This window comes from Sorex fumeus, unplaced genomic scaffold (assembly GCF_029834395.1).
Source record: "Sorex fumeus unplaced genomic scaffold, SorFum_2.1 ptg000041l, whole genome shotgun sequence".
Taxonomy (NCBI): Eukaryota; Metazoa; Chordata; class Mammalia; order Eulipotyphla; family Soricidae; genus Sorex; species Sorex fumeus.
The window spans coordinates 1281398-1423455 of NW_026606098.1; the positions used below are offsets into that span (position 1 = coordinate 1281398).

A 142058-nucleotide genomic window follows, 5' to 3' on the forward strand; every position below is an offset into this window, starting at 1 on the left:
CCCCCTTCGCCCCTCTCCACCCCCCCTACCCGGCCGGGGCGCAGGCGCAGCGCGACCCTCGCCTGGCTGGAGCGCGCCAGCGCCGGGGGCCCGCGGGAGGGCTCGGGCGGCCGGCGCGGGGGGGCAGGGGCCCGCGGCGCCACTGCGCCTGCGCACTGGCCCACGTGACGCGCCCGCGCCGCGGCTGGGTCTGGCTCGCGCCCGCCCCGGCTGACGTGGAGCGCCCGAGCGGCGGCGGCGGCGGCAGCAGCAGCAGCGGCAGCGGCAGCAGCAGCGGCAGCGGCGCGGGCGGCAGAGCGGCGAGAGCGGCGGCGGCGCCGACGGTGTCCCGCATCCGAGGCTCGCGGGCGGCGGGCCCGGGTGAGTGCGCGGCGGGGCCGCCGGGACGTCGTCTGCGGACGGCCGCAGCCCCCCGGCTGGGTGCACGGCCGCGGCCGCCCGAGGGGGGTGTGTGGCGCGCGGCGGGAGCCCGTGGGTGTGTCCCCTTTGTCTGCGGGGCGCGCGGGGTGCCCCTGGGCGTGCACGACCCCCGGCTGGGCCAGCCGGACGCCCCCGCGTCGCCGTCCCCCACCCCCCATCCGACGCCTTTGTGCGGGCGCCCCCGCCCCCTCCTTTGTGTCCCCCCGTGCGCGTCCCCCGCGCGCGTGGCCGCCCTTGCTGCAGGGGGCGGCCGGGGATGCGGGTCCGCCCGAGGGTCTCGCCCCCTGCATCCCGCATTCCGCCGTGTGCGCGCGTCCCCGTCCGGGTCCCCCCGGGAAGTGCGGGCTGGGGAGTTCGCGCGGGTCCGCGGGCTTTCGCGGCACGCACGCAGGGCCCCTGCTTGCAGTTGGCACCACCTGTTTGGGCGAGGAGCGGCCGCGAGCCCCGGCGGCGGGCCCCCGGGAGGAGGATGGGGAGCAGGAGGAGAGGAGGATGGGGAGCAGGAGGAGGAGGGGGAGGAGAGGGGAGGAGGGGGGGCGGGGGCCCCGCGCGCCCCTGGGCCCGCGGCGCGGCCGAGCCGCCTCCCACCCCGCGCGCTCCCGAGTCCGGGGCGGGGGGCGGGGGGCGCGCGGCGCGCGCGGCGGCCCAGCTGTTGCGTGGCGTTTGCAGTGCCCTGGGTGGTCGGTCCGGGCGGGTTGGGGGGCGGGGGACTGCGGGGGCGGGAGGCGGCGCCCAGGACCCCAGAGCCAGCCGAGGCGGGGGTGAATTTGAGCCTTTTCCAGGGCCGGCCCAGGCGCCGGGCTGGATCCTTGGAAATCTCCGAGCGTGCCAGCGGGGCACGGACGTCGCGGCCGCCCCGCGGCGCCTAACGGTTCCTGCCGTGGTCTACGGCGATTACACGGATTATTACTACTATGTATATATGTATATGTGCATATATATGTATACGTGCACATATATATATAATTCAATCCAACTTTCTGGTGAGGGAAGCAAGAGAGCATTTTAAAAGATTTTAACACCGCCTCCCTGGCGAGCAGTTAATTGCCCCCCAGTCTGTTCTTCTTTGGGCCCCCTTTTTTCCCCCATATCGCCAAAAGTTTGCATTTTCTCCCATGGGAAATGGGGGTTGTAGATAGAGATACGCAGGGGAAAAAACTTCAAACCCGGTGAGGGACCCAACTCCTCCTCTCCCCCTCCTCCTCTTCTCCCCCTCCTCCCCCTCCTGTCTTTCCCCCCCTCCTCTTCCCCCCTCCTCTTCCCCCTCCTCTTCCTCCTCCTCTTCCTCCTCTCCCTCCTCCCCCTCCTCTTCCTCCCCTCCCCCTCCCCCTCCTCTCGCTCAAAGGTTTCTGCATGCTTTGCGCTCAAGGGCTGCGTTTTGCTGCGTTTTTCTGTGCATTTCTTCACTTTTCTTCTATCTGATTTTCTGTTTGCATTTTTCATTTTGGTTTCTGAAATACGTCACGTATGAAATACAGTGGGGGGATGCAACCATTCTGTGACTGATATACAGACGCAATGATTTTGGTTTTCCCAAATTTACGCCAATTTTTTTTTTTTTTTTTTTTAAGAAATCAAATTGCAGGTCCTCTCAGATCTTCTCCCTCCCTTCCTAGAGGTAGCCACCATGGCTTAGATTTGTGTGTATCGTTCCTTGCGTTATCAGATTTTATCCTTGGATCATGCTGTATCGTGAGCAACATTTAGTAACAGTGTCTTTAAACCTCAGCGATGTTTAACAATGTGTCTTTTTGCAACTTGCTTTCTTTTTAGCAGTGCACTTTGAGATATATAAATGAACAAATCGGATAATGATGTTATCTTTGGTTCTTTCATGTTAATTGCTGGTCTAGAATTCCATTGTATGAATATACCATAATTTGCCCATTTCCCCATTAATGGGCTTTGAAGTTGCTTCCCGTTTGGTTCTCCCAAAACAATTCTGCAATGAACATCTTTGTACATATCGGCTTGTGCATACATTTGGAAACTTCTCTAAGAAATACATCTCCAGATTTGTTGGAGAGTAGGGTGTGTTCCCTGCAACTTACACAACGGTCGCGGAGGTTCGCCAAGCGGTGTACTGATTTTTATTGTGTTGGGTGAGGGTGGACCTTTCCTCACCGCTGAGCTAATACTTTGTGTTTTTGCCTTCTCTTTACTTACCATTTCCTTGTAATTTTAGCTCGTGGCTCTATTTGCTTGCAGCTTTCTTCTAGCCTCTGTCAACCTCACGATTCTTCTCCCAGCTGAGTGGCTTAGTCATTATTTCCCTGGTTTCTCTTTAAAGAGTAATTATGATAAGCATTTATTTTTCACGTATTTATAGTTGTTACTGTAAGGATAGTCATTTTCATAGTGTGTTATATGGACCTCTAGTGGTCAGTGAGGCAATTTAAATGCTTCCCGTATGATCAATGATTTTTTTGAAGTAATGTATATTTGATACTCTCAAATACATGTAACATTAAAAAATGAACATCAGATTACCACTTTATCCAAGAATCAAAATGACTGGAGAAAATCAATGTGCTCATCAGTAGGGAGATAGCTATCAAATTGTGTTTTTAAAGATAATTTTAATCAGATATGTATGCATCTCTCAACAATGTATTGTATGGTTGCTATTGTTTTTGAGTTAAAAAAAGTGGGTATGTTTTCTGGGACTTGCTTATTTTACTTGATGTATATTATTCTTTAGAGTTACTAAAATTGAATATAGATATATATCAATGTTCACTGCTGTGTAATATTCCATGGGTGAATAGAACACAGTGTATGCATTCTTCTGTTGATGGACATCTGGTTTGTTTCTACCTTGCCTGTGGAAGAGAATCTTTTGTATATACTTCAGGTACACAGTTGCAAAGAATTTCTCTAATGTTCACCCTGGGGTGTGTGATTCTCAAGGCAGTACACGGAGATTTTTCTTAAGGAGTCCATGGACATAAGTGATGTTAACATCAATTTACAGATTATAGTGTATGCTTCTCTAAAGTTGCTAATGGCTGAGTCCTATGACAGAGGCTTCTTCACGTACTTCTGGTAGTAGCAGAGCTACCTTACTCAGGAAGGCATAGCACTTAGCCATATAGACTCTGAGGAGGGCATTGCCCCCAGTGGAAAAACTCTATGGGAACAAAAGCATAATTTATAGTACATCAGATAGTTGTGAGGAAAAATCTACTTTAATCCAGGTACCACCTCTGTCCATCGCCTCAAGAGCTGCATTTCTAATAAGAATTTTATTTTTTAAAATTACTGTATATAGTTATTTTTGGTCAACTGTATGCTTAAAATTTAAATGAATCCTTACGTTTTATTTCAAAATGTCATTACGATGCTCCAGAAAGTTATTCTTTGTAATTATTTAAGTTTCAGATTTTTAGATCTCACATTGAAATGTGTAGCTTTTATCATTTATAAAAGTATTTTTGGTGGTTTGTGAGAAGAAGAAATACTATTATGGTAAGAAATTTGCAAGAACTGGAATTGCTAGGTCATGGGGTATCAATGCCCAGCTCTACAAAATACTGCGTTCCCTGAAGTGGTTGTATCAAATTTACACACTCACCATCAGTCTTCCAAATTTATATATTTTGATCAGCAGGCAATATGTATGAGTTAACATTGATTTCTTTCTGTCTCTCCAACATGGTTTTAGTCATCAGTGGCTTATAAAATGATACATCATTGTGGTTTTAATTTCTCTTCCTCTGGTTATTGATGAGATGAACACCTTTTTCTTGTTTAAAGACCGGTGTGTTTCCTGTTGTGTAATGGCCTTATCTCTTTACCTATTTTCCTATTGGATTGTCCTTTAAAACAAATGGTTTGAAAACACTAATCCTTTACTGATTGTGTGCATTGTAAATATCATCTTCCAGTTCAGTGTCTGTCTTTACACTTTTCTGGTGTATTTTGGTGACTAGAAGTTCTTATTTTACTGTTATCAATGGGCTACCTTTCCTGTCCTGAGATTATAAATACTTGTGTTTCTTTATAGATTTTTTTTTTTCAAATGATGCCTTTCACACTTAATTTCCTAGTCCATTTGGTATTGATCTTTGTATATGGTGTGAGGTAGTGTTTCATTTTCATGTCCTGGCCAACCCTCCAACCCCATGTAGATAGAGCGGTCACCATAAAATGTGAATTGACCCTTCGTTCACCAGAGGTCTGCTGAATCCCCTCTTGTATGTGCTTAGTCTCTGTGTACACAGGTCTGTTTCTAGCTCTTTGTTATTTGTCCACTTTCCGTCTCTGTGTTCATATCTCACTGTCGCAATTGTTAATGCTCTAGCGTCACCAGCAGTCTTGATATCTGGGTGGCTTTGAGTCTCAGCAGCTCTCTTGGACCTTTCTTGTTTTAAGAATCAGCTAATCACGTGACATGAAAAACCCTATGGGAATTAATTGGAATTGGATCAGTTTGGGGAAGAATTGAAATCTTTTAAGATTTTGAGCCTTCCTGTCTGAGAGAACATGGTATGTATTTCTATTTATTTAGGTTTTTAATGTCTTCTAATAATAGTTTTATGATTTTTTCCTCCTTGTAGATCTTCTACATTTTAAATGTTGATTCCAGTGTTTGTTAGCTTTCATTGCTATTATAATTAATTTTTTTGACTCTGCTTTTACTGTTAAAGAAATTTAATAGAATTTAAAATATTGATCTTTAATCATCCTCTTGGTAAATTTAAATTTTCTAATACATTTTTCAGTAATTTCTTTGAGTTTTAAATGTGGTTAACTATGTCATTTGCAAATAGTGACGGTTTTGATTCTTTCTCAGTTTTTCCTTTTAATTAACTTTCCTTGTCTTAAAATTAAAATTTTTGACTAAAATTCTTGAAATTCTTAAAATTCTTGACTTAAAAATTACGGGCACACTTTTAGATCTAAGTTCAATGGAAATGATTATGGTTATTCATTAAAACTGATTATTTGGGGCATACCTACCTCATTAAAAATGTTAGGCATTTGTAGATAGCTTAAATTTAAAGAAGATTTTGCAGTTCTGCTACATATGTTTATGCACTGGTTGAGGATATTTTGTAGTTCTGCTCCTTTAGTCTGAAGTGTAATGGCTCCCAGTGATTTAAATTTTGAAATCTCTTTTTTCTTTTTTGGGCCATGCCCAGCAGTGCTCAGGAGTTATTCCTGGTGGCTCTGTGCTTAGGGATCACAATGGGTTGGGCATTGGGGAGGGTTTTGGGGTCACATGGAATGCCAGGAATCAAATCAGGTTGGCCACTGCAAGACAAGTCCCTCCCTGCTATGGTCCTATAGTACTTTATTGATAAAACAGCTTTTCAACATCACAACTTTCACCAGAGTGGAAGGGTTGATTCTGGGCCTAGTTATTCTTTCCTGTTAGGAGTGTCTTTTAAAAATTTCACTGGGAGGGGCTGGAGCAATAGCACAGAGAGTAGGGCGTTTTCCTTGCATGCGGCTGACCCGGGTTCGATTCCCAGCATCCCATATGGTCTCCCGAGCACCTCCGAGAGTAATTCCTGAGTGCATGAGCCAGGAGTGCATCACTGGGCGTGACCCAAAAAGCAAAAAAAAAAAAAAAATTGGGTTTTTCTTTTTTTCTTCCACTTTTAATTTTTTTTGGGGGGAGGAGTCAGTGCATTTTGTAACTTAGCTTGCATACTTAGCTTAGGGGTTTTTGACCATTTCTATTTCCTCTCAAACTCTGAGACTATGGGGCTAGAGAGATAGTATAGTATGTAAGGTGCTTGCTTGCCTTACACACGGCAGACGTGGATTGTTTCCTGGCACCCCATGTGGCCCATTGAACACTGTCAGGAGTAACCCCTGAGCACAGAGCAAGGAGAAAACTCTGAGCACTGTCATTAGATCAATGCAATCTAGACATTCTTCCCCCCCTCCCCCCTCCCCGTGGAGCTTTTTAAAAATTGTGTTTTGATCCTCCCCGTTTCTAAATTTGCTCTTCCTTTCAGAGCTTTTTTCTGTCCTCCTTTCTTTTGGTGGCAATTTTCCTGGATTATACTTTTCCTTTCTTGCCACCCCCCCACCCCCCTTTTTTTTTCTAAAGTGAAGAAAGGTAGTTTTTTTTTTTTTTTAAATCAATTAATTAGAAATTTGGGAGAGGAGAGATAGGGGAAATCTCTTCAAGAGAACCTGGGCAGCTAAAAAAAAAAAAATAACCAACCAGATTAAGCGAGTGAGATTCATGTTCAAGAGAGAAGAGCAAGCCCATTTTACTGCCTTTTAAAAATGTGATTACTGGCTGGGGCTGGAGTGATAGCACAGCGGGTAGGACGTTTGCCTTGTGTGCAGCTGACCCAGGTTCGGTTCCCAGCATCCCATATGGTCTCCGGAACACTGCCATGAGTAATTTCTGAGTGCAGAGCCAGGACAAACCCCTGTGCACCACCAGGCGTGACCCAAAAAGCAAAAAAAAAAAAAAAAAAAAGGTAATCACAGGGGTGAGAAATAGTACAGCAGGTAGGGTGCTTGCCTTGCATGTGGCTGACCTGGGTTCAGTTCTCGGCATCTCTGAGCACTGCCAGGTATGGCTCAAAACCAAAAAAAAAAAAGTCATTTTAGGTATGTCTTGTAAAGTACATGCAATTGGATTTTTCTTTCAGTTCAACCAGAAAATTTATTCTAACAATTTAAGTCTCTTGGTGGCCACTTTTACTTTTACCTGAAACTCTTATTCTTGAGAAATCATTTTGGTGGATACACGTGGTTTGTGCATTTCTGTTAGTGCTCCGGAGGTCTTATTCTGCTGCTCCTCATGCAAAATCTGCTGCCAGTTTTATCTAGGCTTCTTTGAAGAAAATACTCATTTTTCTTTTTTGCTTTGGATTTTCTTTGCTTTGGTGGTTGGTCATTTCTGTTCTAAGACTTAATGGAGATTGCTGTTCATTTATCTGAATTTGGACTGATTTTGATTTTTTTATGAGGTCTAGAAGACTCTTAGTTCTGTAGCCTTTAAACATTGTTTTGTTGATTTCATCTGTTCTCTCCTAAACATTTAGCTAGATATGTGTGTTATTTTCAGGTCATTCTTTATCTTCAGTGTATGTGATTTTTAGTTGCTACCAGAGTCTGTAGTGCTAAATGATTTCATCAGGCATTTCGTCTAATTCATTAACGTTCTCTCCAACTGTGTCTCACCCTCTTGAACCCATCTAGCCTTTCTTTTAGTTTCAGCAATTTTTAACTCCTAAAAGTTCTACTCCATTCATTTTATTTTCCTTTTTGGTTTTTGATCCACACTGTCAGTGCTCATGAATGGCTCCTTGTTCTGTGCTCAGGAGTGATCCCTGGCAGTGCTTGGGAGGCCGCAGGTGGTGCTGGGTTCAAACTGATCAGTTACGCACAAGCCACGCACCTTGGTTCCTGTCGTGTATCTTCAATCTCTATTCTAATTCTTTTTAGATCTAAGCAGTCATTTTTAGCATCTTATGTGCTCTTCCTCCCTCTCTCAGGCATGAGTTTTCTGTAGACTGTATCTGGGATGTTTAAATAGAGTTATATTCTTTTTATTTTTACTTTTTTTGTCTTTTCTCTTGTTAGGAGTGTCTCATTTTGGGGTCACATCCAGTGGAACTCGGGGCCTACTCATGGCTCTGTTCTCAGGGATCACTCCTGGTGTTGGTCACAGGCAGAGGAGGTACTGAGATTGAATCTGGGTTGGCTGCATGCAAGGCAAACACATTAGCCCCCATCGCTTCAGCCTGTTGTTTTTTTTGTCATGGGTTGTCACCTCTTATGTTTGGTGATCTTTGATTATGAACTCCAGTTTAATTGGTCTTTCCTTGTGGAGATCCGGTCTAGGGATGGCTTTCTTCAGAAAGAATTCTTGTCTATAGGACATCAAGGTGTTCACCTGTAGCTGCATTTTAGTTAACCTCATTTTGCTTCTGGCTTATGCCCCACTGATTCCACTGCTGCCCATCTACATTACTTGGTGTCACTCATCACTGTCAGGTTTATTTCTTAGTAGAGATTTGTGACTGAGCGGAGGAGGGCTTGGTGACTTCTGGTTGTAGCTCTTGGCATGGAGCGGTCTGGATTTGAGGCATGGCCCCATAAAAACAAGTGTCCCTGTTCCTGTGAACTCACCATATTTAAGTAGACCATTCCAATATTGTATCACAACTGATGGGATCAAAAGTACTTTAACATTTAATTTTAGTAGCATATTTATTTTAGCATATTAGAAAAAAAATAGTAAAGGCATGTTCTGCCTAACATAAGATGTACTAAAACAAGTTTACATCTAAGTTAAAAGTTGAGCATTTCTGAGGAATATTCATAGTATGGGCGGTGAGTACATTTGGCAAGTGTTCTGCCCAGGGAAATGTGAATGAAAGATTTGGGAAACACTGAGCTAGGGAGTCAGGCTAAATTGGGAACAGAGTACCATCTGGACCCAGAGCACACCAACCTACGGGGATAAGCTTGTGATGATCAAATAGTGTAAAAAAAAAAATATGCGGTTCTAGGGAAGATGCAGAATAGACTTGGTGGGAGTGGGAAGATGAAGCCCTTCCTACAATGGAGTAGTAGGACTGGGTGGCACTTGGCAAGCAGTGTGGCGTTTTAGGTGTATGTCCTGGCTGAGCAGAGTAAAAGCAGGAACAGACTCCCAGCAGGCCTTCTGGGCTAGTGCAGTGTGTTTGGCCTTTATTCTGAAGATGAAGGGGAAACTACTTCAAAGCAGTGAAATGTCACAATCTCTTTTGGAGGGTGCCAGGATTGAAGGTTAGTCACTGTTAGGAGCCCGCTTGTTAAATGACTTCTGTAGAGAAAAGATGCAGTTTTTGGGAAGCAATGACCTTGGCATTTAGAGGTCCCTGGTACTTATTTTAGATTGGGGGGGAGGGGAATGCAGAGTAGACTTGACAAGAAAGTGTGGTCTGTGTTACGGGTCTGCTGCGGAGAATGGATTACTCTCCGATTCTCTGACCGGGTGGCCAGGTAGCAGGTATTATTAATTGGGAACAATTAACACAGGAAAGACACCATGTTTCATTTGTTTTTGAGGGTAAACATAAATTTGTTTTTGGAACTTATTTTTTATGAGAGAGGCTGTGACATCTTGGCTAAGATAGTATAGCAGTAGATAGGGATCTGGAAATCAGGAGATGGAACCCAGTTTGGAAAGATGGGATAGTTGAGCATTTGAAATGTTCCAGCCAGTTTGTTGCAGTGCAGTGTGAGATACTTTCAAATGATACATCGATAAACATTAAAGTTTTCTGTGGCGGGAATGTATTGTGTGCAAAGCAATGTCCGTTCTGCATCAGACCATCATATCATTGATATCACCCAAGTCAAAGCGAGCCCAGTTAAAGAAATACAAGGAAATACAATGACACGTGGAAGTGGCAAATACCATGGTGAGGGCGTGTGTCCGGTGGGAGCTCAGAGAGTGCTGTGTTAAGCTCTGGGGGTGGTGGCTAAGGTCGTGATCACCCTAGGAGAGAGTGAGCGTGAGAAGAGAAGAGAGGTGACAATTGGGTGGCGGGGAGAGCAGAAGAAGAGCCCATGAAGGAGGCTAAGGAAGAGCAGAAGAATAGGAGGAGAACCAGGAGAAGAATGTCTTTGGAGTCCAGATGAAGCGTTCTGAGGAGGAGGAGGTGGCCGGCAGTGTCAAGTAAGTTGTAAGCTGGAAAGTGGGTTAGCAGTTGAGGAAGACTGCTCAGTGGGGGCGTTCAAAGAGTAGATTTCAAAAAATAGTCATCTAATTTTTATGACAGTGGGAGCTGATATTAATTACAGCGCTTCCTAGATGCACTATTCTAAGTACTTTAAGTGTGTTAAATGGTTAATGAGAGAGAGGTGCTGTTCACTAACTTGCCCAAGTTCACACATTTAGGGAATGGGGGATCTGGGACCCCAGTTGAGGCGCTGGTTCCAGAGTCTATGCTCGTAGCCACTGTGCCATAGCACCTCTTCAATGCAGACACAGTAGCAAACAAAGCAGAACGGCAGTCACACTGTGTGAGGCTACAGTACAGTTGTTGTAGAGGTTGGTTGGTACCGATGACCGATTGGTCACCATGGCTCAGTCTGCCTGATGTGAGCAGATTCATTGTATTAGAATCACTGTCAGCATGGTGATCAGGCCAGGACAAATAGTCCTTGGCTCTTTCTGCATTCATATGTGCACTAAAAAACTAAGAAATTAGCCAGAGGCAGGAAATAGGTCAAAGGCAGGGTGCATTCTTTGCATGCTCAAGGTTTGGTGCCTAGCACTTCCGGAGTGACTCCCAAGCACTGAGCTAGGGGTTGCTCCTGAGCACTGCTGGCTGTGACCCCCGCAAAATATCAAAAAGGAGGAAAAAAGTTAGTTTCAAAGTGTAGATGTTTCCCAGGGCATTGCATATCCCTCATTATGTACTGCACTAAAGAATGGTATTATGTTACTGTCACTTTTGGAGTTACATTCCCTATGAGTTTTAGAAATATGTTCATGCAGAACAGGTGACAGGTTCCATATTTTATGGGTAGCCTGTCCGTTACAGAAGGGCAGTGGTGGAGTTACAGAAAGCGATATTCCCTTCAGTGTTAGAGATGGAAACCCAGTGGTAAGGAACTGAAAGGTCCATGAGAATGTGAGGGTTTGAATGGGTGAGGATGGAAGAATTATTGATGAAGTCGAAGAATGTTCAAGAGATGAGAGTCCTGGGATCAGAGAAGAGCAAATGTGAGTTAAAGGATTGCAAAATGGACGTAGACCTGGACATTGATCTGCAGTTGGTGCTAGGGAAGGAGGTCTCAGGAGATGAGCAGGAAGCGGACTTCAGTTGACAAGTTGCAAGGCTACGTGTGGTTTCGATAGGCCTTGATGTGTCTGATGGAATTGGGAGGAGAGGAGAGCACTGCGGAGTAGTGATTAGTGTTTCCTGCCTGTACAGTGGAGAGGATGATCAATAGGCCGTCAGAAGAATTGCAGTGAGGATTAATGAGCTGATGTCTGCCAATCACCGTGTTGGCAGTGGAGCACCATGTGACAAATAGGAGCAATAGTTTGTTAGTGCTTATGCTTCACTCTGATCTTATGAGGCATCTGCAACGACAAATTGGCAAGCAACATAATGATACATTCAAGAAAAATAATGTATTCCAAGAACTGATGGTGGTGATCTTGGTTAGGAAAAAGAGACTTGCTCTATTTTTTTTCTGACAATAGTGGGATAATAGTATTCAAACAAAAAAGCTATGAGAGATTTAATGAGGGTGTTGGTGCTAAGAAAAGAAAGCCATTACTTGGACAAGAGTTAGATGCAAGAAAACTATATATTTTTTTTCTAATGACAAATTAGGGCCTTTACCTTTACTAATGACAATAAGATTTTGTAGCAGTTTTCTGTTAGGTCTTTATTATTGAACTTCCTCCAGGATTTAAAAAAAAAAAAACAACAACCTTAATTCAAAACTCATCTTCATTTCCCCACTTTTCCATGTCAAAATCTCAAAATGTGATTGCTGATAGGTGAGATTTTTGGCCCACAATCAAGCAATGCTGATATGTGTTGTAGCCCTAGTGAGCCTTAGAGGCAGTGATGGTTCGGAGGTTGGAACGTCTGGATGAGGCCATGGGGTGTTGCATTAAGAAATTCACCCTAGGGGGCTAGAGCAATAGCATAGCAGGTAGGGTGTTTGCCTTGCAAACGGCCAACCTGGGTTTGATTCCCAGCATCCCATATGGTCCCGTTAAGCACCGCCAGGGGTAATTCCTGCGTGCAGAACCAGAAGTTAACCCCTGTGCGTTGCCAGGTGTGACCCAAAAAGCAAAAAAAAAAAAAAAAGAAAGAAATTCACCCTGTAGGACTCTACCTCTGCTCCTTTGTTTAAGATAGAAACAGCACTGAGGAGTAGACAGGAGACGAAAAGGGCTGAAAGTTTCCCTGGTGGAGTCAGAACTTTGTTCCACCCAGGAGGTTGAGAACATAGCAGAATTTATGGTGAAATGGGTTGAAATGGCATGTTTGACAGACTGCATTAGAGCAACAATGGAAAGGGGACTTTCACTCCTGCCATAGACACGTGCAAAGCTGAGAAAGAGGCTCTGAATAATCTTCCCTCTAAAGGGGCCGATCAATCCCATAAGTTCAGAGCAGAGAGGAAAAACCCAAAGAAAAATAAGTGAACCTAAAGAAAAAAAAATTGATCCAGCTGGTATTTGAAGAGTGCGAGGGGGCAAGGGTGGCAGAACAAGGATAGGACTTCTGGGGCTCAGTGTTGCTCTGGAGTTAATTTCATGGGGCGTAAGTTCCCGATGTTTTCCTAAAACACCATAGTAGCCAGGACCACTGCTTCTGTATCGCCTCAGATTGGTTCATTTCTGATTTGCGTTTGTGTTGCTGCCTTAGGTTGACACACCATGGAGGACTGCAGCATGGGAGACTTCACGGAAGCCGATAGTGCTGAGACCGAGGATGGCACCTACGGAGATGACTGTGGTTTTTCTCCCGAGTATCCATCCAAAAATTATGGTCGCATGTCTCAGCTGTACTGTGATGGGCTGGTAAGCAGACTCGCTAATCCTTTGTCTTTTATATTGTGCTTTTGATGGAATTAACGTGCAACATTTTGTCAGTTTTCATGTGGTAGTTCATAAAGTTTCTAGTACATGTGTACAGTCTACAGAATGAGCACCTCAGTAACCCTAGTTTATTATGCAATATCGTGTATGTATGTTTCGGTACTGATTTTGTGTGTGTGTGTGTGGGTGCTGAGACTTTTTTAAGGTTTACTTTTTGAAAAGTTTCAATTTAGAGCTATCTGGGTAAAGAAGTTTTGTGAGTTTTCATGGGGAAGTGTGCCTGCTTTTAAAGTGATTTCAGCAGGCAGATTTAGTGTCCTCCACAATGGGCCAGCCAGGAAATTGGTGAATTTCCTGGTGGATGGTGGTTTTCTGTGTGGAGGGGAGCCAGGAGGGAAGACCCTAGAAACAGGTTCGGGGCGGGGGGACACACTGACAGAGGTCTTTGACTATGACGTAGTGAAGATGCTAGAGTTCAAATGCATCAGCTAACGTGTACCAGAAACTTTCAGTTCAGTATAATCAATCTTTATCTTAAAATCAAGAATTGTACTTTTGCACTCTACCAGATACATATCAAAAGCATTTATTTCTTTATAGGGTATGCAGTATAAAGATTATATTCAAAGTGAGAGAAACTTAGGTGAGTACATAGGTATTAATTTTGTGCATGACTATAAGGGAGGGTCATCCATTCACAATAAAGTAGCAGACTTAAAATTTTCAGAAAGTGATTCTTTTCACTACAAACCATAACCCTTCTTTGTTAAAATAGTTTTAGCTAATACCTAACTGTTAACAATGTTTCATTCGCATGTTACTTACCTTGCCATACCCCATTTTTACCTTCTTTTTATTTAACTACTGATTTTCAGGTTTTTAGACAAAAACACTACTTAAAAGCTTCTTCTTTTTTTTTTTTTTAAAAATTTAGAGTTTGACATCTGCAACATGTGGTGCAGCAAACCGATGTCTGTCCTGCAAGATTATTGCGATGCCATCAAAGTCAATATCTTCTGGCCACTTCTGTTCCAAAGTCAGAACAGTTCTATAATATCACGACTGCACCCCTGTGTGGAGCCCACGTAAGTTATGATGATACTCAATTTGCATGAAACAGTGGTCAGCATGTTGCCCAGTGTTGCAGAATGCCAAGTTCAGTAACGGGCTTACGTTCCATTTCTATAGACTGTTCAGCTTGATTCTTGTTAAAGAGTAGGGTGAAAGTTGATACTTTCAGTTTGATATCAATTAGTCATCATAAGATTGCAATGAATTGAAACTGAAGAACATTAGATAGTATCAGTGAAGTAAGGAGTTGATAATAATAATATATGGATCTCTAAATCTTATTGTAGTCCAGAAAAGAAAGACAGAGTATTTTGTCCACTAGATAAACAATCTTCCTTGAGTAAATAGAGAACTTAATTTTTTTTCACCTAGGTCAAACTGACATACACAGTCAAGTGTAAAGTTCAGTAAATTTTTTTTGGGGGGGGCGCCCACACCCAGCGATTTTCAGGGGTTATTCCTGGCTCTGAGCTCAGGAATTATTCCTGGATGTACTCAGGGATCATACAGGATAAAGTAAATTTTATAAATGTTATAAAATAAAATAAATTTGTTTTTAAGTGATTCTCAAGCTCCTGAGATGAGTTTGAAGAAATTGCAACATATTGAGTTGATGGAAGATATTGTTGATTTGGCGAAGAGAGTTGTGGTAAGTATAGTGTGTGGTTATTTTCTCCTTTATTTCAAGACTACTAATATGTATATGGTATCAGGCTCCAGTTAGCAGTTAATCCATAGTGAGTGCTAAATAGGTCATGGTTTCTTTTTCCTCTGCTACTATGAGTTTGAGGGGTCAGGAGGAGGGCTGAGCTTAACAATTAGACCTGACATCTAGCACTGCTCCTTGACATCTAGAGAAATGGAAATTTGTCACAAAATTGTGCTCCTGGTTTTATAGGAGTTAAACCAAGTGACTGCCCCCACCTTCACAATACTTGTTATCTGGGATAGATTTCGTAGCTATTTATTCATTCTTTTGTTCATGGTGTGGGAAGTGAACTCAGGGCCTTCACACATACAAGGCAGGTGCTTTGCCACCGAGCCATGTCTCCAGACCTGTGCGGTCAGTGTGATCATGTCAAATTAGTATGAGTTAAGGTATAGTTATTTTTATCAGTCACTGTGTTGTTTTATTTTTGAAGTGGCATTTTATTTCTTGGGGTTGTAAATTCTACAGTCCCTCTGTTGAATGTAGGGTACTTGATTAACTCAGCTGTAGCCGTGGCCTTGCAGAAATTTTCATCATTACAGTGTCCTCACACCAGTCTTGTCCCAGTAGTCAAGAATGACAGCATGATTGCGTGTCATTTCTGTCAGAACCTAAGACTAACATGCAGGTATATTGATATACTATAAAATCAAAGTCATCCATAGTGTCATAAAAATCTATAAGTAATTATGCTGCCAGTATTTGCCTCCCTGGGTCTCTGGTTCGTTCTGTTTTCTGTTCTGTATCATACTATCTGATGCTGGCAAAATTGAATTTTTTGAAGTATACAGAGTGTTATGGGTTTTGGAATTCATGGACACAGATTTAGAAGATCACCGTTTACAAATAAAATATTTTACATCTGAAAAAAATCTAGAAGTAATCAACCTTAAAATCCATGTTTCTAAATATTAGTCTGATTTTGGGGTGTGTGGTTTTTGGGCCACCACTGCAGTGCTCGGATTATGTGGGGCTCAGTGGACCATATTGGCTGCTGGGGATTGAACCTGGGTCGGCTGCTTGCCAAAGCAAGTGCCTTGCCTGCCATACTATCTTGCTGGCCCTAATTTCAGTAATTTTTGCCATTAGAATCCAGTATCCGATTATTTTTAAATGCTGACATTAGAGCCCTGACATGGTAAGAGGGACAGGAAAGTGCCTGGGGAAGGGGAATCTATATGTACAGATAGTATTCATGAAATGTGGGAGCTTGGGTCCACTAGAAAATTCAAGTATAATGGACAGAATAAGAGAAAACGTGCTTCTTTTTATTCTTTGGTTCTGTTTTGCAGAATGATCCATTCTTTATTGGAGGCTTATTGAGAATTGGCTATAAAATAGAAAATGTAAGTGTTCAGTGTTGGGAACCCACCATGGTCACTGTCGTCTAACTGCATTCTGCTGCTGCATCGGAGCCCCATCATAGTCCCTGTTCTGATGTTTGGGAGTACTGATTTCTGTGTTGTGCGTTAGCCATCAGCTTCTACGCCATTTCCCCCTGCATCTCCCCAGTGTGTAATTTTGAGCCTGTCTTATAATTGATTCTTTTACCTCTTCTTACCTGACATGTTTTCTCAAATGAAATTCATTAGGTTCCTAGTCTGAGCATTTTTTCGGATAAGTAATTATTATGTAATCTAGACCTATAGTCATGCTTCGCCTAACATTGTTTTTAAGGTGAAATGATAGAGTAAAAGCGGACCTACCTACAGATAGCATGATTTCATTCAGCATCAAAGCTTTTTTCTTTTCAGTGTCATGATGAAGTGACATTGAATGAAATGGTGTTAATTGAGAACCCGCTTGCTCTATCATGATAATTTTTTTTTCTTTCTTTTTTTTCTGAGTTGGGAGTTGGGGAGGGGTGCACAGCTAAGAGTCCTCAGGGCTTTCTCCTGGTTCTGCACTCAGGATCATATCAGGCACCGGGGATGGAACCCAGGCAAGACAGATACCCTACCGCTGTGCTATCTCTCTAACCCCTGATAATTTTTTTCCCTTTGTTTTTTCTTTTTGTCTGAGGAAGAGTTTGGGACACACTGAGCGGTGTGCAGGATACTTCTGGCACATGCTCTGAGGCAGTTCTGGAGGTTCTTAGACACCTATGTAGTTCCAGTGATCCTGCATGCAAAGTGTTATCTTTGTGTTATCTCCTTGATCCTAATCCGTTTCCTTGCTTAGAAGGACCAGAGACCTTTGATTCTGGGTTTTCCTGCTACCGCCCTGCTGGTAGCCCTCAGCTGTGGTAGATTGCCACATGAAGCCCATCAGATGGCCACCTTTGCCTCGTGCTGTGGGGTCAGACCACAGAGAGTGAAATAGATGCAGTGGCTTGTTCACTGCTACCTGGACAGCCCACTGCAAAGGCTTGTGGGCCTAAAGAGGTTCAATCTCTGTTTCTCTCTTTCCTCTGTTCACACCCACTGTTTGCAGTGAGTGAGTACTTCTAACAGCGGGTCAGCTGTTCAGGCATCTATGGGCGTCCGGGGCCCTGGGCACAGATAAGCAGTAGACCTGAGACTATGGGGAATGGCCTGCTCGCCGCAGGCTCCCTGACAAGCTGTGTGTGTTACAGCTCTGATAAGCTGGTCAGGCCTGGGCACTCCCCAACAGGATTTTTCCTCTTGCGCTCATACTTTGCCTGGCAGACGTTGCCCACCTTGGCCTGTATTTCCCCATAGCAGAAGCTTTTTCTGCCTGGGCCAGTGCTTCCCTTCAGCTTGCTTAACTAGAGATACTGGCCATTATCTTAGGGCCTGCATTTACAGGACGATTTCCCACACTCAACTTCCGGGTCTGCAATCATTGCAGAAGTTTCTTGAGCTTTTGTGGGTGGGCTGGGATTATCTGAAGATGTGGTAGGTGAATTCCTACCATCTATCTGTTAACTTTACGAGTTAGGGTTCAACACGCTAGGTTGTGTGTGATATGCGTATAAACTACAACGTAAGACAATTACAATTTCATCGTGAAAATCAGAATTAATACCCAAACCATGTTCTTCATCTTTTTTTTTTAATAGAAAATCTTGGCAATGGAAGAAGCTTTGAACTGGGTGAAATATACAGGCGACGTAACAATTCTACCCAAATTAGGAGCAGTTGAAAATTGTTGGCCTATGCTAAGTATTTTCTTTACTGAATGTGAGTATAAATGTTTTAAATTGTTACTTGACTCATTCTTTTTGGGGGGGAGGGGAAAACTTTTTTTCAAGTGGAATATGTTGCTATATGATTTTTAATTTATCAAGATTTTTTTAAATTTTTATTTTTTATTGTAAGAAAAAAAACTTGAAGGGAGATTTACCTTGTTAAATACAGTCTCGCTCTGTATGTTCTTAATGATTTCTACAATATTACACTTTCTTGAAATTCTAGCTAACAGATCACAATTTTTTACCTATGATACCCAAGAAAGAGAATACACCTGGACCTATATGAACTTAAATTCAGAAGACAAGTAACAAGCTAAGATTTTAATTTTCTGCCCTGATGGAGATGTTATTCCTTTGTATGGTGACACTATTTCATATAACTTGTTACTTAGTCACACATTTTCCCCTAAAGTATTCTGAAGGTTGGCAGTGTTTTTTAGGAGCAGGACTCTTAGAAAAGTAACATTGGGCTTTTTTTTTTTTAAATAAAGACTGCTAATTTGCCCATTTATTCTGAGGGCATGTACTAACATCGACATGTACTGTTATTACATGTGTTAGAAATTAAACATGTTAGAAATTAAACAGTGAAAACAAGCTTTGCTGGGGCTGGGGCTGGGGCGATAGCGTAGCAGGTAGGGCATTTGCCTTGCCCAAGGCAGACCTGGATTTGAGCCCCAGCATCTCATATGGTCCCCCGAGCATCACTAGGAATAATCTCTGAGCATTGCTAGGTGTGACCCGCAAAAGAAGCCATTTTGGGGACTTATTGGATGCTGGACTATATTCCATAGATAGGTTGACTTTGTTCTGGAGTGTTTTAGAATTTATGGCCACAGCCCAGAAAGGCTAAGCAAGGTGGTGAAGGAAGACTCTGATCGGTTAAGTCCTGTTTAGCAGTCTACCATCTAGGAGGGCCTAGGCGCCAAAGTGTGTCACAAATCTCAGTCCTAGTTTTCATCCTGTGCTCTTCCTTGATTTGGTGTGACCTTCTGTAGTGATATTTGAATTTCAGATTTTGAGTTCTCCTCTCACTGTAGTTATAAGTGTATTTGATTTCAGGGCAGAAGTCTAATATTGTAGAAATGAAATTGCTACTTTGAGAAAATTCTTTTGTAGAACATCTTTGGAATGGAAAATGGGGACTGGTAAAACTTCTGACATATTGGCCAATTCCTCATGTGTCGTAATTACTTAGTAATTTAAGTGTGGTGTTTCATAGTAAAGGAATAAAAAAAAAATGACCAGGGATAACAGATCCTGACAGTTGACCTGTAGGACTGAGTTTGCCAAGGGGCTAGTGTTAGGGTGGGTAGAAGGATCCAGCTACAGGAGTGGGAAGGGCAGTGTGGGGGTGAGTAGGGTGGTAGCATTGTCAGCTAGACGTTACTATAACATTGTTGCAAATCATTCTAGCCTGAATCAAAAAGATAGTCTTTCAAATGTCTGATTTTTAACATTTCATTGATTGGTCAAATCTTGAATTGAGTATTTTTCACTAAAATACTTAATTCTGTGTTTTAATTAAGATAAAATAACTTAAGAATTAAAAAATAGTTCAGTGATGACTAATATTGAATTAAGTAGCTTTAAGCTTGGTGAAACATTCCAAATTCATCATTTGTTAAATATACTTGTAGTATTTTTTTTTTTAGTAAATTTGTTTAGTATATTTCTAAGTATATTTAGAAGGTTTTCCCAGTTTTTGTTTTCAGATATTTCTTTGTAGAATATTGTAACAGATATATCATAAGTGCTGAATAATATTTGCTGGATTCACTTGAGTAACTAACTATGGACCATATTAAGAATGTAGTGTAAAAGTGCTTTTGTTGTAACTACAATGAAAACTAATGACAAAAAAATTTTTTTAAGTTAGAAAAAAAGATTCATAGCAAACAACAGATCTAATCTTTTCTGAAACATTTGGTAGTAGTTATTAAATGTATTATTTGGTATATGTAAAGAGATTATAAGACAGATTATCTAGAAAGTATGAACTCAATGAACTTACCTACCTGACTTAAGAATTAGGACACTGTCAATAGGAATATTTTAAACAAATATTTTCTCTCTCCTAAAAATAAAATCTAGATAAGTATCACATAACTAAAGTTGTAACAGAGAACTACAATTTGCTTGAAGACTTCAGAACTCCAAATTGTCCAGAGTGTATAGAGGTGAGAATAAATACTTACTTCTAAATCTGTTGTATGATTTACTTGTTAGTGCTTTTTAGTAACTTTTAGGATTTTCAGTAAAAACTGCTCTCTGACAAAATACAGAAGCCATCGTAAAATCAAGTTGGCATTGGAGGGAACATTTTGTTGTTATTTCTGTGGGGGCCACACCCAGAGATGCTCAGGGCTTAGTCCTAGCTCTGCACTCAGGTATTACTCCTGACGGAGCTCTGGATACCGTGTAGGGTGCCAGGAACCTGAGTAAGTCACATACAAGGCAAGTGCCCTACCTATTCTGCTATTACTTGGGCTTCTTGAGAGGACATTTTAATCCATTTTAGTTGGAATTTTTATTTTTGTATTTTTTTGCTTTGTTTTTTGGTTTTGGGACCACACCCAGTGATGCCCAGGGCTTACTCCTGGTCTGTGCTCAGCAATTACCCTTGGTGGTCTTGGAGGACCATATGGCATGAAGGGGATTGAACTCGGGTTGGCTGCATGAAGGCAAGAGTCTTACCCCCTGTACTTTCTCTCTGGCTCCAAATATTTATTCTTTGAACTGCAGAATAATAGCATGTTGAACAATTTTCTAGTGTTAGAGATTTCAAAGCATTTAGCTGAAAATTTAAAAAAAAAATTTTTTTTCTAATTAAAAGGCTTTTAGTTAGCCTAAGAAGTACGATTTTCCTTGGTAACAACGGCTTTTTTTGAGCTAGAGTTAACATTCCATATGGTTAACTTATAGGAGGTATGATTTTAACTAAATTTTAGAAAAGATTTAGGAAAATTGTTAATCTAGTTAAAATACATTGAGTTTATTTTCATGTGTTTAAAATTTTGAGATTGCTGTGAAATTTCAGTAATGTTTGCATTTTTAATTTTATGTATGTTCTTGTGATTTCATTTTTTGCATTGCCTGTATGATATTGAGTTACATATTCTTTGAAAGTGAAATTTTGCCTTACATCACATCTGTTTCTTTCCCTCATCATATGTCAAGCTTAATAGGTATATTTAAATGTGAGCCTCCCACACAAGGGGGTATATTGATTTATTAAGTTTTTATAATCTGGTTTTATTTTTAATATCTTTAATAATTTAGCATCAAATTATTCATTTGAAAAAAATTTCTCTACAAATCAAAATAGTGGGGGTATGAATTTTTATTTTCTATGTAGATAATCCCTCAGATTATTTCTGATCTAAAAGATAGCAATGCAGAAATATTTTTTAGGTATTTGGGCTCTTGATTGTCTTGGAGGTAATTGATGGATATTCTTTTATTTTGGTTTCTTAGCAAGGAGAACTCATGAAAATAAAAGGAAATGAAGCGTTTTCCAAAGAGAGATTTGATATGGCTATTATCTATTACACCAGAGCCATTGAATACAGGTAAGAGCAAAATAAAAACAGTGCTCTGTGTGTGTGTGTGTGTGTGTGTGTTAAAGTGTCAGGGATTGAACCCAGGTCAGATGCATACAAGGTAAGTGTCTTACAAACTCTGTTATCTCTCAACCCCTAGCTTTTTTTTTTTTTTGCTAGATAATTTATTTTCTGTTGCTTATTATTAATATCAAGAGATGCACTCCTGGAATTCTAAAATTGTAAATGATTGGTGTCTGGAGACATCTCTGTAGCGAGCTAAGCCATTCTGAGATTCATTTGTGAGTCTCTGGATCAAGGCCATCACTGCGCTTAAATGGCACCTGGAGGCAGTTCGCGGGTGTGACAGCCAGGACCCCGAAGGGGTAACAGGATGGGATGACCCGTCCCCTACCCCATGTGACCTAAAATTCCTCAGTCTCTTGTCCCAGGTACCTGGGATTTTCTTCTGTGAGTTTGTGGCCACTGGAGGTTCTTTGGAGTAGGCGGAGAGAGACTGTAACTCTTCATTTTTAATGCAGGAAGTTTAGGCTATGTGAATAAAATTGGTCAGGAGAAAGTGAAGGACTTGGAAATATAGCCAATTCGAACTCTAAATCCCTCCAAATCCAAATTCTTTCTGGTCTGTCAAACGTAGATTTTTTAAAAGTTTTTATTAGTGAATCACCGTGAGGTACAGTTACAGACTTACAAACTTTCGTGCTTGTGAGAAATGTAAAATTCTTGAAAAGGTGTTTATGGCTCACATTTTCTGTGGGATTGTTTGTTTGATGTGTAATGTGCTTACTGATGACATGTTATTTCTTTTAAAGTCCTGAAAATCACCTCCTTTATGGTAACCGGGCTCTTTGTTTCCTTCGCACTGGACAGTTCAGGTAAGTTGGTTAAAGTTTTCCAGTCACTGACCTAATATATTGAATACTTATTTGGTGGGAAATCTTTGTTTTGCAGGTAATCAAGAAAACACTTAAAATTTCTTTGGCAGTTCAGTTAAATACTGAAAGAGGGCTCTATAGACTATGTACTTACTAGCAGTCACCATTCTGAGTGGATGATGTGTTAGGCATATTTAAGTGCTTTATGTATGCTTTTTAAGTATCATAATACCCATAATTGGTAGGTGGTAATATTTTCCATATTTACGTTTTAACGCTCATACCTTCATTGAGTAGTGATGCCAAGATTTGACACAGATTTTAACTGATGGGACAAATCTGTGTTTTTAACACCTATATTGCCTTCTTTTTCCTCTGTTAACCCATATAGTTCTGGAAGAAATTTTACTGTAGTAAGTTATTAGTGAATCACCGTGAGAAAGATTGTCAACATTGAACCCTCTGGTGTCCCCTTTGCTAAGCAGTTTTAGAATATAAATTGTCAGAATTAATAATATTGAGCACTATATGCTGTTCTGGTTACTTGTGTCCAAAAGAAGGGTTTAGAGTGGCCTCAAGAATACCTCCCACAGCTAGAGCGATAGCACAGTGGATAGGGCGTTTGCCTTGCACGAGGCCAACCCGGGTTCGGTTCCCAGCATCCCATATGGTCCCCTGAGCACTGCCACGAGTAATTCCTGAGTGCATGAGCCAGGAGTAACCCCTGTGCATTGTTGGGTGTGACCCAAAAAGCAAATAAATAAACAAAAGAATATGTCCCACTCAGTAGATTATTAAAACAAGGAGTGGGTGACTCAGGGCTGGAGGTCTTGCTTTGCATCCTGGGGACGCAGGTTAGATCCCTGGCACTACTACTGAGTTGATGCCTCCTCTCCACCCACACACCCAACCCTCAAAAGAAGAAAAAAGAATAAAAAAAAAGACAGTCGGGTAAGGGAAGTAGTTCAAGTGATGCTTGGACTGTCCAAGACCCTCAATCCAACCCACAGGACTGTGTGCTGCTCCTTCCCCTTCTGCCTCACTCTCCTCAGCACTCCTTCTTAAAACCAATAAAAGAAAAAAATAAAATTATCAAGTTCAAGCTAGGAATAAAGCTCTGTCTCTGTGTGTATAGGCATAAGCGAGTGATCCCTCTTGGTTAATATTTGCAGCTGACCTTTCTGTTGTCTAACTTCGAAAGACTTGACGGAATCTGTAGTTCTCACTGTCCAAGAGAAAAGAGATACCATTTGCTCAGATCAAATAGTGTTTTTCCAGGAGAGATTTTTTTTTAAAACATGGTTTATTATTACTTACATGATGGAATAGAGAAGAACTTTCTATTTCTAACACTGTGTTCTGGGCTGGAGCAATAAAATAAGAGTCAAGACAGTTTCTTCCCCCGTATCTAACTCCAGTTCAGTCCCCAACACCCCAAATGGTCCCCGAAACACCACCAGGAGTGTTACTAGAGCGCCACTGGGCATGACCTAAATCAATTTTTTTGATTTAGGTCAGTGTTACCAGAGTTACTCCTGGTTCATGCACTCAGGAATTACTCTTGGTGGTGCTCGGGGGATCATGTGGGATGCTGGGAATCGAACCTAGGTTGGCTGCGTGCAAGGCAAACACCCTACCCGCTGTGCTATTGCTCCAGCCTTCCTAAATCAATTTTTATAGCAAAAAAAGAAAAAAAAACTACAAGTACAGTTTTTGGTTTTTCTCATGAATAAATGCAGAATCGTATTAGTTGTTATCAGAAAGCATACTGGGGAGAGGGAGTGTGGGTGAGGGGAAGGTAGTTTATTCCAGGTATGTAGCTCTTAAAAGTAACACTGTTTTTCTTTTATTATGAACAGAATACATTCTCATGGTAGAAAAATTGGAAAATACAAGAGTTTAAAAAGAAGAAAATTAAAATCACCAGTAATCCAACCACCTCGGAGAATACCGCTGTATTATCGTTATGCAGCTGTTAGAGGCTTAAGCTGTGGATTAACCCAGGTTATCTAGTCTAGAGGAATGGATGGGCGATACAGTCTTCCATCAGTACCATTGGCCATCTGGTTCCGACAAATGAGTCGCAAATATGCATAGATTATTACCTTTGGCTAAGTTCAGAGTTGCCATTTCTTAACATGGTTTGAGGTGAATCTGTATGCTTCCAAGACGGTCGGTTGGCAACTTAGCTAAGGAAGCATCTGTCTAAAACCCTAATGGGTCAGAATTAGGATACCCCAATGCAGAATGCAGAATGTGACACTCTGCATAGGAGAGACCAGACAGCTGAGAGGCAAACCAGGGTTTTCTGCTATTGATCAAGAGTTTTGCCCTCTAGACACAGTAAAGTAAAACTTTACTGCCAAGGAGGTGCTTTAGAGTGGAAACGAGGTAGCTTGGTGAAGTCAAGGCCAAAAGTTTGGCCAGGCATCTAGCCTCATCACTCTACCTGACAGGCTAGATTTCCATGTTAGATAATTTCCCAGCTCACATGGATACTAGTTTTAATGTTACAAAAATCATGCCTCAGTGGTTTTGTTTTTTGCACATTGTTTGACTTGCTCAGTGATAGAGGAATACTACTTTTTCAACCCGCATACATAGAATCCCTGATCAGGTGAGCAAACCTTAGAAGTTGCCAATAGGGGCTGGAGCGATAGTACAGCATATTGGGCATTTGCCTTGCACATGACCCACCTGGGTTTGATCCCTGGCGTCCCATGTGGTACTTTCTGAGCACAGAGCAGGGATAACTCCTGTGCATCACTGGGTGTGATCCAAAAGTAAAAAAATAAATAAAATTAAAATTAAAAAAATACAGTAAAGTTGCCAGGAGCTCAAAAATACCACTGAGGAGGACCTTTCTAGATAAGCAGAGAGGACTGTTCTAGATGAGGAGAGATGTTCTGAGCTCTGCATCATCAGAGGTTGGCAGACCTTGCATGGGACGCTGGCTGAGCACTGTAGGGACTGCTGGGGCCACCCAGCCTCCAGGCTTCCTGTGTTCGTGCAAGGGTGCTCTCTCATACTTGTTCCACACGGTTAGACTTTCCAGCTGAAAAACAAGGGATAAAAAGTTCAAAGATAACAGTGTGAAATTCCAGGTAATACTAGGAAAGAGGAACTAAAGAAATAAAGCCTTGATTACAGAACTTCTGAAATAATTCTAAAAAATTAGCATAAATTGCAGCATTCAGCATTCTGTTAAAATACACTTTTGTCAATATTAGTATCTAAAAGGGTAAATCTACGCTCAAATACAACTTGACTAACACTTTCCGAACTTTCATGTTGTAAACATTCAACCTTGTGAAGTAGGTGTGAGAGTTGCTTGACAGGTGAAAAACTGAGTTCTGGCAAGCCAGACTCCAAGCTGTGTGTTACAGCCAGATTTTTTTCCTCAGCCAAAATTTGAACGTAGGTGGCCCGAGTGCAGTGTCTCTGGGATTCGGCACCATGGAAGGGTGATGGGTGTGATGCAAAGCAATGTGAACGTGAAAAATGCTTAAAACCGGTGGTCCACATGGTCAATAAACACAATTATCCTTCCAGAACAATGCAGATTAATCCTATGTATCTCTTCAGATTGGCAAACATTTAAAAACTTCGTAATACCATGTGTTTGAGAGGATGTGGAACAAAGGAAACTTTTCATACTCTGCTGGCGCAAGTGTAAATTTGGTGCAGTCACTTGGAGAGCCGTTTGGCAAAGTGAAGATGTGCGTGACCCGCAGCCACCTCTAGGCGCTCAGCGGCCAGTCGCAAACGGGTACCCAGGAAGCTGTGTGTGAGCCTTTGCTGTAGCATTTGTGTGTAAGAGTAAAACAACGGAAGCAACTAAATGTCCATCAGCAGGGGAATGGATAAACAAATGATGGTATATTCATACAATGGAATTCTATGCAACAGTTAATATGTGGTGTGCGTGACAAAGCAAGTTGCACAATGACTTTGTATGGTATGATGCCATGATAAATTCAGAAAGTTGTGTAATGTTCTAAGTATGCAAAATGATATATGCCGTATCCATCATTCCTGCATAGTATATGTTAAAAATGTTTCTCAGATGCATGGTCCTCTGAAACTCCAGGGGCGTGGCTGTCTCTGGGAAGGAAAGGCGAGAAGCGGCCTGGAGATGGGAAGGCGGGTACCCAACCGAAGGCGATGCCAACCGTGACGCCCTTCTGCAGAGACTGGAACTCAATGCCGAGCTCTTGCTAAGCTGGCGCCCGCTTCTTCGTTCAGATCATGTTTTTCTCTGTACTTTTATGTATCCTTGAAGTATTTGGTGGAAAGCAACAAGAAGTATAATTTAAAAGGCACATGATGGGGCTGGAGCGATATCACAGCGGGTAGGGCCGTTTGCCTTGCACGCGGCTGACCCGGGTTCAATTCCCAGCATCTCATATGGTTCCCCAAGCAACGCCAGGAGCAACACCTGTGCATCACTGGGTGAGACCCAAAAAAGAAAAAAGTCAAAGGCACATGATGAGGGGAAGAGAAGGGCCACCCCAATTATCAAAGATAAAAATCAGTGAAAGATAATCTCGAAAGGAGAGAAATGAACAGTGTTTTGAGACGAGTAATGAAGGAATCCCTAAGTAGCAGATGACACTGGCAGCTCGGTGCTTCATTCGGAGATGGTCAATGGGGTGACAAGGTTGGTTTTTAATGCCACATTGTCACATAGTCAGTAAATCAGAACACCTCTCCCCCGTCCCACTGTTAGCCAGAGATAAACACTTCCAGAGGTCCCGTCCTGCCACCACCCCTTAGGCGGGCTTGGGGAAGAGCACCTCTTTAGTCTGTCTTCTGGGAGTTCATTTGCCAATTGCACTTTGGAAGTAGCAAGGCATTTTAGAGCAAGAGTAGTTCGAAAATTTCTGTTTAGAGGAGAATGTAGGAAAAAGGGATCAGGCATATCTAGCTTTTTTTTTTTTAATAGGCAATGTATTTGGTTAGTCTTTGTTTAACATGTTTTTTTTTTTGTGGAACTCATACGAAAAATTCAAATTCTTTGGTGGAACAATACATTTTGTGAAGGGAAAATACAAATACAGCAAGGGATATAGTGGGTATTTTAAGTTTCCATTGGGAAACAGAATTTAAAAAGTTTTCTTATTTACTGGTACCTTTTGGTATTTAATTACTTGCTTGTTATATCCTATATCTGATAGACATGAGATCCCAACTGATTTATAGCAGATTTTGCTAATTCCTGGTTTTGATTTTTTTTCTCAATTTCTCTTCTAACCAGAGGTATAAAATCACTTTAATTATAAATTTGTGAGAAATTGAAGTCTGTGTGATATCTTGGTTTCCTTACTTTGTTCTTTCTTGTGTGATCTTTTTGTTTTTACTTACCAGTTGGTGAGTTTGCTTTTGAACAAAGTATTATTTTTTAAAAAATTAGGCAATATGCTCTTCTTTTCTTTTCTTTTTTTTTTTTTTTTTTTTTTTTTTGCTTTTTGGGTCACACCCTATGATGCTCAGGGTTACTCCTGGCTTTGCACTCAGGAATTACTCCTGGTTGTGCTGGGATGCTGGGAATCGAACCCGGGTCGACCGCGTGCAAGGCCAATGCCCTACCCGCTGTGCTGTTGCTCCAGCCCCTGCTCTCCTTTTTAATCTTTTGTTTATTATTTTCAGAGTTGGGACTTAAACCTAACCACGTTACATTGTGGCTCCCACCCCCATTTATAGAACAAATAAGAAAGAAATGTACATTATAAAAAGTTAAGAAAATCAAAGGGTATTAGTTTTAAGATCCCAAAGATTAAGCCATAGGATTAGTGACCCCTTCTTAGCACAGGATTTTTTTTTTCCATTCCCTGAATACAAATATTATTAGGTGTGCAGAAAGAGTTGGGAGCTAAGGAGAAATCCATGCCGATCCAGCAAATACGCAGGGAAACTAGGAAGGGAAATAGCGTATTTTTTTCATCATCATATATTTTAGGGCAGAATGTAACCACACATATATGCAAAGGTGTATGAGCAAAAACAATTGGAGCGAGAAAAACTCTACCATCGTGTTCTGACTTGGAGCATCTGGGCCAGTACTCTTCCTACTCTGTTCTGTGTTCACATAGCTATGTCACACAGTCTTCAGAGTAAATAAACGGTTCAGAGCGGTAGTACAGCAGGGAAGGTGTTTGCCTTGCATGTGGCCAACCTGGGTCCCCAGCATCCCCTATGGTCCCCCGAGCACCGCCAGGAGTTATTTCTCAGTGCAGAGCCAGGAGTAACCCCTAAGTATTGCTGGGTGTGACCCAAAAGCAAAAAAAAAAGAGAGAAGAGGTTAGTTGCAGTGAGCAGAGTGGGCTTCAAGGGGGAGCAGTGTGAGTGGGCAGGAGATTGCCTGTATGCTCGGTGGGCAGTGGAGACTGAGGTCTTGAGAGCAGGGGCAGTGGAAATGTTAAAATAGAAGAACCTGAATTACCATGGAGGTGAAAATGGCAAAAGTCGCGGGTGGTTTGGGTGTTGGAAGAGAAGAAGCGGTGCCTGGAACTCCCCCAAGGCTGACCTGCGGCAGTGAGAGGCGCTGGTGGGGACAGGACCCTCGCCCTTTCACACTCAAACAGGCTTGAAGGATCCAGGCTGGAGAGAAGGGCAGTGAGGAGCAGAGCAGATGAGTCACTGTAGGAGGGTGTTTGGGCTGCAAATAACACTAAACTCCTATTCGACTGGTTTAAATGGTGAAAAGAACCTCATATCAGGAATCCCACCATGTGGTTTTCTAAGGATGCAACAATAATCTTTTTATTTTCCAGCCCACTCTGCTCCTTCTCATGGCAAGTTGGCTGTTTTGTTAGACATAAAACTAGATATTCATCTCCAGCAGAAAGATGGCCCATTGCTGTTTATTTAAAAAACCATACTTGCCGAGAGGTGTACAGTTAAACTTTCAGAAACCACACAGCTGTGGCCAATCCCCAGAGTGCCTCCCTGCGGCCAACCCTGTCCACCTCCAGAATGGCTTCCAGACCCCCACACTCACTGTTCCCAACAAGAACGTCGTGCCTGGTTTTGTGCTATGTAATGTCTGGCCTTCTGCATTGTTTTTGAGATCCATATTGGCGCATGGAATTGTGAAGTGTTCATCTGTTGCATGAATATACCATATTCTATCCATGATTGCTGATGGGCATTTGTGCAGTTGCTAGAATTTCTGTGCTACAGCACTGTCATTGTGAGCATCGTATTCATTTCTCTTGCGGATATAGCCAAGGTATGCAGTTGTTCGACGCAGGACTGCTTACATCAGCTTTAACAGATAATTTCCAAAGTGACGGTATCGATTGCACGCCTGCCAGCAGCGTATGAGGGTTTCTGTTTCACATCCTCACTGATGCTTATTATTTTGTGTCATTTCATTTAGATATTGTGTGGATTTATCATGCCGCGGTTCTTAATTTGCATTTTTACGTCGATGGAGAGCATTTAAGTTGAGCATTTTTCATAAATTTATTGACCACTTAGCTATTTTATTTTTTTGTGAAGTACCTTGCCTGTTTGAAAATGTCACTTCCCCCCCCCCCCCCCCCTTTGATATTCAGTGTTTACAGTTCTAGGAGTTCTGAAACTTCTGAATATAAATCATTGGTCAGATTTATTCACATAGTCTGGCTTTCTTTTTTCACTCTTCATAATTTTCTTTTCTCAACAGAAATTGCTGTTTATATGCCATAATTATTTTCCTACCCCCTAAGCATTTTTTTAGTTAAGTGCTTCTGTTTATAATCTCTCTGGTTGTAAAGTTACCAGAATGTTCTATTTTTTCCAAATCTTGCTCGTGTAACTGTTTTTGGGCAGGGAGCGGCCACATCCAGTGATGCTCAGGGGTTTCTTCTGGCTCTGCACTCAGGGCTCACTCCTGGCAGTGCTTGGGGGACTGATGGGGTGCTGGGGCTCGAATCTGGGCTGGCCGCATGCAAGGCAAGTGCCTCACCTGCTATACTACTGCTCCGGTCCCTTGTGTAACTTTTGATCTGTGGTTCATTCCGGAGTTGATTTTTGTATTTTGAGTAAATTAAGGTTAAGGATAATAATGGATGTTCATCCACTTAGCACTGTAACTTAAGAGTGCATTTACTTTGCACTAAACCAGTACGTTCAAGTCTGATTCTTAGATCTTTCATGCTTTTACAATTTTTTGCTTTGTTTTTGCATATCTTTTCATAGGTATTCCTCTCTGATAGTATATATTTAGTTTTGTTTTTCATAATTCTTTTTTAAATGAGTCCCTGATGGTCTCATTGGTTAGCAGTGAATCACTTGACTACAAGACTAGACTAATCAGTGTAAAGGAAAGTGGGGCTGCCATATTGGTTACACTAATTAAAAATTTGGGGCTGCAGCGATAGCACAGCGGGTAGGGCATTTGCCTTGCACGCGGCCGACCCTGGTTCGATTCCCAGCATCCCATATGGTCCCCTAGGCACCGCCAGGAGTAATTCCTGAGTGCAGAGCCAGGAGTAACCCTTGTGCATTGCCAGGTGTGATCCAAAAAGAAAAAAATAAAAGATTTGTGTATCATGTAGTCATGAGTCACAGAAGTTTGGTTACCAGGAATAAAAGTAATAGTGGTTGGGTAGCTGTTTGCTTTGGGTTCAAGTAGCTAAGCATATTTAAAGTTTATGGGCGATTATTTAGTAGTGTGAATGTTTTTGATGCCACACAACTGTATATTTGAAATAGTTCAAATCGTAAATTGTATTGCTTGTATTTTGTCTATAAAAAGTACTGATTCTGGAGAGGGGACAGTTGATTTTATTGGTGAGCTATGAATAAAGAGGAAGAAGTATAGGACATAGGTGGAGAAATTAACTATCAGGTGGAAGAGGAAGACTTTAGGGCCAGAGGTGGGTTTGTCTTCGTGTTTGGTAGTAGGAAAGGGTGAGTTTTCTCTATGGTTCTACTTATTGAACCCTGCCGGAAGGTAGAGGGGAGACAGAAGTTGAAAGAAAGAACACAAGATTTGAAATGAGCAAGTTAGGGAAGGTTTCTATATGAAAAGATTGCTGGACAGTGTTAAAGGCCTCTGGAGTGGCTGTACCTTTTGAATTTTGAATACCTGCAGATTATCAGATCAGTCATAAGTCTGCCTATGTATTCTGCTATGTCATTTCTCAGGCAGTGGTTAGCTCTTCAGATAAAGTCATAAAGAAAACAGAAAGTGGGATTGATGCAGAGCTGGGTTTTTGCCTTAGAGCAAGGCGTAACAGAGACAAAAAGAACTACAGAGAATTGGTATATGTGTGAAGTGAAATGATGAGCTATCCCCAGTAGATGTATACAGAGAGAGCGAGTGAGTCATTTGGCCAGGCCTCAGAGAGGAGGAGAGTGGGATGTCTAGATTGGTGATTTTTGGAGTTTTACCAGGTTTGAGTGATGGTAAGTTTTGTGGGGTGAGTGTGGGTGGTATAAATGACTGAGCTGGCGTAGGGAATCATTGAAGAAAAAGGAAAAGGAGACTTAAGCTATTAGGTCTGTTAGTACTGTTGATTCATAAAACACTGTGGGTTTTCGTTTTTTAACATATTCAAAGCAGAAAGGATGATTTCTGTCTTCATTTTATAGACCTACTTTAGGAAGTAGACCCAGGCAGGTTATTGAGATAGAAATGGCGGAGGGCAAGTTCATTTCTAGTTCCAGCTTTCAGAGTCATTTCAGAGTTCATTGCTTTGCCAATGTGTTGTGTGGAAGTTGGGAGTTTAGTTATGTTTTTGGAGAATAGACTCTTGCAGGCATGCAAGAATACTGCATAAAATGGATTTATGGTAGCCAGTTAGGTATAAGTAAATATGTGTAGGAAGTGCTCTTTAAAAATCTTATTACTGGATAGCTGTGATTGAAACTCTGGAAACTCTTCCCCCTTTGTTTTAGTTTTCCATATTTCCCAACTCTTTCATTTTATAGATTTTTTTTAAGCGAGAAAAAAAAACAGCTAGGTATTATATGGAAATTCCAGAAGCACCGTAGATGTGCATGTGTAATTATTGCATAAAGCTATTTGAAAATGCTGTTCCTTGCTTTTCTTTTTAGAAATGCCCTTGGTGATGGGAAGCGGGCCACTATTCTGAAGAGTGGTTGGACAAAGGTAGGTTTCTTTTGCATTTTACGTTAAGCAGGTAATTCTAGACAAGTTTGAAAAGAAAGTAAGACTGTTCGCAGAATGTAAAATTCGCAAAAGTGCTTGTTAAAATTAATTTAGATATAAAGAATTGGCCAGTGTAGTTTTGATTCAGAGTCATGAGACTAGCCCAGCGGTGCTAGAGGCTGTGTGTTGGGCAGGATGGTGCAGTGGGGTTTCCAGGATACCTTAGTGATAAGCTGTCAATGCCTTTGCATTCCCTGTGGATTCAAACTTAGCTGGAACTGACACCTAACTTAGAACTGTGAGGTTCGGTAAACGAACAGGTTATGTCCGGATAATGTTAGGGGGGTGAATTTGACTATGTCAAAATTCTGTATATTGGAAGACACCATGAATAAAATTGGGAGATAGTGTTCATTCGTATAAATAACATACAGAGCTGTTAGAATTTTCATCCAGAGAATACACAGAGGTAAAGGAAATTAGAAAGAGAAACATGTTAGACCCTGGGTCCAAAAAGCAAATAGGCATTTCACATTAGAGAAATTCTGAATGGGCAGTGGAAAATTGTCTGTTTTCTCCTCCTACTCATTACAGTTGTTCAGAGAAAGAAAACAGACCCTAGAAAGCATAATAGCTTCCAGAGACACCCACTTAGAGATGATTACATGAAACTCTGTGTTACTGTTTGAGTCCTTCTAAAGGGGTCAGTAGTGCATTTTGGTGAAGATGTGCACTAACAGGGTCCCTTAAAGCATTGAGTTGGGCGTTGGCTACAGCCAGCTGGGAAGGTAATATGGTGTTAGTGACGCCTTCCCTGTGCCCCTGGTCGTATTCCTGAAACCTGCTCCTTTTCTCGACATTGTTCCACTTGCCCTGTTTTCCCAGTTCTTTTCCTCTGGGCACTTACCATCATTAAACCCGCTCAGTGGGGCCAGAGCAATAGAACAGCGGGGAGGGTGTTTGCCTGGCACGTGGCCAACCTGGGTTCAATCCCCGGCATCCCATACGGTCCCCCAGAACTGTCAGGAGTGATGCCTGAGTGCAGTCAGGAGTTACCCCTAAGCATTGCCGGGCGTGACCCAAAAAAGGAAAGAAAAAAAACAAAAAACATCCACTGTTAGTATTCAGGCTAAGTTCTTCATTGTGTGTCCTTGGCACAATCTGAGCTCAATGAGGGGAGTGTTGTTTATTTATGTTTGCTTCACTCCTGAATCTGGTTTTGCCTGACAAATTGTACATGGAACAGGCACTCAGTAACAAATATTTGTTGACTCAGTGAATGAATCAATCAGATACTATGTTGCAACTAAAATGAATTAATCGTCTTACGAACATTGATAGATTTTTAACAGTTTTGAATGACAAAAGGAGCAAAAGCACATTAGGGACTAAACAAGTATAATAAAAATTCATACCAATGCTTCTTCTGGGGATTGAGACAAAAGGCGATTAGAGAAGGTGCCCGATTGCATCAGTGTTCTAGTAGTCTTATTTCTCACTAAACAAGAATGTGAAACAAGGATAGTGAAATGGTAATAGTAATTCAGAGTATTCCTTTAATCCCTGTATTTACCTAAATCATAAAAACATCCCTATATATGTTTTATATATTAAAAAAACCTCCATACCTTGAGGTGCTCAGGGCTTACTTCTGGCTCTGCACTCAGGAATCACTCCGGGAGGTGCTTGGGGGAACATACGTGCTACCAGGGATGGAACCTAGGTCACCATGTGCAAGACAAGCCCACTCCTCTCTGTGCTATCCATCCAGCCCCTGCTTTCTGACATGTCTGTGTGCATTGACTTATGATGTGTTAGACAGGATACAAACCAGTAGCCTCATAAATGTCCTAAGGATCTTTTTGGTTTTGGGGGCCACATCCGGTGATTTTTTAGGAAATACTCTTGCTCTGCACTCAGTAATTACTCCTGTCGGGGCTCAGGAGACCATATGGGATGCCGGGTTTCGAACCCGGGTTAGCTGCGAGCAAGGCAAATACCCTATCTGCTGTACCATCACTCCAGTCCCCCTAAGAATCTTTCAATTTTGAAGCATATACTAGTACTCTTTTGTGTGCGTTTCAGTACCCCAGCATCAATACAGCCTTTGTGCCTCATACCACAAAAGTCCAGAGTCCGATTAGATTCTTGAATATGTGAAATGTTTTTTTTTTAATAACTTCTGTAAAGTTTTTGCTTATTCTGTCATCTGTGTAGTTTCTCAACTCTATAAAGAGTCACTTATTTTTCTTCTTCATTTTATCACTTTAGGACACTTTTAAAAATATCTAGTGGTGTTTTTGTTTGTTTTACTAGATGCCAGATACTGTGAATTTTACCTTGATTGAAGCTAATTTTTTCTAATCTTTTATTTTTGAGCTTTTCTTCTGGGTGCAGTGAAGTTACTCAGAAACATAATTCTTAGAGGTTGGGTTTTTTTTTTCTCTTTTGCTTGGGGGCCATACCTGGCAATGCTCAGGGCTCACTTCTGGCTCTGTGCCCAGGGATCAATCCTGGCAGTGCTCAGGGGCCCATATGGGGTGCTGATGATTGAACCTGGACCTGGGCTGGCTGGGTGCAAGGCAAGCACCCTCCCTGCTGTGCTATCATCACTCCAGCTCCATCTTTGGGATCTTATTTTAAGCTTTGTTTAAGTAGGACTTGGGGGACACTTGATAGAGAGCACTAGCTTCTAAGGTTTCATCTTTTTATTTTCTTTCTTCCCTTTCCTGCCCTTTGATTGTTTGCTTCTCTGATGTCTAGGGTTGCACACTTGGTTGTGATGCTTGCACACGATGGTCATGCTCACTGAGGCTTGTGTACTTGGTTACAGCACTCACGCACTTGTTGCCGTGTGCTGAAGGTCCTGGGATCACGTTGCTGCGAGCCTTGCCCTTGGCATCGGCAGGGTACATGCGCGTGACCTCGTGTGCAAGGCAGACCCTGTCACCGCCAGCCCTGTCCCCAGTGCTCTAGCGTTTTCACCTACCCAAAGCAGAGAGTTTGTTCTCACTGACTATTGAGAACGGGGATTTGTTTTTCCAGGCCCACTGTGGTACTGACTGTTGTTCTTCTCAGCTATTTGAGTGTCTCTCTGTCCTGGGTAGTTCCTTCCTGTCCATGTACTGGTGAGCACTGGGCTGAAGATGGGGCACGTCTGCAGATTCTCAGGCTCTCTCTACAGTGCTCTGCCCCCCGAGCATTCAGTCTGCTCTGGCCCTGCTGAACTCCAGGCTCAGTCCTCAGTCTGTTGTCAGCCTGGGATTCTGGGATGACTCCTTTTGTTGCCACATACATAGTGTCTTCCAAGTGTTTCTTTTTAAATGCAAGAGGGTGTAAATCCAGGCCCTATTACTACATCCAAAATGGTAATTTGAACTTGGATTCATTTTTAAAATTTATTTTCAGTTTTTAATTTCTTTTGGGAGCTGTGTGTTTGGGGAGCCACCTCCGAGGCGGGAGTCTCCCCTGAGCACCGCTGGGTGTGACCCCAAAATAACATTTCAATACCACCCCTTTTTCCCCAGTGCCCATTTCCCACACCTGTGTCCCAGGGTACTCCTCAGGTTTATTTTAAAAAACGATTTTTACAACTTCGTTGGAGAGGGAGCCCCAAATGAATATCCTTCAAGTGGGCGCACAGAGGGACCCTCCTAGCATCCTTAGTAGACCTGAGGGGATACCTCAGATGGATCCTGATTGAGTCACAGACCACACGTCAGTCACTAGGACCTAAAAATAGGATCTCTTGATTGGCTAGTCTTTTGGGTTACAGCTGTCACTTCCCCTAGTAACCTTGTTGAAATGAGGCCCCCGAGGGACAGTCTGGCTGTTACTGTGTGAATTAGGGATCTGGTAGCACCTGGAAGGAGGGATGTGCAGCAGAGGAATAGTAGGTGGTTTCTGTCTGTGGTAAAGAATGGAATGATGAACAGAGCCAACTTTCTTTACCGGTATAACAACTTGTGTAATTGGTCATAATTTCCTGTGCCGTGACTTTCTGATGCATTTATTGAAGTTCGTATCTTCCTGGGGGTAGAATTTTGGTTTAGGAGCATATCTGAGAGGTCTCTTTATCTAATACCTTTTGAGGAAAATCAGAGTTTAAACAAATTTGAAATGGAATCTTTGATCTGAGCCTAAATAACCAGACTAGCAGACGTTTCCAGAATTTAGGGTAGGGCAAAGAAAGATCACTGTGGCGGCTGAAGCAGTAGCACAGTAGTCAGGGTAGGGTGTTTGCCTTGCACAGGACTGACCCAGGTGTGATCCCCAGCACTCACTACCTTTGGTTCCCGAGTCCACCAGGAGTCATCCCCGAGTGCAGAGCCAGGAGTAAACGTGAGCACTGCTGGAGGTGGCCCCCAAACCAAACCGAAACGAAAAAGATGCTTGCGGTCGATTGACTTGTTCAGTGAAATCTCGCCTTTCTTAGAAAGGTCATTTCTGGTTTCGTTTATTTCATAGAATCACAGTCATCTTTGTAACGTGGGTAGTAAGAACGAAAGAGCCTTTTACTAGAAAGACCCAGAGAGATCTGGTTTCTGTGGCTCAGTGCATGAGAGGGCCGGCCAGTTCCTGCCCCTGTCTCTTCTAATTTCCTTCTCAAGCCGAAGATGAGCTTGGCTTATGACGAGGTAGAGGAGGGCTTAGCTGACTTACCCAGGTTGGATATTGCTAGTTTTCCAGTAAAAAAATTGTCACTGATAGTTTATGGTCAGTGTATAGATGGGGTAGCCAGGACTGTGGTTCTAATCCCCTTCATCCCCCCAAAAATACCCTAAAAACCAAAGGTATCGATAGTAACAACAATCCTTCTTAAAAACAAAATCAAAACCCCACCAACCTGTAAGAAAGCTGCTCATTGACTCAGAGGTACATGGCTGGCTTTGGACTATTCTAGTCTGTGACCCACACTTAACACATTGCAAACTGACCCAGAGGGGATTGGGACGTGGAGACTGGGAGCTCTGTCATGTGCACCCAAGCTCCCCAATGTGCAGAAGGCTCTGGGTGGTTCCTGATTCACAGTGTATGGGGTTGTGATGAAGTAGGGTGTTGCTCCCTTAAAGTGTTGCATGGAATTAAGTAATTTTTGGGGGTAATTTTTTATATTTTACTGTATTTACACAAAATAACATCACATTCTTTTTTATAGTAAAGAAACATAGAGTAAAAGTTAAATTATTTGTAGATACACTGGTCTCTGGGCAGCTGTTAAAAGTTACTAGAAATATGGTTCCATAGCATTTCACTTAGCTCATTAGGTGACTTTGTTTTCTGAGAGGTACTAACATTTTTTTGTTCCTCATTGATAAGGTCCTAAACTAACATCGAAAGTAATACATCATGTTATAAGCAAAGTATATTTCTTTATTACCTTAATCATATTTTTGAGAAAAAAAATGAAATTTATTTTTTTGGAACAGGGACATTATCGTTATTGTGATGCTCTTTCTATGCTGGGGGAATATGACTGGGCCCTGCAAGCAAACATAAAAGCTCAAAAACTCTGTAGAAATGACCCTGAGGGAATCAAGGATCTAATTCAGCAGCATGTAAAGTTACAAAAACAAATAGAAGACCTGCAAGGTATTTCAACTAAGATTATTTCGTTACAGTCGAATTCCCTTTAAGGCTTTTGAAGGTGGGTTTCTTGGGTTTCTTGGAGGACCGCTTCTCAGATGATTCTGACTTTTTCGTGTTTTGTTATATTACTATAGTCTTCCATATCTACTGTTTAGAATTTCATTAATACTATGTTAATTTGGTAGTGATCTGCAGTTTTTATTTGAAGCAGCGGCAAATTGTTACTTACTCTGTAAAAAACAATAGGCCTTCTAAAAATTTGAATAAAGTTAAAAGTTTCAAATTTCTCCTCCATTATTAAAGTTATTTCTTAAACAAAAAGGACTCTGTTAGTAGAAATGCTTAATGTTTTCCACTAAGCCTGCAACTAATTCTTTAGCATGCTGAAAACATACACAATAGAAGGAGCTCTATGCGGACGGGGGGTTCTAGATTTTTTATTCTGCTCTTGTTTTCTTGCTCTCATTTTCCTTCCTGTAGTACCTGAAATTCCCTCACTCTGCACTTTGAGCTTATAGGTCTTTCCTGCTTGTTTTTTGGGTATTTTGGTGTCTTTCGGGGCGGAGCTGAGTAGTTCTTTACAGATGTTGCCATCTCATAACATGATTTTAAGATTGTGAGCTCCTTGAAGACAGGTACCTCTCATTCAAATCAGTATATTGCTGCATCTATTAATAGACAAGGCTCACTCCCTGTTTTTGCTGACAACATCTTAAGCCATCGAGAGATGTCAGATTGACTTAGGGATATCTCTTTCTCTTCTAACTTTGATGTTCTTACTGCCACTTTAAAGGAAGGATTAAAATATTTGCAGGTAGGTGTTGCCAGTGCACTGATTACTGTGTGTGTGATTGGTTTTTTTTTTCAGGTCGAGCAACCACTCGGAATCCAATCAAAGCCTTTTATGAAAGCAGGTGAGTTGCCAGGGCTGTTCCTTAGCGTGGTTCTGTCATGTGAGTTTAAGACTCCTTGGGTGTGTAGGGGCTGGAGAGAGAGTATAATGAGAAAGGAGCTTGCCTTGTACCCGGCTGACCAGGTTTTGATGCCCGGCACCCAAAATTGTCTTCTAAGTGTAGTCTCTGAGCACAGAGCCAGAAGGTGGCCCCAAAAGCAAACATTTGTGTGTGATTGCCAGTAGCAATCATGGTAAAGTTGGAATGGAAGGGAGAGAGAGCTTTTACCATTGCTGTATATAAGACAGAGTGACCTGTGAATTGCCAGGTATATTTTGCATACTGTTTCCTGAGCTGTTTAGGTGTAGATTAGGTTTCCATAGCCTTTGGAGAAAGAGGGATGAAATAGATGTTAACTGGGTATCACTATACTTGAGTGGGTATCACTATACTTGAGTGGGACAGTGAGGGTACCGGCTGCATTGTTATATGTGTTCCGCTTTACCTCTGTCCTGAAACTTCTTCCCCTGCTTCCCTCTCGGCCCCCAGCTGTTGAAAGTCAGCAACAAAGACATGTGTTTACAAGGGGGAGAAAATCCAATAACTGATGTTCTCTGTTTGCTTAACTGGTGATTAAAACGGATGGATCTTCCCACCACACACTTGAGATGTGTAATGAGCCAGTTTAAAACCAAGGGGACAACATTAGACACTAGAATGTTATTTTTTGATTGTTCTTAAGCCCTTGAAATTCTTTTAAGACCATATTAAAAATAGTTGTGCATAATGTCCAGTTCCAGGTGCAGTTAGTATCTCCGTAGAACTTGATAAACCTAACTGTAAAAACAAAAAGCCAAAGCCGTAGTACCTTGATTTCAAGGACTGAGAGGCAGCAATGGCAGAAGCCTGCTTAGTCAAAGGACGGCTTTCAAAAATGCATATTTAATCAGTGTGAGTAAAAGGATTATTCTTCTGTTCTCTCAGAGCCTACATCTCCACTCTGTCGGCACCTGCATTCAGAACGTCACTTAATTTTGCCGAGACTGGAAAAGATTCCAGAAAGCCTAAGCACACGATGGCAAGTGGTGGTAGCCACAACATAAAGGTAAGCACAGTTAATAACTAAAATTAAAATTTAATTTGAACGGGTAGTCTCATTTCTACAATCGTATTTGAATAATTGTGAAGGCTAAATGTTTTCATGGTATGTACCCTTTTTACCTAGTGATATAAAGAAAAATAATTTTTCTCTTTTGCTTTGGGGCCACACCTGACGGTGCTCAGGAGTGACTCCTGGCTCTGCACTCAGAAATCACTCCCGCTTTGCCCGGGGAAACCATATGGAATTTTGATGATCAAACCCAGGTCAGCCTTGTGCAAAGCAAGCATCCTGACCACTACTATTGCTCTGGCCCCAAGAGAATTTTTTTGTTTTTTTTTTTTTGCTTTTTGGATCACACCCAGTGGTGCACAGGGGTTCCTCCTGGCTCTGCACTCAGGAGTCACTCCTGGCGATGCTCCGGGGACCCTATGGGATGGTGGGAATCGAACCTGGGTCGGCCGTGTGCAAGGCAAACACCCTACCCACTTGCCGTGTGCAAGGCAAACACCCTCCAGCCCTGAGAATTAATTTTTTACTAATAAATTATCTTGGTTACCCCCCAGCTTCTATGTCCCAGAATTTTTTCTGAAATCAGATTTGTGTTTTCAGAAAACTTTCTAAATATTTAGCCACATGGAGCAGTTTCCTTCATATGGCTTTCCTTCACATATCACTTAGGAATGAGTGACGGACAGTGAGCCATATCACCCTTCCGCTTACAGTGCTTTGTTTTTTTTTGTTTTTGTTTTTATTTTTATTAACAAATTATTTTTATTATTATTTTATTTTTATTATTATTTTATAATATATAATATAATTATAATAAAATTATTTTTATTATTTTATTGTCATACCTGGCAATGCATATGGTTACTCCTGGCTGTGCACCCAGGAATCACTCCTGGCGGAGCTCGGGGGACCAGATGGGATGCTGGGAATCGAACCCGGGTTGGCCACATGCAGAGCAAACGCCCTCGTTGCTGTGCTGTCACTCCAGCCTCTGCTTTGCATATTGTCTTCCTCCCTCTTCACTTTTGCAGTCAAAGCTGGCCACCTGGCACAGCCCCAGCCAGCCAGTTCACCTGTGCTGTGCCAAGGTGCACCTCCTGTCCAGATGTCCCAGGCATTGCTGTAGCTTTTGTGTCTCTTTCTATTTATTTTTTTAATAGAGGGCATCCACAATGGTGAGGGGCTTCCAGGGCGCGGGATGCTTCCTGGAGAAGAACGCAATTTGGGGCGTGTTGTGGGCCTGTCCTCTCCCGCTTGAGTTATCTCTGCCTCATCTCTGTTGCTCTCATCACCTGTCGTGCTCAGTGAGCTTTCAACCAGTTTCCCTGGCCCAGTGGGGGGTCACAATGGCCTGCATCGGAATTTATGTTTGCATAGAAATGTATGCAAAGCTCCGCGGATGCTACTGGGTCCACATGGATGTTCTCACCGGGTTTGAGGGAAAAGAATGGATTGTTCGGGATTAAATGGACTGATGTAGGGAACTTTTCAGCCCACTCTTATTTTCTTCTTTACTGTTAGTGACAAAAGTCTTAAAAGAGGCTATCTGCTGAGAGGGGACATGAGGAAAGAGGGAATTAGTTTCCTTTCCGCTGTTTGCTGCCCGGTGGCCTCTTCAGTCTGTCAGAATAGAATTCTCACTGGAAACTGTCAGAGCACATTGTCCATTCATGTCACTAGTGATCATTTTTGTTTTCTGTGAATTTCAGGTATAAGAACCAAGTAGGTAATTTAGACGCATGGATAAATTTTATCCAGCTCTCTCTGTCCTGTCAGTTAGCTGCTGGATTCTTCCAGGCTTTATTTTGTTTTGAAGTCTCACTAATGTTATTTCCACGACTAGGTGGCAGATGAGGCTTTGAACTCCGATGACTGTGACTGCCGTTCTGAATTCGTGCCAGCACCAGGTGAGTTTGTTTTCCACGTGGAAATTGTTGTTGAATGGATCGAATGTGTCCGGAGTGTTCATGCCCTGAGACTAGCACAAGCCGCACTGCTGTTCTCCTTTTCCTTTATAATGCTTGTATATTAAGAAGGCTTTGATTATGTCTATAAAATCAGTACTCGGTCTTCCTATTATTATTTAATAAACTTAAGTTCGGAAACCTAAACAAAAAAAGGAAAACAGCTCCTTCTTGATCTATTCGCTGATTGTAGTTTCCATTCGATTGGTGTGTCTCTTTTTATTTTTTGGCTTTTTGGGTCACACCCGGTGATGCTCAGGGGCTACTACTGGCTCTGGACTCAGGAAAACACCTGGTGGTGCTTGGGGGACCCTATGGGATGCTAGGGACGCGGGTCGGTCACATGCAAGTCAAACACCCTCCCTGCTGTACTATTGCTCCAGCCTCTTGATTGGTATTTCTGAGCATTTATTTATTCTTCTTCTTACCCCCAAATTTTAATGCCCAAATGCAGTTTGCTTATGTACTGTTTGTATACTTACGCTTTATGTATGAAAAATGACTTTTTCCTATCTCTAACCAGTTATCACCAATTGGCAGTGATAGTGATTTTTTTTAACTTTTTTGTATTTTATAAGGTAGTTCACAATATTTGTTTACATTTAATATTCAAACACCAATCCCACCATCGTATTTGGGATGCTTTCATCCCAAGCCCCAAGCCCTGTCCCAAAGCAAAACCGAAATAATATATTTTGTATTGTTTGTTTTGAAAAACTGCTGAAAATGCTACAAAAAAGTAAGTGATAGTGTTTTTGTTAGGAATAGATACTTAAGTCTGATTTTAGCTTATTTTAAAATGCATGCGTTTGTTGCATGTCTCTGCATATAATAAAACTGCAGACAGCAGCACCTCATTTATTTCGCATTCTTGGGAAATGAAGGGTTCCAAAAATATTCTTAATTTTTTTCTTATTAAATATTCTTAATTTCTTTTCTTAATTTTCCAGTCTTCCTTTATACTGTGAGATTTGATGAGAATCATTCCAGATGGGTTACATGCATTCCCTTCCTTCAAATCAGTGTTTAAGATAAAGCTTTTCTTGATAAGTCAGGGTAGTCTACACGCAACAGTTGGGTTTTTTTTTACCTCTTTCATGTTTTCTTCCCAGGGAACTTGCTGTAAATTGTTGAGTTTCTGCTTAGTGATATGCAGTTGTCTTTTTTTCTCCTGCTTGTTTTCAGTATTTCCATTTAGCAGCATCCTGTTACTATGAGAACATACGTGCTTATTGTTTGGGGAAATGGCTTTTATCGGTATTTCTTAGATCCTTATTATCAGGCTAGCACGTTTCAGTACTTTAAATATTGTTTGTCTCTTCATCCCCCAAATACAGGTGAAGAGATTGCTAGATTCATGCTTGCATAGTAGAAATCAGTCTGCTGCCCTTTTCCAAAAGACTTCCCAGTCTCTTCTGTTTTCTGAGGCCAGTTAGATCAACTCAGACATTAGGTCCCCTTGCACAGGTTTTGACAGGCCTCTGCTGTCTCTCCCCAAACTTCCCGGCTAAAGTGCTGTTTCACTATTGCAGTGCTTTTCTCTCTATACATCTGGACACATGTCCCTCCCGGGCTTAAAGCGTGGTGATTCCCTACTTACTGTCAGTGGGACAGAGGCTGAGTCAGAGCTGCAGCATCTCACGTACAGTCCTGTACCGTGAGCCCGACCTGCCTGTGCCTCGTTTCCTCCCTCCCATCCTTGCCAGATGCCAACTAGGGTACATTTAGGTCGTGTTGCTTATTGGGGAGGCGGTGATGGCATTGGCTGGGGGCCTCTCCTAGCAGTGCTTGTGGAGCCACTGTGTTTATGTCTGGGCGTCGAACTGGGGGTCCCGCTCCCAAGGCATGTGTTCTAGTGTCTGAGCCACTGCCTGACTCTCTTCTTTCTTTTGGTGTTTTTTCCCCTCCCCCCCCCCCATTTTTTTTTCCCCTCTAGCGATGTCGGTTTTTATACACAGATTTCAGGAACAAACGCTTTTGTGTTCACAGGCCAGACTCCGAAATACAAAGGAAAACAGAAATCCAGAAACAACGAATTGGAGAAATTCAGGTAATGCTTTTGTTTGTTTCCTGGTACGGGGACCACACAGGGGAGGGCTTAGGGGTTGGAGCATCATGGGGGCTGTGTCACTAAACCTTGGCTTCCAGCACACCAACCATGCACAATGCCGTTTCTCTGGGCTTCAAGTATGTATTTTTACCTATTATGATTATTTCGTCTTCCTGTGTTGTTCTCCTCCCGAGGGGTCAGGGTCTTGGGGGGGATGGAAGACAGTATCCCTATATCAAGTACCAGCTATCTTTTCTTTGTATTGTGCAAAGCACTAAAACCCTTTTCCAGTGTCAAAGGCATGTCTGGAGAAGATCATACTGGAGTAACGCGTTCTTGATTCTGCCTCTTCATAATGGCTTTTTGAGAGTCGTGTATCATGAGATACTGTAGTCTTAATTTTTTGTTTTTGTTTTGGGACCACACCCAGCGGTGCTCACGGGCTTCTCCTGGCTCTATACTCGCGTCACTGCTAATGGGCTCAGGGGACCATATAGGAATATAGGATGCTGGATATGGGGCCCAGGTTGGCTGGGTGAATGGCAAGCGCCTTCCACGCTGTATTGTCACTTTGGCCCTGGCAGTGTTAAAATTTTTAAATTTCAAAATATGTGCTCCAAAGCGGAAAAGAGATTGAAAGAAGTATAAGGGGAAAGTTTCAGGGGCTGAAGAGTTGGTACAGAGTTAGCGGGTCCATGGTCCCCAGCTCTACCAGTGGTCACCCTTGGGTGCATAGCCAGAAGCAGCCCCTGGGCAGGCAGGTGTTGTAGGAGGGACGGTTTCTTGTTTCAGGACTATGTGCCTATTGTTGACCAGAGTATGTTATATCTTGATAAAAATGAATACCAATCTTCCCTAATTCTCACCCCTCCCAGAGCTTATCCTTTAATCATAGGCATCTGATTCCCCCCTCTGCCTATAACTTTGTAGAGAGTTTTATTGAGATTTTATTGACTTTTTTTTTTTTCTGTTTGTGTGTTTGCTTTTTGGGTCACACCTGGCGATGCACAGGGGTAACTCCTGACTCATGCACTCAGGAATTACCCCTGGCGGTGCTTGGGGACCCTATGGGATGCTGGGAATCAAACCCAGGTCGGCCATGTTCAAGGCAAACGCCCTACCCACTGTGCTATTGCTCCAGCCCCCTTTTTATTGACTTTTGAGATTGATTTGGGGAAGAATCCTTATCTTGGAGGAACTTCTGCTCAGGACCTTGTGACTTTCCTTTTTCTGAGTATTTAAAATGATCTCTAGTAAATGTATTTTTTCCTTTATGGGGAAGGGACTTGTTTTCTGTTTTAAAACAAATGCTTTTCCCTTTCAGCTCTAATTCACAAGGAACTTTACCAGCAGATTTGAAGAACATCTTGGAGAAACAGTTTTCTAAATCTTCCCGAGCTGCAAACCAGGTAAGGAGAAGACTTTGCTCAAAAAAATTTTTTACATGGATAAAGTCTAATCACATAATTCTTTTTATTAATTGGAGTGATGTACTGTAACATACGATTGCTAAATGCCAAGCTTTTATTTTGTTGAATCTTTGTGAATTACAAAGCTACAAAGACATTCATAATTGAGTTTCAGATGTATAGTGTTCCAATACCCATCCCGCCATCAGGGTCCACTACCCTCTTCTAAGCTATCATTTATTTTTAGATGCTAAACTTGATGGTTAATGTTAAGCAGATCTGTAACTAGTGGTAAACCCTGCAGAATTGTTTGCTTCCCAAAGTTTAAAATATTTTTTAAAATTCAGTTATTTTAGGTACACACAACAAATAACCCTTATTAAGGACTGTTAGAATGAAGCGTGTTGGAAGCAGTTCACAAACTGCTTTCTACTTGGTAACAGAAAGACAAGTATCTAACAGATGGGGACATCAACATTGCCTTTTTACACTGTTGGATGGAGGCTAAAAAACCATGAAGGACTTTGTAGGAAAGACAGCCTTAGGGTGGGAGCGGCAGTACAGCGGGCAGGGTGCTTGTCATGTGCCTCGCTGTCCCTGCACTTCGTATGGTCTCCCCCAAGCACTGCCAGGAGTGACCCCTGCGCAAAGAGCTAGGGAAAGGCCCTGGGCACTGTTGGGTGTGGCCCCAGAACCAAAGAGAAAGAGAAAGTGAAAATGAAAAGGTTTCCACTTCACCCTTTAATCATGAGACACTTGTTGCTCCTGCACGTGAAAGGAGTGTATTTCATAGTGCGAAGCCTTGCTCCTTTTCTAGACTAAACACCATAGTTTAAAGCTTTAAGAGGACAGAAGAAGAACACCAGCTACGGTTGAGGTTAATTTGGTGAGAATAGAACAATCAGACACATACAAATAATCAAAACTGCCCTCCTGTCCTTGAAACAAACTTAATTCTCAGCCAAAATAAGCAATTCCGTCTTTAGCTCAGGGAACGGCAAGCGTCTTACCTGCTGTGCTAGCTCTGCAGCCACAGTTTTCACTTTTTTTATTTTTTGGGCTTTTCCTGGCAACACTCAGGAGACCATATATGTGCTGAGCTGGGCATCGAACCAGGATGGACCACATGTAAGGCAGGCGTCTTATCTCTTGTACTCTCTTGATGACCCTGAATTTTCACTTAATGATATTTTTAAGTTTTAAAATTACTTTCTCTGCATTGATGTTTTGTGATTTATGATTGTAGTGGTTAGACATGTGCAGAATCTGGGGAGAAGGATGAGATCCCCCAGCAATTTAAAAAAAAATAAATTAATTAAAAAAAATAGAAGCTGTGCAAGGGAAAGAATAGAATGCATGAAGGGTCGCTTGGATATTTACGTGTCTAGCATCAGCTGGAGTTTTAGACTGAAGACGGTCAGCCTGGGTGAAATGGAGATTCTGTGCTTTCAGGATTTCGCCAATATCATGAAAATGCTGCGCAGCTTGATCCAGGACGGCTACACGGCGCTGCTGGAGCAACGGTGCCGCAGCGCTGCCCAGGCCTTCACCGAGCTGCTCAATGGCCTGGACCCGCAGAAAATCAAGGTAAGGCAATCACGACCCCGTTTTTGAGCACGCATACATGTCTCCTGCACAGAGGCAAGACCCCAGGCTGGCTGTGACTTCAGTGGACTTGCGTCTCTGAGGCCTCACTGAGGTGGGGCACGTTGAGTCCAGCCGGGAGGAGTGGGCAGTGCTCCAGCTGCCTCTGCAGTAGTGCTCACACTGGGGGGGGGGGACCTGCTCCTCGCTCTCGAGGGTCTTCTTTGCTCCAAGGCCTGGCTTGGTCGTTTACGAACAAGTCAGCAATGTATGAAATTCGTGATTTGTGTTATTTGTGATTGGAGACTCCTGGTCTTACGTTTTCATCTGGGAAGAATTAGCGAGGTAAAGAAAGGATTTAGGCAAAGGCTGCAGGAAAGAAGTTTTCATGATCTGTCATTGCTACCTACTTAGCCTGCAACAGAATGTCCTTTGAGAATATGTCAGTTATTCTAATGTGTTCAGAACCATGTTTTCAAGGAACTCTGCCGCGGTGATTCTGTGTTTTAAAATGATGTTAGTGATATAACTACATTGTCTTTGCAATATATATTTTCTATTCAACCTGTACCTTATTTTTTTTTTAAATTTTTTTGCTTTTTGATTCACATCCAGCAATGTTCAGGGGTTCCTCCTGGCTCTGCACTCAGGGATTGCCTCTGGTAGTCCTTGGGGGTCCATATGGGATGCCGGGGATTGACCCCTGGGTGGACTGCATGCAAGGCAAATGTGCTCTCCACTGTACTATCGTTCCGACCCCTTTCCTTAATTATTTTGATTAGTGAGATTTTTATTATACCTCATTCTATGTTGTGATTAAAAAAAATGGTATGCTGTATATTGGGCAGAATTATATTCAGCTATTTAACTGTAATTTTTTTGTTAACAGCAACTGAACCTGGCCATGATCAATTACGTCTTGGTGGTCTACGGACTTGCCATTTCCCTCCTGGGAATAGGACAACCTGAGGTAAGATAATGTAAAAAAAACAATACGAAGAAAATGAAATGCAGAGAGTGTAAGTTTTTCATAGAAATCTCTAGATACTTGGGGCTGGAGCGATAGCACAGCGGGTAGGGCGTTCGCCTTACAAGCGGCCAACATGGCCGACCCGAGTTCAATTCCTCCGCCCCTCTCGGAGAGCCCGGCAAGCTACCGAGAGTATTCGATATGCCAGACACAGTAACAACAAAGTCTCCAATGGAGACGTTACTGGGCCCGCTCGAGCAAATCGACGATCAACGGGAGGGCCTTTACCTTACCTTACTTGGTTATTTTAAATGTACAAAATTCGATTACTGTCTGCTTTAGCGTTTCCCTTTGTGCAACGTGGTCATTGTTATTAATTACTATTAAAGGAACTATCTGAAGCTGAAAATCAGTTTAAGAGGATGATTGAACACTACCCCAACGAGGGACTTGATTGCTTGGCCTATTGCGGGATTGGAAAAGTCTATTTGAAGAAGAACAGGTTAGTTGACACCACGCAGCTTCACCCCGGCATGAGATCTGCTGAAGGCAGCTTGGCAGGTCTTTGCCATTCCCCCTTAGGAACACTGTGATCCTTTGCTCACTTTGACAACGGGCATTTCTGCACCAGTATTAGTTATTAAAGGAAGGCCAGGGTGTCCAGCCGCCTGGCTTCTACCTCTGAATTCAATGAGAAAGTCACTAATCAAGTCTGACAGACTTACCTAGTCTGGAAAGAGGAATAAAGTCCTGGTTAACTTTACAGTCCAGTATTCTTTCTGGATGAGCTGTGGGATTGGGTTGCCGTTATTTTTTCAAACAATGGAAACTAAAATATTGTAGGGTTCTTTGTTTGGAGGCCATGTAGCAGCAGTACTTAGAGCTTACTCCTGGCTCTGAGCTCAGAGAAGTACTCAGGCAACCATATGGTGGTGCCCAGGTTCGAATCCTGGTTCGCCATGGACAAGACAGAGTACCCTACTTGCTATACTATCTCTCCATTTTATTTATTTATTTGTTTTTGGGCCACACGCAGCGATGCTGAGGGGTTCCACCTGGTTCTGCACTCAGGAATTACTCCTGGCGGTGCTCAGGGGACCACAAGGGATACTGGGGGTCGAACCCACGTCGGCTGTGTGCAAGTCAAAAGCCCTATCTCTCTGACCCCCTGTCTCTCCATTTTAAATCATTTATGTACACCTCTGTTCGGTTAGAAAATTCACTGGTTTACGATTGAATAAAGTTTCCTATTATATCTAATCTTACTAACATCTTTCTCATGGAATTTTTTCTCCCCCATTAATTCCAGCTGAGGTTATATGGCTACAGTAGTATAAACAATTTTCTTTTTGGTATCCGAAGTTACTGCATCTCCACTATGGGGAAAGTACTTGATACCTAGAAGAGAGTTTTTAGTTGTAGATTTCCTAATATTCTCAGGTTTCAAACAAAACAAAAAAATTAAAGGAGTAATTCATTAAAGTGGAGAGCGATAGTCCAGAGATTGAGGCCCTTGCCTTCATGTAACTCACTCCAGTTCGATCCCTAAATACAACATCTGATTGTCTGCCCTGAACTCAGCCAGCAGAAGCCTTGACCACCCTGGGTGTCGCTCAGGCCCTCCACCCTACCGGCAAAGTGACATGGAACTTTCAGTTTCTTAGGAAGTCTACTTCATTCACTTATAAGGAATAAAATTAATCTGGTTGCTCCCATAAAACAGGCAACTGGCTTATTCATTTTTGTGTTGGAATTTTTTTTAATTGACAAGTTTGTTATTACTATTTTTTTTTTAATTCTTGAAACGTTGCTGTTTCCTTCTATTCTTTTTGTTGTCGTTACCGTATCAAAGGATGATGTTCCAAGTTGTGTTCCATGAGCGTGTGTGTGTGTGCGCGTGTGTGTATGCATGCATGTATGTATGTGCGTGGGCCAGGGATCACAGTGCTCTGGGCGATCACACGTGTAAGGTGATACAGGGAATGGCAGCAGGGTGTGCCTTCTCTCTCAGACACACCGGTAGCCCCAGTTACAGACAGGTTTAGTTTTTATTATTTGTTATTTCGGTCACACCTGATGATGTTCAGGGGTTCCTTCTGGCTCTGCACTCGGGAATTACTCCTGGCAGTGCTCGGGGGGCCATATGGGATGCTGGGGATCAAACCCAGGTTAGCCACATGAAATGCAAATGCACTCCCCGCTGGACTCTTGCTCTGGCATCACTGACAGTTTTAAACGGACTTCATTAGTGTCCACTGCCCTAATGAAGACAGTGCCCGGGCAGATTTATGTTTTTTTCATGTTACTTTTGTAGAAATGGTAGTAATATCTTGGTTTATTAAAGTATGCATTGGTTGTATTGGGCATTTCTTTGGCTTTTTTTTTTTCTTTCTTTTTTTTTGTGGTCCAGACTCAGCAGTGCTTAGGGCTTACTACTGGCTCCATAACCAGGGATCTCTCTGTGCTTGGGACCATATGGGATACTTGGGATCGAACTTGGGACAGCTGTGTGCAAGGCAAATGCACTATTCTCTATACTATGCTCAAGCCACTATTGAAAATTTCTATGCAGTGATCTATCAAATTAATAATTACATGTTAATAGCTTACTAGTAATACTATCTATGACTTTTGCAGTGTAAAATGAAAACTTTGTATCCTTAACCTCTTCAAATTATGACTTTAGATTTCTGGAAGCTCTTAATCACTTTGAGAAAGCAAGAACCTTGATTTACCGCCTTCCTGGAGTTTTGACTTGGCCCACAAGTAATGTGGTGATTGAAGAGACAAAGCCGGGAAAAATAAAGGTAATTGTTTACATCTGCATCTAATAATTGCTGACAGATGTGGGTTGTGGAAGGCCCCAGATCCAGCAACCATGTATCTCCTTCAAAGACAGTCAATATCACTAACGTTTACTACCTGTTTCCTCACTGCCAGTCACCTTTCTCTCACTGTAGTCAAACCTTAGAGTGACTCTACGAGTACTGAGAGTCTACCCATTATGCAGATGGAAAAGATTAAGTGGGTGAGGAGCTCGGTATTACAAATCTGGAAAGCATAGGTCTGGAACGTGAATCTAGGATTCTGACATTATTATAAACTGTGTTGCATTATAAAGTACCTAGAGAAAGGTCTGGTATGATTAATTCCTCGTAATTACTATAATTACTGATACCGTGCTTAAAGATGTTGAAAATACCAATTCAGCTTTGTAGGCAGAATTTTTACTATTCTGCAAGACCTAAATCAGAATCTTTAACTGGGTCTATAGGACCTAAATTATGTAAGAATTTGCTGCTTTTCGGGCTACTGGTAGGTGGTGAATTCTGCCATGTGCTCAGAGCTTGCTTTGGCTGAAGCTTTTAAGAGCAGTATATTTTAGATAATAAAAATACCTACGTAAAAATACCCAATAACCCTAAAAAAGTGACTTAAAAAATCTTAATCGATTACTTGTTTTACTTTAAACACGATGGTTTGCAAAGCATTATTGATTGTGACCCAAAAACAAAACATCTTGTGTGAGAAACTTCAGACGTGCTAGGATGGCTTTGAAAAGTGGCCGGCAGAGGGTCAGAGTGATGATACAGTGGGTACTGCAGTTGGCTGGAATGAGGCCAGCCCTGATTCGAACGCTGGCATCCCACCTGGTCCCCCGAGCCCACCAGGAGTGATTCCTGAGTGCGGAACCAGGAATAAGCCCTGAGCACTGTGAGGTGTGGTCTCAGCAAAACAAAACAAATAGGCCAATAAGCTGTGTGTAATTTAAAGTTTTATGTTTATAACACTGCTTAGGATTTTTGGTTTGACTGAAATTCTAGAAATTTTCTATTCAGCCCTTTTCTGCCTACTGTCCTCTTAACACATTCCTTAATCAGCCTCATACGAAGGTGTGTGTGTGTGGTTTGGTTTTGGCCAAAAAGTAGCCAAGAGATCATTGAAATCACAAGCATTTTTATTGATGAAGCACTGTGATAGAATGATTTTAATTCTTTTTTCTAGATGCTGATAGAGAAATTTATCGAGGAATGCAAATTCCCTCCCGTGCCCGATGCCATTTGTTGCTATCAGAAGTGCCGTGGATATTCCAAGATCCAGATCTACATAACCGATCCTGATTTCAAGGTAAATCATCAGTGTGTGCTGATACACGACCGTGTAGGATTGTAACTCCCCTCTATATCCGCCCCCACCCTTTGTTCTGAGCTGTGTCATTCATTATCATTGATGGGTCTGAGAGACAGGACAGTGGGTAGGCGGTTGTCTTACCTGTGGCTGACCGGGGTTTGATTGCCAGCACCCTTTAGGGTCCCTCAAGCCCGTCAGGAGCAACCCCTGAGTGTGCGTCCAAGAGTGGGTCCTGAGTTTAGCTGTGTTTTTAGCCCAAAAACTCACGGGGAGTGGAGCCATTTTATTGAGGTGAAAGTTTTATTGACCATTATGAAGTCAATTGCTTTCAAGAATCTGAGTAAATTGGAACTAGAGAGATTGTACAGCCTGCAGAGTTAGTGTCAAATAATGCATTGCCTGGGTTTTCGTCTGTGTATTTTTATGGTTTCGGATCTTACATTCAAATCTGATGGTTGGTTCTTTGTTTTGGGCCACACCTGGCGATGCTCAGGGTTTATTCATGGCTCTGCACTCAGGAAGTAGTCATGGCGGGGCCCATAGGGGATTCTGGAGATAGAACCCAGATCGGCAGATGCAAGACAAGCACCCTGCCTGCTGCAGCATCGCTGGGGCCACATATAATAGTGCCCATAGGGGTGGCCCCAGCCGTACTTCAGGGGACCGTGGAGTGCCCTGCCCTTGCTCAGACCTTACCCTTCATCATGACAGAGGTTGTTGTTCATTAGCCTTTAAACTCTCACCCTCCCCCCTCACCCCTTTCTTCACCTGAATATGTGCTTTGTGTGTGTGTGTGTGCGCGTGTGTGCGTGCATGTGTGTGCACGCACACATGAACACGACTGTTTATAGACTTCTTAAAAATTCAAATTTAAAATGTTCCCCCTCCAGGGCTTCATCCGAATCAGCTGCTGCCAGTATTGCAAAATCGAATTTCACATGAATTGCTGGAAGAAGTTGAAGACAACCACCTTTAATGATAAGATTGACAAGGTACGACTAATGAGATGGTCTGGATTTTTAGCAAGTTCACACAGTGTTGAATTTTTTCTTTTCTTTAAAGGGATGTGATAGGCCTCAAGTGATCATAACCTGTCCCCAGAGGTTCCTCACTAATCTTCTACCCTGATTCCCGGGTATCTTATAATAGGTTTTATTTATTGTATCGGTTGCCCTGAAGTTCTGCAGGTTGGGCCAGGAATGAGTTGTAGCAGCTCCTCTCCATGGCTGTGAAATGTGTTTCTGAATTTTGGCTGAGACGAGCTGGTCTTGTGGGAGGGCACTGAGAGCCATCACTGGTCCGTGCGTGTTCCTGAAAGTTCTGGTGTGGACACGGGGTGCACCATGTATGCTTCTTAGCTACACAGACCAAAGCAGAGTATGAGGTCAGCTCTGCAGCCAGCGTGTTCTCCTGCATGGGATCTCTAGAGACAGGTTTGAGACCCTGTGGGACTTCTCGGTTATTAAAATACTATGCACGTGACATTTCATTCTAAGATCTGATACTCCTGTTCTTCTCTTTTTGAATCAAACAGGATTTCCTACAAGGAATTTGTCTCACCCCTGACTGTGAAGGCATCATTTCCAAGATTATCATCTACAGCAGTGGTGGGCAAGTGAAATGCGAAGTAAGTTGTAAAGAAAGGGGAAATCTCACATATTGATGACCAAAATGCTGACGTTTTAAAATAGAACTTGCTAGAAGTGGTGCCATTTGGATCTGGTCTTTTCCAGAAAAGAAAAACTTAACATGAGAATATTATGTTGATGCTAATACTTAGCATGGAAAATATTAGGATATGAGAACGAGGATTCTCACAAACTTCTATTTCCTAATCGGAAAGGCGGGCTTTTTAACACTTTTCATGTTTTTATTCTCTTTCTTAACCTAGAATTCTTTATCCCTTGTTAACCTTTGAGTTTGAGTGGGGGTGGGGATCTTAGGGGTGGAAGAGTTCTGAAAACAGATTCAACTTTTAATTGTATGGCATGGGAGTGGCCAGAGAGGGCTTTAGGAATAGTTGTAGTTCATTTGTTCATCCTTTGCTCTTGATATTTAAGTTCTTAAAGTGTTTCTACTCACTTCCAATACATTGTTCTGCTGAAGTTCTGTCTGGGTCAGGGATTAGCTCTGCTTCTTATCCAGCTGAGCAGCGTGTTTGTGAAATGTCCTTGACTTGTGGCTTTGTGTTACTTTTCATGAGAGCATGAGACAAATTTTGGATGTCTTTGTTTTATTTTAAGTTTGAACACAAGGTCATAAAAGAGAAGGTTCCTCCAAGACCTATTCTGAAGCAGAAATGTTCTAGGTAAGATTTTCTATTATCTGTAAGCTTACGCATGTTCCTTGAAAGATAATACTGTAATTGGCAGTTCTAAATTAGGTGGCTTTTTTGATGTTTGTTGTTGTTGTTGTTTAGAATTGCATTACAGAGAAAGATACCCAATTATGAGGATGTTCATGATTGGGTTTCCATTGTATAATATTCCAACACCCATCTTTTCACCAGTGTACAGTTCCCACCACCAATGTTCCCAGTTTTGTTCCTGATAAATTAATTTTTTTAATTGGCCACTTACACAACTGAATTAATGATTTTGAAATAAATTGTATGGATATTTAAAATTTAAAGAGAAGTAGCCTAGGATGGTTAAATTCTAAAACTTGCACTGCACTGTCTGCACTGTTCTCCTGTTGTTCATCGATTTGCTCGAGCGGGCCCAGTAATGTCTCCATTGTGAGACTTGTTACTGTGTTTGGCATGTTGAGTACGTCACAGGCAGCTTGCCGGGCTCTCCAAGAGGAGCGGAGGAATTGAACCTGGCTTGGCCAGGCCGGCTGCTCATAAGGCAAATGCCCTACTGCTGTGCTGTCGCTCCAGCCCCCTGAATCACTGATTTTATAAATAAAATTATAATGGTTTGCAATGTGAAATTTTATTTGTTAAATAGATTTGATATTTAGATAAAAGTTGTTTGCTTTACTTTTTTTTATTGAAACTTTAGTTTCCATAGTGTTTTTCCTTTTAGTCTTTTCTTAGTAAATATTTTGAATCAGTAACTATTCTTTACTCTGAAATACTCGAATACTTGTTTGAATTACTCACTTTCTGTACCTTTTTTAGATTATTGCAGCCTCTTTTTATTTTGATCTTGCTGTTTAATTTTAAGGACTTACTTTTTTTCCAACTTTGGTGACCCAAGATAAAGCAAAAACAAAAAAAATGACAGGGCTGGAACAATAGCACAGTGGGTAGGGCGTTTGCCTTGCACGTGGCCAACCCGGGTTCGATTCCCAGCATCCCATATGGTCTCCTGAGTACCGCCAGGTATAATTCCCGAGTGCAGAGCCAGGAGTAACCCCTGTGCATTGTCAGGTGTGACCCAAAAAGAAAAAAAAAATGACAAATGGAATTGTTGAAGAGAATACTCTAGATATATATACCAAACTCTATAGGAAGTCATTACTTGAATCTTACGACACTATTTTGTCGCGGGTCTCTCTTTGAAATGAATATATATTATCCTGCAGAGTAAATTTTAGAATTTTTGAGGGGGTGTGGGGAGAGGGAGACCATCCACTGGTGCTCGGGAGCTACTCCCAGTGTTGCACTCAGGCTCTCTCTTAGCCAACGGACTGTGTGGTGCCGGGAATCTGACACATAAAATATTTGTACTGGCCTTCAGTTATCTCCCTGGCACAACTTTCAGTGTTTCTAGATATCTTAAGGAATAATTTAGAGGTAAAGGAATAACATCTGTACAGTCTGTATAAGCCATCCTTAATCCCTTGTTCTCATAAAACAAATATCCTTATTTTGCCTTAAAAGGTTATATACTTTCTTTTTTTAAGTGATATGTTATATATTTATTTCTATTTTCTTGGTGCTGAGGTTTGAATCGAATTGTCGCTCATGCAAGGCATTTGCATCAGTAGATTTTGATCTAGGCAGAAGATACTCTAAAGTAAAAGAGAATGTCTATCTTGGTGCTAGGAGAATAATTTCTGCAGTAACAGAAGCAAAGTATCTCACTGAATTTACAACAGAGGTGAATTATCACTAATTGTATATGTTTATTAGCCTTGAGAAGTTGAAACTGAAAGAAGACAAAAAATTGAAGAGAAAGATCCAAAAGATGGAAGCCAAGAAATTAGCCCAAGAGAGAATGGAAGAGGACTTACGGGAGAGTAATCCACCCAAAGCCGAAGAGCCCAAAGGTACGTTGAAGGTGCAGCCTGCTTAGAGCAGTGCCGTGATGCTTCAATGAAATAATATCCCTCTTCTTGGGACATTGTTAGTTGAAATTAGATACCAGTTTGTGTAAGATAATACCATCACTGTGAAGGTACAAATAGTGTCTAACATAATATTGCATATTTAATAGTCCTCTGTAAACTCCACGTAGGGACCTTATATTAGCTACTAATTACCTAAAATGATGCTTAAGCCAAATGCAGTGGCAGCTTATGAAAAGTACCATAGAGGTGAATTTGTCCAACCTTCTGAGTTACGCTTATCTTGTCATCAGCCCCTGGTCTGCATAGTGACACATAGTAACCAATATATTGGTTTAGAGTTTCCATCATTTTTATTATGAGGGTCCATTCCAAAGTGACCATCGCACTTGACCTTCGTGCTGTTTTTTTTATCTAATACTCCGTACTATTTCACAAATCAATTAAAAAATACATATTCTACTGAAATACTTTTCAGCATTTGTTTGTATTTTAACTTTGCATGCTTTGAAAGGCTGACAGTCAAGTAGAGATTCTGTGAATCCATTTGTGTACAAGTTGGGATCCAACAATTTGATGGATAATGGAGCAATAACCACCAAGTATTAGTTAAGTTGTATTGAATAAATAATCCCTCCAGCTTAAAAAAGGAACCTAGCCTGCATGCTGATAGTCTAGCGATATTTATTCATTATAAAGTTTAGTTAATGAGACTGGGCTAGAATTGCTGGGGGAATCAATCTTATTTTATTTATTTATTTTTTTAATTTTTATTAGTGAAACACCATGAGGTACAGTTGTAGACTTACAAATTTTTGTGCTTGGGTTTCAATTATACAATGATCAAATACCCCTCCACGGGTGCCCATTTTCCACCACCACGGGTCCCAGTATCCCTCCCATGCCCCGTCCCACCCGTCCCACCCTGCCTCTGTGGCAGGGCCTTCTCTTTTGTTCTCTCTCTCCTTTTGGGTGTTGTGGTTTGCAAAAGAGGCATTGAGTGGCAATCATGTTTGGTCTATAGTCTACTTTCAGCATGCATCTTCCATCCTGGGGGGATCCTCCCACCCTTTATTTGGTTTTCCCTTTTCTATCTGAGCTCCCTTTTCCCCTAGCATGTGTGGCTGGCTTCCAAGCCATGGAGCAAAATTCCTGGTATTAATCTCAGCCATTCTTGGGTGTTAGTCTCCTATTTTGTTACTTTATGTTTCCCAGATGAATGCAATCTTTCTGTATCTATCCCCTCTTTCTGACTCATTTCGGTCAACTTGATACTTTCCATGTAGTACCACTTGTATGTAAATTTCATGACTTGTCTTTTCTAACAGCTACATAGTACTCCATTGTGTAGATGTACCAAAGTTTCTTTAACCAGTCATCTGTTCTCGGGCACTCAGGTTTTTCCCAGATTCTGGCTGTTGTAAAGAGTGCTGCAATGAACAGACAATTGCAGATGTCTCTTCGACTATACTTTTTTGCCTCTCTGGGATATATTCCCAGGAGTGGTATTGCTGGGTCAAATGGGAGCTCAATTTCTAATTTTTTGAGAATAGTCCATACTGTTTTCCAAAAGGGCTGAACCAGTCGGCATTCCCACCAGCAGTGAAGGAGGGTCCCTTTCTCACCACATCCGTCAACCTTATTTTAGAGCAACTGAGTTTTTAAGGAGATAAGATTCTTCTGTATGGTTTAATTGAGCTTTCCCCTTCGGAAAGGAGTAGTTATATATTTTATTTCCCGGTTTCCCATCCATTTCTTTATTTAAAGCAACAGAGAACCACTTTATGTCAGGTTTTGTTTTTTACTTCTGAGTTGATATCTTCAAAAATTCCGCCTTTTTTGACTACCATTGACCACTGCTATCCATCCACAGAAACGGTTAAGAATGTTCAGAACTGCCAGTTTCTTGATGACAGAATTCTGCAGTGCATAAAGCAGTACGCTGACAAGATTAAAGCCGGAATCCAGAACCCTTCCAAACTTCTCAAGGAGTTGCTGTCTTGGAAAGTTTTGAGCACCGAAGACTACACCACCTGTTTTTCAAGCAGAAATTTCCTGAACGAAGCAGTAGACTATGTCATTCGTCATTTGGTCCAGGAAAAGAATCGAGTTAAGACAAGAATATTTCTGCATGTTTTGAGTGAACTTAAAGAAGTCGAGCCGAAATTAGCCACCTGGATCCAGAAACTTAATAGCTTTGGTATGTGGCTTGATTCTGGAGGTGTGTGTGGGGGGGGGGGGGGTGGTGTAGATTTGGTTTGTTGGTTTTTGGGCCACACCTGGTGCTCTGAGCTCAGTGCTCAGGGATGATTCCTGGCAGGGCTTGGAGTGGGGCACGGGACACCATGTGGGTGCTGGAGTTCAAACCTGGGTGGGGCATGTGCAAGGCAAGAGTGCCATTGAATTCTCAGTGCCAGTATCTGCTCCACTGTTTGCGACCCCAGGAGGTGTGACTGAGCAAAGATAACCCCAGAGATGAATGCTTTTTCGGTTTCCCTTTTTGTTTTTCTTTTGGGGGCGGGGGCTTGGGCTACCTCTGGTAGTGCTCAGGAATCACTTGTAGGGGACCGTATGTGTTGCCAGATGCAGTCTGTTTCAGCTGTGCTCTCGCCCATTTTCTTTTTTTTTTTTTTCCTTTTGGGTCACACCCGGCGATACACAGAGGTTACTCCTGAGTCTGCACTCAGGAATTATGCCTGGCAGTGCTCAGCCATATGGGATGCTGGGATGCTGGGAATTGAACTCGTGTCAGCTGCATGCAAGGCAAACGCCCTATCCTCTGTGCAATCTCTCCAGCCCTCGCCCATTTTCTTAACTGCTTCTTAACCCGGGTCAGCTGCGTGCCAGTGCAAATGCCCTCCCCACTGGACTATCCCTGCTGCCCCATGTCTTTTGGTTCCCACCCCATCCTTAAGCAGGCTTTTCTCTATGGTCATCCAGAAACTGCAGGAGGTATCTGATACTTGGTCTCTTCAAAGAAAATTTTGAGGGGTTATGTGGGTGGGTGTGTAGGGTCTACCCAGCGTCACCCAGAGCTTACTCTCACCCATGCTCAGGGCTCACTCCTGGCCTTCCTCACGGGACCATTTGTGGTCCCGGGGATCAAATTGGAATCGGTTTGTGCAAGGCGAACACCTTAATGTTGGTGCCCTAAGCCCTGTACTATCTCTTCGCTCCCGACAGTGTTCTTTGTTGGTTTATGTTATCACTACAGTAGCAGATGGCCTTACACAGAAGGTGACTCAGTGGCCAGTTATTGCATCAAAGGGTACAAGTGGACGAGAAAGCAAGAATGGGCCTTGCAAACTTCTCTCCCTAGGATGGTCTCTGAGCACCAGCAGGGGTCACTCCTGACTGCCGCAGGGAGCTGCCCACACTCCCTCGCTCCCTCCGTAAACGCTAAAAAGGATTGCAGAAGACCAGGTGCAGGAGAGTGAGCCTGCCAGGTCTCTCTCTAGGGTTCTTAGAAGTCTGGGTTGCAGAGACTACTGATAAAGTTTCATAAACATAATAGATGCCTTTGTCCTACCTCATTGATGGATAGGTAAAGGCCCTCCCGTTGATCGTCGATTTGCTCGAGCGGGCCCAGTAACGTCTCCATTGGAGACTTTGTTGTTACTGTGTCTGGCATATCGAATACTCTCGGTAGCTTGCCGGGCTCTCCGAGAGGGGCGGAGGAATCGAACTCGGGTCGACCATGTTGGCCGCTTGTAAGGCGAACCATTGATGGATATGAATTATTATTGGCATTTTAATGTTACGTGAATTTTTTTTTGTTTTTGGGTCACATCCGGCCATGCTCAGGGGTTACCCCTGCCTCTGCGCTCAGGAACTACCTCTGGCTATGCTTGGGGAACCCTCTGGGATGCTGGGAATCAAACCCTGCTCGGCCGTGTGCAAGGCAAACGCCCTACCCGCTGTGCTATCGCTCCAGCCCCACGTGAAATTTTTTAAATATGTGACTGGATGCCCAAGCACTGAGAGTGTAAGCAGCCGAAGGGAAGGCCTTTTGGAGGCCAGCCTTGTGCTCTCACTATGTTTAATCGCAAACTTGGGTTTTGTGTTTCTTTTAGGCTTAGATGCCACGGGATCTTTTTTCTCTCGATACGGAGCATCTCTTAAGGAGCTTGACTTTAGCATCATGACTTTCCTCTGGAACGAGAAGTACGGCCATAAACTGGCTTCCATCGAAGGGAAGCAGCTGAGTTATTTCTGTGAGCCCACAGCAGTGACGGAGGCGCGGTGTCTAATTTGGCTGCTGGAGGACCATCGCGACAAGTTCCCTGGCCTGCATAATGCCTTGGATGAATTCTTTGATATAATGGGTATGTGGACCAAGTTCAAATACTGCATCTGGGGGGAAGGTGGAATTGTACTTAACCATTTTTACATATTTAAGAAAAGAGTGAACAGTATTAAGGTACAACTGGTTTTTTTTGGGGGGGGGAGTTTGTGATTAAGAATATTAAAATTTTTTTGTAATGTCATTAACCTTTTAATCTGGGAGTTGTAGAATTAGTCAGATGAGAACATTATACAAACAGCATATTATACTGTTCTCATTTTAGGCGTTTTGTCAGGTTCTTGACTAGGATGGGTGTTTTGATGTGGAACATTTAGGAAAGAGATGTCCTACAGGCATGTGTGATGTTTGCAGACTCAAGGCAGAGCCTGCCTCTGCGGTAATGGGAAAAGGCCCCAACTCTGGGAGCTGTCAGTAGTTGATCAGCCTCTCTCTAATTTAGTCCTGTAAAACCCTCTTGGGTTCTGCTGTTTCCCGGGTCCCTGTTAATGCGGGCCTTAGAGGTGCTTGTACTCGTCCCTGCTCTCAATCACCTTAGGTCCTCAATAAAGGTCCAGGAAAGGTACCAAAGGGTTCAGGGGGAGGATCGGGTATGTGGTGCATTCAAGGAGGAGGGCAGCCTTGATGCTGGCGAGTGTTTAAATTGCACATGACCGGGAAATGGGCTTGGAAAGGTTGACGTCCAGGCTTAAGACAGAAGATGGGCGAAAATTGAGGAGCGGTGTGAATCAGAGCAAGGAGATCAGCATGGCAGAATGCAGTAGCTAGTGGGCGATTCCTCTTGGATTTCGGTTTCTCTATTGCACAAATGAGAGGACTTAGAACCAGCAATCTCTGTGGTCGTTCTGCTTCAGAAGTCTGGTGTTCTTAGGTAGTAACTGAATTTAATTTTTGTTGATAATCACATGCGTGTCTTACAAAGGACTACGCTTCTTCATGGTCCCTTTATCTCGTGGTTTCATGGGTCTGTGTATGGTCAGAGTTAGGCCTTTCAAGATCCGTGCTCTGTTAAAGGGTACATACGAGGTCTGGCCTTGACAACAGTGTCATGTGGTAGAGGCCAGTGCGGTAGGAAGAAATGGAAGGCTTGCTGTTTTGCGTTTCTTAGGGAGCAGATTCAAACCTAGATGGCTTTATTTTTCCAGGACTCTGCTTCAGGACTGAACGTGACATGCTACCGGATAGCCTGAATTTATTGCCATCAGTTTGCTACTGCTGGTAATAAAACGCTGCCTGGGCTGAGCTCACAAAACCCAATGCATGTTTGGATCACACAAAAGTAAACTCAAAAAAAGATACACCTCCCCCTCATTCGCATTTTTCTGGGTCTCGTGTCTCCACCTGAAGATTGCAGCCCATCTAGCTGTGATTATTTTCCACCCTTGAGACATAGAATTGGAAACCACCAATCAATGACTGGCTGATTGATTGATCCGATCCTTAACTCTGCCTTGCACCCTTACTGCGTTTTCTTCTTTTCCTCTAAAGGAATGGTTCTCTTAAAACTTCCCGAAACCACTGGGCCTGTAACAAAATGTATTTAACAAAGCAGTGTAGACAACCAAGAGATTTAATAAATTAATGTAAACGACCAGGATAATCCTGTGGGGCCATATGGGTAAATCTGCTTTCAACCCTAGGCTTCCTAAATTGATTTGTTAAAAACCAGCGTTGAGGGGTTGAAGTGATAGCACAGTAGGTAGGACATTTCCCTTGCACGCGGCCAACCCAGGTTTGATTCCCAGCGTCCCATTGGGTTTCCCAAGCACTGCCAGGAGTATTTCCTGAGTGCATAGCCAGGAGTAACCCCTGTGCATTGCTGGGTGTGATCCAAAGGGTGGGGGGGGGGGGGAAATCGCATTGAGCGCCAGGAAGATAATACAAAAGGTATGGCATTTGCCTTGCGCATTGCTGACCCCATCAATCCCTGGCATCCCCATGTGGTTCCCTGAGCACCACCAAGAGTGATCCCTGAGCACAAAGCCAGGAGTAACCCCTGAGCATCGCAGGGTATGGCCCAAACCCAACCCGTCCCCCCCCAAAAAATTAGCATTGCTGTCTGTCTTGTGATTATCAGATCCTGAAGTTGGTCTCAGCTCTTCACTTGTCCCATGATCACCTTCTCAGCGCAGACTGGCTGTGTCTTACTCCTGCCCTTCCCATGGCCAGAACGTAGTCATCTTTCCATGATTACTAGCCCGTTGCTGTGACTGGCTTCCAGTTGGTCTCCAGGCCTCTGCATCCTCCCACTCCAAATCTGCCTTTATGTTCCCACTTGGGCCTCTTCCACAACTTGTTTCATTCAGGAAGAACTTGACTCGGTTTCTTCTTCGTGTGTGTGTGTGTGTGCGCTTGCACCTTACATTTTTGAGTGGGTTTTCCTCACTCTCCTCATGCACCGTCGTCTAGCTGAGCTCATGTCTGCCCTGCACTTTACAGCCTCCTCTGTTTGGGATTCCTTTGGTATTTTGGTTTTTTGTTTTGTTCTGTTTTGTTTTTGTTTATTTGTTTGCATCACACCTGGCAATGCACAGGGGTTACTCTTGGTTCTGCACTCAGGAATTACTGCCGGCAGTGCTCAGAGGACCATGTGGGATTTGGGGGATCGAACCCGTGTTGGCCGCGTGCAAGGCAGGTGCCGTACTCTCTGTGCTATGGCTCCAGCCCCCGGTTTGCGATTCCTTTGAACCTCATGTCTCCGCTTTAGTTATTTCTTGGACCTATCCCCTGGAAAGGGCCAGTACTCCATGAGGTTTGTCTCCGCTGTGTTTATCACGGCACTTAGTGCTCTGGGTTACAGGTGTTTGTCTGTTTTCTAGAACACGACAGGAATGTGGTGTATTGATCGCAGAGACTGTTCTGTGCATCTTGGTGTTCCTCACTCGCAGGGTAGAGTTGGGCTCTCAGGAGATCATTGATTTTATGTGCCTCGGACTGAACAGTTTGTGGTTCTTTGTAGTTGGTTTCCCACTTGGTTGACCTTTTTTGCTCTTTCTTTTTTTTTGTAAAGAGTGTCAACGCTTTCAATTAATATGAACAAACTTATGAAAATAAAATTTCAAAATTTTAAGTAAAAAATGAAGAGTGTCAACACCACATAGAATGTAAGATGTTCATAATGCCAAGGGTGGTTTCGTTGGAGGGTCTGGTGTGTGTATTTGATGGTGACATGTTCACTCATTTCCTCACAAAACCCTGTTTATCTTCCCACAGACAGCCGCTGTACCGTACTGAGGAAGCAAGACAGCGGAGATCTGCCGGTGAGTTGCTGGAGCACATTAAATGTTCCTTCGAATTTGTGTCAGCAGAAGGAGGTATTACCCAGACCTGTGCCTCAATAGCCCAGGGGGCGTTCCAAATTAGAGATTTTGAAAAAATGGTTACTGTTTTATTAGAAAGTTAAACCTTCGTCTTTCTGTTCCAATTAAAGCAGCAAGCAGACTCTGAGGTTCCATTAAACCATTCAGAAAATGTTAGTTAATAAATGTTAATATATTAAAAATAGGAAAAAGAGTACTGGGTGATACTCTTGCATAAAAGTGAAGCCGTCTGTATAATTAAAACTTTAATTTTTTCCTGAGTTACAAAAGGCTTTGTTTTGAGTAGCTCGTAGCTCGTAGCTAGTTTAAAATAAATAATGGCCAGAGTTGCCTTCTTCTCTATGTTGTGGTAGTTTTTTAATATGAAGGTTGTTTTCTGATTTTTTTTTTTGGATCACATCTATATTTGAAACTTTGTCTTAATCTATGCTCTATAATCTGCCAAACTATGTTTGGAAATAAATACTGACACACTCGGAACATAAATGCTTCTTTATGTTCAGTATTGTGCCCCAGTCTAACTGGATGTGGAATATCTTATTTGGCTCTAACAAAAGAATTAATTAAAAAAACTGTTAAGAGCCCATAACTGGAATTTTTTGTTTATTTATTTTTTTAAATGAATCACAGTGAGATACACAGTGTTGTTTTTGTTTTTGTTTGTTTTGCTTTTTTTTTGGGTCACACCCGGCGATGCTCAGGGGTTACTCCTGGCTCATGCACTCAGGAATTGCTCCTGGCGGTGCTCAGGGGACCATATGGGATGCTGGGAATCGAACCTGTGTCGGTCATGTTGGCTGCGTGCAAGGCAAATGCCCTACCCACTGTGCTATCGCTCTAGCCCCGATACACAGTGTTTTATGATTGGGTAGTCATACAATGTTCCGACATCCGTCCCTTCACCAGTGTACATTTCCTACCACCAATGTCCCCAGTTTCCCTCCTGTCTCACCCCCCCACACCCCATAGAATTATTTTAAAGCCCGATTAATTATTTGAAATAAATAAACGTGTTGAAAATTAGTTTAAAATGTTGGAGCAATTTAAATTATTTTCGGCATTAGCATCAAACTTTTTATTATTTTCTATTATAAGTAATATGACTGTCATACTATATTTCTTCATTAAAATGTAATATATATATTCTATATCTTTATAATGAGCTTTATATACTGAATTTTGAGTTTCTTGACTTTTCTCTCTTTCCCCCCCATGTTTTAGTTTAATTCTATCAAGATAAAAAACAAAGGCAAGAAAAAGAAACAAAAAGATTCAAAGGTATGGGTATTTTCTGAATATATTAATTATATCATTGGGTGGGGTAGGGGCTTGGGACATTCTCTGAGGTGCTCAGGACTTAGTCCTGGCCCTGCACTCGGTGGGATCATTCCTGGCAGTGCTCAGGGGAGCATTTGTGGCTGCCAGGGCTTAACCTGGGTCAGGCACATACAAAGCAAGCTCCTTGTCTGCTGTAATATCATTCTGCCCCCAATTATATAACTGTTACTAATCATATTATACTTTAATCATCTATGTGAGCTTACTCTTAATTTCCTGGGTCATGAAGTAACAAATGTGTCAGTATCTGTGTTTCTAGGACAGAACAGTTAGGGCTGGAGAGATGGTTTAGAAGGGTTTTAGCACTTGCCATGCGTGTACCTCAGTCCTCAGTGTTACCCACCAACCTTTCCCCACTCACCCAAAAAGCATAGGGTCATTAGCAATGCCTATTATTGCTAACAGTAAAGGAGTTATTATGCTTATTGGGTCGAAAATCCTTAGTAATTGTCACCTGTTGTTACTAAGCTGAATTTTAAAATGGATAACAAAGCAGAGTAAGTTTCTAGTATTTGAGTGCTTTTACTGAAATAATTTTTGTTCAAATGTATGTGACTAATCTTTAAGAAATGATCGATAATCAGTCTCATAAGAAATAGGGTCTCTGCCTTTCAGCAGGCCTTGCTCAGCCTGAGGGATAAGTAGGCCCTCATATCTTGGGTATGAGGACAGGTATGGGAGGGATGCAAGAAAATGAACATATACTCGGAGGCTGAAAGTTGCATCTGACCTTTTGATTTTTATTTTTGAGTCTTTGTTCAAAACAAATTTTGGGGCCGGAGCGACAGCGGGTAGGGGGTTTGCCTTGCACGCGGCCGATCCAGGTTCGTTCCCTGGCATCCCTTATGGTCCCCTGAACGCTGCCAGGAGTAATTCCTGATTGCAAAGCCCTGAGTAACCCCTGAGCATTGTTGGGTGTGACCCAAAAGGAAGGGGAGAACAGAAATTTAAACTAAGTGATATTTTTTAAAATGTTTTTTTTAAGGATTGGAAATGACTGTTCATTTGAGCCTGTTCTTCGTTGATGAAAGTTTTATTAGTGTCTTCATATTCATGAGAAATTTTAGATAAACCCTACACACTGCATGCATATTTATAGTTTTTTTTCCCCGTTTTAAATTTTTTTTTCTTTTTTGATTTGGGGCATACCTGTGATGCTGCTCAGATTATTCCTGGCACTATAGTCTGGAATTACTCCTGGCTGTGCTTGGGGGACCATATGGAACATCAGGGATCAAATCCGGGTCAAGTACATACAGGGCTAATGCCCTACTGCTATATTATCTTTCTGGCCCCTAAACAGTGATCATTTAATAGTAATTTCCTCCCCCTGTGGAATTTTAAGGTACAAAATAATTGTCATTTTTGCCTTTTTTTTTTTTTGAAACCAGCCTATGTTAGTTGGATCTGGAAAAACTTCAATAACACCAAATAATGATGCAACCACTTCCAGTGACGACCATAAGTAAGTATAATTTTTCTTTTTTAAATAAAAGTATGTTATGTGAAGTTAATTTTGTTAACATTTATCAAGCAGGGGCACCACTTGAGATTAGGGGGTCAATCAATAAGAAAACGGGGGGCACAAGAAGGAAAAAAGGTCAGAAAGGACGCCACCAGAGAAAATGGGGTTAAAATTTCTGCTTTCAGCCAACAAGGAAAAGTGGTTAAAAAACAAAAAAACAAGAAAGATCTCCATGAAATAATATTCTGTGATAATGAGTATTGGCTAATTTTTATGTTTTTTTCAACTCAAGGTTAAGGACTTTAAGTAAAGTTTACTTAATGTACGTTATTATTATTATTATTATTATTATTATTTTGGCTTTTTGGGCCACATCAGACGATGCTCAGGAGTTATTCCTCCCTCTGCACTCAGGAATTACTCATGATGGTGCTTGGAGAACCATGTGGGATGCCAGGGACCAAATCCAGGTCGCCTACATGCAAGGCCCTACCCTCCATATTATTGCCCTGGCCCTACTAGATGTCCTTGAAAATTGTGTTTTTTCTAATTTCTCTTTCTGAAAATGTGTCTCTGGTATGACTAGCTATTCTGACCCTTCTTGGCTCTGGTATAGCTTGACCTATGGTTTTTAAGGGCTGATAAGAAATCCTGAAGAGCTTATTTTATACCAATCCCAATTTAACATGGGCTAAGAAAATTTTTAATTCTCCTATTTTCTCAGTCAGATATTTGTATCTAAATAGTAATTGTCAACAGTAACTGTTCAACCTTAAATTATGTGGTAGTTTGTTGCATTATAATTGAGTATGTTACCTGTTATTTCTTTATATAATGTATTTAAATATTTTAATTGAATTATGATGAGTTGCTTATTCATGAATGGGTTTTTTTTTTTTTTTAATTTATTTATTTATTGAATCATTGTGGGAAAAGTTACAGAGCTTTCGGGTTTAGGTCTCAGTCATGTAGATACCAAACACATTTCCCTTTACCAATACTCATTTTTAACCCCGAACCCCAATAGACCCCCACCTCCCACCCCTCCCAATTCTTTGTGAGGCAGATGAGTTCTAGTTAATACTCTATCTACTTTGACTAGATAGATTATTTCGATAGAAGATGCACAATTATTGTTTAGAGTTTACGACCCCCCCCCCCCCCAATCAGACATGCTGAAACAGCGTTGTGAAATGATTTGCTTTCTACAACTTGGTTTAAGAACAAAATGATGTCGCGCGGCCGCAATAGCGGCCGCGCGGTTTTGAATTTCTGCTATTTTACTTATTGACCCTGGAAGAATTTCTATGAAAAGTTAGCTAGTTAAGAGATTGGTTTCTGTGCCCTGGAGTCGTGGCCGTGCCGGAGAGCCGCTCGTGGGGGGCAGCTGGCGACCTTGGTGGGGCGTGGGGGACGGCCCACAAAGCCCCCCTTCCCATGAGGTCCCCGCCGCTCCCCCCCCCCCCCGAGCCCGGCTCAAACCCGCTTTCCACAAGGCTCCCGTGCGGCCGCCATCTTTCTTTCCAGAGAGGAGCGGGCGGGCTGGTCAACGCCCTTCCCCCTCCGGGCAGGCTTGGTGGCGCGGATCAACACAAGTCCATTTGCTTTTCTGCTCCAAGCGGCTGGTTCTCTGTGCTAAGTCCTTGTGCCTCCGGGGCCGTGGCCGTGCCGGAGAGCCGCTCGTGGGGGGAAGCTGGCGACCTCGGTGGGGCGTGGGGGACGGCCCACAAAGCCCCCCTTCCCATGAGGTCCCCGCTGCTCCCCCCCCCGAGCCCGGCTCAAACCCGCTTTCCACAAGGCTCCCGTGCGGCCGCCATCTTTCTTTCCAGAGAGGAGCGGGCGGGCTGGTCAACGCCCTTCCCCCTCCGGGCAGGCTTGGTGGCGCGGATCAACACAAGTCCATTTGCTTTTCTGCTCCAAGCGGCTGGTTCTCTGTGCTAAGTCCTTGTGCCTCCGGGGCCGTGGCCGTGCCGGAGAGCCGCTCGTGGGGGGCAGCTGGCGACCTCGGTGGGGCGTGGGGGACGGCCCACAAAGCCCCCCTTCCCATGAGGTCCCCGCCGCTCCCCCCCCGAGCCCGGCTCAAACCCGCTTTCCACAAGGCTCCCGTGCGGCCGCCATCTTTCTTTCCAGAGAGGAGCGGGCGGGCTGGTCAACGCCCTTCCCCCTCCGGGCAGGCTTGGTGGCGCGGATCAACACAAGTCCATTTGCTTTTCTGCTCCAAGCGGCTGGTTCTCTGTGCTAAGTCCTTGTGCCTCCGGGGCCGTGGCCGTGCCGGAGAGCCGCTCGTGGGGGGCAGCTGGCGACCTCGGTGGGGCGTGGGGGACGGCCCACAAAGCCCCCCTTCCCATGAGGTCCCCGCTGCTCCCCCCCCCGAGCCCGGCTCAAACCCGCTTTCCACAAGGCTCCCGTGCGGCCGCCATCTTTCTTTCCAGAGAGGAGCGGGCGGGCTGGTCAACGCCCTTCCCCCTCCGGGCAGGCTTGGTGGCGCGGATCAACACAAGTCCATTTGCTTTTCTGCTCCAAGCGGCTGGTTCTCTGTGCTAAGTCCTTGTGCCTCCGGGGCCGTGGCCGTGCCGGAGAGCCGCTCGTGGGGGGCAGCTGGCGACCTCGGTGGGGCGTGGGGGACGGCCCACAAAGCCCCCCTTCCCATGAGGTCCCCGCCGCTCCCCCCCCCCCCAGCCCGGCTCAAACCCGCTTTCCACAAGGCTCCCGTGCGGCCGCCATCTTTCTTTCCAGAGAGGAGCGGGCGGGCTGGTCAACGCCCTTCCCCCTCCGGGCAGGCTTGGTGGCGCGGATCAACACAAGTCCATTTGCTTTTCTGCTCCAAGCGGCTGGTTCTCTGTGCTAAGTCCTTGTGCCTCCGGGGCCGTGGCCGTGCCGGAGAGCCGCTCGTGGGGGGCAGCTGGCGACCTCGGTGGGGCGTGGGGGACGGCCCACAAAGCCCCCCTTCCCATGAGGTCCCCGCCGCTCCCCCCCCCGAGCCCGGCTCAAACCCGCTTTCCACAAGGCTCCCGTGCGGCCGCCATCTTTCTTTCCAGAGAGGAGCGGGCGGGCTGGTCAACGCCCTTCCCCCTCCGGGCAGGCTTGGTGGCGCGGATCAACACAAGTCCATTTGCTTTTCTGCTCCAAGCGGCTGGTTCTCTGTGCTAAGTCCTTGTGCCTCCGGGGCCGTGGCCGTGCCGGAGAGCCGCTCGTGGGGGGCAGCTGGCGACCTCGGTGGGGCGTGGGGGACGGCCCACAAAGCCCCCCTTCCCATGAGGTCCCCGCCGCTCCCCCCCCCCCCCCGAGCCAGGCTCAAACCCGCTTTCCACAAGGCTCCCGTGCGGCCGCCATCTTTCTTTCCAGAGAGGAGCGGGCGGGCTGGTCAACGCCCTTCCCCCTCCGGGCAGGCTTGGTGGCGCGGATCAACACAAGTCCATTTGCTTTTCTGCTCCAAGCGGCTGGTTCTCTGTGCTAAGTCCTTGTGCCTCTGGGGCCGTGGCCGTGCCGGAGAGCCGCTCGTGGGGGGCAGCTGGCGACCTCGGTGGGGCGTGGGGGACGGCCCACAAAGCCCCCCTTCCCATGAGGTCCCCGCCGCTCCCCCCCCCGAGCCCGGCTCAAACCCGCTTTCCACAAGGCTCCCGTGCGGCCGCCATCTTTCTTTCCAGAGAGGAGCGGGCGGGCTGGTCAACGCCCTTCCCCCTCCGGGCAGGCTTGGTGGCGCGGATCAACACAAGTCCATTTGCTTTTCTGCTCCAAGCGGCTGGTTCTCTGTGCTAAGTCCTTGTGCCTCCGGGGCCGTGGCCGTGCCGGAGAGCCGCTCGTGGGGGGCAGCTGGCGACCTCGGTGGGGCGTGGGGGACGGCCCACAAAGCCCCCCTTCCCATGAGGTCCCCGCCGCTCCCCCCCCCCGAGCCCGGCTCAAACCCGCTTTCCACAAGGCTCCCGAGCGGCCGCCATCTTTCTTTCCAGAGAGGAGCGGGCGGGCTGGTCAACGCCCTTCCCCCTCCGGGCAGGCTTGGTGGCGCGGATCAACACAAGTCCATTTGCTTTTCTGCTCCAAGCGGCTGGTTCTCTGTGCTAAGTCCTTGTGCCTCCGGGGCCGTGGCCGTGCCGGAGAGCCGCTCGTGGGGGGCAGCTGGCGACCTCGGTGGGGCGTGGGGGACGGCCCACAAAGCCCCCCTTCCCATGAGGTCCCCGCCGCTCCCCCCCCCCCGAGCCCGGCTCAAACCCGCATTCCACAAGGCTCCCGTGCGGCCGCCATCTTTCTTTCCAGACTCATGAATGGGTTTTAAGCTACAATGTTCCAATACCAACTTCTTCTATGTCTGTCCCTCTCCCTCTGACCCATTTCTCTTAGCACGATACCTCTAGATCCCTCCTTAGATCAACAAATTGTATGGCAGCATCATTCCTGACAGCCAAGTAGTGTCTCACTGTGACTTGTCCTTATTTTAAACTTGTTTTGTGTTCACCTAAAACTTTACTATTTACCAAATTGTCTTTGATCGGCAGAAGCAGTTCAAGTTCTTCAGGCCCATTTGTGGTACCTGACCATCTCCGGCAGGATGTGGAAGAATTCGAAGCCCTGTATGAGCAGCACAGCGGAGAGTATGTTATCCGCAACAAGAAGCTATGGGACATTAACCCCAAGCAGAAGTGCTCGACTCTGTATGAGTGAGTATTCCATGATTCCTCCCATTGGGATTGCATACTTAAGCTGCCAGATGTTTTCAGTTTCTCACTCTCTATCCCTTTTTTTTTGTTTGTTTGTTTTTGCTTTTTGGGGTCACATCCGGCAGTGCTCCGAGGTTACTCCTGGCTCTGCACTCAGGAATTACTTCTGGCGGTGCTCAGGAAACCATATGGGATGCCGGGAATCGAACCCGGGTCGGGTCGGCCACATGCAAGGCGTTTGCATGTACTGTAGCTCTATCCACTGTACTGTAGCTCTATCCCTTATTTTTATGAAAGGGAATCCTTGGCTCATCTGCCCAGAGGGAGGAAAACGTAATTTCACAGGTTTTGTCGTCTAATATACCAAGTTAGTTGCATGTTCTTGGTGCCTGTGTTTAGAGCCCTCAGGATTAAACATAGATACCTTCTGCTGGTCACACTCTCGTTGTGCCCCAATGGGCCTGAGTGCCCAGTCAGTATCTCCTTGTTACGAATTCCCAAGGACATATTGGAGACAGAGGCGTGTGATGATTTGAATTTGTTGCCCTGTTGGTGGGAGCAGCTGCTTGACATCTCATAACAAGTGACATCTCATAACAACGTCACTTGAGGGAACCTGAGAGAAAAGGCAGATTTTGCTTGGCATTGGTCAGCACTGTGGGACGCCCTCGTTAGATGAGGCAGGGAGTGAAGTCTAGGTAAAGGCCTTCTGCTCTGGGCTCTCCCCGGCTTGCTGACATGTGGTCGCTCTTCTTTGTTGCGATGGGCAAGGCCGTGTTATAGCCCTTACTTATTTCTCTCTCCCATTTATTAATGTATTTTACTTCACAAAAATGAAAAACAATACAAAAATCTGCAATAAACATTAAAGGTGAGAGGCCAGAGCTTAGTACATAAGTATGGTGCTTGCCTTGCTTGCAGACGAAGTGGGTTCAATCCCCGGCATCCCTTTTGGTCCCATGATGAGTGACTGAAATGATTTCTATACTAAGAGTAATCCCTGAGTACAGCTGGGAGTGGTGATGGGGGGCAAAAGCAGGAAGGGGGCGGGAAAAAAATTTTAATTTGAATGCTGAGAGTCTTCTGAGAAAACTTTGACTCAGTCCATTCTTTCTTCCCTCCTTAGTTCATCCCAGATATTCGGTGACAGGGGCTAGAGTGATAGCACAGCGAGTGGGTAGGGCGTTTGCCTTGCACACGGCTGACCCAGGTTCAATTCCCAGCATCCCATATGGTCCCCTGAGCACCGTCAGGACTAATTCCTGAGTGCAGAGCCAGTAGTAACCCCTGTGCATAGCCAGGTGTGAGCAAAAAAGAAAAAAAAACAGATGTTCGGTGACAGACTCTTGGTTTTCTTGGGAGTTGAAGTGTAAATGACAGATATTTCTAGAGATTCTTGAACAGTTGAGTACATAGATAGTTACATTTTTATTATAAGTGGTAATAACTTGACATGGGAATAAAAGGCTTCATGTGCTTTTTCTTTCTTTTTTTTCTTTTTTACCGACTTCCTCGAAAATAAGTTCTCCTCCTTGTTAGCACTCAATGTTATATATTTTCCTTCCTGGTATGGTAGAGATAGAATACCCTCATTTGGTTTGGCTTTTTTTTTGGCGGGGGGGGGGGGGGGCCTGCTCCCCAAACACACAAAAAGTAATACTTTTATTAATAAGCATGTGAAATAGTATCTTCTTTAGGAGACCTTTGGTAAACTTTTTTTTTTAATCAGATAAACACGTACCAGTACTTCGTTGCCTTAACTCATGTAAATATCAATTTTTCTCAGTTACTTTTCCCAGTTGCTGGAGGAACACGGTCCCTTGGACACAAGTAACAAGATGTTCTCCGAGGAATACGAGTTCTTTCCCGAAGAAACCCGACAGATCCTGGAGAAAGCGGGCGGCTTGAAATCCTTCCTCCTGGCCTGCCCTCGGTTCGTCTTAATCGACAACTGCATTGCGCTGAAGAAGGTCGCCTCCCGCCTCAAGAAGAAGAGGAAGAAGAAGAACATGAAAACCAAAGTGGAAGAAATCTCCAAATCCGGAGAGTTTCTGCGCAGCAAACTCCCTCTGAATCCAGCCGCACGGGAGTTCAAACCCGACGTCAAGCCTAAGCCAGTGTGTGAAGCCCCTCCGGTGCCATCGTCGGAGACGCCCGGGGCGGGACCTGCCAATCCTCCCGCAGCAGCCAGGGATGCTCTGAAGCCCAAGCCCGTCCCCAACCATCCTTCCGGCCCAGTTTCCAAGGAGGAGGCCCCCAAAGCCGCCACCTCCGATGCCACCGCCCCCGTGTGCGAGGAGGCTGCTCCCCAGCATGGGGCGGAGGCCGTGAAGCCCACCTACTGGACCCAGCCCCAGCTCGTCACGGGATACTGCACCTACGTCCCCTTCCAGGGCTACGGCCTCTCCCAGACACCGCCCGGCTACATCAACGTTATCACCAGCGTGCCACAGTACACCAATGTCTACACTCCGGTGGCCGGTGTCGCTCCCGAGTACCCGCTGCAGGCTCCGGTGCCCGTGGTGCCCTCGATCGGGGCCAGCACTGCGGCCGAGGCCGGCACTCAGGGTCTCGAGGGTACCCCGCTGAATGCTGAGGGCATCCCTGCGAGCCAGGGGCCGTCGGAAACGCAGGTCCTACCGGTCACCCCGGCACCCCCTGCCGAGCCTCTGACTGGCACCGATGATGCACCTGGCAAAGCCCACAGTGAAGCAAGCGGAGAAGGCAGCCACGGCGAAGGCGGTGTGGGCAGTGCCAGCCACGTGGCAGATGTTCCACAGACAAAAGTGGCTGCTACACAGGTGATTCTTAAACAGGAGTGCCACAGACTGGGGGGGGGGGGGGGGCGGTGTACAAGGAAGCACCTTAACCTCCTGGACTATCTTTCCAGCCCAGGAAGAACATCTTTTTAAATGCTTCCACTTGATTATTTTTTGTTTGTTTGTTTTTATGTTTTGGTCACACCCAGCGATGCGCAGGGGTTACTCCTGGCTCTGCACTCAGGAGTTACTCCTGGCGGTGCTCAGGGGACCATATGGGATGCTGGGAATCGAACCCGGGTCGGCCGCTTGCAAGGCAAATGCCCTACCCGCTGTGCTATCTCTCCAGCCCGTCAATGCTAGTTTTTAACAAATCAGTTTAGGGACTATTGCTCCAGCCCTTTCTGCTTTATTTTTGACTGCTTTATATTTATTCAGCTACTTCATAGTAATTGATTTTATTGTGGTTAGTGAGGCCACCTAGAAAAATTTGGGTTTGGGGCCATATCCATAGAGAGGTGCTCATCGCTTCGTCCTAACTCTGTGCTCAGGGATCAGTCCTGATGGGCTCGGGGACCCTGTGGGATGCTGGGGATTGAAGATGGGCCAGGCGAGTACAAGCCAAGGGCGCTGTACTTTCTCTCTGGTCCCTCACTTAAAAATATTTTTAAATTTTTTACGGAGTCTGACAGAGTCTTCGGTCCCTTTTCCCTCTACTCAGTGTTTGCACAGACAGTGGTGTCTGCGGATGTGATCTTCTTAGGGCCCATAAGCGAGGATCGAGAGATGACTGCAGCTGTTGAGGGTTTGTCCCCACGTGAGAGGTAGCCACGTTGACTTTAGCTCCACATTACACCGGGGTACTCCCAGCTGAGGGTGCTCCCTTGTACGACTGAGCACAGGCAGTAAAGAGGAGGGAATATGTTACTTACACACACAGAGACTCACACACGGCCCCACTGGAGAGCAGAGGCAGTAAAAGAGGAGGAGGGGAGTATGTTTTACACACACACACACACACACACACACACACACACACGGTTCCTTCCTTGCCAGCGTGAGCAGGGATTTTAGTTTCTCCAGAGGTGATGCTATTGGGCTTGGCTCCATTGCATTCGTGCTGGATTTTCCTTCTGCTCCTTCAATTAGCTTTCTAGATTATTATAAAAAAAGTTGGATAATAATGCTAAATACTCATTTTTACTTGACTAGTACAGGTATTTTTAGGAAAGCGTAAACTATTAACTAAATTCCCCCTCCTCAATCTTGAAAGTATTGTTTCACATTTCTTGGTGTTATTACATGATGGATTTATTTTTCTGGAGTAATTGAGACATTAAATGTTTGTTTTTTTCCCTAAGGTGTCTTGGGATATAATGAATCAAGAAGTCAATACTGAGCCCTATGATCCTTTTGAGACTAAACAGGTGAGTTAAAAACCATACTCAAGTGCTATCTTGCATTATTTGAAAAAAAATCATATTAAACTGTTTAACAATTTAATTTTTATTAGCTGAATAGAAATGACACGCTAGAATTAGTTTGGAGCAAGCTAATTGCGTATAAGTTTTAGAACATAAAAACTAAATTTATGTATATAAACATACATAATATAAGGAATTTGGGAAGGGGAGTAAGAGTGGAAGAAAAATTTCTTCATCGCTTACTTATTTCAAAGTATAGTGGTTTTATTACTTTAAATGTATAAATGACACTTTCCTAAGTTAGGATTTATTCACATTAATAATGTGGATGCATTATTAATAATGTGGATGCATTATAAAGACTGTCACCACCTTAAGGATGATTCAGTTGAAATATCATTATGTTCCCTGTGTTAATATATTAAAAGTTATTTGGAACCAGAATAGTACAGCGTGAAGGGCACTTACCTTGTATACGGCCACTTTGGTTTGATTTCCTGAACACCGCTTAAGAGTAATTTCTTAACACCACTGGGTGTAGCCCAAAAACCAAAAAGGAAAATTCTGTTGTTTATTTCTTGTTTTTGGGCCACACCCAAAGATGTTCAAAGATTACTTCTGGCTGTGCACTCAGAATTACTCTTGGTGGGGCTCAAGGGACAATACGGGAAGCTGGGGATCGAACCTGGTTTGCCCGCATGCAAAGCAAACACTCTACCCACTGCACTATTACTTCTGTCCCTTTTAAAAATATAATGGAGGGAGAAACATATATATGTATATATAATAGAGGGGGGCTGGAGTGATAGCACAGCGGGTAGGGCGTTTGCCTTGCACACGACCAACCCGGGTTTGATTCCCAGCATCCCATATGGTCCCCCTGAGCACCGCCAGGAGTAATTCCTGAGTGCATAGCCGGAAGTAACCCCTGTGCATCGCTGGGTGTGACCCAAAAATCAAAATAATAAACAAGAATAATAATATAGATTTAATCAACTCTATAGTTGCTGAAAAGGTTTTTGATAAAATTCAAATCACATTCACTAAAACAGAAAATGGAAATAGGTGAATATTCTCAACAGGTTACTATTTCTCAAAAGCCTTAAAATGTTTTGTTTGCAAGAGGCACTGCGTGGGTCCCCAAACACCACTGGGTTTGGTCCAGCAAACCCCAAAACAGTGAGCAGATAACCCTTAGGACTGTGTTAAAAATAATAGCTGAAAAATGGTGGGAAAACCTGGGGTGTAGCTTAGCAGTAGACACTTTGCCTGGCATGTGTTAAGCCCTGGATTTCATCCCTACCACTGCAAAAGGGGAAAAAAAGAACAAATCTTAAATGAGAAAAAGAGGTAAGGTTGTATCCATGATAAATAATGTGGTACATTTTGGAACTTGTGGAGAATAACGTTCAGACTGACTGTGAAACCTGCTGAAACAAATATTCAGAACGTATTGTACTGGTGGAAAAGTTTCAGCATGAATTAATGGGCTGTTTTTATTAAACTGTGTTTAGAGGTTTTTAAGTTTTGAATTATTGTGGTATTTCTTCTGTAAATTTTCACCTGCCTTTTTATTGTGCTTTATATAAAGATGGTTCAGAACCAGATCAGAGACATTTTAACAAACTGCTTACAGTCGATGATTTTTGTCATTTTACTTTTAGGGGGATATTTCAGAGATTGAAAAGGAGTACCATGTTCTACAAGAGCAGCTTCAGGAAGCTTGTGACAATTACGAGCAGAAAAAACTCCAGGGTTCAGAAGAGACCAAGGATTTGGAAGAAAAGTTGACACGGAACTTGGAAGAAAACAAGGTAATCCTGTCCGAAGGGTCTGTGTCAGTCAGCGCATGGCACCCTGAGCAGAGCCTTATTCATGAACTTAAGTGAACTGAAATTCACTCAGCTGCCACATTGCATGTGAGACAAAGGATCCATCCTATGCATTGCCTGCTCCTGTTAAACTTAAATCTGTATTCTGGTAACTAGTTTGAGCTCAGGTATTTTCCGTATATTGAGAGAGTAAATAGTGCACATTTAGGGCATTTGCACATGGCTGACCTGGGTTTAATCCCTGGAATCCCATATGGTCCTGAGTCCCTCCAGGAGTAAGCCCTGAGCACTATCGGTTTGGTCCCAAAATAAAACAGTAAAACAAAATTCTTTTCCATATTGAGAGTTAGTGTGAGTGGGCTGGAGCGATAGCACAGCGGGTAGGGCATTTACCTTGCACGCGGCTATCCCAGGTACGATTTCCAGCATCCCATATGGTCCCACGAGCACTGCCAGGAGTAATTCCTGAGTGCAGAGCCAGGAGTAACCCCTGAGCATCAATCGGTATGACTTAAAAAGCAAAAATAAATAAATAATAAATTAAAAAATAAGATCTTCTGTAAGCAAGGGGATATTAATTAAGAAAGAAATTATTCCAAAAGTCTGGATCAATAGCTAGGGGATCATATGAAATGGAAGGAAATTAGCTTAAAGTTGGACCTTCATCAGATCACACATGTATTCAGATTCGTTGTTTGCAGAAGAAAAGGGCCAGTTTGTCAAGGTTACAAACTGTCTAGGACTGACTGACACTTGCCCTGTGGCTGAAGAGATTTGAAAGATGGAAACAGCTGGAATCAGAGTCGATGCTTGGTTTCCTGTTCTTAATAATCAGAAGAGGGAAATAAAATTAAGGCTACCTAGCATAGTGTGGATGGATCACACGTTTGAAAAAGCTACTTGGGGGAAGACTGAACCAAATGAAATCTATTTTATAGCATGTGGTGATATTTGGTCAAAGGGACAAAGTAAATGCTTTTTACCTCCAGGGGCCGGGTTTGATCCACGGAATTCCATAGTCTCTGGAGTACCTCTGACCCCGGCACTGCTAGGTGTGGCCCAAGAAACTGAATCATGTTCTTTATAAGTTTTGCATGACCTGGAAGATTCAGGTTCCATACATTCATGCTGGGGAGCACATGCTTTGTATGCGAGAACCCTGAGTTCAGTCCACCAGTACACACAAGGGCTGTCTCCCCTCACTCACCCTGCGGCCAATTGTGCCCCCCCCCCCCAAAAAAAAAAGGTGTGGGTTACATTCATGTGGGGATGCATGTAGCCACACAGGAGGCGGGTGTAGGAACCGCAGCTGCTGACGGTGGACAGCTGGGGGGGGGGGGGGGAGTAAGTGGGATTTCCATCTGGCTTGAGGCCTTTCCCATTTCCGAATTTGTTCTGCGCGCATCCTATGTACTCTTCTTCCTTTGTGTGCTTGAGAGGTTAGAGTGTCAAGCACGCAGGGGAGAGGCGGTGAGAGCCCCCGCTCTGCTTGGCCTCGTCTTTGAGTCTGTGAGCCTGATTTCCCCGGCTCTTCTCAAGAGTGTCGGCCGGTTTTTAAGAAGAGCCGGTGCCCCGTCTGTCTCCCTGGCTTTCTGGCATATGCAGTACACACCTGTTTCTGTGCAGGGGAGGCTGACTCGGTTTGCTCTCCAGCAGAGCAGAGGAGAGCTATGGTCGTTCGTGAACCATGGTTGTGCTCGTGGTCTGCGTGTGGAGGGACCCTTCGCACACACAGAAGGCAGGGCTGTGTGTCTGGCCCGGTCAGCAGGAGAAGCTTGCTGTGTCATCCTAGGCTGCTTGCGTGTGCGTAGGATTTTCCATGACTGAACCACATGCATGAGTGTTTCTTACACCTCGTGCCTGTGGATACCTGCCAAGTAGGTTCTTCTGCCCTGGCATAACTTGGTTTGCACGTCACCGCCCAAGGACTGGTTCCACAGTGAAATCACTGGCTCGGAATAGAAGCAGAGCCGAATGGCAAGGCATGCTGTGGCCAGCGGCCACGGGACAGGAGTGACTCGGGTAGAAGCAGGCTTTCCAGACGGGCCAGCCTGGGTGTCGTCAGCGTGGAGATGAGTCCGCACTCGGGCTTGCAGAGGACATGAGGATGGCTGTCCCCAGGCCAGAGGCCACGGCACGGACGTGTCCTTGGAGCTCTGCTGCCTAAGAACACCTCCTGGGCCCTTGACTGGTCAGCACAGCGGCTCCCAGGAGCACGGAAAGCCTCACGGATGGAGTGTCCTGAGGTCTTTCTCAGTGCTGACCTCACTGCCAATATTCCCTGCGGGCTTTGTGGGTCCACTCTGGGTCCTCTCCCTACGGAGGAGACTCCGAATTCCTTCAGCTGAGCTGGTCCTCGTGACCCAATGGGCAGAGCCTGAGCAGGAAGCTCAGACTCCAGAACACAGGTGTGTGGGGTGGAGGGGATACAAGCCCCTGAGCAGAAGAGATAAGCTCCCATTGCTGAACATTTAGCTGCTTTCTTTTGGTTTGAGTTTTTTGGGTTTTTTTTTTTTTTCAATCAGTACTGCTTTATTTTCTCCTCATATTAATGATCAGAAACACTACTACAGAGAATGTTTTCTTTGTACATGACCGGTGTGGACACACAGGTGCCCTCTGAAAGTATTGCTGGTTTTCAACAGCCGGCCCTGTTGAAAAGAGATATAAAACTTGTAGAGAATTCTCAGGTTCAGAAGAAGTTGGGTTGGGTTTTATTTTGGGAGGTAGGGACTGGCATTTTGAGTCACACCCAGCTGTGCTCTGGGATCACTCCTGGCAGTGCTAGGGATTGAACGGGGTTTTGCCACATGGCAAAACAAGTGCCTTGACTTCTGAATTCCCTCTCCAGCCACCAGAACTGCTTTACCTGCTATTCCCTCTCCCCTCTCTCGCCTTCTCCCTCACCCCAGCCCCCAGAATTTTTTAAAAAGCAACACCTGGGGTTGGAGTGACAGCATAGCTCGTAGGGCGTTTGCCTTGCACGAGCCAACCCGGGTTTGATTCCCAGCATCCCATATGGTCCCCTGAGCACCACCAGGGGTAATTCCTGAGTGCATGAACCAGGAGTAACCCCTGTGCACCACCAGGTGTGACCCAAAAAGCCAAAACAAACAAACAAACAAACAAAAAAAAAAAAAAGCAACACCTGGGCAGCGAGGAGGCCCCAAGGAGCTGGAGTATATACTGGAGTATGTGCAGATCCGGGTTAGCCCCCTAGCCAGAGTGATAGAACAGCAAGGTGGGCACCTGGAGGTTCCAAGCTCCATCCCTGGCACCCAAGTGGTCACTCAAGCACCACTTTTGCCACCACCACCCCCAATAGAAAATAGACCACTGGGGCTGGAGCAATAGCACAGCTGGTGACTCAGGTCAGCAGCGTGCATGACAGATACCCTTCCCATTGTGCTGTCTCTGTCCTCTTTCTTTTTTAGGGGTGGGGGTGTGTCAAGCCTGGCAATTCTCAGGGTTACTCCTGACTCTGTGCTCAGGAATTAGTCCTGATGGTGCTCGGTAGACCATACTGGATACCAGGGATCAAAGGCAAGTAGGCCACTTGCAAGGCAAATGCCCTGTCTGGCCTATCCCTCCGGGCTTCTCTGTTCTTGTTCTGGTTTGCTGCTGAGAGAGCAGGGAGGTCTGAGCCCTTGTTTGGTATGACACTGCATCTCGGGCTCAGAAGGATTGTAGCTTGCTGTGACTAGCTGCTTGCTCTGCTGGGCATGGAGTCGTTGATGGAAAGGAAGCAGTTACAGCATTCCAGTATTAGGCTCACAGGTAGACTCACAGGTAGAGCACTGAGCTGGGAGTGACCCTGTGTATGGTCCACTGTGCCTGTGAAACCAAACCAAAAAAAGTAAAATCTTCCCGTATTCATTTAACTCCTTTTTTTTTTTTTTTTTTTTAGATTTCAAAGACTGAACTAAATTGGTTCCTTCAGGACTTGGAAAAGGAAGTCAAAAAATGGCAGCAGGAGAAGAAAGAAATTCAAGAAAAACTCAAAGCCCTGAAGAAGAAGATGAAAAAGGTTTTAAATGCCAGTGAAAAGTAAGCAACAAGTGAAAGGCAGTCGGATTTTTATGGTTCATTGTGGTTTGAAGTGGGGGTTGTATTTTGGGGTATTTTTGACATCTTTGATGTTCACTTTCAAATTACGCCAGTAAATACTTCGAGTATCTGGGGCCAGAGTGATACTGCAGCAGGTGCGGCACTTGCCTTGCATGTAGTCGACCTGCGTTTGGTCTCTGGCACCCCAGCTGGTCCTCTGAGCCTGCCAGGAGTGATCCCACCGGGTGTGCTCCAAAAAGCAAAACAAAATTGACATGATCCTTTTTATCGCTTAAGGAACATGTATTTGGGAATTATCTCCCTAAAATGGTTTTTCCAGCTGCTGTGTTTTTAGGGAAACTAACGTGCAAATCAGCCAAGGACTCGCTGGCTGCACAGCCTCCGTCTCTGTGAGCTTACAACTCGGACCCTCTCTTTCCTTCTCTGTCAAGTGAGGGCCCTGGGCCACATCCATAGTACAGTGGGCCGGGAGCTTGCCTCATAGCCGGCCGACCCACCCTCAGTCTTAAGCACTCCGTATACCACCCTGAGTACCACCGAGCAGTAATTCCTGGGTGCAAAGACTGGAGTCACCCCCAAGCATTGCTGGGATTGCCCCCCTATCTCCCCCCAAAAAATATAGCCTGAGACTAGTCTCTCGGGTTCTACCTAAAGCTAAGGTTCTACAAAGGTTGTGATATTTATATTGCTAATATTCTGAATGTAAAATTTGTTTAATTTGACTTTATAGTTTGAAGAACCTTTAATACATCATAGATACTGAGATTGTCAGATGGGCCAGATTTGTTTGAAGATTCTCTTAACCTGTCTCTAACTGTCTCTCTTTCCCCAGACGGATGATATACGGATTCTGAGCTTATTATCCACCACTGTGTAACAAACTCAGTGGTTGAGTTAATGACCCTTTAATTGAATCCTAATACAGCCTGGGCTGATTTTAGCTGTTCTGTTGGTTTTGCCCGTGAATTAACATATTGTCAACTCAGACATACTATCGAACTAGACAAAACAGATGAAGCACTTGATAAGAAAACTTTTTTTTGTTTTGTTTTGTTTTGTTTTGGGGCCACCTCCTGGAGCGATAGCACAGCGGTAGGGCGTTTGCCTTGCACACGGCCATCATGGCTGACCCGAGTTCGATTCCTCCGCCCCTCGGAGAGCCCGACAAGCTACCGAGAGTATCTCACCCACATGGCAGAGCCTGGCAAGCTACCTGTGATGTATTCGATATGCCAGACACAGTAACAACAAAGTCTCCAATGGAGACGTTACTGGGCCCGCTCGAGCAAATCGATGAACAACAGGAGGACAGTGACAGTGACCCTGCAGTGCTCAGGGGTTATTTCTGGTTCTGCACTCAGGGATCACTCCTGGTGGGGCTTGGGGAACCATATGGGATGCTGGGGATCGAACCCAGGTCAGTTGTGTGGCAGAAAAATGCCCTACCCACTATACTATGACTTCAGTCCCAAAAAAATGTTTTCTGTGTTAGCATGCAAACTGCTTCCACAAACAGATTTGTCAGTTGCTTTGTAACTACATGGGATAGAATTGCTGACAATAAATTACAAAAGACTATAGGAATTTTTTTTTTAATTTCTTCTTAAAGCCTACTTATTCTTCCCTCAGGCTGACCACGGTGTGGGGGTGGGGGAGACTCTTTAGAACATAATAGAAATGAAAGCAAATGTATTAGAAGAAATGTTTTCATGGATATGGTAAGCATTTGTTCTGTGGGATCGTGTTTTTAAAATCCTTGAGAATTAAAATTTCGTGGTTATCCTTACAATAGGCTTACTGAGAAAAATGAGGAAAACGATGAAAATGATAAGAAACATGACTTCTTCCTGGATGAGTCTCCTGAAATCAGGCAAGTTGGGGTTCTTTGTAGACAGGGCAGGTGGGTGGCGTCACCCAATGACACTGGCTAGCCAGGCTGTGTAGGTCGATGCTAAGACCAGAAGGTTCTGGGGGGTTCGGCAGCATAGCTGATGGTCCAGGGGCTTGACAGCATGTGCCCTTTCCGTGTTTCCAGTATTTATCTGTAGGTAGGGTGTTTGCCTCGCACGAGGCCGACCCAGGTTCGATTCCTAGCATCCCATGTGGTCCCCCGAGCACCGCCAGTTGTAATTCCTGAGTGTAAAGCCAGGAGAAAATCCTGTGCATCGCCGGGTGTGACCCAAAAATCCTCCCCCCCCCCCAAAAAAAAGTTTATTACTATGGGCCAGAGCGATAGCACAGCATGTGGAGTGTTTGCCTTGTATATAGCCAATCTGGGTTTATTCTCTGCCACGTATGGTTTTCCCAAGCCCTGACAGGAATAATCCCTGAGCATGAGCTAGGTGTGGCCCACAAATTTTTCTGTTGTTGTCTTAAAGTGTATTACTATAGAGAGATTAACAAATCACTTTTTGGCCTGGAGTGATAGCATAGCATGTAGGGCGCTTGCCTTGCACGCGGCAGACCCGGGTTCGATTCCCAGCATCCCATATGGTCCTCCAAGCACCGCCAGGAGTAATTCCTGAGTTCAGAGGGAGGAGTAACCCCTGAGCATCACTGGGTGTGACCCAAAAAGCAAAAAAAAAAAAAAATCACTTTTCCCTTTTTGGTTATTTCCTTATTGGTCAGAATAGAATTTCTGACTTAGAATGAAGGGTTACCTATAAAATATGTTGTTATTGCCAGGCCATATTCTACCTGCCCTCACAGAAAGAGTGAACCAGTTTCTCAAATTCCCACCAGTGGTTTGAATTCCCAATCTTCCTCTGATCATTTGTAAAACACACAACACCCACGTGTGAGTCTGTGTACTAGACAAGAATTTAGAAGATGTTCTATGTATGTCTGTGGCATCATTTCAAAGCTGGGCTTAAACTCTGATAACCTCATGGTTAAGCTTTTTGCAAGACCTTTGTTTTTCCCTTCCCATTTGCAGTAACCCATTCTCTGATGAGAAAATGCAGATTGAGGACTGCATAAAAAAAGGCAAGGAAAACTACGAAGAGAGCCTTAGCCGAGCGATGTCTGCAGAGGTGAGTCCAGGATGCTGCGGGACCAACAGGTTGGCTCGCGGCAGCCCCTGAAAGAAACGCAGCTAACCAGGAGAGCAATGTCTCAGCTAGTAGTGTGACCTCGGAGGGGCCGCGTGTGAGCGCCACAGCTATGTGCAAGCCTCTGCACTGTGCGAGGGACACAGGCGTCACACTGTATCAAATTTTATAAAATCTGCAAGTTGCCACGGCCTGGCATGTGCACCCCCCAGTCATGCAGCAATGAGATGGCAGGCAGGCGGTTCTTGGGGACAAAAATAAGTTGATTTGCTTAGGGTTCGTTCTGGTGGATAAGTACTCCCAGTGCTCACCTGTCTGTATTTGTGTTCTGTGTCTTGAGAAATGATCCCCGAGGGTACCTCGTTGTTACCTGACTTTGGTCCTCATTTCCAGAGCTAGAAATTTTCAGCGTCTTCACTTGTGTGAAACAGTAACATAATCTGGTGCTTCTGATCTCAGAGTGTTATATGAGGGCAATGGTGAAGGTGACCGTTTATATCGTTTCCGCTTACCAACCTTACAAGCGTTTACGCTTTTCCGTTTTGAGATCACTAAGGCGTTCTTGGGTGTAATGATAGGTCTCTGTGCTCGAAACCTGGAAGGAGACGGAGATGTACAAGTTGCAGATCCTGGAGTCACAGGCTGAGGCATACCTGAAGAACCTCAAGCTCGTGAGCAGGTGTGGTCCCGCATCTCCCCTGTAACGCAGTAGATTGGCTAGAACTGATAGCAGGGGGTATCTTCTATTAGACAAGACCCCTTTGTTTTTTTTTGTTTTTTTTTTGTTTGTTTGTTTTTTTTTTTTTTTTTTTAGTGAAACACCATGAGGTACAGTTGTAGACTTAACAAACTTTCATGCTTGGGTTTCAGTTATACAATGGTTGAGTACCCATCTCTCCACCAGTGCCCATTCTCCACCACCAATGATCCTACTAGCCCTCTCACACTCCCACCCCCACCCCACCCCGCCTCTGTGGCAGGGCATTCCCTTTTGCTCAGCCTTTCCCTTAGAGCGTTGTAGTTTGCAGTAGAGGTTTTGAGTGGCCATCATGTTCGATAGACAAGACCCCTTTAATAGTTATGTAACCGGTACATGTTCACTTGTTGGAAAAAATCAAGACATATCAGCAAAATTAGATTCATGATTTTACATTGATGTGTGGTTCGTTCATATTTTGGAATAAATTCATTACTATGTGGGGAAAAGGCAAAGCATATTAGAAAATGTGATTTTTATTTTTATTTTTTTTTTGTTTTTTTTGGTTTTTTTTGTTTGCTTTTTGGGTCACACCTGGCGATCCACAAGAGTTCCTGGTTTATGCACTCAGGAATTACTCTTGGCAGTGCTCAGGGGACCATATGGAATGCTGGGAATTGAACCTAGGTCGGCTGCATGCAAGGCAAACGCCCTACCCGCTGTTCTGTTGCTCTAGCCCCAATTTTTTTGTTTTATTTGCCCAGGGCCCAACTCTTGGCAGGGCTATAGGGACCATATGGAATGCAGGGAATTGAACCCAGGTCAGCAGTGTGCAGTGCAAGCAGCTTCCCCACTATACTATCTCTCCGGCTGCAACTTCACTCTCTAATAGCTGTGTCTACGGGCCAGAGCGATAGTACAGGGGAACGTTTGCCTTGCACACAGCCGACCTGGGTTCCATCCCGGGCATCCCTATGGTCCCTTGAGCCCGCTAGGAGTGATCCCTGCATAGCCCCAAATCATAAATAATAAAAAATGTGCATGTGTGTTATCAATCCTATTAAATGTATCTCTCATGTTTGGTTTTCTTGGTAGTTTTTCACATGTTTTAAATTGATCACCATTAATCATTTCTTATTTTCCTTCCTGTTCAGTGATTCTGCAGCATATCCTGACATAGAGTCGGACATACAGTCCTGGGAATCATTCCTTTCGGATGTCCAAAAAGAAACTGAGAAAGCGAAGGTAAGATACACGCTTTATAACTCTGTCTGAATCTGTGGGTGTAGTTGTATATGATTCTGGGAGGCCAGTGTCAGACTGAAACTTTGACCTTGTTAAAGGCGTTTTTGGTTTGACATTTGTAGGCGAATATATTACAAAGCTGGTGATACTTTCTTTAGGAGCAGTCTGGAACTTTGTCCTTGAATGGCAAGATAGGAGTAGTTGTGTTTCTAAGCTGTGTAACATACTGGTTAATTTTTTTGTTTCCTTCACAAGAAGTCATTGTTTTAATTCTTTACGTGGGTGGGGAGGAGAAGGGTGATGTTTAGGGGTCACTTCTTCTGGCTCTGCACTTAGGAATTACTCCCGGCGGTGCATGGGGAACCTTAAGGGATACTGGGGCTCAAACGCCCTTCCCGCTCGCTGTACAATCGCTCCAGCCCTTTTGTTTTGACATTTTACATTTTATTTATCCTCCTTAGAAAATCAGTGACCATTCGTGATGTCTTAAGAAGAAGAGATTCGTCCCAATTGATAATCATGGTTTTCCCTACGTAAGTTGTAGCAATACTTCACGCTTTTCCTCTTCCTACAGGTTCAGTTTGAAGAACAAATTAAGGAAATTAAAAATGGCTCTCGGCTGAGTGAACTTTCCAAAATACAGATTTCCGAGCTTTCGTTCCCGGCCTGCAGCACGGTAGGTCATCCCGTCTTTTGGTTTGAAGGCAGGCATGCATAATGAAGTACAGCTTATTCCTTTGGTGTTTTCAGGTGCCAGGGATTGAGCCAAGGGACTATGAGGCAGGCGCTGGGCCACTGAGCCACAGCCGTGGCCCTTTTCTCTGGGCTCAGGTCACCCCTGATAGGGCAGGGTCCATGTGGTGCTGCGCACTGAAGCCCGGTCAGCGCTTTACCCCCTGCACTGTCTCTCCAGCCCTCTTTCCATTTGCTGATGGTGCAATTAGTTTGCGTGGAATCACTTAAACTTCCTCTGACTTCCTTGGCAAAAGAAAAATTTGTTCCGCTTTTGAAAGTTTTCTCGTCTTGATCTGGAGAAAAATTTTGGTTTTTTGTTTGTACTCTTAGAGGCTCAACCCAGGATGCTCAGGGGTTGCTCGTGGCTCTGCACTCAGGAATTACTCCAGCAGTGCTCAGGAGTTATTCCTGGCATGCTTGGGGGTCTATATGGGATGCTGGGAATCAAACCCAGGTGGGCTGCATGCTAGGCAAAGACCCTCCCCACTGTACTATCACTCGAGCCCTGAGTTTTGTTTCAATGAGGAGAATAGATTCTGAATTTAAGAAGACGGGTTGGAGCAGGTAGTCCCAAAACAAAACAAAACCAAAAAAAAAAAGCCATTTTTCTCTTCAGGGAACTAAGAAGAAATATTTTTGGGTGGGGGTTTGTTTGTTTGTTTTGTCTTTGCTTTTTGGGTCACACCCAGCAATGCTCTGGGGTTACTCCTGGCTCTGCACCCAGGAATTACTCCTGGCGGTGCTCAGGGGACCATATGGGAGGCTGGGAATCAAACCAGGCCGGCTACATGCAAGGCAAGCGCCCTACCGGCTGTACTATATAGCTCCAGCCCCCCAAGAACAGTCTTATTTAAAGTGAAGGTCCTGGGGCTGGAGAGATAGCACAGCGGGTAGGGCGTTTGCCTTGCACTTGGCCAACCCGGGTTCGGTTCCCAGCATCCCATATTGTCCCCCGAGCACCGCCAGGAGTAATTCCTGAGTGTAAAGCCAAGAGTAACCCCTGTGCATCACCGGGTGTGACCCAAAAAGCAAAAAATAATAATAATCACGGTCACGGTCCTCCCATTGTTCATTGATTTGCTCGAGTGGGCCCAGTAACATCTCCATCGTGAGACTTGTTGTTACTGTGTTTGGCATATCGAATACGTCACGGGTAGCTTGCCAGGCTCTGCCATGCGGGCGAGATACTCTCAGTAGCTTGCCGGGCTCTCCGAGAGGGGCGGAGGAATCGAACTCGGGTCAGCCATGTTGGCTGCATGCAAGGCAAAAGCCCTACCGCTGTGCTATCGCTCCAGCCCAATAATAATAATAAAGTGAAGGTCTTTTATGGTTTTTGACATTCTTAGAGCAGATATTGAGAGGAAAACATTTGAATCCCAGTTAAATTATTTACTTCCTTTTATCAGTACATAAAAGAATCTTGTATTCAGCATCCTCAGCCAGAGAGACAGTGGGGGCTGCTTGTTCTCTCCTTGCATATAGCAGAGCTGGGTTTCACCCCAGCACCACCAGGAGTGATCCCTACGCACAGCGCCAGCAGGAAGCCCCGAGCACCTCTGGATGTTGACTAAGAATCAAAAAAATACACAGAATGCTGAGGCTTCTTTAGTCGTCCTGAACGCTTGAGTATTCTCTCTTTAAAAACCTTACATATGGGGGCTAGAGCAATAGCATAGTGGGTAGGGCGTTTGCCTTGCACGTGGCCGACCCAGTTTCAATCCCTGGCATCCTATGTGGTCCCCTGAGCACAGCCAAGAGCAATTCCTTAGTTAGTGCAGAGCCAGGAGTAACCACTGTGTGTCGCTGGGTGTGACTTAAAAAGAAAAGGAAAAGAAAATGGGGGAAAAAAACCAACCTTATGTATGTGTTAATTCTCCTTCTTTCAATTCGGTGTTCTTGGTTGTCAAAATTGAATGTGGTCTGTGTCGTTCAAAACATTCAGCAGTTCGGGGCTAGAGCGATAGCACAGCAAGTAGGGCGTTTGCCTTGCACGCAGCCAACATGGGCGACCCGAGTTCGATTTTCAGCATCCCATATGGTCCCCTGAGCACCGCCAGGAATAATTCCTGAGTGCATGAGACAGGAGTAACCCCTGAGCATTGCCGGGTGTGACCCAAAAAGCCAAAAAAAAAAAAATTCAGCAGTTTGAGAAAAGGGAATTTGAGCCTTTTATTAAAGACAAGTTGGGGGCTGGAGAGATAGCACAGCGGGTAGGGTGTTTGCCTTGCACACGGCCGACCCGGGTTCAATTCCCAGCATCCCATATGGTCCCCTGAGCACTGCCAGGAGTAACTCCTGAGTGCAGAGCCAGGAGTAATCCCTGTGCATCTCCAGGTGTGACCCAAAAAGCAAAAAAAAAAAAAAAAGACAAGTTTGCCGGGGCTTCCCACAGGGGCACAGAAAGCAGTAGTAACATAAATGAGAACACATTCATCTAGAGCTGTCTCTCAGACTTACTCCAGCCTTGGACCCTTCCAACCTGGCGTCCTTCCCCGGGTCCTTTGTCCTGCTGGTTAGCCCCATCTCCATGGGTTTCACCTGTGCCTCTTGGAATCCCCTAGGAACGAGGACTTGGGGGGCTGTAGGCCCTGCCATTGAGGACTGCTGGCCAGAGCTAGAGCCGGGGTTTTCCCTCTTGGAGGACTGAACAGTCAGATCAGAGTGGAGTGAGTGTGTGAGCAGGGTGGAGGGTCTGGATTAGAAGACAACACTCCTTTCACGGTGTCACGGAAGAGCCGGACAACAGCGGGTCTGGGACAATCCTAGAGCCCACAGCCCAGACAAAGAGAGCACTGTTCCCAGAGACCCACAGGAAACTGGCCCAGGGTTCAAGTAAGGGAACGGCAGGAGCGTTGCCTGCTGTGGCCGTCACTGGCTGTGAAGTGGTGAACGGAACCATCCAGTCCTGAGCTCTCTGCCGCAGGCCACAGCATGTCCGGATGTGGGGGGATGGGGAGGTGGGCTCGCCGTGGGAGATGTTGCTGCTCAGAGATTGTGGAGGGGGGTGGGGGCCCCAGGGGGGGCGGGTTGAGGTCAGCTCCTAGGATCCAGGATTAGGGGGGCATGAGAAGAGAAATGGGCTCGCCTGAGGCTGGGGGTGGGCTGGCGGGGGGGCGGTGGCCGACAGGCAAGCGTGAAGAACTTTGAAGTTGCAGACTTTGATTTCCTTGGCAGCTATGGCCGTGGGCACCGTGAGCAGCTGGACATGTGCTGCTGTGTCCTGAGTTGGGGGCGGGCGTGAGGCGGGATCTGACTCAGGGCACAGACGGGCTGAGGACTGGCCGGGATTGTGGAGAGGGACGGCCGCAGGAGAGGCACAGAGGAGCTCACCCGGAGTGTGGACCGAAAAGCAGATAAGGCCCACGCAGTAGTAGCTCAGCTCAGCGGGGAGGGCGCCTGCCTTGTACGTGGCAGACCCGGGTTCTACCCTTGGGGTCCCTTGAGCCTGCCAAGAGTGATTCCTGAGCGCAGAGCCAGGAGTTCGCCCTGAGCGTGGCTGGGTGTAGCCCAGAAACCAAAAGCAAATAAAACTTGATGTCCACAGGGAACAGATGCCTCGGCTTGTTGAGGTAACAAGTGAGTCTCAGCAGCCACAAACAAAGGGCTCCTTGGTCTTTGCCTGGATCCAGCCTCCGTGTCCGTCCTCCCTTTCGCCCGGTACTAAGGGTGCACCCTGCCCTGCACAGCCTCCTCGCATGTGCTTCCCCGGGTATTGCCTGGACCTCAGGGCCCGCGTTTACAGCATGACCCACCCCCCCACTTCCAAGCATCAACTTGTCCCTTGGAGGGCCAGTGACAAAGCTCGGTGGGAGGTGCAGGCCCCGCCTTCTGTGAGGCCCTGGCTTCAGTGGCCCGAGAAGCGAGAAGGCCAGTTGAAATGGGGACCGTCGGTGGCCTCGGCAAGGGCAACTCTTGTGCTCCTCCCCTGAGTCCAACACAAAGCTTAGCCTGGTAGGTGGGATTTGGGGGAAAGATGGTTCTTTAAAATTCCACAGTGGAGCGGCCCAAGAGGGTACTGCAGCCCAGGCGCTGCCTTGCACCCTTGTGGCCCAGGTGTGCGCCCAGGTTCCCAGGTGGTCCCCCTCAGGCACCGCCAGGAGTGGTTTCAGAGTGCAGAGCCAGGAGCCAGCCCTGCACATCCCCACAGAATCTACTCTCCTCAAAACATTTTCTTTTACAGAGAGCTTAAGTCTAGGGAGAGGCGTTTGTTTATTTATTTATTTATTTTTATTTTTATTAGTGAAACACCATGAGGTACAGTTGTAGACTTACAAATTTTGTGCTTGAGTTTCAATTATACAAGGATCAAGTACCCATCCCTCCACCAGTGCCCATTTCCCACCACCACGGATCCCAGTATCCCTCCCACCCCCCATTCCCCCATCCCACCCTGCCTCTGTGGCAGGGTATTCCCTTTTGTTCTCTCTCTCCTATTGGGTGTTGTGGTTTGCAAAAGAGGCATTGAGTGGCAGTCATGTTCGGTCTATAGTCTACTTTCAGCATGCATCTCTCATCCTGGGAGGATCCTCCCAACACCCTTTATTTGGTCCTCCCTTCTCTATCTGAGCTGCCTTTTCCCCTAGCATGTGTGGCTGGCCACCAAGCCATGGAGCAAAATTCCTGGTACTAATCTCGGCCATTCTTGGGTGTTTAGACTTTAATACAATGATCAAGTGCCCATCCATCCACCAGTGCCCATTCTCCACCACCATTAATCCCACTATCTAGGGAGAGGCATTTAGAAGCCCAAGTTCTTTTCTGGTCAGCAATGAACACGTTACATTATGGGAAGAATTTTTTTTTTAATTTTTTGCCATGAAAGCGTTTCTTGATTGTGTCCATTTCCTGTCCCTGGAGCTTGCTGGTTTGGGCCAGTCGGACTCCATTGCCTGTGTCTGTCGGTTCGCTTCCTCATAATGACACGGCCACTGTGGTTGTCACCTCCAGGTTCACGCGCAGTCACATGCTGAGACTTCCGCGCTTTCAGGGACCGAAGACCCGACAGCCGCTCCCCAGGAACCCAGTGCGGATTCTGCCAGCGATGACCCCGAGGGGGCCACCTCCGCCCCCCTGCCAGGTTCCCCATGTGATGAGCAGGAAGGCGCCAGTGCCCCCGATGGCAAGAACACTGGTCCTGCCCCCCAGCCAGAAGGTGGCCTCGGACCCGACCAGAAGCTGCCCACCTCTCTGGGGCACGCCAGCCGCTCCATGCAGTCTCCCAAAAAGCCGTTCAACAGCATCATGGAGCACTTGTCCGTGGTGTTCCCGGGCTACAGCTGGTAGGTGGCTCTGCTCAGCCCTTGGTGAATGTGAGGGCAGACGGCACTGTCCCCGCAAAGTTAGGGCTGATCAGGACTGCAGCAGAGAAACATGACAGAGTTGTCTTAAAATGTGGTGCCCAAAAGCACAGGGGACACATTTTTCTTTTTTGTTGTTTGTTTTTGAGTCACACCTGGCAGTGCTCAGGGCTTTCTCCTGGCTCGGTACTCAGGCATGTCTCCTGGTCGGGGCTTGGGGGACCTTGTAGGATGCCGGGGATCGAATCCAGGTGGGCCGCGTGCAAGGCCAACGCCCTTCCGATGTACTATGGCTTCAGTCCCTGGGGCCATGTTTCCTTTCTGGAAACGCAGAGAAGACTCTTAGCCTGTGTTTCTGTGCAGCCCAAAATGGAATCACTGAGCACAGAGGAGCCCTCAGCTCCTAAGAACCCTCAGCCATCTGCTGAGCGGTCAAGACCAGCAACAGTGACCCTCTTGATGGCAGATGCTGGCGCTTACACCTTTCTGGGGGAAGCACACCCACAGAGAAACCTCTGCCATCTGAGTGTTTAGGTGTGGGGCAGAAGGAAAGTGGTGGAATTTGTCAGGGCGTCAGGGGCCAATGTGTATAAGGGCTGCAAGCTGCGTTTTCCTGATTCAGCCAATGTTGTGTCTGGGAGCAGGCCCCTGAGTGCTGCTTGGGTGGGGGGACCCTCCAAGTTTTAGAAAATAAATATTTAGAAATAATCACATCTTCCTTATTAGCAACAGTGGGGCTTTTTTCTGCTTTTTTTCATGCAGTTTACATGAAACAGGTGACCTCTGGATTTGTTCTTTTTGCTTTGGGTTTTTTCTTGACACAAAATAGTGATTTGTGGGTCAGGAACAATAGCACAGCTTGTAGAACATTTGCCTTGCATGCCGCCAGCCCACGTTCAGTCCCCGCATCCCATAGGGTCCCCCCAGCACCGCCAGGAGTGATTCCTGAGTGCAGAGCCAGGAGTAACCTCTGAGCATCGCTGGGTGTGACACAAAAAAGAAAAAAAAAGAAGAGTAGTGATTCGTGGCAGAAAACTCACTTTCTCTCCTCTTCCCCTTGCAGCTCCGAGCTTGCTGGGTTTATGAAAAAAGTGCGAAGCAAAAATAAGAATGCACTGTCGGGACTGAGTATTGATGAGATTGTCCAGAAAGTGACTGACCACATTGTCGAGGAGCAGAAGAAGAACAAGGTCAGTCTCCACCCACGGGCATGCGAGGGGGGGCAGACGAGGTGCAGGCGAGAGGCAGTTGGCCACCTCCGGGTAACTGAACTCGTGTTCTCTGAATTCAGCCCAATCCAGGAAAGGACCAGAAGCCCATGGAGCCAGCCGCTGCTGCTGCTGCCACCGGCGCCGGAGCCTCAGCCAGACCCCAGGAGCAGAAGACAGACATGCCGGTGAGAGCTGGCGTCCGGAGTGGCAGCTTTTCTGCCCCTGTACAAGGAGGCCAGCTGTCTTCTCGTGGCTTAGTTGCTTTTTATTTTTATTTTATTTTTCTTTTTGGGTCACACCCAGCGATGCACAGGGAGGGGTTACTCCTTGGCTCGTGCGCTCAGGAGTTACTCCTGGTGGTGCTCAGGGGATGATATGGGATACTGGGAATTGAACCCAGGTCTGCCGTGTGCAAGGCAAACGCCCTACCTGCTGTGCTATCGCTCCAGCCCCTCTTCTTTTTTATTTTTAAGCTGAATGAATTTCTTCTTAAAGTTAGAGACAGAGGGGCCCTTCGGTGGTCGGAGGGCTGGAACCCAGGCTTGGCTAGCGGCCCAGGGACTGCTTGCTGTTACCCACCACCTCCCAGGGTCAGAAACAAATCCAGGTGTGCTGGGAACCTCAGTGACCATTGAGGTTACTATCTCTGCTTTTAGGGGTGTCTTGGGGTCATCCCCTTTGCCCTCCCTCAGTTCCTATAAGTGACACTTACACTCTGTTTTAGTGACCCAGTCCAGTTCTGACCTCACTGAGGGTAGCTGTCTGACTTTTTTGTTTAATTCTTTTTCTTTGCCATTCCAAGGCCTGACTTATGCAAAGTGCGTGGTGTTCCTAGAAACAGTGGTATCTTGGGGCAGGAGCCAAAACGGCTGGTGCCCCGTGCACCCCCGGGAATGACTCCTGAGCACTCTCAGGTGTGGCTTTAAAAAAAAGCCAATAGAAAAGGGGACTGGAGTGTTAGTGTAGCAGATGAACCACTTGCCTGGCGTGCGGCCTACCCGGTGGGGAACATAGAGGATGCTCGAGGTCAAGCCTAGGTCCGCTGCGTGCAAGGCCAGCGCCCTACCTGCTGTCCTGTGGATCCAGCCCTCTCCTCTTGAATGCAGTGCCATCATTTCTCCTTTTGGTATTTTTCAGTCTTAAGAAATGCTATTGAGGGGCTGGAGCGATAGCACTGCAGGTAGGGCGTTTGCCTTGCACGTGGCCGACCCCGGTTCGATTCACAGCATCCCATATGGTCCCCCAAGCACCGCCAGGAGTAATTCCTGAGTGCAGAGCCAGGAGGAACCCCTGTGCATCGCCGGATGTGACCCAAAAGGGAAAAAACAAAAAGAAAAAAGAAAAAAAAGAAATGCTATTGAAAGCCATAATGCCCAGAACGAAAGAGAGGAAATAAAGTGCCTGCCATGGAGACATACTGGAGGTGGGGGTGTGAAAGGAAGGAAACTTGGGGAAATTGGTGGTGGGGGTTTGAACACTGGTGAAGGGATGGGTGTTGGAGCACTGTATGACTGAAACACGATCATGAAGAACTTTGTTACTATCTCATGGCTATTTAATAATTTTTTTTAATGTTATTTAAAAACAACTGTCTGCTAAACTGTTAAAATAATCTACCAGTTACGAGGTGAAAATATCTGAAGGTTTCTTTAGGAAGAGCTTATTTAGTAAAAAAGGAATTCAGTTGTTTATACGTCTGGTTAATTCCGATGTTTATTTCCACAGAGTCTGTGTGCCAATGCCTGTGAAATATGCCATGAGGTGTTCAAGTCCAAGAACGTGCGTGTGCTTCGATGCGGACACAAGTTCCACAAAGGGGTGAGAAGTGGTCCGGCCTTTCTCTTTCCATGGCTTCTAACTGGGAGGTTAAAAGATTTTGGTTTTCGCTCAGTTGGGGGGTGAGTGGGGTTGGAGCCACACCTGGCGGTGCTCGGGGCTCCTTTTGGCTCTGGCCCTGAGATCGAACCCAGGACAGCCACGTGCAAGGCCGGAGCTGGACCCACTGTACTATTGCTCCAGCCCGTGGGAAGTGTTTTCAACATTCGAAGGGTCTTCTCCCCCCTAAACAGCGGTGCTGTTTTGTTTCCTAAGTCCATTTCCTTGTTAGCATCATACTGTTGTCCACTGTCTTGTCGGGTGCCGGGCTGAGAGAAGGGGAGATGCTTCTTGGGCTCAGCGGGCGGTCAGCAGTCTGCCCGCCATCTTCTCCCCCAAGAGCTACCTTGGTGCTCAAACTCAAAGCAGTTTTGGGCTTCACCTGCACTCGGCCTGGGGAAGCCTCATGTCCTTGGTGTTGGGCCATGACATCAGGCCCCACCAAACGCGGAGGTGCAGTCAGCCGCGTCTGCCCGGGGACGAAGCGCCCATGTGCTTCTCCAGCATCCTCCAACATCCGTCCTGTTCTTTGCAGTGTTTCAAGCAGTGGCTCCGAGGCCAGAGCAGCTGCCCGGTCTGCCTGAGCCAGGACCTCCAGTCGGAAGAGTAGGCTCCACCTTTTTGGAAGCGACCAGCCCATTCCAGACACGCCTCCTTCCTGCCACCCTTGACCCAGGAGTAGTTGACCGGTTAGTTGGATGGGAAGAATCACAGGACCACCCTCCCTTTGGCAAACATTTGCGGGGTTTCCGCCCCGGCTACCCATGTCACAAGCGGAAATCCTCGCGTCACTGTCAGTCATTCCCTCCCCTCTGATCATAGTGACAGTGGCCTGGAAAGTTCCATGCCGCCACATGCTCCATCGCTGGGGCGCCCCAGAGCCCCTTGAGATAGCCCCTCCAGCAGTACTCGGAGTACAAGCATTCTTGACCTACCCTGAGTCAGTATTCCGTAATATCCTGACATCACGTTCTTCAAAAACCCTGCATTTCAGGAGCCGGACAGACCGTACAGTGGGTAGGGCGCTTGCCTTGCACGCGGCCAACCCCAATTTGATCCCCCGGCATCCCATATGGTCCCCTGAGCCCACCTGGAGTGATCCCTGAGTGCAGTCAGTGCAAAGTAAGCTTTGAGCGTACCAGGTGTGGCCCGAAAACAAAAAAAAATACACATTTCAGTGATGGACTTAAGGGACTAGAGGTGACTTAAGTCATAGAAATCGCATGTGAAGCCCTGGGTTCCATCCCCAGCACCACATGGCCCTTAGCACTGCTGGGAATGCCCCTCCCACCCCCCCAACAATGGCCAAAAACAATGAGCTTAGACAAATCACATTCTAATTTTAATAATTTGTAGTTAATATCAAAACATTGGCTGGTTTAGATCAAAAGAGTCAAATCTCTGAAACGTGATTTTTTTTTAAATTTTTTTCCCTTTTGTTACTTCTTATTTTTTTTTTTAATTTCCCCTCACTAGTCTTATAAAAGCGCTTATTCTTCCTCTTTTAACACTAGATGCTGATATCTGAAACTCTATTATTAAGACATTTTATGAGTACGCTATCGCGCCCCTTTGATACCTTCCTGCCCCGAGTGATTTCTCCCCTCCTGAGGTAGACGGTAGTGTCGGGTGTCTCTGCCGAACACACGGAGAGCAGCTCCTGGGAAACGGTCCCCTTCCCCCCCGCCACCAAAAAAGAGACCCTAGTGTCATGCAACAGTCCCGCGGTGTCCCCGTTGCCGTCGTCCGTGTTTGGTGTGTGTGAAGTGCTGCATGCAGTCCTGTGCGTGCCCGGGAACCCCGCTTTCGTGGGTGAGAAACTTCCAACCCGAGCTCTCTGCTTTGCGTGAGCTATCGCCAGTGCTGAGCGGAGAAACGCGAATACCGGACACATTCCATTTCTCTCCATCAGAGAATCAAAAAGTCCTCTCCCGTGTGTTCATTGTTTCCCCTGAGACACCCCTCCCCCCCCCGCCCCAGCCCTGTACCCCCAAGTCCCCGATCCCAAGCCCGCCCAGTCCCCGCCCTCTGCCTTGGCTTCCGTGAGTTGTGATGTCTTTGTGACCTAGTCCGTAGGAACTCACTTCTTAGCGTGCAGTGGATTCTCCCCCCGAGTCCCTAAAATCGTGACCTGCATGTTCGTGACAACAGAGAACTGTAGTGGGGAAAGTTCCGAGGGACCAGAGTCCCTCTGCAGCGCGCACCCGAGGACACAGTGAACCCAGCGCGGGGACGGGCTTCTGCCTAACGCAAGTGCTTGTGAACACGCCTTACACTTGTCTAGTCCGTGTCACAGTAAAGAGTCTTCTCAAATAACAGCTGCCTCCTGTCATGTGTGTCCCTTCGCTCGAAAATCGGGGGGGGGGGGGACGGGGGGTCTTGCTGACAGTCCCATGGAGGCGCCCTGGGGAAGGGAAGCCTCTGGCGTCTGAGGAGTCCAGCTCGGTGGCTTTGGGCTTTTCAGTGCCAGGATCAGATTGTCCTTGGGGGGCTCAAGGACAGTTAGAGTTCAAGTTCACGGGAAGGGTCCTTTGACCCAGATGGTGCAAAGTGTATATTGGTTTAGGCCAAAGGGAGACATTTTTGTTAAATAACCAAGTTGGTTGAATTGTATCTTTTTTTTGGGGGGGGTCACACCTGGTGATGCATAGGGGTTACTCCTGGCTCTGCACTCAGAAATTACTCCAGGCAATATTCAGGGCACCTATGGGATGCGGGGGTTCGAACCCTGGGTCGGCCACGTGCAAGGCAAACACCCTCCCCGCTGTGCTATCATCACAAACCCCAACTGGAGTTTATCAAACGCTACTTGAGATACTGTATGATTGTGAGTTCTGGAGGCCGGTTGGTAGGTTTCCTTTCAGACTACCTGCCATGTCTGATGCACAGTAACAGGTAGCCGGAGGAAGCCGGGATTTCCACTGTAGGGGCAGTGTTTAGCTGAGAACATTGTAGAAGCCAGAGCAGGGACTGTTGCTAAGCGCCTGCATCATTTTCTCTGACACGAAAGTGGCTCTGATTCTGAGGCTCCATTCCCCTGCCCTGCTACCTCTGGGTCGGTGCAGTTCCCCTCTGGGGGCAGCCCCATCCCCCTGCGCTGCTGCCTCTGAATTGGTGCAGTTCCCTCTGGGGTGGGAGTGTCCACGTGGGGAAATCCTGGGCTTGGGCCAAGGAGGCGAGTGGCAGAGTGAGGGGCTCAGTGTGGCTCCCCGAGGTAGCGTTTCTGTCCTTGAATCTCTATGGAGAAATTCTCGAAGGGATGCAGGTCACGGGGACAAGAGCAAAGGTGAAAATTCTTCTATCACGGGGCACTGCTTAATGGATGAGGCTGACAGGGCAGTGACAGGGATGGGGCATCTGGGCGTCGTCACTGCTGCCTTCACAACAGAAGCTTCAACCAGTCATCTTGGGGCATTTAGAGCCCAGGTCAGTTTCCCTTCGTGCCTAAAGGAAGGTGATCATTGCTGCTGATCCTGGATTTAATCTCGACACCATATAGGGTCCCCCTCATCTCCCCAGGGAAGAGTGACCCTGAGCATTGCCGGGAGTGGCCCCAAAACAAGAAGAAAGTTTTTGACGGTGTATTGCATGGGACTTGAGTGCATGAAGCCTGCATCGGAGCCTGGAAGCTGCCGAGAAAGCCTTGTTAAATTACCAAGTGGTTTTCCTCAGCTGTGATCTTTTTTTTTTTTTCTTTTTGGGTCACACCTGGTGTTGCACAGGGGTTCCGCCTGGCTCTGCACTCAGGAATTACTCCTGGCGGTGCTCGGGACCATATGGGATGCTGGGAATCGAACCCAGGTTGGCCTGGGTGCAAGGCAAATGCCATATCCGCTGTGCTTTCTCTCCAGGCCCTGGACTGTGATCTAAAGCAAGACAAAAACCAAATCTCCTCTTTGGAAAACACCAGCATTGTGGGTCCAGAAGCTCCTGGTACTGAGTATCGGAGACTTTGAATTCCTTCCATGCAGCACCTCAGGGGCTTGCTGGAGGGGACTCAGGCCTGCCTGGGCACATAATGATATGAGACCCCACACCCCCAGGGAGGTTGAGAACTTCTCATTCTCTCCCTCATCATTTCCAGTGTCTGTTTCACCCCTTTCCCTTTAAATGGAAAACGGGCTGGAGCAATAGCACAGCGGGTAGGGCGTTTGTTTTGCAAGCGGCCGACCCGGGTTTGATTCCTAGCATCCCATACGGTTCCCTGAGCACGGCCAGCAGTAACTCCTGAGTGCAGAGCCAGGAGTAACCCCTGTGCATTGCTGGGTGTGACCCAAAAAGCAAGAAAATAAATAAATGGAAAACAACAGATCTTCGATACTGCGTTCAGAAATCAGAAGAACACAACTGTATTGATGACTTCCGATAACAAGGGGTTTTCGCCACATTGAGTATATTTGAGGATACTAATACCATATGATACTATGTGGTATTATGTGGTCACAGTTAGGACATTTTAAGTGGTACAGTTGTAGACATCCTGGCTTGGGATAAGCGGTTTTTTTTTTTTTTTCTTTTTGGGTCATACCCGGTGGTGCTCAGGGATTACTCCTGGCTTTGCACTCAGGAATTACTCCTGGCGGTGCTCAGAGGACCATATGGAATGCTGGGATTTGAACCTGGGTCGGCTGCGTGCAAGGCAAACGTCCTACCCGCCATGCTATCACTCCAGCCCCAAGCGGGTATTTATTTATTAAGGCACAGAAGCATTCACCATAAGGATAAACTAAAAAGTCAAATTCCATGACAATCAAGAACTGTCACATTTAACACTGAGCAAAAATACAAGAAGCAGGGCCAAAGAGTGTTGCAGAGGTTCGGGTGTTTGCCTTACACTTGGTCAGCTCCAGCTGGATGTCTGGCGGCGTATACAGCCCCCAAGCACCACCAGGAGTGAGATGCCTTGGACAGAGCCGGCTGTAGCTCAACCCCTGACCCCCTCCCCAAAGCAAGACATAAACTGCAAGAAAGTACTCACAATAAAGGTCTCCAGAAAACACTTTTTCATAATGAGTTCAAAGTTACATATTTCGGAATGATAAAAGTAGAAACTTGACAAATACTTAGATATTTTTTCAGCGTTTTGATACCGTAGATGTCCACAATCCATCATCGGAGAAATGCAGATTTAATCCATCTAGATCCTCCACAGACTGACCGTGAACTGTTGGGGTGTGGAGTGGGCTTCGACCCGGGCTCCCTGTGGAGGTGGAAGCTGATCCCAGCAGGTTAACTGCTGACCAGAGTGCTCGAACCCAAGACCACTTAAATGCAGGCGTCGGTATTGGTGTCTCCATAGCCCCCACAGAGAAGTGACTGAACGCTCGTCAGCAGTAGGTGGACAGTCTGTTCCATTTTCGCCGTGGACACTGACCGCCACGGGAGGGAACGGCCACTCCACTGCGGGCAAGACAAAATCCAGGCTCGTGTCAGTTTCAAAAGCAGAACGTGGCCAGCAGGGGAGGCCTCAAGGTTATCTGTGGGGTCATGCTAGCTGCAGACACAGTGGGCTGTGGGAACCTTGGGTACCTGAGTGGCGCTTACCTAAATCCATTGGGAGGTATGTGCCGGTCACAGCGGGTGCCTTTGGGGACACAGCCTGGGCTGGAGCATCTGCCTAGCTGTGCTCAAGACCATCCCCTCGCTAGGCGCAAGTCCCCACAAGGCCAGCAGCCACCACCAAACGCTGCACTTACCTAGTTTTCACCAAAAGAAACACAAGCAAAAGCCGAAACCAGGGGGGCTGGAACGATAGCCCAGCAGTTAGGGCGTTTGCCTTGCACACAGCCTACCCGGGTTCGATCCCGGGCACCTTAATATGGTCCCCTGAGCAACCGCCAGGAGTGATTCCTGAGTGCAGAGTTAGGAGTAACCCTGAGCATCAACAAAAAGCCAAAACCAAACAAATGTGAGCCTAGGCCTGGGAGGCCACACCCCTGACCTGCCACAAGGGCCCCTTGCCTCTGAACACTTCAGTGTGAGTCCTCCTTGGGCGGTCCTCCTGCAGCCCCCTGCCCCCACCCCCCCCCCGGGACCTCCTAGCCAGTGGCCTTTTGGAAGCCGTCCTGGTAGGCGTGAGGACCCTAGAACTGATGACAAGCTGCTAAACCACCTCTCAGGGGCGCCTTGCCCGCGGGGGCCCTGGCAGATGGGACCGGTTCCCACGACCTTACAGGGTGCGGTGCACCACACCACCCCAGGAACGACTCTGGCGTTTCCAGGCGTTTTTGGAGACCATGAAGAGCCGATTTCTATCAGGATGCAGTTAGGCAAATTCTATAAAAGATGGACAGTGACTTCAGCACCACTGCTTTGCGGTGACCCCGATGGGAGGTCATGAACACCTGTCCTGCCGCGTCTCTGTAGGGGAGAACCACATGGGGAGGCCCCAGGCACTGCTCCCCGGCCCTGCTCGGCCGTCACACCGTGCCTGACTCGCCTGTGGGGGGCAGGAGAACTGTTTTACTTGGGGGCCTCACTTACCCTTGACCACCTATAGGACCCCCGGGGGTTACACCAGGGTCAGTCTGAGCGCTGCCCTCTGGCCCGGCTGTGGTGGGCAGCTGCAAATTCCCCAGCACCGGACACACAGTTTCTCTTCTTACGTGCCCCACCATGCTGAGTGCTTATTCCCAGTTCTGCGCTCATGGATCACTCCTGGCAGGCTCAGGAGACCGTACGGGGGTGCTGGGGATTGAATCTGAGTGGACCACGTGCCAGGCCTACCCGCTGAGCCCGAACATAATATCTTTCCTGAACCTAGCCAAGGAGCTGGGCTGTCACACCTTCCACAGAGTGGTTTCTGGTGACTGACGGCCCTGCCCAGGGCTGACTCAGCTGGGCTGACCCAGCGCCTTCCCGAGCCTTCTGCTCCTGCCCTGGTGCGGCTCCCCTCTCCCTGCAGCCTGGGAAGAAGACCCTCCTCCCCGGCATGGCCAGTCTGAGTGCTCAGCTGCGCCTCCTCCATCTGACTGCCCAGTCGGAAGCCAGAAACCCAGACGCACCTTCCCGCCCCGAGGGGGAGCGCTGGGGAGCCTGACACCAGATGCCAGAGTTGTGCAGGAGAGGAGCAGGCCTGCCCCTGTCCTGGGGGGGTGGGGGGAAGGAGACTGGGAGGGGGGGAGGGAGCGGGCTGGAATCAGGCCCCCCCTCCCCCATCTTGCTCTGAGCCTTCCTGGGGAGTGGCGGGTGTGGGCTTGGGTGGGGGGGGGGGGGGGTCGTGCCCAGCACTTGAAAGGGAAACACTGGCTCTTCCTGACACGGGCCGCTGTGTCCAACAGAGTCGGATTGTTCCCCACAAATACCTTGGGCCCCGGGTGAATAGTGCCCCTCTGTCTGCCGGCCCCCGCCCCGCCCCCGTCCCGTGTTTCAAGTTCTGTCTAAAGGCCTCTGGCCGGGGCCCCTCCAGCCCCCTCTTTCGGCTTCTATTTATTTGGTGTGATAGAAAGGTCTTAATTTAGGTCTCCCTGCTGCCAGTTCCAAGAAATCTGCCACCCGCTCCAAGCGGCGTGTCCTGAAGTGGCACCCCATTCCAGCGGGGTGAACCAACCGCCTCCCGAAAGAGCCAGCCCTGGAACAAGCCCGCATTGTGCGGCCGCGGCACCGGCGCCAGCTCGGCCCTGCCTCTCGCGGGGGCCCCTGGGGGGGCCACGCTGCCTCCTCCCACTGGGGCCGAGGCTGTGCTGCCCCCACTGTGGATGGGAGGAGTGAGGTTGGCCAGCCGGGCCCGGGACAGCCCCGCCTTCCTCTTGGACCGCATCGGGGACCCCTCTGTTCGGGGAGGGCACCTTGGACCCCCTTTGCCACGAGCCACATGGCCACGTGGGGCTGCAGAAGCCCACTGCTCACATGTCCACTCCGAGTCGGAGCGACAGTACTGCGGGGAGGGCGCTGGGCAACCTCTAGGTGGGCCCCCCGTTTTAATGCGTGGGACCCCAAGGGACTCCCAAGCACCTCCAGGAGTGATTCCTGAGTGCAGAGCCAAAGTCACCCCTGAGCATCCCCAGGTGTGGCCCCCAAACAAAATTATCTTCGCTTCACCAGGTTTTTTTTTTTAATTAATGTATTCAAAAATGTTTTTTAGGGGCTAGAGCGATAGCACAGCGGTAGGGCATTTGCCTTGCATGCGGGCCAACCTGGGTTCAATTCCCAGCATCCCATATGGTCCCCCGAGCACTGCCAGGAGTAACTCCTGAGTGCATGAGCCAGGAGTAACCCCTGCTGTGCATCGCCAGGTATGACCCAAAGAGGAAAAAAAAAAAAAAAGATGAGAAGCTGAAGCTGCAGACAGGAAGGGGGGAACCCTAAAAAACATGTTTTTTTAATTGAATCACAATGAGATATACAAAGTTGTTCATGACTGGGTTTCAGTCATCCCTTCACCGTATATTTCTCATCATCAATGTCCCCAGTCTCCCTCCCACCCCCCCACCCCCCACTGCCTGCCTCTGTGGCAGGTGCTCTCTCTCTCTCTTTCTCTCTTTCTCCCTCACCCACCCCTTTTGGCCCCTATGGTTTGCAATACACATATACGGAATGGTTATCATGCATAGCACAGTGGGTAGGGCGTCTGCCTTGCACGCAGCCAACATGGCCGACCTGAGTTCGATTCCTCCGCCCCTCTCGGAGAGCCCGGCAAGCTACCGAGAGTATTCGATATGCCAGACACAGTAACAACAAAGTCTCCAATGGAGACGTTACTGGGCCCACTCGAGCAAATCGACGATCAACGGGAGGGCCTTTACATTCAACACTCAGTCCTGTCCAAAATCATCATTTCCATCTATTATTGTCATACTGGTCCCTTCTCTATCCTAACTGTCCTTCGCCCCCCCACAGCCGCTTGTGGCAGCTTCCAACCATTGACCAGACCCCTGGCCCCTGTTCTGCTTGCCTGGGTCTTTATTGATCACTGCGCACGTGCTGGTGCTGTTCTAGGTGCTGGAGTGGAAGGCGGGAGGCTCAGGGCGTCTCACCTGAAGGAGGAGGGTGGAGTCAGCTCTGTCCCAACAGCGGGGAGGGAGACAGTGCTGGGATCATGGGATCATCACCGTTAGGCCCAGGGAAGTCACCTTTGAGCAGTGGGAGACAGAGGCCATGGGCGCATGAAAGAGCGGGAAGGCACTGCCACCCCAGAACTGGGGGATGGAAAGGCCAGGATGTGCCTAGGGCTGGACGGGCCCAGACAACTGCCCTGGGCATTGCCACACCTGACAGGCCTTTGGTAATTGTTCTGTGGACCAGGGCCTCAGCGAAGGTGGGCAGGTACTTCCCTTGCCTGCCACTAACCCGGGTCCGAGCACTGTCAGGAGTGATCCCTCAGCTCAAAGCCAGGAGCTGCCCCGAAGCATCAGGGAGTGTGGCCCAGAGAGGCCAGATGGACGTGCAGTTTTGTGTGCTGTTCCCAGGGGCTCCCACATGTCTGTTTCCAACATGCTCAACACCTCCACTCCCTTAGGAATATGGTGGCAGTGATGCTTATTTTTCAGGTGACAGCCATCCCTTAGGGGTGGGGAATATTCCAGGTGGGATGACAGTGTGGTGGCGATTGTTTTTGTTTGGGGTTTGTTTTTTTTGGGGGGGGGCGTGGGGAACACCCAGTGGTGCTCAGGATTTACTCCTGGCTCTGTTCTCAGTGATCACTGTGGGACTCGGACCAGACGGAGTGCTGGGGCTTGAACCCAGGTCCCCCGCATGCAAGGCAAGCACCCTCCCTGCTGTACCATCACTCCGGCCCCTCGTGAGAACTGTTTCAACATTAAAACAGTTTAATGTCCACCAGAAAGTCCACCCTCTGTGCCCTTTTTTGGTCTTCCTCCTAATTTTTCTCATGACGGTGGTGGGTCCCGTTTCCAGGCTGTTCCGTGTGTCTGGTGACTTTCCGTTGAACGCTAGACAGTGTGACTTACACCTCGCATGCCAGATAGTTCTGTGTTCTGGATCTTTGCGGTGCAATGAAGTTACTTGGAACCGGTTTGGTACTTTTATCATTTGTGTTAAAATTAGTTGAGAGGAGAGTGGAGTTTAGTCTGGGGCTGGTTTTCCCCTCCGGTGCTGAAGCCAATCATCTGAGTATTCTCTCTCACACCTTGTGACACAGCCTAGGGACACGCCTAGGCTGGAGGGACGGACTGTGAGCTATGAAGCTGAGACTCGGGGAACCCTCTGTGACTCCCCTTGGGTGCCCTTTCTACTTTTTCTTGTTCAGGGGCTATTAAGAGAACACGTGGTACCATGGACCAAATGCTGAGGTTTTTTTTTTTTCTTTTTTGGTCACACCTGGCAATGCACAGGGGTTCCTCCTGGCTCTGCACTCAGGAATTACTCCTGGCGGTGCTCTGGGGACCATATGGGATGCTGGGAATCAAACCCCGGTCAGCCGCATGCAAGGCAAACACCCTACCTGCTGTGCTATCACTCCACCCCCTCAGATGCTCTTTCAACCCCCAGTTTGTTTCTTCAATTCCAGGACCCTCCCCATTTCCCCCATGGGCCTCCCTGGGGAATGGAAACTGCAGGAGTGCCCTGGGCCACCCCCGGGCCCTGCTGTGTCTTCCCTGACTGTCCACTACCCCGCTGTCCACCAGTTTCTTGGCGGGTGGGTGCAGCTGGCCCGTGGCTCTCGGCGGCTGTCACCGTAGCAGATTCCACATGGTGGTAAAACCTGTGACGCCAGCCTGGGACAGTCCGGGAGGGGAGGTTCCCACTTGCTTTGCGTGCCACAGTGGCTGGGACCCTGGTCTCTGAAGCATGGAAGGTCCCCTGCCTGGAGTGACCCCAGCCCCGAAAAACCCAGCCCTTCCCCTCGATAAATCAAACCTGAGCCCGCGCCTGGCCCCCTCTCTCAAGAGTGTGTGAGCTGAGGTGCGACCCTCCAGGCCTGCTGACAAGTTTTGGCGAGGGCTCAGGCCCTCCCAGCGCTGCTGATGGGCAGCACTCTCTGGAGGGCAGTGGCCCTCTCCGGGGTGGCCGTGCGTGTCCAGATTCGTGCTCTGTCCGCCTCCACGCGCCCCTGATCTGTGCACTCTTTTTTTTTTTAATTTTTATTAGTGAAACACCATGAGGTACATTTGTAGACTTACAAATTTTTGTGCTTGGGTTTCAGTTATACAATGATCCAGTACCCATCCCTCCACCAGTGCCCATTCTCCACCACCACTGATCCCAGTATCCATCCCAACTCCCATCCCCCCCATCCCACCCTGCCTCTGTGGCAGGGCATTCCCTTTTGTTTTCTCTCTCCTTTTGGGTGTTGTGGTTTGCAAAAGAGGCATTGAGTGGCAATCATGTTCGGCCTATAGTGCACTTTCAGCATGCATCTCCCATCCTGGGAGGATCCTCCCAACACCCTTTATTTGGTGCTCCCATCTCTATCTGAGCTGCCTTTTCCCCCAGCATGTGCGGCTGGCCTCCAAGCCATGGAGTAAACCTCCTGGTACTTATCTCGGCTATTCTTGGGTGTTAGTCTCCTATTTTGTTACTTTATGTTCCCCAGATGAATGCAATCTTTCTATGTCTGTCCCTCTCTTTCTGACTCATTTCACTTAGCATGATACTTTCCATGTAGTGCCACTTGTATGTAAATTTCATGAGTTCATCTTTTCTAACAGCTACATAGTACTCCATTGTGTAGGTGTACCAAAGTTTCTTTAACCAGTCATCTGTTCTCAGGCACTCAGGTTTTTTTCCAGATTCTAGCGATTGTAAACAGTGCTGCAATGAACAAACAAGTGTGCACTCTTTTTTTCAGTGAAGCAAGATCTTTGTTTTATTCACTGTGAAATTACAAAGTTATTCTTGACTGTTTCTGGCATACAATGTTTCAATACCAGGGGCCTGAGCGAGGGCACACCAGCCCACCTGGGTTTGTTTGGGCGTCCCTAGGGTGCTGGGAGCACCTTCAGGAGTGATTCCTGAGTGCAGAGTCAGGAGGAACCTCTGAGCATCTGCAAAAAAAGAATGTTTCCTCCCAGGCTGGAGCGATAGCACAGGGGTCAGGCATTTGCCTTGCGCACAGCCAGCCCAGCCGAGCTGGGTTCGATTCCTCCGCCCCTCTCGGAGAGCCTAGCAAGCTACCGAGAGTATCTCACCCACCCAGCAAAGCCTGGCAAGCTATCCGTGACATATTCAATATGCTAAACACAGTTACAAGTCTCAAAATGGACGTTACTGGCAAATCGATGAACAACGGAAGGGCAGTATTTGTTTTTGTTTCCATACCAGTCCCTTGAGCAATGTCTGCTTCCCTCTGCCAGTGCCCCCTCAGCCCCCTGCCTCCCACCCACCAATCTGCTTCCACCAGAGGCACTTTTCTTCCTTAAAAAAAAAAAAAGTAAACACAACTACGTTTTTGCACTATGGCTCACAGTCCTCTTACCCACAGGTTTCCTTCACTTCACCCCCTTTCAGCACCTCCTCCGTCCCCGGCTGAACCCTTCCCTCCAGCATCCAGGTGCCCCCTCCCTGTCCCACCCCCCAGCCACCTGGAGGGGCCTGTTTCCTACTGAAGACCAAGCACATTGTTCTTGGTTTCCTTTGCCTTTGGGTATTTGTTATTCCACAATTCTGTTTCTTTATAACCTTCGGAAGCAAGAAAGCTTGATGGTTTTTGTTTGGCCACACCTGGCGATGTTCAGGGCTCACTCCTGGCTCTGCGCTTAGGAATTACTCCTGGCAGTGCTCAGGGGACCATATGGGATGCTGGGAATCGAACCTGGGTCAGCAAAGCAAACACCCTCCCTGCTGTACTGTCTCTCCAGCCCCAGAAGCAAGATCGTTTAGGGGAATGAGGAAGTATGTGTTCAAGAGAGAACGCGGGCTTCTCCGGAGTGGAACAACACTCGGGCGGGCTGGGAACTAACTCAGAGGACCCGGTTCACTCCCCAGCACCACCTGGAGCACTGAGAAGGGAGCAGCCCCTGAGGTCTCGGGTGTGGCCCCCAAGCTCCAAACAACAGAAAGCCGGGGATAGAAGGGAACGGAAGCACCCAGCATCACCACAAGACCACCTACAAAATACTTCATCTCACCACTACCTAATGGTGAAAAGCTGAAATATTTCCCCAGAAAGGGAACAATACTGGGTGTGCCCTGACATGTTTACCCAGCACTGTGCACGGCCACACCATCTAGAATTAGAAAAAGAAACCTTCAGGGGCTGGGGCAATAGCACAGCGGGTAGGGCGTTTGCCTTGCACGAGGCTGACCTGGGTTCGATTCCCAGCATCCCATATGGTCCCCTGAGCACCGCCAGGAATGATTCCTGAGTGCAGAGCCAGGAGTAAACCCTGAGCATCACTGGGTGTGACCCCCCCAAAAAAAATAATAATTAAAAAATTTAAAAAAAAACCCTTCAGATCAGAGAGGAAAAGTAAAGCTGCCTGTTCAGACACAGCCACGCATGAGAAACCCTCGTGGGGATCTCCCCAGCCCCCTAAAAGTTGCCTAGCAGGGGCCAAGAGCTAGTACAGCGGGTAGTACAGTATGCCTGGCACACAGCCAACCTGGGTTCGTTCCCTGTCACCCCATATGGTCCCCCTAAGCACTTCCAAGAGTAACTCCTGAGCACTGCTGGGTGCCCCAAAACCAAAAAAGAAGTAAAGGCTTACTAGAGGGAATAAAGCATGCTTGTTGGTCAGAATATTATGTAAAAATCTCTTTATTTCAAATCTGTATTGTTGAGGCGGTGATATTAGTGTGAACGTTTGTGGGAAGTTACTGCACCTTCCCTGCTGTCCTGTCATCATATAACCCAAGTCCCCTCCCCCCACTGCTCCAGGACCTCAGCCCTGAAGTCACGTCTGATGGCTAGTTCCCCTCCAGCACCATCTCCCAGCTTTCCTTCTCTGGACATGACAGGGGTGAGACCATCCCGTGCTTTTTTTTTTTTTCTTTTTGGGTCCTTTGCCTCTCTCAGAGAGACGGCAAGCTACTGATAGTATCTCACCCGCCCGACAAAGCCTGGCAAGCTCCCCGTGACGTATTCAATATGCCAAAAACAGTAACAACTCTCAAAATTTGTTGTGAGACATTACTAGTGCCCGCTCGAACAAATCGATGAACAACGGGAGGACAGTGCTACAGTGTTTTTGGGGTCACACCTGGCAATGCACAGTGGTTAACTCCTGGCTCATGCACTCGGGAATTACTCCTGGCGGTGCTCAGGGGACCATAATGGGATGCTGGGAATCGAACCCGGGTCGGCCGCGTGCAAGGTAAACACCCTACCTGCTGTGCTATCACTCCAGCCCCCATGTTTGTTCTTAGACTTACTTGTCTTATGGTCATTCTTCAGAGTTCCACCCACGTTGTTGCAGGAGGCAAGGGCTTTGTGGTAGCCATGGCTCTGGGCTCAGGGATTGCTCCCAACAGGGGTCCAAGGGCCACAGGGGGTGCCAGGGACAGAAGTCAGGTCAGCCTTGTGCAAGGCATGCGCCTTCCCTGCTGGGCCAGCCCCATGAACATTTCCCTTTTGGACGCCCACATCTACTTTGTGTGTGCTCAGTGCCTTTCTCCTGCTTGTTTTGGGGCCACACTCATCTGTGCCCGGGGATCACTGCTGCGGGTGCTCTGGGGGACCATGTGGTGTTGGGGATAGAACCCAGGTCTCCCGCGTGCAAAGCGTTCACTCCAGACCCCTGAGCTCTCTCCCCAGCCTCCACTTGGGGGTGGGATTTGTTTAGGGGCCACACCAGTAGTGCTCAGGGCTTACTCCTGGCTGTGCTCAGTCCTGGCGGCACTTGGGAGAACCACGTAGGATGTGGAGCTTGAAGCTGGGCTGGCTGTGCGCAGGGCAAGTGCCTTACCAGCGACTTTTTCTCCAGCCCCTCATAGTTTTAATCGCTTTTCCTTAAACTGGACCCAGGGAATCCCTTTGCTCTTCCCTGTCTCCTTGCTGCTCTGTGGCAGCCGCTCAGCCCAGCCCGGCCCTGTGTTCGCCCGACGGCCTGTCCTCTCGAGGGCCGCTCCTTCCCGCCCTGGTCTGCGTGTTTTTATCACGACGTTGAATCTTGTCGAAAGCTTCCTCTGGGTCTGCTGCGGCTCTGACTGGCGTGTGGGCAGCTGCAGCGTCTGTGGGTGAGTCGGGAGTGACCGAACCGTTCCCGAAGGTCATTGGCCAGAGGATGTTAGCAGGCTCCGCACAGGCCCAGCACACGCCGGGATTCTCTCTCCAGGGGCATCGTTTCCTCAGACCAAGCGCCCGCTCTGGCCACCGGGATGCCGGCTGTCGGAAGAGGTGCCCCGGGCCACGTGCGCAGGGTGAGTTGAGGGGCTCAGCAGTGCCCACGGGATGCAGATGCCAGGAACTGCCCCAGAACGGGCAGAAGGCACACATCACAGCTGGGGCCCGGGACTACTTCTCATTTCTATAGACCTTCTAGAAAACCACCACTCACCTTTGGACCTTGGCTGCTGGCCTTCCACTGTGGCCAGGCAGTTCCTGGGAGGGAAACTACAGGGAGCCCGAGTTGCACCCCCTGGGTGGGCCCTGTCCTGGGGCCAGGCTCAGAGGGGAGCAGGGACCCTAGGGACCCTCTCCAAGCACTCAGCTACGGCAGGGGCAGGGTCACCGCGAGCTCCAGGAGGGGCTGCTGCCCCGAGACCCCAGCACCCCGGCACCCAGGGGCTTCTCCTGTGTTTGGGTCCATGGCCCCCACGTGGCCAAGCGTGTTCCTGGGGCAGCAGGAGCGTGGGGGGCTGTGGGGGCACATGGTGCGGCGGGGACAGTGCCCTTCTGAGGTTCTGCTGCGATGTGGAAACCAACAGGCCTGTGGGTCCCTCTTGAAGAGCTCCCGGGACTGCTCCACTGTGTAGTGGCCATATGTGGGCCCAAATGGGTCACAGCCCTGCTGCCGTGGCCGTGGGGTGGCCAGAAGCCAGAGCAGAGCTGTTGGCTCCGCACGGGGCCTGCCTGGACGCCCCGGGGACCGAACCCCTGGCCTGAAGGTGGGGGGTAGGTGCTCAGGAAGGAACGGGGGGAGCCGGGGGGACGGGCCCTGGGCAGCGCAGCCCGGCCACAGCACAGCGTGGGGCCTTCTGCGTTTTATCTCTGGTACCCTCAGACCCGGGCTGGAGCAACAGCACAGCGGGTAGGGCATCTGCCTTGCATGCGGCCAACCTGGCCGACCCGAGTTAGATTCTTCCACCCCTTTCGGAGATCCCAGTAAGCTACCGTGAGTATCTCGCCCGCACGGCAAAGCCTGGCAAGCTACCCGTGACGTATTCGATATGCCAAACACAGTAACAAGTCTCATGATGTTACTGGGCCCGCTCGAGCAAATCGACGAACAACAGGAGGACAGTGATCCTCAGACCCCGGGACCCACATGGTCGGGACTGGAGTGGAGAGTCAGAGCCTGCAGTCTCCCCTCTACTCAGCTGACCCTGAGCCTATGGCAACGGACCCCAGGGCCACTCAATACCCCGACTCTGGCTGGCAGGAGAGAACCAAGGCCAGCCTTGGAGGGGACAGGCGGGCGGGGCTCAGCCATGGTTCCATCCACAGACACCCTGAAGGCCAGAGCAGGGAGGAGAAGGCACGGCCTGGCCGGATTCAATCCCCCGCACCCTGCGTTCCCCACCACCTCCCTAGCCCGCCAAAAGTGACCTCTGCACACAGATCCAGGAACAACTTCTGAACACCTTCGGGGCAGGGGGGTATGGTGAGGGGGAAGCCAAAACCAAAAGGAAAAAAGAAAACTTCGTTTAACTGATTGACTCATTGGGCGATATGGAAAAGTCACAGAGAAATTACACATGTACGGCCCAGCTTCTCTGAACCGTTCCTTCGCTCCTGTTCTCAGACATGGTTTGGACCTCAGAACTGTCCAGAGAAGAAAGCTCGCAGACTCGCACCAGGCGGCACGCAGGAGGGCTACAGACTGCTGTATCTGGGGACCCTATGTGACAGGGCTGCAGTGGGGGGCCCAGAAAGCGAGGCTGCCCTCTCAGGTGTCCCCACACGGTTCAGGGCATGTCCTGGGTCGCCCCACTAGCAGACTGGCACCTGGGTCCCGAGATGTCCCGTCGGGGCCACGGCAAGCCTGCGCCTCGGGCCTTCGGTGCTGGGGTACGTCGCTGGCACCTCTTCCTGTCCCGGCCCCGGCTATACCCGGCAGAGCTTCAGCGGGAAGTTCTCAGTGATGAGGTGGTCGGCCTGGAGCAGCACCACCACGTTCACCTCAAACTCTGCAGAGGAGAAGACGGGGCAGGGCCTTAGGGCGCCAATCTCTGCCGGAAGCCAAGGTCCTGCGCGATGGAGCAGCCCGGCCAGGCCCTTTGCCCGGCTGTCACGCCTCGGCTCTGGGGCTGTCCCTGCAAGTCATCGCAGGGGGAGAGCCGAGCATGCTGACCCAGGGCAGGTAGGCCCAGGAGGGGACATTCGCTGGGCTTACAGAACAGGCTTACCCGTGGGAGTCCACCCCGAACCCGCCAACAGGGACCCTCACGGCCCCAGGGAAGGCGGAGAGGCGCGACCCAGAACTCAACGGCACCCCCAGCCCGAGGCCCCTGCCCACCTGCCGGGCCATTGCACTCACCCACTTTGAAGTTGGTGGTCTCCAGTGTGGGGCAGGTGAAGAGCCGCGGGAAGACCATGTACAGGGGGATGGGGAGGCCGCGGCACACGTCGCCCGCCGCGATCTGGATGTTCTGGATCTCGGTGGCGTCGCGGGCGTAGCCCTCCGCGCACCCTGGCAGCGAGGAGGGCACCGCGGGCTCAGCACGGCCGTCCCCCCGCGAACCCCGCACCCCCCACCCCTGCACACCCCGTGGGCCGGGCGCTGGCTCACCGCACGTCTCCACGCGCACCAGCTGCAGCTCGATGCTGCGCACGGCCGCCTCCGAGCTCTCCACCACCAGCTCACCCGTCAGCGGCTGCGTGATGGCGCAGTTGGTGGAGCTGAGGTGGCCCCTGATGAGGAACTTGGGGAGCAGGGCGCGCTGTGGGGGACAGACACGACGCATGGGCTGGGGCGGGGGGGGCACTGGGAGCCAGGGAAAAGCCAAGCTGGCCTTCCTGCAGGCGGGAAGCCACAGCTCTCCTGGGGACGGGCAGGGATAGGTGGGGAGGGGGGGAGGGGGGGGAGGGGGCCCTGAAGCCGGGGGTTCCCTCGGGGTGGTGCAGGGGAGGCTCTGCCCGCAGACACAGGAGCAGGGCAGGAGCACCTGCCGACAGCCCCCTCCCCAGCAGAGCAGAGAACGGCCCGAGTTCGCTACCTCTTTGACGTTCTGTAAGGTTTCAGGGGTGATGGTGAAGTCCACGGGGCTCGGGGTCAACTTTCCCTTCTGCGGCTGAGACAGGAGTAAATACTAGTCAGTGTCCACGGCAGGCCTGTTCCCCCGCCCTGGCCACCTGCAGCCTGGGGCCCGTGTCACCGGAGGGCGTGTCAGACGCAGGCACCCAGCCGGGCCAGTCGCGTCCCACAGGTTGGGGTGTGCGCCGAGGGGTCGGCCCTGGCCCCGCGGGTGGCCACAGTGGGGCCATGGGGAGACGGCAGGGACACAGGTGAGGAGCCTTCCCACCCTGCCCGGGCCGCCACGGCAACTTACGGCCGAGTGGACGATGAACTCACAGGTCTTGGTCAAGTCCTTGGCCAGCAGAGAGCGCCGCATGTCACAACGCAGGGTGTACTGCAGGGCGTGGAGACTCATTAATCAGTGCTCACGTGTCCCTGGGGGCTGCCGAAGGTGGGCCTCGGGCTGCAGCTAGCCCAAGCTGGGATCTCCGCACAGGCCCATCCCGCCTGCCCCAGAGCCCAGGGGACCTGGGCAGCCCCCAGAGAAGGTGTGAGACCCCGTCCCTCCAGCCTCTGATGCCAGATGCCAGAATGACTGTGGTCTCGGCCTCCCACGCGCCACTTCGGCCAGCTGGGCCAGGGGCTCCAGGGGAGGCCCAAGGACGGGGCTGCCCAGAGGGGCTGGGCTCTGACCAGAGATGTGGGCCGGCTGGTCAGGGCCCGCGGGTGATGCTCAGGGACTGGGTGGCGCAGGGACTAGACCCGGTTCAGCAGCAGTGGGGCACGTGCCTTCCCTGTGCGCCCCTCTGGCCAGCCTGAAGCCACCAGACACATCGCACGGCAGTTTGTGCACCTCGGGGGGACATGTGAGCACTGGAGAGGGAGCCCAGCTCCAAGAGGCAGCCTGGCAGAGTGCTCTGGAGTCCCTGGGACTGTGGTGCTGTGCCAGACTACCTCTCACAGTCTCGGGGCGGCTGCCGTGACGGTGCCCCTCAGGGTCTGAGGGCAGCCCACGAAAAGCAACGGGTGCCAGGCTGCAACCCCGTCACTGAGCAGGGTGACCCTGGCTCTCATGCACACGTGCCCGCACAGGTAACCGCTGGCGGACGCACCTGGATGCTGACGAACACGCCGTGGTAGGTCTCGTACAGGACTTTGCCGCCCTTCACGTGCAGGGGGAACTCGAAGGGGATTTCCGTCTTGCCGCTGGGGAACTTGCCCGGCTTCACCATCTCCATGGTGCTGTTAATGATCTGGATGGGCTGCGATGGGGTGGGGGAGGGAGGCGGCTCATCCAGGGAGCCCCCAAAGTGAACACCAGCTTCCGGGGCAGGGGCGTGAGGGGGCCTGTCCCTGCTGATCCCACTCGTCGGTGACCCCCAAGAGGCTGGGGTGAGCAAGAGGAAGTGTGTGTGTGGGGGGGGCGGTGCAGAAGGGCTGGGTGTGCGCACCCACACAGAGTGGACACAGGGTGGCGTTGGGGGGGGGGGGCGGACACTCACCTTCACGGAGTTGTAGAAGGCCTCGAAGACGCCCACGCTCTTGGCACTGAGCTGGAGGTTCACGGTGCCCTCGACAGTCAGGGACAGGCCCTGGTGCTGCACTGCGTCCTTCCCGGAGACGACCACCACCCCTGAGAGCACCTCCTGTGGGAACGGGCGGGTGAGGCCCCTGGGCCCTCCAGCTGAGGGGGCTTCTAGCACCTGCTCTCTGGCAGCCCACGAAAAGCAACGGGTGCCAGGCAGGCCCCCACTGCCCGTGTCAGCCATGGGGAGGAGATAGCTCGCTCACAGCTGGGCGTGCCGAGGGGCCAGCAGGGCACCCCTAGGGGGAATGTCAGAGCGGCCGGTCCACACTGCTGCAGCCCAGCCAGAGGGGCTGGGCCCTGATCAGAGACGTGGGCCAGCTGATGGCTCACCTGGACCCTGAGCAACACCCAGGCTTGGAGGGATGGGATGCAGGGGACCCTCTTGATACTGCTCCTACCTGGGGGCCCAAGGGGGCTGTGAGCGGAGGCTGCGGGAGGGTATGAACCGTGTGTAAAAGGGAGGGCATGGGCCGTGTGTAAAAGGGGAGGAAAATGTGGCCACGCGTTGACCCACAGGTGCACAGATGGAGCTGGGCGGCCGCAGGAGGCCAGCACCTGCGTTGAACCATGGAGTCCCCCTCTGGAACCACACACCTGGGTTAGCTCCTAGCCCTGAGCGCGCGAGGGTCAGCGGCCTGGACACACTCGGGGAAGCAGTGTCTTCCCCCACTCACGGCGTGGTCTGTCCTCGAGAGGCCTCCCTCCCCATGGCCACGGGGCAGAGCCCAGGCCCCCAACAGTGCCCGTTCTGCCTACACAGGGAACCAGTGAGCACAGCCATCCCCGGCCTTGAAGGCCGGTCACACCTGACTGTTCGCTCGCCACTGCCACTGCCGCAGGAAACGCTCCCGGCTTCCTCGACAGCACTTGGTGATCTACCCCAGTGCTGGAGTCTAGCGAGACGCAGGCTTACTGGGGACCCCCACTCGCCCCGCTCCAACAGCCGTGTCCGCGCAGGGGTCGGGCCTGGCCAGCAGCTGCTGACCATCTCTCTGGACACTCTCCCAGCAGATGCCCCCAGCAGCTAAGTGACCTCTGACGCAGGCATTTCTCGTTTCTCTCCTCGTGGCCCCTGAAGTCCCACAGCAGCGAGCGGAGCATCGGCCACCCAGCACAACACCCAGGGGTGGAGGTGGGCCAGATCCATGCCTCCCACACTGCCTTCCAGTCTGGGAACGCTGCTGACCACGGTGCAATGCGGGGGAGGCAGATGATACGCGGTCATGGCCCTGACAGTCCTTGATCTCAAACACTTCAGGCGAGGAGCCTTGGGGGCAGGCGACTATCTCAGCTGAAAACCCCACAACAGCATCCAGTCCACAGGACGTGGAGCTGAGCTTCTGGAAACAAAGGCTTCTGGGAAGGAAGCCAAGCCTTCCAGAAGGGACCAAGGGGCGCCACTGATGCTTTTCGCCAAGATCCAAAATCAGGATGTCTTGGGGGCTGGAGAGATAGCACAGTGGGTAGGGCGTTTGCCTTGCACGCGGCTGACCCAGGTTCGATTCCCAGCATCGAGGAGATGCCCTACCCGCTGTGCTATCCAGCCTCTCATTGTGCTTTTTAAACTAAAACAGCTGGTATTGGACTCAAAGTGACACCCTGGGTGGGAACACAGGCTCTGCAGGCCAGAATCCTGAGACTGACCCCATGGGCCCCAAACACAGCCAGGTGTGGCCCTAGCGCTAAGCGTGTGACCCCCCATCCCCACCCCATGAAACTGTCACTGCCCCCAGAGAACTGGAGAAGGGTTTCTGCCAATGGCAGCCTCAGGGGACGCGCCGTCTCGCTGGCCCTGAGTGCCATGCTGTGACACGGCTTGCGGGGGGGGGGGGGAGGTCCCCAGCTCACAAACACCTCCAGCGTGCCCCACGGAACCTAAGCCAAGAACACTGGGCATAGGTGCTGGGCCCTTGGTGTGGAAGGGAGCTGCCTGATCCAGTGAGGATCGGGGCGGAGAGTCCTCGGCCAGACTGTCATGCTCCTGAAGGGCCAAGCTGAAACCGGAAAAGGCCAGCCAGAGCCGGTGACGAAGGCAGCTGCCAAGCAAGGCGGCGAGAGCACAGCAAGGACACGGGCAGGGAAAAGCAACGGGGTCCCTGGCCCCAAGAAGGGGGGCGAGGGGGGCTGTCTCTGCAGAAAGCGGCCAGCCCAACCAGCTCAGAGGGGCCTCATGGGGTCGCCCCCCCCAATAAGCCTGCCTGTGGACAGTCACCTCAACAACTGGGTGGAAGAGACAGTGAGACCAGAAACAGCTGAATCCTAGACTGGTCAAGGTCGGAGGGGGCAGACTCTAGACCGAGGGCCGTGGTCTGGCAGAGAGGACTCAGGGGCTGGGGGCTCAGGGGCAGGGATGCGGTGGGCTCAAGGTCAGGGCCTGGAAGCTCAAGGGCAGGGATTAGCTGGGGTCTCAAGGGCAGGGACTGGGGCGGGCTCAAGGTCAGGAGCAGAGGACACTGGGCTGAGGGGGCCAGAGCGGGGGCAGGCTGCGGAGGCTGGGAGGCCCCGGACAGGCTGTGGGCAGGGACACGCCCGCCAAGCTGAATGGGGAACTGCCAGAGTCCATGGAGCGTCTCTCGCTGACGCAGGGGCCCTAAAAATACCTCAGCCTGCTGGGGACACAGGGTGAGGGCCCGGGCCGTGAGGCGAGCCGACTGTCCCCTGAGCACCCAGGCCCTGGGCAAAGGGCCCTGAGGGCTCAGCACCTCTGTTTGGGAGAGGGGGGTCACAGTACAAAAGTGCTGTGTCTGTGTCTGTGTGTGTGTGTCTGTGTGTGTGTGTGTGCACGCGAGCCCTCCTGCTGTGCACGCCCCTTCTCTTCTGTTCCCATGCCTGGGGCTGTCCAGGCCTCCCCCACCCCCCTCACAGCGCCCTATCCTCAGGCTTGAGATTTCCCACATTAGAGAGGCGTCCTGAGGACTGAGGAGGGGCGGGGCCGCGCAGCGTTGCTGTCTGGAACAGGGCCTGGTGCCGGGTAAAGAATTCGGTGGGTCCCCAGAAAGATCTTCTTGGGGCTGGAGAGCATAATGGGTTGGATGCTTGCTTTGCACATGTCTGTTCCAGGTTCAACCCCTGGCACCACCCCCCATGGTCCTCCCGAGCACCGCCAGGAATGATCCCTGTGCACAGAGCCAGGAATAAGTTCTGAGCACCACCAGGTACTACCCCAAAACATCCATTCTATCACCCATCAATTCCACTCCTCCGTACACATCCAAGAGAAATGAAACACAGGTGCTAGAACATTCATATTAACATTATTATCACAGCCCCAAACCAAAAGAAAAAAAAATGCTCAACAGATGAATGGCAAATAAATCATTGTCTGTCTCTATAATGGAATACTATTCAGCCATGAAAAGAAGGGTGTAACTGACAGTGGCTATAGCATACATGAAACCTGAAATCAACTATACTAAGTGAAAGGGGCCAGTCATCAAGGGTCACGTTCCATGACCCCATTGGTGTGATGCCTCCGAAACAGGCAGATTCTGACACACCACACAATAAGCAGCTGTGAGAGGGGCAGAGAGCAATCACTAATTAATAAAGTTTTTTTTCTGGAGAGTGATTCTATTAAAATCAGAAAATTCTATAAAAGGTGAATTTTTTTTTGATACCTGGATTTTCCTTATTGAATTAGATTTCAACAAGGCTGTTATCTTACTTTTGTTGTTTTTTTTGGGGGGGGTGTTGGGCACATCCAGCTGTGCCCAGGGCTTATTCCTGGCTCTGTGCTCAGGGATCACAATTGATGATGCTTGAGGGACTATATAGGATGCTGATGATCGAATCCAGAACAGCCGTGCGCAGGGCAAGTGCCCTACCTGCCGTACTATTGATCCCAGCCGTGCAAGGCTGTTATTTGAAAATAATAAGGAACATAATATAGACCAACATAGGGTGCTCGGCGGCCCGCGGCCCCGGACCCATGCACGTGGACCGTGGCGCCACGGAGGTATTCAAGGCGATCTCCTGGTTTCGATTGAGTACAGCTGGAAAGCTTTGGCTTGAAGGTCTAGCCAGGGATGAGTCCCTTCAGAGATCAGTGCTAACCCGGTGGCTGAGGCTTGGGGCCTGCTATCTGAGAAATGCCTTTGAGGGTGCTGCGAATCCTAGGGTACAGTTCATGAGAGCACCGGCTGCCTCTGGCAAGTGAAGAGGACTCCCAGACTACAAAGGATTTTGCTGACACAAAGGAAATCTTCATGGTGATCTTGTACTTGGAAATCGTGGATTATTGGACACAACACCTACCACTCAGCTCTTTTCATTTAAAAACAAGTACTTATATCCAAAAGATATAAAACCCAATAAAATGCTTTTATGAAAAGAAAAAAAAATATAGACCAACATAAGATTCTGATTAGTTACCAACACTTTTGGGATGGTGCGGGAAGACACACCTAGTGGTGCGCAGGGGTAACGCTTGGCCGGCTCTGTACTCAGGAATCACTCTTGTAAGTGCTCGGGGAACCATATGTGGCCCCAGGGACTGAACTCAGGTCTGCCGTGATTTTTAATATTCTGCCATATCTGTTCTTTCACATAGCACACACACATACCCTACAGGTGGCCTATATAAAACCTGCCATGAGACTTTAGTCCTAAAATCTTTAGCAGGTGGCGTATTCAAGGACCAAGAAGCCAATAACCAAGAAGCATATCTCGCACGCGGGGAAATTCAAGACAAGACACCAGTCATTTAATAGATAAGCCATATTTAGATTCGTTGAAAATTGTGCGTTCGACTTGATGATCAAATCCCTAATTTCAGGGTCTTTTTCTATTTAAAAAAAATAAGTAATTCTTCCCCCTTCTATTCACGACATCATTTTCAGAGATTTCCAAAATTGCATAGAACGTTCTTCCACAGGGCGATGCCCGCCTTGTTTCCGTGTGAGGTGTGACCCGGGTCAGACGCAGAGAGTCTGGGCAGAAATGCGACACGGGGTGGTGGTGGGGGGGGTGGGCTGGAGCGATGGCACAGCGGGGAGGGCTTTTGCCCTGCACGCGGCCGACCCGGGTTCGATTCCCAGCATCCCATAGGGTCAGCCGAGCACTGCCAGGAGTAATTCCTGAGTGCAGGAGCCAGGAGGAACCCCCTGAGCATCGCCGGGGGTGACCCAAAAAAAAAGCAAAGAAAAAAGGAAAATAGGACACGGGTGGCGTGGGTCTCTGTGTGCCTTAGGGCAGGGCCCTCGGGGTTCTGCAGGGACCCGGTGCCGGGGGGCGGGGGGAGCGCGCGCTGCTGCAGCGGGGAATGCCAGTTTCTTGGCGACAGCGGTGGTGACAGCTCTTCGTGCTGGCACTGCGCAGGGGGGCCGGGGGGGGTGGGCGACGGCTGGGCCTGTGGCCGCGCCTCGGTGGCCGCCCCGCGTCGGAGGAAGCCCCGCACCGGGCCCCTTCCTGCACCAACAGGAACCCTCCGCCCGCGGCCGCTGCCGCCTGGTGCGCGGGTGCTGGACAGCCGGGGCCCGCGGCGCGGCGCGTCCTCCCGCCCTCACTACTTACCCCGGCATGATAGACCTTGTTGGCTCGCTTAATCTTAATGTCCAGGGACGTCCCCATCGCCGACGCCGGGTGCCCGCGCCGCCACTTCCGGCCGCGCCCGCGCCGAGGCCCCGCCTCCTCCCTCCAGGCCCCGCCTCCTCCCTCCTCCCCCGCCCCTTCCCCGAGGCGGCGGCCGTTGTGTCACGTGGCCCGCGGCGGCCCCGCCTTCCTGCTTCCGGCGCAGGGGCGGGCCTTAGCGCGGAGGCCCGGGGGGCGTGTCTCCCTTCACCTCCCCCTCCCTCTTCGCCCCCGCCCTCCGGAACAGGCGAGAGGGGCGCGCACGCGGAAGCTCCGCCCCTTCCGCGAAGGCCGCGGCCGGGCCGGAAGCACCTTCCCCGGGTGCGTCTCGGGCAGGAGGGGCGGGGGAGGGGAGCGCTTTACCCGGCGTGCCCCGCAGTGGCGGGCGCTGCCCGCGCTCCCGTCGGGCCGTGCGGCGGCGCGGGGGGCGCTGCTCCCGGGCGCGGGCTCCGGGCGTTGGTCGGGGGGGGGGGGGGGGGGGGAGGGGAGGAGGGCCCCCCCCCCTGCGCGCCGCCCCTGCCCTCCCTGCCGCGCCCACCAGTCCACGCCCCGCCTTTACCCCCGGGCCGGCGGCCCCGCGTGCTGGGCCCCCCGCGGCCTGGGCGGTGCTGCGGGCCTGTCCAGGTCTCTGGGCCGTGGGGGGCTGCGGGGGCTGCGGGGCACCGGCTGTTGCATATTCATGGCCCAGCCCGGACACGCCGAATCTCCTTTTCCCGGAACAGACGCGGGGGGTGGGGGGGTGGGGGAAGGGCTGCAGGGGTGCTGAGCCGCGTTGGGCCACCCCCTGCTGCAGGGCTGCAAACGGGGGCCCTCTCCGAGCCCGCCCCCCGCCGTGCGGACCGTTGGCCTTCCCCGAGCCGCGCCGGGCCGGCCGCCCCGGGTTGCGTGTGCAAGCCATTTGCTGCATTCCCATCACGCATGACAGCTTCGCGAGGAGTTAGGGTGCCTCCGAGGACGTCAGCGCCGCGGCTACAGCTGCAGCGGCTTCTTCGCCAGGCGGCGGGGGGCTGGGACGGGGGGGTGTTTCCCGAGATTTACGCCTCCCTAGCCGGGTCTTCTGGGCCCTCAAGGGCTTTTCCTCCGGGCTCGTTTGGAAATTTCAAAGTCAGCGGTTTAAATAAAAGCAGGTCATTCGGGGCCCGAATAATCACGGCGGTCTGTTTGCAATTCAAGAAGTGGACCCCTTTTCCCCCCCCTCCCAAACCCCCCACCCCCGCCCCCCGGGCTCGCTCCGCGCGAGGCTGGTCAGCTGTCAATCTCAGCAGACCTGCAGGGAAACGGGAATAGAAGAAGCCGGTCCGGGGGGCCACCTTCTAGACTCGCTGGCTTCAGCAAACCTGCACCGCGTCCTAGCAGTGCGCAGGGAGGGGAGGGGGGGAGCAGATGTGGGGGGGGGGGGGGGAGGGAGCAGTGCACGCGCTTGTTGCTGGTACCCAAACACCAGCCCATGATTGGCCCATTTCCCTCCAATCGCTGCTCTCTGGGATCTTGTCCATCCCTCAACCAGCCCCTGGGGGGATACCACAACTTCCTGCTCTATTTCCTAGGCTGTTCCTGTCTCCAGGCTGGAGGGGAACTCCCAGGGTTTTGGGCTGGGGAGGGGGAAGCAGCAATTCTAGCTCTCTGGCCCTTCCTCAGCTGACCCCTTCCAGGCCTGGCCACTTCCAGGAAAGGCAAGAAGCCCTTCCCTGTCCGCCACCGGTTTCTCTTAGTTGATTGCTGGTTTTCTGGCCCTGGTCTGAAATTCCTTTTGAAATAAGGGACCTCCAAGGATTTTCTGGGGAGGCGTTGTCAGCTTTAGGCAGGATGGTGGGAAGTGGGGGATGGTGTCAGAATCCAGTGAGACAGCTTGAAACCACGACTCTTCTCAGGGGTACTCCTGGCTCTACTCAGCAATGACTCATCACTCCTGGCGGTGCTGCGGGGACCCTATAGGATGCTGGGAATCGAACCAGAGCTGGATGGGTGCAAGGCAGATGCCCTACCCACTGCACTTTCAGGCCACCCCATGACTCATCTGAAGAATCCCCTGAGCCCACATCTCTGTCCCCCAAAAGTGCTGGCCTGGGCAATGCTCCATGGGGCCCTCCCTTCGCTCTGCCATCCTTCTCATTCCTCTTGCTCCCTCCTGAATTGCAGACCAGGAGAAATCGCAAGAATGTTAACTGGAGGCTGCAGAGCTTCAGATGCTTACCTGGCCCACGGCCCACCTGAGCTGGATCCCAGGCACAGCATCTGACCTGCGAGCACCTCCAGGTGTGATCCCGGCCTGAGTTCCACCAAAATAAAGGATGCTGATTTGACTGAGAAGCAAGTAGGGAAAGGAATTCAATTCCCTCCTCCTTCCCCAAAGCCTCAGTGATACCTGGAAAATGTTCAAAGTTTTGATTTTCCTTCACTTCTCACCAGAACTATTGGTGACCCTTGAAGAAGGTGAGGCTTAGGGGTGCCCACAACCCCCCAGTGGCTGAAAATTCACACAAAAACTTTTATTTATTTTTAAAGAAGCCAATTTATTCTATTTATTTTCTTTTTTGGGTCATACCCAGCAATGCTCCGGGGTTACTCCTGGCTTTGCACTCAGGAATTACTCCTGGCGGTGCTTGGGGGGCCATATGGGATGCTGGGGATCGAACCCGGGTTGGCCACGTGCAAGGCAAATGCCCTACCCGCTGTGCTATCTCTCTGGCCCCACACATGAAACTTTAGACTTCCCAAAAATTTAACTTTGTGGGGGATAGCCAGTTCAGGGCCCAGGGTTTACTCCTAACTGCTCAGGGATCATTCCTGGAGGTACTTAAGGGACCATATGTGGTGCCAAGGGTCAACCAAGGCAGGGTCAGCCGTATGTAAGGAGGCAAGCACCTTAACCCCTGACCCAAATGTCTCCATAGCCTACTGTTAGCGGGGGTCCTCACCAATAACAGGGACTGTCAACCCTTCCTTTGTAAGGTCAATGCACCCCCGACATTGTAGTCTTCCTATTACATACTTGTATTTCACTCTTTCGATTGTAGCTTGTATTGCAATATTTTTTCCCAAAAAAGTGCCATGAAGTCTGTTGCATACAAAAACTGTGTTGGTATCACTTAAAGTTCTGCATTCCAGAGCCAGAGAGATGGCAGAGCACGAAGTCATTTGCATTGCGTGTGGCTGCTTCTCGGTGACCAGGCTCAGTCCCCAGCACTGCATATGGTCAGTGATGCCTGAGGCCTGCTCCCAAGCAAAGAGCCAGGAATAGGCCTTGAGCACTGCCAGGTGTGGCCCAACCCCCGACCCCCAAAATAGTTTATTACTAAAACTGGTGCAAGCTTCGGGTGCATAGAATTCTCATGAAGCGATGGTTCTGTGAGGGAGGAGATTATGCAGTGAAATACGGGGCAAGCTTGAAGAAACAATTTATGGAGATCTTATTACGTGGATTGTCGTAAAGGTCTTGCCCTCCTGTCTGAACGGTGAGGAGTGTGAGAAGGCTTGAAACACCCCGGTCTGGGTATATGTCCTAATGCTCAAGGTCAGGATTGGTTTGGGCCACACCTGGTGGTGCTCAGGGCTAATTCCTGATTCTATACTCTGGGATTACTCCTAACAGTACTCATGGGATCAAGTGGGGTGCCGGGGATGGAACCCAGGGAGGCCAAGCACAAGGCCAGTGCTTTAACCTACTGGCGCCGGCACTCGGCTTCTGAAGTTCCCGCAGAAAGCTGCCACAGAGGACATCTTTCTTTCCTCAGCAGCAGCGTGGGCTGAGTCCCATGAGCTAGCACCCTTTGGGGTACCCAAGGACAGAGCTGGAATTCCTGCCTAGACCCTTCTCAGGGGAATGAAGGCTGGTGCAGCCAAGCTGCCCCTCTCAGGCAGAGCTGGAGGGAGGCCATAGGCCTTGTCACTTTGGAGCCCCGTGTCTGTCCCTGTCCCACTTAGAATTCTCCAGGAAGAAGCCACACTGGAGTGTTGGACTGGAAAGAGCATGTGAGACCTTCTGTACTCTGAGTTCCAGCTAAACGGTGACTTTGACACCCCCATCCCCACCCCACCCCCGCTCAGCAAGCCATGGGCAGTGGCTGGAGCATTAAACAGGTTCACTGATAGAGAGGACTCCCTTTCTGGCCATTGGCGTGTTTAGTATCTCCATTTTGAAACAGCTATATATAGACCCACAGTAGGCATTTCTGTTTGAAAGGAATGACCAGTTATGAAAATATAGTGAAAGCAAGGATTCTTGAAAGCATTAAAAATAACGACTTTGGGGGCTGGAGCCATAGGACAGCAAAGATGGCATTTGCCTTGCATGGGGCCAGCCCAGGTTCAATCTCTGGCGTCCCATATGGTCCCCTGAGCACCACCAGTGTAATTTCTGAGTGCAGAGTCAGGAGTCACCCCTGAGCATCACGGGGATCACCCAAAAGATCATCAACAACAACAAAAACATAATAAAACTACTTGGGAGGCTGGAGCGATAGTACAAGTGGGTAGGGCATTTGCCTTGCACGTGGCCGACCCTGGTTCGATTCTCAACATCCCATATGGTCCCTTGAGCACCGCCAGGAGTAATTCCTGAGTGCAGACCCAGGAGTAACCCCTGATCATCACTGGGTGTGACCCCAAAATCAAATAAATAAAACTACTTGGGAGTTTTTAAATGTATTATGTTTGAGCTACATGAATAAAATTATAAGTCCAAGCTAAGAACTGTGTGAAAAAAAAAATGATGAGATGGACATATCTCTGAGTTTTAAGTAATTTTAAATATCTAGTCTTGTCAATTTGATTTTCAAGCTTAATTCCTTGTGTGTGAATCTTTGTGTGTGTGTGTGGGGGGTTTGGGGGGTCACATGACACTGTGCTCAGAGCTTAGCCCTGGCTCTGCACTTGGGGGCCACTCCTGGTGGTGCTCACTGAGTCACAGGATCAGGGTAAGCACCTCACAGCCCTACCCACTGCACTATTGTTCCAGTTCTTCAATACACTTTTTAATGAGGAAATTTAATAAAATATTTAAATTCTTATGAAAAAAATGTTAAAAATGAATAAGGGGCTGGAGCGATAGTACAATGGGTAGGGCATTTGCCTTGCACACAGCCGACCTGGGTTCAATTCCTGGCATCCCATATGGTCCCCTGAGCACCCTCAGGAGTAAATCCTGAGTGCAGAGCCAGGAGTAACTCCTGAGCATTGCCAGATGTGAAGAAAAAAAATTTAAGGTTTTGGTTTGGGGGCCTTTCCTAATGAAGCTCAGGGGCATGCCTGGCTCAGTGCTGCGGGGTCACCCCCTGGCAGTGGGGTGACCCTGAAACTTCTATAATAACAGAAATCCCCCAAATTTCAGCAAAGGTGTTAAGAGCGACAAAAAGATACAGTTTGAACAAATGGATTTGGAACAATAAGATGTTCATATATTCACAAAATGATAAGGGAAATAAATGAGTTGAAAAAATAAACTTACCTTTACCTCACACCATATATAAAAATTAACTTGAATATGATCATAGCCCTAAGTCCTAAATCTATAAAGTTTCTGGAATAACACATGGAACACAGTATTTCTCACGTTTGGGTATACAAAACAAATTTCCTTTAGAGTGGATGAAACAATCATTAATATTAAAAGGGGGTTAAAAAATAAAGTGGGCGGAGCTGGAGAGAGCACAGCAGGTAGGGCATTTGCCTTGCATGCGGCTAACCTAGGTTCGATTCCCAGCATCCCATATGGTCCCCACATCCCATATGGTCCCCTGAGCACCGCCAGGAATAACTCCTGAGTAACCCCTGTGCATTGCTGGGTGTGACCCAAAAAGCAAAAATAATCAATAAATAAAAATAAAGTGTGGGGGGGGGGCGGTGGAGTGATAGTACAGCAGGTAGGCTGTTTGCCTTGCGTGCAGCCGACCTGGGTTCAATCCCCAGCATCCCATATGGTTCCCCCAGCACCACTAGGAGTGATCCCTGTGCATCACTGGGTGTGACCCAAAAAGCTCCCCACTCCCCTCCAAAAAAAGAAAATAAAAAGACAAGCAAGAGACTGAGAAAAAATATTAGTGATATACATACTTAAGGATTTGCATTCAGAACATACGTTAAAAAAAAAAACAGTTGGACAGGAGATACTGTGTTGGGCTGCAGTCAATAGCATGCAGCTGGCTCCAGTTCCATCCCAGCATCGCATATGACCCCCTGAGCACAATTTGGTTGATTCTGCTGTCTGAGCCTAACATCAGGTGTGATCCCTGAGCATAGAGCCAGGAGGAAGCCCTGGGTACTGCTGGGTGTAGCTGCCCAATCAAAATAACAACAAACTCTGTTGTGACCCAATAATAATACAGTCTAAGGGGCAGGAGCAATAGTACAATGGGTAGGGTATTTGCCTTGCATGAAGCCAAGCCTGATTCAATCCCTGGCACCCCATATAGTCCCCTGAGCTGCACCAGGAGTGATTTCTAAGCACAGAGCAAAGAGCAAGCCCTGAACATGCCAAGTGTGGCAAAATTTTTTTTTAATAATCAACAATCCAAAGATTTGAGGATAATACAAAAGAAGAAATTAAATAGGCAAAAACACATTTAAAGAGAACCATAAAGGGCTGGAGCAATAGAACAAAGGGTAGGGCATTTGCCTTTCATGCAGCCGACCTGGGTTCTATTCCCAGCATCCTATATGGTCCCCTGAGTACTGCCAGGAGTTATTCCTGTGTGCAGAGCCAGGAGTTACCCCTGAGCATCACCAGGTATGACCCAAAAAGAAAAAAGAAATAAACAAAAAACAAATAAAGATAACCATAAATAAGTGAAGAAGATACATCATTAACCAGTAAATAAATACAAATCAAAAAATCAAAAGCTCACTGGCAAGGCCAGTGCAGTAGCACAGAGGGGAGAGCATTTGTCTTCCACGTGGCCAACTGGGTTCAATCCTCGGTATCCCTGAGCACTACCAGGAGTTAGTCCTGAGCACATCAGGTGTGTCCCCATAAACAAACAAATAAGCAAACAAAGGCATGCTAGAGATATGCCTCTAGGCATCTCTAGGAGATCTAAGATGGAAATGTTTCGTATTACTAAGTATGGGTGAGGTGACAGGAATATAAACTGTCATTCTGGAAAACAGTTTGGCACTTTCTCATGAAGTTAAACATACACTTTACCATATGGCTCAGCATGTTCTCTCTTAAGTATTTGCCCAAGAAAACAAAAACATATGTCCACACTCAAACTTGAACTTGCATGTTCATGCAGCATTAGTCATGATAGAGAAAAACTGGAAACAACCCAAGTCTTCATGGAGTGGAGAATGGATAGAAGAATGGTGGGCTGGCCACGAGGAAAAGGCGTGAGCTACTGGTCCAACAGTGTGTTTGAATCACCAGTCATGCCCAAACAAAGAGCCTCGGGTAGGACCGCAGGCTTAACGCATGTCCCAGATCTCAGCAGGAGGAAAGGAAGGCTGGGAGTGGAGTGACAGTACAGTGGGGAGGGTGCTGGCATGGAATACACAGTCGACCCAGATTTGATCCCTAGCACCCAATATGAGTCTTTGAGCCTGCCAGGAGTGACCCCTGAACCCAGAGTCAGGAGTAAACCCTGAGAACAGCCAGGAGCACCATCCCCATCCCCCAAATGCTTTCTGTATCAATGTGGGGAAAAAAAAGGATAGCAAATGCATCCAACATATGTGCCTAAATTATAAACAAGCAAACAAATACAAGAAACTCTTGCAGAAAAAAGTATTTTCAAGGCCAGAGAGATTGTACAGGATTAAGGCACTGGCTTGATCACGATGATCACGACTATCCAGTTATTCGTCGATTGCCTCGAGCAGGCCCCAGTAACGTTCATCCTAGCCCTGAGATTTTTAAGAAAGTGCCATATTCAAGGCTCTTTAGGAGAATGAGGCCCATCATTGTTACTGGTATTTGGCATATTGGGTACGCCACGGGGAGTTTGCCAGACTCTGCTGTGTGGGCAGGTTACATTCGGTAGCCTGCCAGTATGCATGTAGCAGACCCAGGTTCAATCCCTGGAACCCCATGTGGTCCCCCAAACTCCACCAGAAATGATTCCTGAATTCAGTGTCACCTAAATAATTCAGAGGTGAAGGCATTTCCCTTGCATGTGGCTGCAGCTTCAACAATGGTTCGGATCCTGGCATTGCATATGGTAACCTCGGGCACAGCAAAGCGTGGCCCTGAGCATCTCCAGGGCTGCCCCCTCCCATAAATAACCTTTACCATCAGATTAAGAAGCATGAAAATGAGTTACTATTCCACACTGTAAGCAACCAGAAACAGATTTAAATGACCATTAGCAAAATCTAGACACTAACAGGCGACACTAACAAACCTTTGGGGAAAACCCACCATCGAGCCTCTAACGTGAAGTCACCAGCACTTTTCAGAGACACCTGTTGGAGAACAGCGTGGTCGTGAGCATCTCACTTAGGTGTGGGCAAGAGAAGATGGTGACTCCGAATGGCCAGAGGGGGAGAAGTGGGATGGAGAACTGAGGACTGGAGAAGGGGATAGGGTAGGGCGGGGAGGGATATAACCTGGTTACTGAAGTGAGCTGAGTGGGAGGGGGGAGGGAGAAGGAAGAGGAAGGAGGAGAAGGAAGGGAGAGAAAGGAAGAGGGAGCGAGGGTGCGGGTACTGGGAGAGGGCTGCAGAATGCCTGTAAGCATGAAGTCTTGAGTTCAATGCCTCTATGCCACCTGCATCATGCTGGCGGCTTTGCTGTCTGAGACTCCCGGCCCTAAACATCATTTCTGGCTGCATCATATCCAGAAAGGTGGAACACCGCCCCCCCCCGCCCCCCCCCCCCACACACACACTTAGCTACTGAAATCTGAGCAGCAGTGGAAGGGATGGAACACATCTGGCAGTGCATAGGGCGATTCCTGCCTCTGTGTTCAGGAATGCCCCCTGGACATGGAACCGGGGCTGGCCAGAGTGGACACATGCAAGGCAGGCAAGTGCCTTCCCTCCTGTACTATCTCTCGGACCCCGTGGTCTGGATGTTGTGATGCTGCTGACAGACCAAGGCAGTCCATCTTGGGCTAGAGATAGGAAGGTTCTTGCATACCAGGTGGCTGTGGCCATGAGCTTAGTCTCAATTCCAGCAACACATCTGGTCCCCAGAGCACTGCCAGGCATGGCTCCTGATCACAGAGCCAGATTTGGCCACGGAGCACGGCTGGGTGTAACCCCCAAGCAAACAAAAGATGCTCCATCTGTTGATGCTGCAGAGACCCCAGCTGATGAAAACGTGGAGGTGTGGAGAGTGGGAACCTAGGGTCTCTGCATGCAAAGCTCACTCGCAATCCTTTGCACTCTCTCTTCTGCCTGCATTTAGGTTTGCAGACCGCATCAGTGCATGGGGCACCCAGAGACCAACACCCAAAGCACTCAACACCCTGCTGATGGTGGAATCTTCGATGGTGAGCCTAGGGTTTAGGTTACTCCTGGCTCTGCACTCAGGAATGACTCCTGGCGGTGCTTGGGGACCATATGGGGCTGAGGACCGAACCTGGGTTGGCTGTGTGCAAGGCAAACGCCTTCCCCACTGGACTGCCACCCGAGTGCTGCCCTTGGCAGAAGAAGCTTTCCACGAACGTGGCTCTGATTTCCTGAGCTGTCAGAAATAGCGTTTCATCACGTCAGTGGGCATAAGGCGTGCCCGGCTGCGGACTCTGTTCTTCCATCCTTGAGGCTTCTCAGCTGTGTGGCCGGAAATGGAAGGTGGGGTGGGGCCGCTGCTCCTGCAAATACCCCGGAATGTGGGCCGGTCCCAAGTATTTGGAGAAAGTATTTCCAAGGCAAATGTGCAGGGCAAAGCCCTTTGGGGCAGTCACTGCTCTCTGGAAAAGATGCTGGGAGCAGGGATCCTGCGTTCACTGGGTCTCCAAGCTGCAACCCATTACCCCAAGCCCAGGAATTACGGTAAGTGTCAAAAGCCCAGTGAGCCGCAGGTGGGCTGCTTGCACAAGGGGGCTTTATGTCATGGGTGTATGGTAAATTTTGAATGTGTAGTCCTAACGTGCTGGAGCGATAGCACAGCGGTAGGTTATTTGCCTTGTGCGCAGCCAGCCGGGCCTAGCCGGGTTCAATTCCTCTGGCCCTCTCGGAGAGCCTGGCAAGCTACCGAGAGTATCTCGCCCGCGTGGCAAAGCCTGGCAAGCTACCCGTGACGTAGTCGATATGCCAAACACAGTAACAACAAGTCTCAAAATGGAGACGTTACTGGGCCTGCTCGAGCAAAATCGATGAATAACAGAAGGACAGTCCTAATCAAGGGATCCTGCCTCAGTTTCAGGGGCAGGAAACTGCACAGTGATGACTTTCTAAAAAGACCTGCTGGTGGGCCACAGAGATGGGACAGTTGTAGGACTCTTGCTATGCCTGGGGCCGAGTGGGTCAGTCCCCAGCATCACATACATTCCCCTGAGCCCCTGCAGGAGTGTTAGCTGAGTGCAGAGCCAGGCGTAAGTCCTGAGCTGGCCCAAATCTCTCTCTCCCTCTCTCTCTCTCTCACACACACACAAACACCTTCAGAAAGAAAAATATCCAATGATTTTTGATTTTTTCCCCATTTATTTCTATCTCACCCCCACCCCCACCCTCCAGTGATTTTTCAAGGAAGAGGATGTATGGGTACTTGGAATCCTCGAGCAGGAGCTGAGTACTGACTCCAGCCAACATTCATGCTGAGAAAACTATTTTCTGTTTTCTAGTGGACATATCATGACAGAGACAGTGAGAAAGTGGCCACGTCTGGGCGTTTCTGGTCCAGAAAAGCGACAACCACGTCTCTGTGGGTGGAGAGAGCTGGTTCAGGGTGGACGCAGGGTGGACGCAAATGCTACTTGACAGTGAAAAGGAGCAAAATAGGAATCAACGCAACAGGCTGGAGGGACCTCAGGTACATGCCAGCAAGGGAAAGAAGTCAGAGCCAGGCTGTGATTCCACCTCTGGATGATTCCAGAAAAGGAGCAAGTGGCACATGCCAGGGGGCTTCTGGGACTTTGGGGTGAACGACAGTGCATTATGGGCATGGTGCCAGAGTGTCCTTCCTCCCCAAACCCTTCTCCTGCTCCTTCCCATGCCCCGTCAAGCTGCAGTCAGGTGCATCTCAGTGAAAACGTCTGACTGTTGAAACCCAGGGTCTCCTGTGCGACATTACTGTCCTGTCGCTTGAACTGTCGGCCCCTCCCCACTTTCGTGTTTTGGACCATTAGGGTCACTCCTGGGGTCCTTGTGGGCCCCTGCAGAGCCAGAAGTGGTGCCTGGCACTTGCACGCACTCCACACCTTTGAATTATCTCTCTGTGGTGTTTGGGATTTTCTGTCTTGGGGGGCTGTTCCTGGCAAAGCTCAGGGGCTATTCCTAGCCCTGTGCTCAGGAGTGACCGCTGGTGGTGCTGGGACACCTTGAGTGGTCAGGACTGAGGCAGCTGTAAGCAAGGAGAGCGCCTTAATCCCTGTACCACCCCTGCAGCCCTAGTGGGGTTGGGTGAGATTCTTTTTTTTGTTTTGTTTTGGAGCCACACTAGTCAGTGCTCAAGGATGACCCCTAGTTTTGTGGGGGTGGGGGTGCGGACTGTATGGGGTGCTGGGAATTGAACCGTACGTGAAAAGCAAGCATCCTCCCCTCGGTACTATCCCTCAAGTCAAAGTCACCCTTCTTTCCGGACCAGCCTGAGACTGCTGCCCACAAGGGAGTATCCCCTCATCCCACCTTTTTTTTTTTTTAAGGAGATGCTCGAGCGAGCTGCTGGGGGTCGGGGGGCAGAGACTGGAGAATCGGGGCAGAGACTGGCTGGAGCGATAGTACAGTGGTAAGGTGTTTGCCTTGAGTGTAGCCAGCCCGGCTGAGCCGGGTTCGATTCCTCCACCCCTCTCAGAGAGCGCTGCAAGCTACTGAGAGTATCTCGCCCACAGGGCAAAGCCTGGCAAGCTATCCGTGACATAGTCGATGCCAAACACAGTAACAACAAGTCTCAAAATGGAGATGTTACTGGGCCCGCTCGAGCAAATCAATAAACAATGGGAGGACAGTGTGTTCTTTTTTTTTTTTTTTTTTGCTTTTTGGGTCACACCTGGCAATGCACGGGGGTTACTCCTGGCTCATGTACTCAGGAATTACTCCTGGTGGTGCTCAGGGGACCATATGGGATGCTGGGAATCGAACCCGGGTCGGCCACGTGCAAGGCAAAGGCCCTACCCGCTGTGCTATCGCTCCAGCCCCTCATCCCACCTTTTAACCCACACCCAACCAGACTCACTGATGCTCCCAAAAGAGAAATGACAGTTTCCTTCCTTTGCCAAGGGCCTGTCACCCTGCTGCCCTCCCGGCCATGCCCTTTACCTGCTGGCATGGGCATGGCCAGCGGTGGTGGGGGGGACTCACACCCCATGGTGCTGAAAGACGAGTCCTGGGGGCAACACCGTGTCCAAGAGCTTGAGTTGTGACGACAAGCCGTTTCCCTAATTGAGGGAGACGGGGTGTGATGGGGCCCCCACAAGAGCCTCTGGAGCTTTTTCTGGTTCCGGCAGCTGTTTCGGGGCAGCTTTAGGGCGGGAGGGAAGGTATTTAGGGTGTAGGCGACACGCCTTCCCTGACAACTGTGTTGTACTGTCCCAACGCGTCCCCAGTGCCACAGAAATGCAGGGAAATTATATTAGGAAAATGTGTCATGTTCAAAGGCAAAAGAATGAGTGGAGCATTCTGGGGTCAGCAGGACTTTAGCTTCTCTTCTCACGCGCGGCTCTCAGACACAGGTGTGGGTCACCATTGCCTGAGTTGGTACAAAGACGAGTTTTTGTCCTAGGCTCCTAGATGGGAAGTCCTGGAAGGAGAAGCCTGGAGAGAGGACAGCCTGGCATGCGAGGGACCCCACCTGAACGCCAGCATCCTATATGGTCTTCAAGCCCTGCCAGGAAAGATCCCTAAGAACAGGGCCAGAAGTACTCCCTGAGCACTTCTGGGTGTGGCCCCCAGAGAGATACCCAGAAAGCCTGGAAAGTGGAGGCAGAGCATGAAGTTTCACTGCACCTGAAGGCTGTTCTGATGCTGATGGCCCTCAAAATGCAGGATTTTTTAAAAATTTATTTTTGGCTTTTTGGGTCACAGCCACCAATGCTCAGGGTTACTCCTGGATCATGCACTCAGGAATTACTCCTGGCAGTGCTTGGGGAACCATATGGGATGCTGGGAATTGAACCTGGGTTGGCTGTATGCAAGGCAAATGCTCTACCCACTGTGCTATCGCTCCAGCCCCCTTTTTTAAAAATTTTTTATTTATTTTTATTTTTGGAGGGGGCCACATCTGACAATGCTCAGGACTGGATTCTGGCTCTGTGCAGGAATCACTCTTGGCGGAGCTCAGGGACCATATAGGATGCTGGGGATTGAACCCTGGTTGGCAGAGTGCAAGACAAGCTCCCTACAAACCGTACTATCTCTCCAGTCCCTCCAAATGCATTTGGGGGATTCAGGCCCGCATTCAGTGGTACTCGGGGATTACTCCTGAGTCCGAGCTCAGGGATGTGCCCCAACGATGCTCCAGGGACCATAGGGAGCTCCAGGCAGGCATTGAACTGGGACTGAAGAAGACCAAAGTCTTAACCATTTATGCCTTAATCCTGGACTTGAGACATCATAGGACTGAATAAAGATGGACAAGGGGAAAGAGAGAGGGAGGGAGGAAGAGAGGACGGAGGGAAATGACGCAAACTAGCTCAAAGGGACAGGTGGCTAGGTGGGCTGGAGCACATGCTCTTCATATGGTGACCTGGGTTCAATCCCTGGCACTGCATGCTTCTTGGAGCACCACCTGGAGTGATCCATAACTCCGAGCAAAAGAAAGGTGGGGCCAGACTGCGAGTGCTGCATTTGCCTGGCATGCGACTGGCCTGATCTGAACCCGGCACCACATATGGTCTCCAAGCACCTCCAGCAGTGATTCCTGAGTCCAGAGCGAGGAGGAAACCTTGAGCAGAGCTCAGTGTGCCCCCCTATTCCCCCCCCAAAAAAAAAAGAAAAAGAAGAAGGAAGGATAAAAGGAGATAGAAAGAAGAAAGGAAAGAGAATGGAGGAAGTGAAGGCAGGATGAAAGGAGGGAAAGGAAGACAAAGGAAGAAAAGCAAGAGGAAGGATGAAAGGGAGGGTGGAAGGAAGGAAGGAAGGAAGGAAGGAAGGAAGGAAGGAAGGAAGGAAGGAAGATGAAGGCAGGCAGGGAGGAACAGGGAGAAAGGAGGGAAGATGGAGAGCGATCAGTGCATTAGATGAGATGCCAAGTATCATGGCAGGCTAATTTGGTTTTCGTTCCTCTCATACCTCCTCTGGCTCCTTCCTCCCTGGGGTAGGTGGGAAGCCAGCCCCCTGTGGTAGCCTGGAGGCAGATCATCTTGAAGGACTTTCCCTCATCTCCCCTCTCTGGGCTCAGCTGACTGGCCTGTGGAGGAGGACAGAGGCCCAGACCAGCACAGAGGTCTTTCCCAGCAGCGCTGAGAGCCAAGGAGAATTGAAAAGGCCTCCAATGGGGACGTCCCCCCTCCCCCTCCGTGGGGAGCTGCTGTGGGATCCTCCCGACACCCCACCCCGGAGCACTTCTCTCACAGACGCTGCCCCACCCAACTGCAGGAGGAAGTGCGTGGCCACCACCACTGTGGCACGCATCCTGCCCTACGTCCTGCTGATGGGGCCAGGAGTGGGCATTGGGTCCAACTCGCCCGGTGGGAGCCCCTTTTCCTGGAAACTCACAGGGTTGTCCATTCGGGAGGAGGAGAGTAGGGCGTTGGCCAGAGAATCAAGACTTCCTATTGGTCCTCCGATCACAAACCGGCTCTGATTGGCTGAGTCATTAGCCCTCATTTACCTGGGGCACAACCAGTTTGCAGAAACCGCGGGATGGGCGCCCTGGACGCGCCGGTCACTTTGTAGCAGGCTGTTGCGGTCGGTGGGTGCTAGGGGGCCTGTCTACTGTTGCCACTGCCGCGGATTGCCCTGAAGAATCAGCCTGCAGAGATTATGTACCGCTACACGCTGGAGGGGCTTGTGCTATTCTTGTTCGCTTTTAGAACTGATTTCCTAATTATCTGGGGGGTGGTGCGTTTGGGTCAGCCCCAGGGGTGCTCAGGGAACCGTATGTGGTGCCCGGGATGGAATCTGTACAGCTGTGGCAAGCACTTTAAGCATTTTGCCTCAAAGGCCCCTGTGCTCTAGTGTCTTGTTTATTTGGGGGGGGGGGTCACACCTGGTAGTGCTCAGGGGTTCCTCCTGAGGGGCTCAGGAGGAATTGTGGCACTGGGCCCGACCCAGGGACGGTAGGCTAGAGGCAGACCAAGCACCTCACCCGCAGGACTATCTCTCCAGCCCCACGTTTGTGTTTTTATTTCGTGTGCGTTGGGGGCGGGGTGCCCACGCAGCAAGTGCTCAGGGACCCTGCAGTGGCAGGGGTGAGGCCCGCCTCCTTCCTGGCAAGCCGACTCTCTGTGGCTCCAGCCCCGCGGGGGGCCACACCCAGGACCTGAAGCTAGTCTGATGCGCAGATTCTGAAGTCTCCAAGTGCATCCGTCTGTGTGGGGGCAGCTGTTTGGGAGCAGGTGGCACTCAGGGGCCTTAGCCTTGCTTTTCCCTCCTGAGGAACGACTAGTGGGGACATTCCGGTGGAGAGACCCCGAACTGACCACTTTCCACCTCCCAAGCCGGAGCCCTGCGTCCCCTCCCTCACCTCCCCCCTCCCCCCACACACACACACCTCCCGCCACCCAGCTGACTTCCTGGGCTTCTGTCCCCGGGACGCCCCAGCCTGAGCAGAATAAAGGCGCCTTTGAGGGTGCCTGCCCGCTCACCCAGCCTCCCAGTTATCTCCGGGCAGCGTGATCGCGTTTCCCCGCCGCGGTGTCCTCGTTTGAGCCCGCACCCCTCCCAGCAGCGGGGAAGGAGACCGTGTTTTCCTTCCTGGAGGTGCAAAGCCAGCGCTTTGGCGTGGATGCGCGCGGGTAGTTCTGCCAGAGGCTGACTCTTTTTCCGTTTTTCAATCAATTGTCCTCCCCTCTTGTAAATGATTGCAGGAGAGTTCTGGATTTTTTTTTTTAATCTGTTGGGGTTTTGATTCCGGTTGGATGGGGGCGGGGGGGGGTAATGAATGATTGGGAGAGTGAGATACCAAGAATTTGAAATTAGGATGAATTTGTAGGTAGAAAAATGAAACCATGACCTTATTTTGTTTTAAAAATGGGGGACTGGAAGGATAGCACAGAAAGTAGAGCACAGGCTGAGCAGGGTTTGATCCCCAGCACCCCATGTGGTCTCCCAAGCCTGCAGGGAGTGATCCCTCAGCTCAGAGCCAGATATGGTCCAAAAAGCCAAATTAAAATAAAAAAATTCAAACACAGTTGTAATGCCTATTTCCATATATATATTTTTATTTTTGGGCCACACCCCAGTGATGCTCAGGGGACCATATGGGATGCTGGGAATCGAACCCAGGTCGGCCTTGAGCAAGGCAAACACACCACTCTCTGTGCTATCGCTCCAGCCCCCATATTTCCATATTCTTGTCTACTAGTTCCTTCATCTCTTTCTTATTAACTGATTTTCTCCATTTCTGCATCTCTGGAATTTTTCAGTTCCGCGGTGCCTGTATCTGGATTACAGTACACACAGTCTGGATGCGTTGTTGTCTTTTAAAGACTTTGCAGTGACTAGGCAGGTGGTACCCGTTGAGGCCAAGCCTGACTTTCCAATCGGCCTGACCTTTCTCAAGTAGACTGGAGAACTCGTTCAACCCTGGCACTGGTCATCAGCCAGCTGAGTCTATGCTGAGATATTTCTAATCTGGCTGGACAGATGCAAGTGTCTTCCTGCTCTGCGTGTGCTCTGGGAAGTGTCTAGTTTATATTCTCCGGTCCCTGTTTATGTTGTCTTTTGGCGATCTTCCATATCTTTTTTTTTTTCCTTGGCATTCCATATCTTTCTGCAGCCCAGACGCAGCAAAAATTTGAGAGAATACACACATTTCAGTTCTGTCTCTATACAATTCCTTTCTCTTTTTTCTTTTCTTTTTCTTGTTTTGTTTTTGTTTTGCGGGCCACACCTGGTGGTGCTCACTTCGACAGTATTTATAACCACTTGTGGGCTGGAGCGATAGCACAGTGGGTAGGGTGCTTGCCTTTCACCTAGCCGACCCGGGCCGACCCCGGTTCGATTCCTTCACCCCCTCGGAGAGCCTGACACGCTACTGAGAGTATCGCGCCAGCATAGCAAAGCCTGGCAAGCTAACTGTGATGCATTTGATATGCCAAAAACAGTAACAACAAGTCTCACAATTTGTTGTGAGATGTTACTGGTGCCCACTCGAGCAAATTGATGAACAATGGGAGGACAGTGCTATACAGTGTGCTATACCTGGTGGTGCTCAGGGGTTTCTCCTGGCTCTGCAATCAGGGATTACTTGGGGAGCCATATGAAATGCCAGGAATTGACCTGGATTGACTATGTGCAAGGCAAATGCCCTACCCACTGGACTCTCCCTCTGGCCCCTAAAGCTCCTTCTTTCTCTGTCTCTGCTCCCTGCAACTCAGCAAGTTCATCCTTACCTATTCTTCCCATCTCTGCACCAGTTTAGAACATGCTTGTTTTCTTCTTTGTTTGTTTGTTTTTGGCCACACCTGACTGTTTTCAGGGCTTCCTCCTGGCTCTGTGCACAGGCTCAATCGTGGTGGTGCTCAGGGGACTGCATGTGTTGGCAGTGATCAAACCAGGCTTGAATGCCTGTAAGAAAAGTGCCTCAACACTTGTGCTGTCTCTTTGACCCACCTGGTTTTTTCTTTGTTGCTAATTTCTAACTAAATTTCACTAAGAACAGCATATAATTTTCACATGATTGCTAGTCTTTGAAATTTGTTGAGTTGCCTTGTCTCTCATCACATTGTCCATTTTGGTAAAGATATCAGGAAATTGTTCCTAAGAATGAGTTGGGCCTTCAGGTATGTATCTAAGGTAATCTGCATAGGCTATCACACTCCTTGGTTGCATCATTCCACACAGCCATGTTCTTAGTAGGATGCTATTGCTGGAATTTTATGTTTTTCACCCAATATGACAGCTCTTCACTCTTAGAATATTTTGTTTAAGGTCATGGAGCTCATGCAATAGTCAGGTACACAGGTTTTGCATGCAGGAGACCACAGATTTAACTCCAGAACCACACACTTCCCCACACTGAACACACACACACACACACACACACACACACACGAACACACACACACACGAACGCAAGAGCACCAGAGCAAAACTGCTTTTGTTTGTTATTTTGGTGGCCCCCAACCAAACAGAAACCAAAGAGTTTTTCAAATTGTAGTCAAATAAAAATAACATAGAGTTTACCATCTTTTTTCAGTTTGGGGTCTCCACCCACCATGGCTTGGGAATGGCTGCAGGGGCCCAGCCAGGATGCTCTGACCCTTGAAACCATGATCTCCCTTGGTCCCTCAGTTTTGTTTGTTTGTTTGTTTTGGTTCTGGTTTTAGGCCACACCCAGCAATGTTCAAAGGTTACTCCCAGCTCTGCACTCAGGAATTACTCCTGGAAATCCTTGGACCATCTTATGGGATGTGCTGGGGATTGAACCTGGGTCACTGTGTGCCAAGCAAATGCCCAGCCTGCTGTCCTGTCACACCAGCTATTTTATTTATTTTTTTATTTTTTTATTTTTTGCTTTTTGGGTCACACCCAGCAATGCTCAGGGGTTACTCCTGGCTCTGCACTCAGGAATTACTCCTGGCGGTGCTCGGGGGACCATATGGGATGCTGGGGATCAAACCCAGGACGACCGCGTGCAAGGCAAACGCCCTACCCGCTGTGCTATCGCTCCGGCCCCACACCAGCTATTTTAAAGCATGAAGTTCCATCACGTTACACACATTCTTATTTGACAGTGACTGTCTAGAGCGTTATCACCTCACAAACTGAAACTCTAGGGCCACGAAATAACTCCTGCTCCTCTGGGTCCAGGCGACCACAATCTACTTTCTGTTTCTCTGGCTTGGACGGCTCAAGAGCCCTGATAACAGTGGAACCATGCAGCCTATTTTTTCAATTTCCCAACCCCCTTTAAATATTATGGTTTACAATTTTGTTCACGATGATTTGCTTTAGGCATTCGATATTCCAACCCCAATCCCTCCGCCACTGTGACCTTCCCTCCACCATTGTCCCAACCACCCCTCAAGTCTGCCCCTGTAGCAGACCCACCATGATTTATTTTTTATTGCTCATTACCACTAAATGGCTCATGGAATGATCAAAAAATACTCCAGTAAAAGAAAGTTTGTGAAAACTGTTTTATCTCACCCTGGGGACGTTAAGTCCTTGTCTAAGGGTTTGGTAAGTGGCTGTTGCTAGTTGAGCCTTCTGTGTGAACGCTTTCATCAGTCATCTTCGTGGACTTCTGAGTGATTTTCCTATCCAACCGGCGTGCTCCTCCTGGGGTGTCAGCATGGTAGAGTTTGGAGATGTCACGTGACCATGAATATGCCTGCCTGCTCCAGAAAATCTGGAATATTCTATGAGTCAGTGAGCTTACATGGTGTTGGCCGTGGAATGTGGGTGCAGCTGCGGGGCTTCCGGAAATATGGGGGATAAGGGGAGATCGCGTACCCCCATTCCGAGAAGACCCAGAGTTCACAGCCAAAAAACCCTGGCGTACCTCAAATTTTTGGCAGTTTGGCATCTCTTTTGTTTTGTTTTATTTATTTATTTATTTATTTTTAAAAAGCAGCTTTTATTTGGAGATCTTGAGGAAGGGCAGGGAGGGAGGGAGGAATGTTTGGCACCGAGGAGGTGCTCTGTCGTAAGGTGTCACAACGGCCCGGCCCGAGGCATGGTGGCAGCTGCTCCAGTCTATTAATAACCGGCTCACTTAGCATAATATCCCCAGGGTTCACCATGTGGCTGCATGTGTCAGAATTTCCCTCCTCTTGGGTAGAGGTGGTCCCCCTAGCAGTGCTCAGGATCAGGGGGCCACTCCTGGCAACACCTGGCTGGCAGCCAGGTCAGACATTTAGGTGCTTTTGCCTGGTGACCCTGACCCAGAGCTGCCTGGTCAGGGGTAACTGGGGTTTTACCCAAAAGTGCTCAGTGAGTCCTTCCATGCTGGGGGTCAGACTTTGGGCCCTTTGCATGCCAGACACCTGCGCCAACTCTGTAGGAGCTTCGTAAAGGCTGTCTAGCATTCCAGTGTGTGTATCTAATGTACTTATTTTGTGTATCCATGCATCCATCCGTAGACACTTGGATTGCTTCTACAGTTTCACCATTATATACAATGTGTCTCCAACGCATATGCTTTCCTCAACACTAGTGCAAGTAGCTATTCCAGATCTTGCCCGTTAATTTCTTTTTTATTTGGGGCCAGATCAATGCTCAGGCCTTACTGCTGGGTCTGTGCTCAGGGATCACTCCTGGCAGTACACAGGAGATCTCACAGGGTTCCGGGGATTGAACCTGGGTCAGTCACATGTGTGGCAAGCACTTTACCTGCTGTGCTGTCTCGCCAGCCCCTCCTTTCCCACACCAGGCTAAGGTGTGCCTGAGCCATGTAGAACCCTGGGAACTTGGGACAATTTACTTGGAAGGCATATATCTAAACCGTTGATTATTCCACCAGGTCCTAGGTGTGTGTGTGTGTGTGTGTGTGTGTGTGTGTGTGTGTGTGTGTGCATGTGTGTGTGTGTGTGTGTTGGGGGGGACTCATCTAGCAGTGCTTCTGAGCTACTCCTGGGTTGGTGCTCAGAAGGGCTGGGGAAAGCACCAGGAGTCAGACATGCAGAGTGTCACTCGGCCCCCTGTGCTCTCTCCCGAGGGATGGTCCCTGGGTTTATTTTTGGTGGTGCTAGGGATGGAGTCCAGAGAAGCTGCTCTATCACCAAGCTGCATTCCAGGTCCCAGTAGCCTTTTTTTTTGGTTGTTTATTTGAGGGCAGGTGGGGGAGGGCTTGTGCCACACCCAACAGTGTTCCGGGACTT

General features: G+C 48.0%; 3 protein-coding genes and 1 pseudogene across 3 annotated transcripts in view; 1 reads left to right on the forward strand and 3 right to left on the reverse strand.

The window, feature by feature from the left end:
* PIGP (phosphatidylinositol glycan anchor biosynthesis class P) overlaps positions 1-121 on the reverse strand; it is a 10774-nt gene extending 10653 nt beyond the window's left edge. The window contains exon 1 of the mRNA XM_056119244.1: positions 30-121. The gene's annotated coding sequence lies outside the window, so the exon portion shown is untranslated. The remainder of the gene's footprint in view (positions 1-29) is intronic.
* A 9749-nt stretch (positions 122-9870) lies between these two features.
* Positions 9871-96268, forward strand: TTC3 (tetratricopeptide repeat domain 3). Its single transcript, XM_056119245.1, has 46 exons — positions 9871-10063; positions 12786-12940; positions 13559-13601; positions 13893-14043; positions 14591-14678; positions 16031-16084; positions 17761-17881; positions 19987-20072; positions 21370-21464; positions 22268-22330; positions 32378-32432; positions 37862-38024; positions 38890-38935; positions 39899-40019; positions 41869-41932; positions 43979-44039; positions 45364-45448; positions 46901-47035; positions 47922-48002; positions 48392-48504; positions 50689-50809; positions 52008-52130; positions 53024-53125; positions 53668-53760; positions 54377-54441; positions 56215-56351; positions 58243-58569; positions 60443-60694; positions 63886-63932; positions 65214-65270; positions 66722-66795; positions 71289-71450; positions 73237-74251; positions 75571-75636; positions 77298-77447; positions 81373-81512; positions 83326-83403; positions 84469-84565; positions 85162-85262; positions 86435-86525; positions 87100-87201; positions 92208-92539; positions 93621-93747; positions 93849-93953; positions 95494-95586; positions 96179-96268. The coding sequence occupies exons 2-46, from the start codon at positions 12797-12799 to the stop codon at positions 96251-96253; spliced, it is 5901 nt and encodes a 1966-aa protein (XP_055975220.1). The 5' UTR covers positions 9871-10063; positions 12786-12796; the 3' UTR covers positions 96254-96268.
* On the reverse strand, positions 15279-15404 carry LOC130029045 (uncharacterized; annotated as a pseudogene).
* A 16432-nt stretch (positions 96269-112700) lies between the features above and the next one.
* VPS26C (VPS26 endosomal protein sorting factor C) lies at positions 112701-121110 on the reverse strand. The gene is made up of 8 exons (XM_056119243.1): positions 120979-121110; positions 115382-115525; positions 114992-115141; positions 114193-114273; positions 113860-113934; positions 113433-113583; positions 113181-113333; positions 112701-112830 (listed from the first exon to the last, which is right to left on the reverse strand). Exons 1-8 carry the CDS (start codon positions 121033-121035, stop codon positions 112748-112750), a joined length of 894 nt encoding a protein of 297 aa, XP_055975218.1. The 5' UTR covers positions 121036-121110; the 3' UTR covers positions 112701-112747.
* Positions 121111-142058: the final 20948 nt, after the last annotated feature.

Bases quoted from the DNA above. Each gene is read 5' to 3' on its own strand.
- TTC3 (XM_056119245.1), top strand. From the start codon at position 12,797: ATGGAGGACTGCAGCATGGGAGACTTCACGGAAGCCGATAGTGCTGAG. The intron at 17,882-19,986 runs GTGAGTATAAAT...AATAAAATCTAG, and splicing joins AAGTATTTTCTTTACTGAAT to ATAAGTATCACATAACTAAA. The intron at 22,331-32,377 runs GTAAGTTGGTTA...TTTTCTTTTTAG, and splicing joins CTTCGCACTGGACAGTTCAG to AAATGCCCTTGGTGATGGGA.
- VPS26C (XM_056119243.1), bottom strand. From the start codon at position 121,035: ATGGGGACGTCCCTGGACATTAAGATTAAGCGAGCCAACAAGGTCTAT. The intron at 115,526-120,978 runs GTAAGTAGTGAG...CCGTTCCCACAG, and splicing joins ACAAGGTCTATCATGCCGGG to GAGGTGCTCTCAGGGGTGGT. The intron at 112,831-113,180 runs GTGAGTGCAATG...TCTCCTCTGCAG, and splicing joins GACCACCAACTTCAAAGTGG to AGTTTGAGGTGAACGTGGTG.